Source organism: Enhydra lutris, unplaced genomic scaffold (genome assembly GCF_002288905.1).
Source record: "Enhydra lutris kenyoni isolate GAN:26980312 unplaced genomic scaffold, ASM228890v2 scaffoldscaffold32, whole genome shotgun sequence".
Classification (NCBI taxonomy): Eukaryota; Metazoa; Chordata; class Mammalia; order Carnivora; family Mustelidae; genus Enhydra; species Enhydra lutris.
The window spans coordinates 8,230,279-8,357,182 of NW_019154116.1; the positions used below are offsets into that span (position 1 = coordinate 8,230,279).

Sequence of the window (126,904 nt, forward strand, 5' to 3'; positions counted from 1 at the left end):
AAGTTACTTAACCTCTCTGTGCCTCTCAGTTCATCTGTGTAGTGGACATAATAATAGCAATCACGAGTGGGATGTCATGAGGATTAACTATATTAATGTACAAACAGCTGCTGGTTTGCCGGCAGAGCTCTAAGTGTTGGCAACATCGGCAATTGGCACAGGCCTTGGCCCGAATTTGATCACTGGAGGGTTTACTCTAATCGCGTGGGCATTTATACTTGGAGGATAGTCCTATTTCTTCATCTCAGGTAGTGTGTGTCCCTCCTTGTCTGTGAGCTGGCAACTCGGGCCATAAAGAAAGATGCTGCCTTCCCGCCGGAAGGAGTTGGAGGGTTCCCAGGGAAAAGCACCCCGGTGGGATGCAGAATAAAGTGAAGCAGGGGAGAACCGGGCGAAGAAGCTGGCAGGAAGGGAGCCTGACCTGGATGGGCAGATTGGTGTGTTACTGGGGTGTGTGCTTTTGTGTGTGCGCACGCGCATGTTACGTATGCGTGCTGTGTACGTGGATATGTGTACGTGTGTATATGCATGTGCATGTGGTGTGTGTGTACACATGTGGGGGGGGACCCCAGGGCGGGATGAAAGAACGCCTCTGGAGAAGTGAGCCAGGCTTAGCCAGCGAAGGGCACACGAGATGTGACCCCTGCACGCCGAGGTTTAGGAGTCGGGGGATTTTATGCAAGGTGGCAGCCAGCTCGGTGATGGGAAGTCCCCCTGAGACAGGGCCTCTGGCAGTGGGGAAGGGGGCACGGGGTGGGGGGCCCAGGACAAGGCACAGGCGTGACAGCCGGCGTGGTTCCCGAGAGCGGGGTACCGTCCAGGTCCTCAGCTCACGCGGGGACAAGCCCTCTTCCGTGTCCTCCAGCCTGGAGGGATCGAATCCAGCTCTCCGGACGCGGGTGTGCGTGGACACACGACTCTGTTCTCGGGCTGATCTCTCTTGCAGTCTCTCTCTTCCTGGTGAAGGAGCACGTGCCACCGTCCCTGGTCACCACACTGTGGAGCCCTCCTCGCCCCTTCCCTGTTCCGTCTGCTGATTGCCCCCGCCCCCGCTGCCCAGCAAACTGCATCCAGGCGCGTGGACCGATGAACCTGGGGGGAGGGGCTGCTGAAATAATTTTAAAGACTTGACATCACTTTCATGAAAGCGCTGTGTATGATGAAATATCGTGGCGGGCAATCCGCAGGGGCCGGCGCCTTTGTTCCAGACACCAACAGGTGGTCTTCCTGCAGAGGGTACCAGCCATGGCCCCGCTCAGCCAGAAGAGCAGCTGCAGGTCGTAATCACCAAGCGTCATGATGCCAGGGGTTGGCACATCGTGGGTACTTCATAAATGTTTGCGGGACGAGCGTGCATGAAAAATGGAATGGAAGGCACCGGCAGTTACGAGACCCTGATTAAAATTGTTCTCATTGAAATCTCCCAGCCGGGAGCAGCTGCGATTTCCAATGTCACCCATGCTAGACGCAGGCTTGCTCGTACCTGGGTACTCCAGAACGGAGGAAAAAGAGCAGAATAAGGGACCAGCTAACGCTGTGCACCTGCATCAGGCAACAGGACCTGCCTGTCCCCACCAGCCTCGGCAGCCCCCACCCTCTTTAATCGCAAGTTCCCAGCCCATGGGCCAGGGGCTCCAAGGGTTTTAGAATGGGGTCGAGCAAATTCGTGCCCCCGGAAACAGCACTTGAGTGGCAGGTGTGGCCTCTTGAGGATGCCCTCGTACGTGACCTTACCTGGTCATTGGCCCCGTGCATTGGCTGCTCCCCACACCGGATGGGCCTCCGTGTGCAGCCCGGTCCCCCTGTCCAGGTAAGCGCGGTAGCCCATTAGTTCCCATGTCTGCGTCTTTCAGGGGGATGCAGACTTCTTTCTGGCTTCCCGTGGGCATGTTTTGGGGCCTCCAGGAGCCACCTCAAGCTCCGTGGGGCTCTCCTCTGGCAGCGTTGGCCTCCCCCGTGTGACTGGCCTCTGGCAGACCCGACAGCCTTCTCCGCAGCAGGGGAAGGCGCATCGCGATCCGGCAACTGCTTCTTCACCACCTCTGGATGCCCAGGTCCCCCAGAGGAGTGACCTTGAGAAGCAGAGATGCCTATTTCGGCGTCCCTGAAACTTGAACAGCTTTCAAACCTTGCAGCCAGTTCTTCCACATAGATTCCCATTAAAAATAGTGGAAAACTGTCAACTGCTAAGGGCTGGTTTGAATGGGAGAGAAAGCTGAGTGATTCAGAGCGGAGTCCGGGAACAGGGTGGATGATCGAACTGGAATAAATAAGGCATTTTTAGGTGAGAACTAGGGCTGCCTTAAAATAACCAAACTGGTTTTCGTATGTGACTGTTCACCTGAACTTTCCAAGTACCACGTAGGTGTCTTGGGCAAAGACAGCTGTATCACTAGAAAGTATTTTTTTGTTTGTTTGTTTGTTTGTTTTTAAAGATTTTATTTATTTATTTATTTCACAGACAGAGATCACAAGCAGGCAGAGAGGCAGGCAGAGAGAGAGGAGGAAGCAGGCTCCCCGCTGAGCAGAGAGCCCGATGCGGGGCTTGATCCCAGGAACCTGGGATCATGACCTGAGCCGAAGGCAGAGGCTTTAACCCACTGAGCCATCCAGGTGCCCCTGAAAAGTATTTTTTTCCCAAGCTTGCCCACAATGACCTTCACTTAGATGGACGAATGTAGTGTGTTTGTTTTAAAAGCCGGTCTTACTCATTTATTGCTACAACAAGCAAGGTCTAGAAACAAATTTGAATAAGCCGGAATGATCAAGGTGATGTCGCCCGACAGACATCAGCCCACTCGTTCTGTAAGGGGGTCTAGCTTTAGAAAGTAATAGTTATTTTGTGTCTATAGGGACTGTTTCCCCTTTTCTTTCCTTTTGGTCTTCACAAAAGTAACAGGGGCCTCTGAGTGACTGATACTGTCGTGGGGGACTAGCCCTAGTCCCTAAGATCCCACGGAGGCTTCCCCGCAGACTATTTCCGCCCTCTCTCCTAAGTGGCTACACTCGGGTCATTTGGAGTTTTTATGGCAGACCCACTTAGCAATCCACCCAGCACCCATCCCTGCCCTCCGCCCTGTTGGCAAAGAACCACCCTTCAGCCCAGATAAATGCATTCCTCTTGCAGCCAGAGGCCCACCGGATGAAAACAGAAGTCACCTGGCTTCTGCAAATGTCTAGCTTTCCCGATGAAAGGCACAGACATGGCCACGGCCGCCCCTTGTCTCCCATGATGTCTGGGGCTGCAGCAGCCCTTTTGAAACCAAGAGGAAACAAGACTGAGGATGAAAAAGCAAGTTGAGGGCGCTTGGGTGGCTCAGTGGGTTAAGCCACCGCCTCCAGCTCAGGTCATGATCTCAGGGTCCTGGGATCGAATTCCGCCTCGGGCTCTCTGCTCAGCGGGGAGCCTGCTTCTCTCCTCTCTCTCTCTGCCTGCCTCTCTGACTACTTGTGATCTCTCTCTGTCAAATAAATAAATAAAATCTTTAAAAAAGAAAAGAAAAGAAAAAGCAAGTTGATAAGGACAGGGTCGAGCCTGGGTCCCTGACGCCATTGTTCAGCAGTGGAAGCAAGGCCAGCCATCTCAGGCTTCTGGGCTTCTTAGCATCCAAGAAGCTCAGGATCATTTGCTGCTGCAACTAGGCTCTCTGCTCTCACCAGCCTGACCTAATACACCAGCCGTCCCTCATGCAGCAAACACATGACAAGCACAGCTGTGCGGCCGGCAGGCAGGGTGGGAAGAGCCATGGATGGAACACTGAGGCTGGTAATTCTTGTCTGGACAGGATTCTGGAATCAATAGTTATAACATAATTTTTAGTTTCCTATGTAAAGTGCACTAAGGCAATTGTGTATTAATAGTTTAAATTTGCAAATGACTCATGTGCTTGGGAGGCCATTAATCTTTAGTGGGTGGCCGGGGAGGGGATCCGATGCTGTTAAGACCCCTGCTCAGGGGAGACGGGAAAGGAATCGAGTTTAGCTCTCGCCTGCTCTGTGCCCACATTGTGCCCAGACTCCTCCTACATGGGTCCACTGAGTTCCCGCACGCACTTTGACAAAGAGGCCGTATTCTCTCTTTTATACATTTTGAACACCAGGCTCAGAGAAGTTAAGTCATTTGTGCAGAGTCACACAGCTGGTAGAGCGGAACTCAAGGATGACTCATGCATGATACACTCGAGTCACAATTTCTTGATGGAAACCTATTGGAGAAGAGCGCCGTCCCCACCCGAGAAGCATGCAGTTTCTTGGGAGGGGGCAAAATTCCTAATGTTAGAGGTTCCTGAATTCCTCCCTTGATGCATTAGCTGAAGGAAATTGCTGGGTTGCTCTCTGGAATATTTAAGGAGAATGTGAATTAGGAGCTGTTGAAAGAGACATTAATAGATGTGAAGTTTCTGTCATGATTCAACCAATGCCTTGTTCATGAGTAACAGACCGGAAAGCCCATCTGTTTAATTCTCCTCTCTTCTTGCGAGGACACAGCGGAACCGTGATCGAGTCCCCATCCCCCAGGACAGCCTGCGAAGCCCTCCTCACGCTACCTGTGTGGAAAGGGCTCGGGGTCCGCATCTCACGTGGTGTAGGCAAATAATCCGTGTCCACACCGTCTGTTCGGTTACCTTCATCTCTTCCCAGAAAAGTCCTGAGCGCCGTCCTGTGCTGGAGCGAGTGGACTGAGGGGGTCTGCAGGCCAGTGGGCTCAGCTGACGTCTTCTTCCGCCATTGTCCCTAACGCCCCCTCGGGAGGAAGGGGGGGAGATTAGATTGCTCCAGGTCATGAGCCAAATTGTGTGGTTCCCCCCCCCCCCGCCCCCCATTCATATGCAGAAATCCTGAGCCCCAGTACCCGCTCAGGGGACCTTATTTGGAAAACAGGTGCAGACAGTACTTAGTGAAGATGAGGTCGTGAGGGTGGTCCCCAGCCCCATCACACAGGTGTCCTTCTGGAAGGGAAATTTGGGCACAGACACAGGCACATGGAGCTGGGCATAGGGTGAAGGGCCCACGAGCCAAAGGAGCGTGGGAGATGCCCCGCGTGCCCCCAGGAGCAGGGGGGAGGCATGTGGCAAAACGGGGTACACACCTATGTGTACATGCGTGTGTGTACATGTGTGTGTGTCTATGTGAATGTGTATGTGTGTGTGTGTACGTGTTTGAGTATGGGTGCGTGTGCAAGTGTGTATGTGTGCGTGTGTATGTGTGTATGTGTGTGTATGTGAGTATGGGTGCACGTGTGCATACTGTGTGAGCGTGTATGAGTGCGTGTGTGTATGTGGGACCATGGGAGTCTAGGTAAGGGTATAAGTATGTGTGTGTGCACATGTGTGGACGTGTGGGTGAGTGCGTTAGCAGGTGAGAACGGTGTGTGAGTGTGTGTCTGTGTCTGCGTTTGTGAATGTGTGTTAGCGTGTGTATATCTGTATGCACATGTGTGTGAGTGAGAGAGCAAACACATGGGTGAGAATGAGTGTCTTGTGCCATAAATATGTACACAAGTGTGATGGTGTGTGTGGGAGCATGTGAGGGAGTGAGTCGTGCGCCAGACGTCACAATAAATCTGTCAGAGGTTTTGTGGCCTGTCACTCTCCTAGCGGAGTCCGAATTCCCCACTGGAGAAAAGAGCACTGAAGGGTCCCTTGCTGCCCCTGGAGAGGATTTGGGTCTCAAAGGGGCCGAGGGTTTCTGAGCCTCCTGATGCCGGGCGCCTGTAGACAAGGTGGGTCCTTGGGAACAGACTCTGGACATGCACCGCAAGGAAGGGAAGAGGCTGGTCAAGGCATTTTTATGGGATGGAAACACTGGGAACGCCTCATTGTTCCACATTGAGAATAATTTAATAATTCACCATCCACCCATATAATGCCTACCACACAGATTGAAAATCAGATTTTCAAGAATTTTTAATGCCTATGAAATCTGCTTGTGGGGTGCCTGGGTGGCTCAGTTGGTTAAGCTTCTGTCTTTGGTTCAGGTCAAGATCCCAACGTCCTGGGATCGGAGCCCTGCCCCTTGCTCAGTGGGGAGCCTGCTTCCCCCTCTCCCTCTGCCTGCCCCTTTTTGTGTTCTGCTTGCTCTCTCTCCGTAGAATAAATAAATAAATATGATCTTTAAAAAAAAAAAAAAAAAGGAAAGAAAGCTGCTTGCGATGGTGGAAAACACCAGTGTTGGAGCGACAGCTGTGGTGTCATGAGACTCCAGAGCCTGGGATATTTTCTGGGCTGACTTCTGGAGTTCGAAGTCAAGGTCACCACTTGCTAGCTGTGTGACCTTGAGCAGGGAGCTTCCCTCCTTCACTTGGTTTCTTCATCTATAAAATGGGAATGACAAGAGTGCCAACCCCTAGGCAATGGTGTGAAATTAAAAGATGTCCTGTTACAAAGCACCTCCCCACACACCTAATTTATAGGGTTGTTGACTATTTTGGGAATAGACACAGGCTGCTTCCACTATCCCAAAGTGGAGTGTTCCTGTGAAAACTCTACTAAGCCAAAATGCAAAACAAAGGAGCAATTACCACTAATTGATGTGAAAATTTTTGAGCCATCCCAGACCCCCCCAAAATAACCTCTCTTAGGCTTTTCTGATACCTTAGGGCACCCTGCTGATGGAGGCACAAAATCCATGGAGATAAAGCCCAGATGCTCACAGACACAGAGTCACAGCTGGCCTCGGGATACTGAGCCTGTTTCCAGGGGATGGAGCTGGTGGGGCGGGGGAGTGGGGGGTGGGGGGGAGCGCTCTTGCTGCTGCTGGGGGTGGGGGGTGGGGAGGGCACACTGTTGCTCCTTCCTTTACAGGCTCATGTCTGTGTGAAACCGAAGCTGGACACTCTTGCCGCTTTTCACCTTCTCTCCTACAAGTGAAAATCCTCTTTGGATTTCTTTCAGTTACCGAAAACAGGTTTCTCGTGAAAGTGAAGTGAGGTCTTTCATAACACAAATTTTCCAAAAGTGAGAGGCACTGGGCTCCTGTCATGGCCACTTTCAAGCTCTGGATGGTTTAACAACCAAGTCACAAAATTTTTGAGGACTTTGCTGTCACCCTCCCAAGCTAGCTGAGGTGAAGGGAGCAGACCACTGCCAAGGTCATCGCTGGGAATAAAGTCATAAATGTAGTAAACGCTTGGAGCAATGCGTAGCACAAAAGACGAATACCACCCTCACTGCAAAGCTATTCTATTTTGAAACATGGAACAAAATAAATCCGTAGGAGGAGCGAGGCATGGGCAGGTGACAGTGTGATGGGTCCGGGGCGATGATCGAGCAGTTCTGTCCATCTGAGGTCCAAAAACCAATTTTCAAATACATACGTGGCTAAAATGAAGCTCACCAACGTGCCGAGGGGTGGGATTGTGGACAACATGCATAAGTTTGAGGGTTTACCCAAGGTTTGCACAATCAGCACATAAAATGATGTACTAATTTGATTTAGTTTAAATGTGGGAGGAGTTCTGAAGGTGATAACACCATCTCTTGGGAGGAGGTTGGGGAGACCCGGCCAGCGGAGAGTTCCTGCGGAGGGCTCCCTCCACACGGCCCTACCTGCTGGAGGACTGGCCCCTGTCATCTCGCAGAAGTGGCTCAGGACACCTGTGTTCCTTGAGATCCAAAGGGTTGATGTTTTCTGGGCACATCCCGCCTCCCAACACAGCGAGAGAAAACCAGCCACCTCTCTATCCTGGGGCTGTGGGCATTACTGTTGGGGGTAGCAGGTTGAACGGTGCCCCCTCCCCGCTCCCTGCCCAAGTCATGTCCACCTGGAGCCTCAGATGAGACATCATTTGGAAATAGTCTTTGCAGATGTAATTAAGATGAGATCATTCTGTGTCCTGCTGGAGTAAGATGGGCCCCTCACCAAACGCAACCACTATCTTTATAAGGAAGAAGATAGCCATGGGATGTCAGGGCAGAGATTGGGTTAATGCAGCTGCAAGCTAACGAACCCCAAGATTTGCCAGCAATCCCTACAGCCTGGGAGAGAAGCAGGGAACAGTCCTTCCCCCCCAACGGGACATTTGAGGTGATGTTGTCCACTCTCTGCACGAAAGGGAAGGGGAAACAGGCTGCTGACCCTGGGCGGCCCAGAGGAAGGGGCCCCAGCTCTGGGCCCCCATCCCCCCCACCCCCCTGGGCTGGCAGTGCCCAGAGCCCCACAGCCACTCTCCCAGGCTCATCACCACCTGCCCAGCTGCCCGCCCCTCCCCCAGGGCATCAGGGACGACCGGACTGCTGGGAAGGCCTCGCCCAGCAGCTTAATAGTCACTTCGGAACTAGACCGGTGGCAGATTAAGGGTTGCTAATTTGGAACCAGGGACTGATGTTCTATAAAAAGCAGAGGCTTTGGGATCTGTTTCTTTCTTTCTTTCTTTCTTTTTTTTTTTTTTATAAAAGTAAGCCATTTTAGAAACTCTTCCTACACAAAAGTGATGAAGTCAGAGGAATTAGTCTGCTTCCCTCACCGGTTTCTTCTTTGGTGCGTCCTCCTTTCCAGCTTCCTGTCCAGTCCCTCCACACCCCCCCAGATGCCCCTGCCCCACGCTCGGGGGACGACGCTTGTCCAGGCTGCTCCAAAACGGGTCCGCAGCTTTAAAGAGACGCGCCCATCCTTCTAGGAGTCCAGGCACAGAGAGAGATGTCGGGGTGGCAGGGACCCAGCTGGTGGTCCTGGGGGGGGGGTCCAGCACTTCTCCAGGAAAGGGCGGCTGGTGACAGAGAGGGTGCCTGGGAGTGGGGGACTGTCCCAAGGGCCCATGTGACTCCCGATGGCCCTGCCAGAGTGTCTGCATTTCAGAAAAACAGTACAGGGAGAAGAACCCTTGGGAATGAATTGCTCATTCATTCAGGGGAGTGAGTGAGAAAGGCCTTCCGGGGGCCCCTGAACTCCGGAGGCTCCACGGAAGTGACCCTAAACTCTTGCCCGGGACAGACATACATGGAATCTGTGTCCTTCCTGATGCCAGGCACACCAAGGCCTGGAGACGTCGCCGTCTTCTCCTACTTGGCCTGCAGACGGAATGTAAAGAGAAGGCAGCTCCGGGCTGGAAAAACCCAGAATGTTGAAAGTGGCTGGGAAAACGAGCTTCATGTCGTTTCCTATCTTTATCCCGCAGAGCGCACGTTAGCAAGCACAATAACTTTGAAAAGCATCTGTGTGAACACGCACACGCACGCACATGCACACACACACGCACGCACACGCACACATGCACGCACACACACACGCGCGCACACACACGCACACACCCTAAAGGGAACGCGCCTCCAGAAAGCAAATGAGGTACCATCTGGGAGCCTTGAGTGAACCAATGTCAGCTCGTAAAGTCTTTTTTTTTTTTTCCTTTTTGAGATTCGCCCCAAACCTGTTCTTCTGGCCCATCATAAGCCACTCGAACTCGATGCGGGAGCCAAGCCGTTCCTCCCTGGGAAGCTCCCTGGCTCTGCAGAGGCCCCCACTCTCTCAGTGGCAAGTTCCAGGATGTTCGTTTGAGGCCCCAACATCTGCTGTGTAGCCATTGAGAGAAATTATGAGAAGCCGTCAAGGCGGAGAGGAACAGAGGCCGGGGTTGGGAAGCAGGGCCCGGAGTTACCGGGGGCCTGAGGGGATGAGCTCGCCCTGACCTCATTAAGAACAGGGCCTCCTGGGCTGAGTGGGGCACCGTGGCTCACAGACCTCTGGACGGCCCTGCCCCTGCCAGCGGGGCACTTGAAGCCACCTGTTCCTTGGGACACAGGTCTGAGAAGGTCCCTGTCACAGGGAGGGGACAAGAGGCCACAGAACCACAACGGCAGGACTAGGGAGAGGCTTGCGAACTTTCCTCTGTTCCTCGCAGGGGACAAGCAGGTGTGGGGCTGTCCAGAGACAAATCCAGTGCCCACCCAGCCATCCCGTGAGTGAGGTGACCACCTGGCAGAAAAGGCGCCAATCTTCTGACAAGCCAGCTCTGCCTTGGGTGTCTTCGCTTTCTCAGCCGGTCCATTGAAGTATCGCATCGCGTCTACTCCAGACTGTGTGTAATGCCCTCATAGTACAATAATTAGAGTGTAATTCACAGACTTACATATGGTATCATACAGTGCATTTTATAAATCATATAATACGCATATATAGTATAGTAATTATATAATATAATACAACTTAAAGTGTGATAGGATTTATAGCACGTATGGGTCTATGATTTCTGTCAGATGTGTAACCACCAGCATAATCAAGACGAGCACAGAACAGATCTAGCACTTTTGAAACTCTGGATCCTGATGCCCCTTTGGAGGTGGCCTTCCTCCAACCCCGGCCCCCTGTGACCCCCTCCGTCTTCTGCCCTGTCCTGGAGGCCTCCGGAGCCTGCCTTCTTTCCGAGGGTTGTCTACACTGAGCGGCTAGATCTTGGTTGTGCAGCTTTCTCATCGACCCCACTGGTCCCGTGCTGTTATTTTCAAGTTTAAACATTTTATTAACAGCCAGATCCCGCTTGATTTTATTCTGACTTTCCAGGCTTTAAGGGAAGCAAACTCAGCCAGAATATTTGAAGATATACTTCTGAACTTATCGTGTCTTCAGCTGGAAGAACTGCCTTGGTTGACGGTTAGTCACGACCTGGGGACGACCTTAAATCATTTTTGATTCATGTCAGCCTCCTGAAATGTGTTTGGCAGGACTTCCCTGTGACTGGTGTACTGGTATTATATGTTTTTTAAAAGTCCCCAACACATGAAATCCCCTTCCAAACTTAGATCAGACCTCACTAAGTAACATTCCTGAAATGTCTACAATCGGTTCATCTGGAACTAGACAAACCCAGATCGAGTAGGACCTAGAATTGTCACTGTTACCAAGCAGCCCACCCCCACCCCCCTGCCAGGAGAGGGCCCCTCGGCCAGTGGGGTTGCTGGAAGAGCTCTCCTGACCCATAATGAAAGATGTCACGAGTCAGAGCAAACTAACCAAAAGTCACTCAGGGTGCAGAGGCATGGGGGTCTTGGGGCTCGTGGTAAGGGTACCCACTTCCCAGGGACTGGAGTGCCGCCCTCCTCCTCCCACCACAGGCTGCTGCCCACCTGCTGGATGGCCTTCCTGGAGATCCTACCATCATCTTTTAGGAAACTCGGCCTTTTCGGCCCCTCCCTGCCTGTCCTGGGCCCCAAGCTGGGTGGAGATGAGGGAGGTTTGCATGGCAAAGCCGAGAAGGGGAAAATTCCAGGTGGAAGGAATGTGTTCAGATGCTTATGACTCAGGGTGTTTGGCTGGAGCAGCAACAGGAGGAGAGGGAAGGTGAGGGGAGAGGAGAAAAGGAAGAGGGAGAAGGAGGAGGGGAAGCCAGTGTTGCTGGGCCAAGCTGGAGAGAGCCCTGGGGTCCCCTGGAACAGTCGAAGTCTTGCCCATACCTGTCCCTATTCCTGACTCTTCCTTTTATCCTTCACTGTTTAATGACTACCTTCAGGAGGTAGAAGGTTTCAGGGGAAGAGCCCAAACCCTAGGACCCCAGTACAGAGGGGCTCAGACCAGGTGATGGCCATGAGAACGTTCCAGAAGGAGCATAATGGAAGACAAAGGACTGACCTGTGGTCTTGCATCCAAGCACGTGTGTGTTGTGAAAGTGTGTGATGTGTGTGTGTGTGTGGACACGCCGAATGGCCCCTGGTCAGGGTCAGGAGCTCTGCTCTTGGCACCTGCACCTGGGAGAGCCGCCTGCTCTCCAGGGCAACCCAGGCTCTCCCAGGAGGCAGCAGGTGGCGGGCGCACTTGACTCCATCGCCACACCCACCACGGAGCCCGGCTCCTGAGACGAGAATAAATCACTTGGTAGAACACGCTGTGCAAGGTGGAAAGGAACAAATAGAAAGTCCCCACGCCTCCCACGCCTGTGGGACTTCTGGCAGGAAAGGGGGATGATGGGAGGCTGAGGCAGAGGCTCGCAGCGGGACTGGCTGCCGTGGAATTAATTACTTGTTACTTTTGGTGTCGCGCTACTTCCAAGGAGTCACTGTAAACATTCGCTTTGGGATTACCCTGTGTCCCCCTCCCCCTTGACACCCAGGGACACATAAAACAAATAGTTTTAAAAAACAGCCTGGGAACATCCAGCCTGGAGAAGGACACTGGTCAGGATTAGTTTATGGTGATCTTATGACAGCGCTGTGGGGTGCTGGGGGAGGGGGACTGAGCTAACTTCTGCACCTCGGAGGCCACTGTTCTGATTTCGCTACAGGATTCTGAGACCTGACTGGCTGTGCTTCAGCTGCAAATTAGGCAAACCTTTTTTTTTTTCCTTCACATCTTTGGGTTGACGTGGAAACGCTGCTGGGCCCGCCCCAGCCCTATCTCGGGAGACTTGCCCGACTCCCAGGCCGCCGCTGGCCACCCTCTGGGCCTCAGCTGAGTTGGCCGGGGGTGCGTGGGGGGCCCGCCCACGAGAAATCCACGAGGCAGCCTGCAAAGTGGACGGGCATGCAGAGTCTTGCCCAACAAGGCGAGGACGGGACCGTCAGCTTCCTGGTTTCTAGAACTCCTCAAGCAGGAGCAGAGGGCGAAGCCACAGTCATCTTTGGCCGGTGCAGCGAGGCCGTGGCTGACCACAGGCTCAGCAGAGACCTGGGGGTGGAAGAGAAGATGAGTCATATAAAGGGTATGGGGTCCCGAGTAAGGAAGCCGGCGCTGTGGACGGCCCCGTGAGCTCCCGGCCGAGGTGGCCGCCCCCGCCGCAGACGCCCCTGGGGCCCAGGTCACCACGCCCAGCACCCTCGGAATGTCCATGCCCAGTGTCGCCCAAGCCTGGCCCACGCATGTCGTGGCTTGGACCGTCAGGAGGTTCTGGACCCTGTTACCTCTGGGACAATAAACTCCATCCCCTAACTTGAGGGGCCTGGGAGAGCCTCTGCCCCTTGAGGGAAAAAGGAAAATCCATGTAACTAAATCAGCCTCCGCCACGCAGGATTTTAAAATTTGTACCGGGGGGTGCCTGGGCCACTCAGTCGGTTAAGCATCCGATTTCAGCTCCCGGGATCCAGTCCTGGGTTCGAGCCCTGCCTTGAGCTCTGTGCTCAGCAGGAAATCTGCTTCTCTCTCCCCCTCCCCCTGCTCATGCTCTCTCTCTCTCTCTCAAGTAAATAAATAAAATCTTTAAAAATAAATAAATAAAATAAACTTTGCAATGGGATGGGGCCATGATCAGAGCTCCAGGGCCTGGCCACTCCTGTAGGTGGGCGATTCCCGGCCAGGCCACTCTCTTGCTCCTGCCCCGCCCTTCCCCTCCCTCACCTACCAGCATCCCCGGAGTCTACTTATTAACTATCAAGCTCAACCCATTTCTGTTCCAAGTCTGTAAAGACAGATCCAATGACCGCTGGGTGTGGGGTCATGCAGGGGGGATGTGGAGGATGACGGAGGGCGGAGATAAGATGTGAACATTCATCGGAAGAGGCACAGGGAGGAGGCGGGAGGGTCGGGATGAAGGCGACCCGGAGTCCCTGAGGCCGTGTTAGTGATTGCGGGTGGCACGTTATCTCCGATGGTCCTCTCATCGGCTGCTCTGAACTAGATCCCATGAAAGTCCATCCGCGCACAGCGGGAGTGGGGGAAAGGTAACACTACGTTAACAAAAACCAAGGCCATCTTGGCCAAACAATCAAGGTCAACACCAGCCGCGATTAAGTCCTGTTGATAATGCGGGCGCTTGATAGGGTGTGTGATGAACACGGAATTCACCTCGGTGGTCTTTCTCCAAAACCCGTCGTCTCCATCTATTCATGAGAAAAATACCAGGCAAATTCTGACAGAAAAGCATCCTACAATATTCTTGACACAACTCCTCAAAACCGTCAAGGTCATCAAAAACAAGGAAAGTCTGAGAAACGGTCACAACCAAGAGGAGCCTGAGAAGACGAGACAGCTAAATGCAGCGTGGAATCCTGGATGGGATCCTGTGACAGAAAGTGAATATGAGGTGAAAACGAAAGAAATCGGAACAATCTATACACTTCAGTTAATAACACTGCACTGATACTGATTCACTGTTCGTAGCAAATGTACTACACACTAACGATCGTTATTGGTAATAGGGGAAGCTCGGAGCACGGATGTAGGAACTCTACTATAGCTCAATATTCTGTAAATTTAAAACTGTTCTAAAAACATCTATTAAAAAAAAAAAACAACAAACCCTGCGGCAGTGAGATTTGGGATGGCCAGTCTGAGAACCAGTATCTCTAGTTCCCCGTTTTTCAATACCTTTTACGGAAGCCATTTTCACAGAAGCCAGCTGCGGTGGGAATTCTGTAGTTTGCAACTAAGAACCTCGACCAGGATATGCTTTTCCATATTTACATACGACACTGAAAAAAAGAAAGCTGCGGGAGATCTGGTGTCATTTTCCATTTTGAGTTACAGTCATTGTAGTAGAAAGGCAGGATAATGTGTATGAAGTATCTGGGGACTGAATCGGGGCTAATGAGATAATATTTGCAAACCGCTCTGAGCCCTCCAGAGCTCCAGAAAGGCAAGGAACACATATTATCATCATGAAACAAAAAATTTTAAAAAAATGCTTTCAAATTTTGGCAGGAAGGCGGATATAAGTGGAAATCGGTTCAATTACTCTTGCCTTTCAAAACAGACAAGTTCTATAAAAGTTAAAGTGTGTTTTTGTTTTTTGTTTTTTGTAAATCAAATTCCTCCTTCCTTCCTGTGTCAAACATTACTGTTCTATGATCTTTCAATTATTTTTTGTCTGGGCTCCCTTTGACAATGTACCCCAGCAGTTTTAGTTTCTTTGCTTTTAGGTTCTCTGGCAGGATATTCTCATATTTCAAAATCTATCCCCGTTTTGAGAAAATAAAAAACAAAAACCCACAACCATCCCAAACCATTTACTTTCCTTTGATGTTATTTGAAATTTCAAAACAAATAACATGATCGAAAGCAAATCATTGCAATGGTAATAATAGCAGAAAATGATTTTTTTCCTTTAAAGATGCATTTAAAAATATTGTCAGCTCATCGAAACATCGAGTAAGCTTGGGGTACGTTTGTCCTTCCTAAAGAGAAAGGTAGAGCTGTCACTGCCCCTCAGCATCAGCCTGTTACGCTGTTTGGTTCTTCAAAGTCTGTAGGGAAGAATAATATGTCGGTAAAAGTTGGATAACTATGAGACGCCTTCTCCCTCAATTTAAGGTGAAATACATCTTCTAGAAATTCTCCAGTGTGGTTGCATCTTGGTTGAGACCCTGCTGTGATTAGTAGGGACTGTGGGGCGGACCGCACTTGACCCCCCTTCAACCCAAGCTAGGTTTTTGGGGTTTGGTTTTTTGTTTTTAAATCTTGCAGAAGATCATAAGAATTAGCTAATGCATTCCAGAACATTTTGCACCAAGACCCTAATACTATCTTGTTAGATGCCTGGCCTATTTCCTAAGATGTACCTGAAAACGGTTTAATTCACCATTTTGCAAACACGTAGCAAGAGTCGCCAGTTTCAAAACTCTGTCAATGGAATGGTGTCCTCCCTGTTCTGTGGGCAGTTCAGCATTTTAGGATTTTTTTGATGTGCCACACCTACCTCCTGGCCCCAAATTCAGTTTGGCAAAGACATTTGATGTGGCAACTAATTAGAAATCCAACTTAAATGACACAGGAGATTCACTGACTGCCATAATGAAAGCCAGACGTGGGCCGATTTCCCAGAAGGTGGATGGATGGCTCAGCTATGTGATGCAGAAACCCGGGTTGTCCTCTTGTTATTCCTTTTGTATAGTTTTATTGGGAGGTGTGTTCCCCTTGTGGACCTGTAGAGGTCAAAGCCACCTATTTCCTCCTTAACATCCAGTGGGAGATGGAGTGGGTCTGTCTGCAAATCTCCCAGGTGTGAGGGTCACATGATTGGACAGTTCTCATCACACGATCATCCCTGGACCAATGATGGGACAGGCACCGTGAGGCACTGATATGAGTTAAGTCAGACCAGATGCTGGAATGTGGAAGTGGTTTCACCTCCCCCTCAAAACCTTAGGCTTCTCCTGGACACAGCAGGTGCATCCAAATGAAAATCTGCTTTCCCTTAGGAAGGGGGAAATGCAACAGAGGCTCCCACCAGACCCCTTCTGCTCTACAGTGATTTTCTGTTATCAACGTTATCTTTGGTAAAAGCTCAAATTTAAAAATTTCTTCTTGGATATGTTTTCTGGCACAGATGGAATATTAGGGGGAAAGGGAGTTTATTGATAAGCTCCAAAAAGAGATTTTTCAGTCATGCTGTCTAGAAAATAGTCCCTAAATTCAGCCAATACACGCCCTAGATACAAATTCATTTTTTGAAATTCTTGAAACTCATGGAATTCTTTTCAAGAACTTTGTCTGTAAAAAAAAAAAAAAAAAAAGAATTTTGTCTGTGAAAGTTTTCAGTTGAAAAAAAGGTATACAAAGACAATTTTAGCAAGGATTCCCAGCATCCATGGCTTGATTGGGCGCTAAATATCTTTAATAAGGGGAAGTTTATATTCAAACTTCCAAAAATAGTTGTCAAATACGATAGAGCTTTGCTGAAAGATATCATTTTCAGATGTTTACAGATGCCTGTCTTCTCTCTAGTATTTCAAAAATACATCTGCCTCTTGCAGCAGGTGAAAATGTGTATTTCACTTTGTCAATCAACAAACCTCAGGGCAGCACAGATCTTCATGGAGTGCAAAGTGAATCATCTGGGGGCTGAAGCATATAATTAACTTTCTGTTAGTAGAGGTCTTCTTATCAATTCCTGGACAGTGTGCTGAAAGGTACTGCTGATGAGGCATGACCCAGCGTGTTCCAGAAATGAGTGTTTTCCTTTCGTTTTCATTCGGTATCTGCGAAGCCCAGCATTTCAGAACCACCAGCGCAGAACCCCATTAATGCTTTTTTTCTATTTGGCCAATTTACTTGGAAGAATTTTCACTCTGCTTCAAAAATATCCTCCAAAGACCTAAGCAAACCACATTTCGTGTCCAACAGTATTTTGAGCCACGGCGCCTGATCAGATTATGAAGCTCCATTTCCTTGATTGGTTCATTCACCACAAGTAATAGGGAAGAGAGGGGCACTAAATCAATGTTCTGCACATCTTGAAGTCTGATGTCCTAAACAAATCCAGCTAATCATTATTTGATTGAAAAACTGGACGAGCTTAAACAGCAGTCCAATTTTTTTTCTTAGATTCTTCTCCAAAGACAACTTTGGCAGTTCGCAGGCTGCAAATGTTCACGGGAGCTTCTCCACCACAAAAGGCTGATTTCATTGCTGCTGTTGTCCCTTCGGTTTGGGGAATGGAGGAGCTGAACCATACAAAACCTTCAGCGCTTCGTGGGTTCCTGATATGATGCTCTGGTTCTGTCCCGTCTTACCTGCAGCAGAAAATTTCCTTTTGCTGAAACACAAGTGTATAAACATACAGAAAATCCTCTTAAAATATTTTGACCAAAAGAGCATTTAAATCAAGAATTTCTGACATAAGGGGCACCTGGGTGGCTCAGTGGGTTAAGTCTCTGGCCTTTGGCTCAGGTCATGATCTCAGGGTCCTGGGATCGAGCCCTACACCGGGCTCTCTGCTCAGTGGGGAGCCTGCTTCCCCTCTTTCTCTCTGCCTCCTGTGATCTTTGTCTGTCAAATAAATAAATAAGATCTTTAAAAAAAAAAAATTTCTGACATAATTACACAACATTTAAGGAAGTCCACCATAATGAAAAAATACTCCATCCATTTCTGTGAATCCTTATCCGACATCCTCAGGCACTTGTGATGTCATCTTCAACTGCCCAAAATTGGAAAAAAAAGGGGGGGGGGTGAAAATGCAAGGTTTTGATACAAACACCTGTTCCTGCACTTGGAACATGAAGGAGGGTGTGGAGTGATGCCTGGTCCAGACGACAGACATGTCTGAGACCCACGGTGCTGGTTCCATCACCGGTTTCCCAGTGAGCCCACTGGGAGCCCACCACAGCCAATGGCATGGAGGGGAGATTTAAGTCCTCTCTCTTAACCATGGTCTGATACCACCTTATCAGGACAAGGGCTAACCGGTACAGGCAGAAGACAGTCCCAAGGTCTATTTTTATACTTTATTACAGTACGTAATTATGTTTACTGTAACCCAATGTTATTTTTAAGATATATGTCTATTTGTATCAAAACAGCTCCTATACTGTGTAGCAGGAAACAGCAGAATGAATTAAATTTCTATAGCAGTGAACACAACACGTTATATGAACACATGCGTTTTCTCTCAAGGCTTTCTTGCTTTGTTTTCTGCTTATCCCCGCCGTTCAGGAGGCTTGTTATTTATTCTCCGTAGTTTGTATATAAAATAAATATGCATTTTGAATTCTCCAGAGGTGACTTGAGATAAGGTACTTACTATGCTTCCTTCCTGCATTCTGCCTTCTGACGTCCTCTGCCACCAAATACTTGCATATAAATTGCTTAACGTGGAATGACGCAGCAGCGAATCTCGGGGAGCAAGAGTTACTCTGCGCATCTCAACCACGCTGATTCGCTCAAGTGCACGTGAGACAGAAACATTAAAAGAGGCAGGCCTCAGGTTACGAGCGAAGATGGGCATTAAAACACCGTTTGTCAGTCACTTATTTGGAGTCTGGAATCCTATCTCCTTTAAGCAAAATGTTATAAATGGTGGTCAGCAATGTCCTCTATCTGTAAATTGAATTATAGTGATCAAGTGACTCATGACATCTGTGGACTCATGTAGATAAACGGACCAGCCCATCTTCAAGTTCAAGTCTGGATGCTGGAGGCAGGGAATTGTAGCAATGTGGGAGGTCCATGCTTCAGAGAGAAGCTACACATGGTTTACCTCCAGCAACCTTCCCGGCTGTGGGTGTAGCCTCCATTGTCTTTGAGCAATTTTATGTCTCAGTAACTTGCGGGCGGCTGTCTTAGCTTCCTGTGGCTGCCATCACCAAGTACCGTGAACTGAGGGGCTTTGAGCGGCAGAAATCGCTGGTTGCCCAGTTGTGGGGGCCAGGAGTCTGTGCTCTCTTGGGAGACACCAGGGGAGGACCCTTCTTCACCCCTTCCAGTCTCTGGCAGTCGCTGGAGGTCTGTGCTTGGTGGCCCATGGCTGGGAGGCGCACAGCCCAATTTGGCGTCTGTCCTCACGTGGCCTTCTCCTGGTGTCTGGGTTTCTGTGTCCAAATGTCCCTCTGCCTATAGGGGCACCAGTCATTTTGGATTAGGGTCCACCTTCATTTAGGATGACCTCATCAGAACTCAATGACCCCTGCAAAGACCCTACTTCCAAATCAGGCCCCATGAACAGGGGCTGGGTAGAAACGAATTTTGTGGGGCACCCTTCAGCCCCGTGCTGTAACCGGTAGCAACACCGCAGGATTCTGTCCTGTTCCAAGGAGGTTCAATTGAGTTCTCTCCTGCCAACCTTGGAAAAACCAGTGTGGCCTTCATTTGCCCCTTCGTTTCAATATTCTGGATCTAGAAACGCATCTGTTCTTCAGATTCTCCTTTAAATGGAACATCTGCCTGGTTAAAATCTTGAACAGGCATTCCTTTTTGTATCTGTATGAGAGTCATCATTTTACTTTTTAAGAAAATGATGTAGAATGATGAGGAAGGAAAAAGAATGCCCAAGGGGATTCCCTTCCCCTTCCATGGGCCTTGAGCCCGCGGAGCAAAGCACTGCAGTAGGTCAAGGCTACCTTGAACCACGTCTGCCTTCCCCTCAACACCTGCTCTTCCTCCCAGGAGATGTCTTCTTAGTGTCTTTGTCCTGCACACGGAGTGGGGAGCCCTCACCTGGGGCCTGAGCACCTGACAGAAGGGCTTTCTCGGGAACCCCGCCCACTTTTTTTTTTTTTTAAGATTTTATTTATTTATTTGACAGAGATTACAAATAGGCAGAGAGGCAGGCAGAGAGAGAGGAAGAAGCAGGCTCCCCGCTGAGCAGAGAGCCCGATGCAGGGCTTGATCCCAGGACCCTGGGATCATGACCTGAGCCGAAGGCAGAGGCCTAACCCACTGAGCCACCCAGGCGCCCCGCCCACCCAGCCACCTTTCTTGGGAACCCCACCGGCCTTTCTCCATCCAAAGGCCTGCGGTCCTCAGTGGCTCTGGTGTGAGTTCACTCTCATGCAGGAACCGACCCCCTTTCCCTAGGAACACCTTCTCCATCTCCTGCCTTTTAGAAAGACAATGCTCGCTGATCCAATTTAACCACTATTCAGTATGGTGTAGTGGTTTCCAGTAGTGTCATTGAGATTCTGTTCCCATTTTTTCCAGTCTCTTCCATTTTTGCTGCTGAATTCAAGTGTCTAAAGCTTTCTTTTCTTTTTCTTTTTCTTTTTTTTTCCCAATTGCTTCTTGTGGCATAGCTAGAGAGCTAGAAAGTCAGCTCTTATGAATTGGGAAAGTTATCAGATAAAACATTTCCTTTTAATCTATTTTTTTGAAAATGGGCAATTAATTTGCTTAACATTTTTTATATTTATAAATTTTTCTATTCCCTTCTTTGTTAGGTGCTTTAGTTTAAATTTTCCAAAAGTGTTGAAAAGTATATAAATAATTCCATTTTTAGTCATAACTTTAAGGATTTAAAGATAGATTTATACAAGGGCATGCTTTGCACTTTCCCACTGGAAATAAATTAAGGGCTCATCAACTTTGGATTGTTTAAGTAAATTACGGTGTGACTGTGTAATTCAATGCTATACAACCACTAAGAAATTTGTGGGTTAGGGGTGCCTGGGTGGCTCAGTCAGCTGAGCGCCTGACTCTCAGTTTTGGCTCAAGTCATGATCTCTGGGTCCTGGGATCGAGCCCTGTTTGGGCTCTGCCCTTAATGCCCAGTGTGCTTGAGATTCTTTCTCTCGCTCTCCCTCTGTCCTTCCCTTTGGCCCCCACCCAGAACGTGCTCTCTTTCTCTCTCAAGTAAATAAATAAATCTTAAGAAAAATAAATTTGTAGATTAGTATTCGTTAGCATGTGTGCCATTTGCCGTGCTGTTATAACAAAGTACCACAAACAAGGCAACTTAAAAGAAAAAAAATTTATTGCCTCCCACTTCTGGAGACCAGAAGTCTGAAATCAAGGTGTCAGGGGAGACATGCTGTCTCTGAAACCTGGAGAGGATCCTTCCTCACCTCTTCCAGCTTCTGGTGGTTTCTAGACATCCCACCTCTGTCTTTGCATGGCCTTCTCCTTGTGTGTGTCCCTTCTCTTCTTAAAAGGACACCAGTCCTATTGGATGAAGTTTCAACCTACTCCGGGATGACCTCATCTTAATTTAACCAATCTGGGGTGCCCGGTTGGCTTGGAAGAGCATGCGACTCTTGATCTCCAGGTTGTGAGATCAAGCCCCACATTGGGTGTAGAGATTACTTAAAAATAATATCTTAAAAAAAAAGAAAGAACTATAACAACTAATTATATCTGCAATGATCCTGCTTCCAAATAAAGTCACATTCTGAGGCACTGGGAGTTAGGACTGCAACATTATCTCTTTGGGGGATAGAGTTCAACCCATAATATCATGTTGAGATATCTACATCATATTCTCAAGTAGAAAGAGGAGTAAAAAGATAGCATGCATAGTACTATCTCATTTAATTACAGAACGGGTCTGGTGGAATCCCTCAGGTTGGTGGGGAAGTATGTGTCAGCCTCCAAGGACAGCCAGAAGCAAAGCTGTACTTACTAAAAACTGGTTCTGACGGAAGAAACTGGTTCTGAGCCATTTAAAGTTAGATTTTCAAAGTTTTGTGGCAATCACTCAATAGAATTGAAGTCGGATAAATGGATTTCAGGTTTGGAAGGTTTCAAAGCTGTAAATACTCACCAAGACCAGGGAATACCCATGGTTTATGGCTCTTCTGCCTTCAGGACTGAGGAGGAGACCCTCCAGCAGAAATCATTAGGCTTGCCCCAAGAAGGGATTGGCAGGGAATAGAGGAAGGTTCCAGGAGACCGAGTTGTCCCTCTGAAAGCCGAGGGTAAAAGGCCAATGGGGTGTCCACATATCATGGTAGAAGGGACCTGGCAACTCTAGATCAGGCCTGTGGTTGCAGGAGTACGTAAATTCCTGGAAGCTTGCCCATGCTTGTCACTCCCGTGTTCCTGTCCCAGGCCACAAGGAGAGAAGGCAGGCAGATTGGAGGTGATGGTATTTCACTGCTGGAGAAGGTCCTGAGGTGTAGAAGGGCTACTGTGTGTCAAGGAAGGGGACATTGTGGCCACAGCTGCTGGAAACCTGGGCAATGGCCATGGTCTTCCTGGAGATAGCCCAAGATGGGTCCACCAATGCCTCGGCACTGGGGGGTTGGAGAGTATGATGATGGTATCCTGCTAACCCTTTTCACTGCTTCACATGCTAATCTTCCAGAATTGGACCTGGGTCTCAGGTAGCTGGTACTCTCCCCAAGCTCTACCCTGCTTCTCCGAGGTTTTTTTTTTCTGGAATCGTGTATAACTGGAGGCTGGTTCAGGCAGAGGAAGACTGGGCTCACCCTTCACAGTTACACCGAAGAAACAATGTGCTTGTGTTCTAAAGAACAATGGGAATGCCAATCCTAACGCTTATGTATTGCTTATTATGTGCCAGCCTCTGTTTTAAGCATTTTACATAAATTAGCTCATTTAATCCTCATTAACGAAACTGTGAAGAACGCACTATTACTATTCCCATCTTGATAGACTGAGAAACTGGAGCACAAAGAGGTTAAACATTGGCTGAGACACTCTTCTGCTAGTTGAGGAAAACTCAGGTCTTTCTTTGCCTGGGAATTCTGTTAATAATGTCACCAGAGCAGGCTGATCTTGAAGAATAGTGTGTATTCTGGTGGGCTAGCTGGGGATTAGAAGCTACTGGACACATGCTTCATTGCCAAGGTCATTCTTTGGGTTAAATAACGCGCAGCAGTAGGTCTGAGGGGCACACTGGGTAGGCATTCCAGTCGGTGATCTGGCCTTGGGGAATTTGGGGTCAACAGTGATGTTAATAATGGTTAAGCTCCTGAGCCAAGAAGAAATGTTTAAAACATGAGTAAGGCTAGAAACAGTTCCAAATTCCAGACCTGAGGGGATGTGGAGCCAGAAGAGGCCCCTCCTTGCCCCACTGGGTAGGGTGGAGATTGGAATTCTATTCTCAGTGGAAGATTACGGGGTGAGGGGGAGGCTCTCCTCCAGAGGGTAGCCTCTAGCTACAGGGATTAAAATAATTTTTGTGGTGGGAGAGAGCTGGGCTCTTGATTTATCTTTCCCTCCAGGAAGGGTTAATGCGTAAGAACAGCTAATATTAATCGAGTGCTTATTCAGTTAATTTCCACGTTAACCCTCTTCCAGGTAACGTTTTCCTCAACCTTGTAAGGCAGGTGTTATTATCTCTAGAGAGGATAGGTAGTCCTGGAGAGGTTAAACAACTTGCCTAAGCTAGAGTTTTAAAGAAATTTATTAAAGTGTGGTGTATGTTGGGAAAAATTGTAAGGGTGTAGATCGACATAAGGCTGTAGATCTCACAGCGAACCCATCTGTGAGCCATCTCTCGGGAGAGATCCCAAGTGTCCCACACACCTCCTTGACGCCTTCCTCAGTCACTGCCCCACCTCCTCCCCAGAGGTAAACATTATTCAGATTTCCAGCAAAAGAGCTCGGTGTTCAAAAAAATGAAAGTCAACCAAGTAAAGGTGAAGATTTAGTTGGTTTTATTAAATGATTCATGAGCCCGGTGGCATTCCGTCTAGCAAGTAGGGGAGAGCTGCAAGGAGTCCCACAAAATGGAAGCTTTTTATAGAAAGTTTTAGCAAAAGGAAAGAAAGGATGAGTTCAGGTGAGATCACTGCATGGGGGGGGAGAGGGGGAGGGGTTTATTATGCAGATTACCTCATCGGCCTTGGGGCAGTGTTGGGATTTGGGGACAGAGAAAGCTTATCAGACAATTCCTGATGGACCTGGTCAGACTACATTTCCAGGGGGAGTTGAAACTGCAAATAGTATTAGTCCAGATTTGGTGACTTGGCTTAAGTGATACCATTTTGTGTTTAAACATTAGTTTTGCCTGATGTTTGAGTTTGTATAAATGGAATCATACAACATGTGTTCTTGTGGCTTGGCTTCTTTTGGCCAGCATTATGGGGGTGACATTTATACCTGTTGCTGAGCGAGCATAGCCTAGTTCACCCGTTTTCATGGGGTTATGGTGTCCCATTGCATGCCTTTGTGCTGGGTGCATACCCAAGAGCCAATGACTGAGTCACAAGGTTGGTGCTAACTGGGATTTCGAACCAGACGTGTCAACTTTAAGCGTAACCATTGCGTCCTATGCCGCCTTGTGCCATGGTTGGCGTCGGGCTGGGGTTATGGAGGCAAAACCAGACTGGCATCCTGAGGAGAGACCGGATGTGGCAGTGGAACTGGATGGGGAACAGAGAAGAGTAGCAGTGCTGGGAGATCTGGGGGGGAGTGTGGTGAGCAGAAGGATACAGTCCCTGGCGTGGGTTCCTGGGGAGGTGGTGATGTCATTCAATTTAGGGAGAGCAGAAGAGGACCCAGTTTGTGGGAGAAGAGTGAGTTCAGTCTGGCCCAGGAAGTGTCCCAGGATGCCTGAGGGACCTCCAGTGGCGTGATCCGGGGGGCAATATGGTGGAGATTTTGCTTTGGGCTTGGGACTCAGGAGCCCTTGCTGTGGGCAAAGCCAGGGAGATGGGATTGCTAGGGGAGGATGGTCACAGGGGGAAGGGCCTTGAGGACCCTGACACTGCAGAGTCAGGTTGTCTGCTAGGACCAGGTGGTCGGGGTGGGGGTGGGGAGTAGAAAGTGGGAAGTGTCTAGTTAGCGGAAACCAAGAATGGGCACAAACATTGGTGAATGGCTCTAAGCCCCTCCCAGTGTGGTGACCACACCCACATTTTTAGGACCCTTCTCTTTTAGCAGGGTAAGCTAGAGTAGGGGACGCTAAAGCAAAGAGCCCTAAGAGTGCTGGTTTGGGGAAAAAAGAAACAGTTTAGTATGAGATATTTTGGGAACTTAGGGAAAACATTTTAGAAACATAGACTGACATAGTTCAGAAATGGGGCTGTTCCCCTGACTCCCTAGAGAAGGGCCTGGGAATGTGGGGCTCAAGGAGTGGCGACTGGCATGGTGAGTGGGGACAAACCATGCAACAGAGAGAGAATTAGGTGACGTGAAAACAGTTGTCATGCCATATCCTCTGTGGTGCATGGTGGGGGATGTGGGACTGCCAGGAAGAATGGGGACCACCGGAGCCCCTTGGCCATCTAGGACAAGACAACAATGATGCGGGTCACCTTACCGTGCCTCTCACCTGACACGCACGCGTTGTTAGGCTTGAACGAGGCTTACCGCGACCCATTCCACAGCCAACACAATCAGCTGAAGGAGCCCCTGTCCCAAGAGCATGCGTCTAGTTTTGTGTCATGTCCAGACTCTGGTCCAGCTGCCGCCTTCAACGGAAGCAGTCTCTCGCCACAGCTACCTAGATTCAAGGATGTGACGGGGCCTGCTCTCTGTGGGGTCCTCCTCAACGCGATCTGCCGCTCTTCCGACCAGGTCCGGCTGGAGCGCTTTCTCCGTCCCTCCCATTAAATCAGTGCTTAAATAAGAAATACGGTCAATGAGAATGACAAAGGACAGGAGGTCTGGGCTCATAAACAAGACACCAGAAGCAGGTCTCTTCTCAAAGGGGAGCCTATTCCTGTAATCTCCTTGCAGCCCGTGGGTGAGGGGAACTCAGGAACCAGCTGCCACTGCAGCGAATGTGGGCATGAGTCACGGCGGAGGGCGGGGGGAGGACTCCGTGGAAAATCTATGATAAAATGTGCAGATTGAGCCTCTGATTGTGCTTCTGCCCCGCTCCGTAGACTAGATGACTGAGTAACTCCAGATTAGGAGAGCGAAGAATAGAACTTTGGGCTGTTATCATCGTAAACTGGGGCTATTTTGGGTCCAAGACTCAAACACCGAAGTGTTCTGGGGGTTGTGGAGAGCACCCACACCCTTCCAGCCGCGGAACCGGAGGCTGGCGCGTTCAAGTGTAGAAAGACGCACCGGGGAAAAGTAGTAAGTGCGGGCGCCGCCGCCCTCCACGGCTCAAAGGAGCCGATCTCGTTCCTACAAACTCTGCCCTGTAGGGCACTGCAGGTCGGGCAGGGCGGTCAGGTGCCTTTAGATTTAGGGTCATGGCAAAGGTGGGATTGCTCAGCCGTCTCCTGCACTGGTTCACCAAAGCATGCTTCAGGAGAAGAGTCTGGAGCCCTGCTGCCGTAGGACGCCACGGGGCCAGAACGGTCTCTGTTCTTGAACTTCGAACTTTAGCTCATGGTCCTTCAGCCAGACTTGCCCCTCAGCAGTCCCATGGGCAGAACGCCCGCTGCCTTCCCCTTCCTGGAGCCACAGGGCTAGGCCCTGGAGCCATGGAGTAAGGGGCTCCCCACTTCCTGGCTCCGCCCTGGGGAGCGGCAGAGGGAATGCAGGCGACCTGGACTGCGTCTCCTCTGCGCCCAGGCATCAGCCGGCCTTGCGTGGCGTTGAATTTGGGTCAGAGCTGGAAATATCCATTGAGTTTAATAGAAAAGAAGCCCCTGCAGGACCCCTGGGAGAGGTAGGGGAGAGGTTGGAGCAGATGACAGATAGCGGAGAGAGGGGCTGTCAAGAGTCCCCAGGGAGGAGGGCTCTGGGTCTGGCTGTCGGGAAAGGTGCCTCTTCCACTGGGGACTGAACTGTGCAAAGGTCAGAGGCAGATGAGTCTCAGCCATCAGTCAAGGGCCCTCCCCCAGGAGGCTGGTTTCATCTTCTCTGTGGAGCAGGAGGTGAGGGCTTTGGGGAGGGTGGTCGGTTGGCCTAGGGGGCAAAAGGGAAGATTTGGGAAGGCCATTGTGGGCATGAGACTGGGAGGCGGGGACAGATCAGGACCCCATGACCAGCTTAGCTCCCACCACAACTTCCTTCAGGTCTTAATTCAAAAGCCCCCTCCTCAGTGGGAGCTTCCCTAGCTCATCTGCAGTTGTAACCCCTGGACCCTCCCATTTTCTCTCCCTGCCTTCGTTCTCCCTCGGCACTTAATGGTATTTCACATACTATGTATTTCTTGCATTAATATGACTGGTTTTTTAATATTTATTTTTTTATTTCAGAGAGAGAAGAGCAGGGGCAGGGGCGGGGTGGGGGGAGAGTCTTCAAGCAGACCCCCTGCTGAGCAGGTGGGGCTCCATCCCATGACCCATGAGATCATGACCTGAGCCGAAACCAAGTTGGACACTAACCGAGGGAGCCCCTCAGGCGCCCCTGACTGCTGTTCTCAAAATCCCGGGGAAGTGGGCACAGAGACCCAGACACAGAGAACGCCCCCCGTGAACGTGCGTTTGGAGACAGATGGTTTGTCAGAGACCCAGCAACTCCGAAGATTGCCGGCAGATCACCAGAAGTCGGGGACAGCCGTGAAACGGATCGTTTCTCACAGCACTCCAAAGAAAGTAACCCTCCAGGCACCTTGGTCTTCCACTTTCCAGCCCCCAGAATGATGTAAGCCCCCCACTCTGTGATGTTCCATTGCGGCAGCCCCAGTCAAGGAGCACCGAAGGGGACTGACATTTTTTGTTTCATTTTTTCTGTATTTGCCCCACAATTCTCCCAGCATGCACTGCAGCCCAGCCCAAACTCTCTCCGCCCTTAGTTTTGTCCCCATGGGTACACTTTGACCCGAAACCCACCCGAATGAGATTAGGCCAAGTGATAGGTGCAAACCAAAATGTATGATTCACCAACGGTAATTTTAAAAATCTGGTTTAGTGTTTGCATTTATCCTCAGTGAAGGAGAGTGGCAGGAAGGCACCGCTCAGAGACCTGTGCCAAGCACATGGGGGTCCAGGCCCAGAGCCTTGTGTGATGCCTCTCTGTTTGGTTTCTCAGGATGGGCCTCTAGAAGCAGCATCACCAGCCCTGGGCCTCGAGCCTCCTTGGTTGGTGTCCCTGGGCAGCCTGAGCACAGTAGTCACGCACCAGCAGATACAAATCTGACTTTACAGGTAACCCTGGAAGGTCAGAAGCTGGTCCAGAACCCGGATATCCCCCAGGGTCCTACTAAGTCTTCCCCCCTAGGGTGGTGCGTTGCTCAGGTTATGAGAAGGAAGACAGTTGTGCAGAAATCACTGGAACACAGGGCCCTGAGAGCTAGTAAGAAGGCGCGAGCCATGGAGCTGTCTTGGGAGGGGTAGCCCTTCCCCTTTACACAGGGTGGGAGATGGGGGTGGGGGGCATGGAGAAGCCTTCCGTTGTGTAAGTTGTTTAACAAATAATTTTTGGCATCACATTGGATTCTCCGAATTGACCTTCAGAATCTTAACCTCAGTCTTGAAAAATAACCAACTTTATTCAGATGAGGACCCAAGGTCTCTTGTCCTTGAGTAAACAGGCCTTCCCTAACTGTACCCTGTTACTGCTAATTCCCGCCAAGAGCAAGAAAAAGGGAGAAGAATTGGCAATAGGTACACACACGCCATGTACTTCCTCCAAATATTTAACCACAAAGGCAGAAATGCTCCCTAAAGATAGCAAAGGAAGTTGTAAAGTGGTTAGATCCGTTCAGCTCTCGGGACCAGGGATCCTGTGTGAGGGCCGGACAGCCGCTAATCTCTTTAATAAGGAGATCCAGAAATAAACACAGAGACTTTTCTTTATATTTCTAAGCAGATCAGAAGGGTAAGCTGGTCTCGTCATTCTATAGATGGACTGACTTCGGGATACTGTAGGCTGCTTCCACGCAATGTAATCAACCCAGGGAAATTTGCAAAAACTCCACATCAAATAATTTTGGTTTGCTGAAACTGTTTTTTCAAAAACGAGAGACTGAAAGGTGTCCCATTTCCACTGGCTTCTGCTTCTCTCCCAGAGAGTGGGGGTGCAGGAGTTCCCTGTGAACCTCAAAGGCAGCGCCCTTCTCCAGACCTTGGCCTTGGAGTTGAATTCTGGGGGGGAAGTGGGAGCCAGACAGTGGAGCTTCTCAGCCTTTGTGAAGCCTAGCCAAGGGACCCCAAACCCATCCTGATACCCCATTTTCTTCCTTTGACACCAACCACAGGGGCTGACCTTAATTTCCTTTTTTTTTTTTTGGTTTAAAGATTTTATCTGACAGACAGAGATCACAAGCAGGCAGAGAGGCAGGCAGAGAGAGAGGGGGAGGCAGGCTCCCTGCTGAGCAGAGAGCCCTATGGGGGGGCTCCATACCAGGAACCTGAGATCATGACCTGAGCTGAAGGCAGAGGCTCAACCCACTGAGCCACCCAGGGGCCCGCTTAATTTCCTTTTGACTGAGCTCATCACTCAGTCGCGACCCCAAGAAAGCAAGCCCCAGGCCAGGCTATGATGCACTCTTCTAAAAGGCTAGCAAACAGCCATTTTCACTTTAATGAGTTTTATTGCTACCCACCCAGGGTAACAAAATCAGTCAAGGTGCTGCTTTTTCTTCTTGATTTGTAAGCAAATTCACTAGATTCTGGTGTGAATTGTTTGTAACAGAGAGCACAATTGTTTTGTTTTTCTCCCATTTGGCTTTTTTGGGCATGTTTTTATTTTATTTTCTGAATTAAGGTTATATACCCACAGTATACCTGACTATACCCTTAGTAATAGACATTCAAAATCTAGAGCCATTTGGGGCTCCGGGGTGGCTTGGTCGTTAAGCATCTGCCTTCAGCTCAGGTCAGGATCCCAGGATCCTGGTTCAAGCCCTACATTCGGCGAGAAGCCTGTTTCTCCCTCTCCCACTCCCCCTGCTCGTGTTGCCTCTCTCGCTGAATCTCTCTCTGTCAAATAAATAAAATTTAGAGCCACCGGGTTGCGATTTAACAGTGGTAGAATCATTAGAAGAAGCCAGGTCTGATACCCCAATCCGCTCTTCAACCCAAGTCACACTGCCTACTCTATGGAAAAAATAAAAAGCATTTCTCATTCACCTCACATGGGCTAGTTCTTTCTGCAAACTGCAACATATTTGCAGAACCAGTCCTTCAGAGCAGTTTTTAAATAAAGGGTATGTTGATACTTATTGTGTGCTAAATTCTAGATGGGCTGCAGCGGTTTAAAACCACGCCCTTATTGCATCCTCCCTCCAGCCCTGGTTATGAACCCTGGAGCCCACTTGGATTTACTCCATCCTCCATCCTCCGCCTTCCAAACGAAGGTGGGGGTGCGATGTTCCTACAGGTGCGTTCAGTTCTAAACACACTGTTTGTAATTTTGAAAGACTTTCCTGTTGTGTTACGGTTAGGTGGCCTGTTCCAGAAATAGAACTGAAGTGTATATTTTTAATGGTCCAAAGACAAATTATCCAACTAAATTGGCAAATTGTATAATTGCAATATATATAAAACTTAAATAAATGATAAAACCCTCATAAATTAAAATAGTTCATTGAGGGCGCCTGGGTGGCTCAGTGGGTTAAGCCTCTGCCTTCGGCTCAGGTCATGATCCCAGGGTCCTGGGATCGCATCAGGCTCTCTGCTCAGTAGGGAGCCTGCTTCCCCCTCTCTATCTCTGCCTGCCTCTCTGCCTGCTTGTGATCTCTCTCTCTGTGTCAAATAAACAAATAAAATCTTTAAAAAAATAAAATAAAATAGTTCATTGAAACAAGTCTTGGAGACAATGCAATTTCTTGAGATTTAAAGTTATCCTGAGTGTGTCGGCAGTTTTGGTAAGCTACTTTGGCCTTTCTCTGCAGATTTTGTACACATAAGTGTTGACCTTATTAAACATACATGTGCCTCATTTTGTGTTCTTTTAGCAACACTGAGAACCTATTGTCTTTGTGATAAAAGGGGAAAATGAACTGCTCGGGTTTGGGGGCTGGTCACTCACAAATGATCAGCTAGTCCTTATCTGGAGCAAAGGGCTCCAGAAATTTCTCTTTGGAGGGGAAACCCCATTCCAGTGCTATTTGGATCCAAATTTCTAAGAAAGACAAGGAGGAAGTGGTGAACTTGGAAGATAGGGCCTGTGTTCGGGTGCTTAGTGATTGAGTAATGAGGACCATGGGGCGGCCGGACTCCAGAAGAAGGTGCGTGTTGCTTGGGTCTAGGGCTGGAGCCCCGCAAAGACCAGCCCCACCCCGCTAGGGATCTTTAATTACTACCCGGCGCAGACCCGCTCAGTACATGGTTGGGAGGAGAGGGTGGCAAACCCAGCCCAGCCCTCCCAGAGCACTTCAACTTGTAAATCCCCCGACCTCAAGCAACAGGCCTTTAGAAAAGGCTAAAACCACGGTCAACCTTGAAAGGTGGAAATTCCCAGTGGGAATTTATGTAAATTTGGCCGGCTACCGAAAAAGAGGCAGATCTTGATTTGGTTATTTTGGGCTTCAGAAAGAAAGCCCCAGTATAGAAGGAAGCCAGTGCGCCCGTGGTCACTGCTCGCTCAGTGCATGGTTGTGTCTTTACTGGAAATCGCGGCCCTCCTGCTTCCCACCCTCCTGATCCCCTCGGAAGCCGGGTTCTGACCCCGCTAAATTCTAGATGGGCCGGCGAAGGGAGCACACCCGCCGGGGTCACCGCCGCGGAGGGTCTCCCCCAGTGCAGCGTAACACCAGGGGCTTACAAGGCCTCGCAGGTCAACCTTGTTCCCCCGCCCCCCCTCCCACCTGCCAGAGTAGTTTTTTTCTTTGAACTTTATTTTATTTTACTTTAAAAGATTTTATTATTTGACATAGACAATGAGAGAGGGAACACAAGCAGGGGGAGTGGGAGAGGGAGAAGCAGGGAGCCAGATGGGGGTCTCGTCCCCTCACCGGGGATCAAGACCCAAGCCAAAGGCAGAGAGACCCAACCACTGAGCGACCCAGGCGCCCCTCTTTGAACCTTATTTTTTCAGTGTTCCAAGATACATTGTTTATGCACCACACCCAGTGCTCCATGCAATCCGCGCCCTCCTTAATACCAACCACCCGGCTCACCCAACCCCCTACCCCCACAAAACCCTCAGTTTGTTTCTGAGTCCGCAGTCTCTCATGGTTCTCTACCCCTCGGATTTCCTCCAACTCCCTTCTCCCAATGTCCTCCGTGTTATTCCTTAGTTTTGACCGTGTTCCCCACTGAGACCCGCAGCGTGCCCTCCCAGGCCAGGGATCCTCAAGCTAGCCCCCGATGGCTTCCTCTGTTCGGTTGCGTCCACCCTTGGGCCCCGGGAGCCTTGCGCCGGCTGGCCCATGGTGGACACGCTGTCACCAGCGGTGGAAAGGGTCAGGAGGGAGAGGGGCAGAGAGAGGGGTGGCTGTGACCCGCGAGGTATCCGCATCCTCCACGCGCAGCCATTGCCACGGGGATTTGGCCCGTCGCACGCTCTCTTCCCCGTGGTCAGGGGCTCCCCGCGGCAAGTCACCCCCAGCAGCGGGACAAGCCGGGAGAGGCCAGGCCCCGGCGGCGGGGCGCTGGGACTGGACCGCGGCAGTCTCCCGCGGCCCGGCTCGGCGTTTGGCAGCCGGCCCCGAGTCAGAGCCCGGTCGCGGCCTCACGCGGTTCTCTGTCTTGACTCCGCAGATGCCGGCACCGTGACATTGGCTAGGAGTGGGGGAGGAGGGCTCCCCTCAGGCTCTGGCCTGGAGCCTTCCATTTTCACCCAACGTCCCCACCTGAGCCCCTCGAGACACCACGTTGGGGGCTCTCTCAGGAGCAACCTGCGAGCCACAGATAGCCCGAGCTCCGCGGGATCGGGGGACCCTGAGGACCGTCCCCTCCGGAAGCTCCCAGTTCAGAGGGTCACGGCCCTCGGCGGAGCCCCGGGCCCCTCGGTGGACTCCGCCTCCTCGGCACCCAGTTGTCCTCCGTGCCTGCCCCCTGCTCCCCGCGACTCCTCGGTCTTAAGCTCGGAGTGGAGTTGGCCTCGGAGCCCAGTATCCCGGGGAGGTGGAAAAACGAGCTCGGCGGCTCCGGTGCCGAGAAATTCTGGCAGTCGCGGCCGGGAGGCCTGACGCCGGGGCGGTGCCGGGCCCCGGGGGTTTGGCGGCTCCCCATGCGGGGAGCAGGCTCAGCTAGCGGCGTCCCCCGACCCCCACCCTCGCCCTCATCCCCTGGGCCGCCGAAGGGGAGGGCGGGGCCGCTCGTCGCCGGAGACACAGGCGCCCGGGTTCTCCGGTTACTGCTTCTAGTTCCCGGCGCGGGCACCGCTCCGCTCCGGGGCAGGGCGGCCGGGTGGGCGGGCCCCGCGGCGCCGAGGACTCGGCTCGGAACTTTTGTCGGGCTTCGGGCGGGGGAACCCGGGGCGCGCGCGCCTCCTCCAGTGCGGCGGCCCCGCCCTCCTCCCCGCCCGGTCCCCGCCCGCGCCCGCCCGCCGCGCCCGGAAAGCCCCAGCGGCTCCTCCCACCCCCGAGGGGGCTTTCTCCAGCCTCCAGTGACTTTAGTCTCCGAGCGCAGCCGCTCGGCGCTCGTTTCCGCCGGGCTGGAGCGCGCGGAGCCCCGCTCATCTGCGGCCGCAGGGGACGAGGGGCGGTGACCCCGGCGCACGCCCCGCGCCCCAGTATCCCGGCCCGCGCCCCGGCCGCCACCATGGTGTTGCTGGCCGGGCCCGGGCCGGAGGGCGGCGGGGCGCGCCGCGTGTCCCCGCAGACGCCGTCCCCACCCCGGGACGCTCAGGCCGGGGAGGACCCTGCCGACTACGAGGAGTACGAGGACTTCTCGTGTCTGCCCGACACCCGCAGCATCGCCTCGGACGACTCCTTCTACCCTGTCGGAGGCGAGGAGGAATACGGCACCGCGAATGCGGAGAGCGTCCCAGAGGGCGTCCCGGAGGAGGCGACCCTCCTGCGCGCCGCCTGCGCCAACGACGTGGGGCTGCTGAGGGCGCTGGTGCGGCGGGGGCTGAGCGCCGAGGAGGTGCAGGAGACCGACCGCAACGGCCGGGTAAGTCGGCTTTCCCGCGGGCTTCGGATCCCCCTCCGCACTCCCCCCCCTCCGCACTCCCCCCCCCCCGTTCCGCGTCGCCCTGGTCCCGGCTCTGTCCGGTCCCGCGGTGACTGTGCCGCTGCCCAGCGCGCGTCTTCGTCGCCGGCTGGGCGTGCGGCGCGTGCGGAGCCCTGGGCGGCCCTGCGTCTCCCGGGCCGGGGTCCCGGTCTGGGCAGTGGCGGGGGTGGGTGGTGCGGAGCGTGGCCCGAGGTCACAGCGCCGCGGGAGACGCCGCTGGTCTCGAGTCTTCACCGCCTCCCTCTCGGTTCCCGCCCCCGGAGTCCTCCTGTCCTTGAATTCCCCCCGCCCCCACCCCCGGGGGCCCGCGCTGGGATCCGGGTTGGAAACCCCTCGGGTCTCTAACAGCTGGGCCCCCTCCGACCGTTATCTTCCTTGCCCGCGGGGACGACGTCCTATCCCGAACCCCAGTTGCCTTCACCTCCCCCCCCGCCCCGCCGCTCACGCTGCCCTTGCCCTTTCTCTTGCACGCCCGGAACGCGGACGGGCTCCTCCAGGCCCCCGGGAGTCGGAGTTTCCTCCCGGATCGCCCGCCCTCCTCCCGCAGCCCCCAGCTCGGCGGCGCCCGGAGGAGAGCGTGGTCTCTGACCTCGCCGCCCGCGTGGTCACTGCCCCGAGCCACGGCCGGTGGGTCCCGGAGCAGGGTCTGGGGGCGCGGCGGTGGAGGCGCAGACCCCCACCCGGTAGGGCAGCGAGGATGGCGGGCGGTGGAGGGAGGCACGAGGGATCCATTAGTCATGTCAGGACTCAGCAGGAAAAATTTTAAAAGGAAAGAAAAAGTTGGCTTTCGAAGACTCGAGAATGCCTGGCTCGCAGAGCAACTCACCAGACACTCGGGGCGGGGGGACACACCGTAGAGGGACCCCAGCGGCCGAGCGCCCGTCCCGTCTGTCTGGGTGGACAGCGGCAGCTGCTCCCCGGAGTGTCACGGTCTCCGGGTCCCGTGGGATCCGCCGCCCCAGCCCCGCACGAGCGGGGAGTGCAGGTGCCTTTCGCTCCGGAACCCGTGGCTGACAGGACGTAGGTGGTTGAACTCGGGAACTCGGGGACCCTGTGCCTTTCGTTTATCTCCGGAGCGGGGTGGTGTGTCTCGGCCTGTGCTTTGGGCCGGGCTTAGTCATGTTGGAGCCTGCCGGGATCGCTTTCTGCTTCCACACTTTGGCGGCTCAACTTGACACAGCATTTGACAGCAGGGAAGGGACTTGTGCTTGGTGTCGTGTGTCCCCGGGGCTGGCCCGGAGGCCTGGTGGTGGTAGGGCCCCCCCCTCCGCCCAGCCTCTTCTTGCCTCTGCCCTCACCGCGGCGGGGGGGGGGGGGGGGCGGCTGCTGGGGCTGTTTCTGCGCTCTGCTTTGGCTTTTGCTAAGGTGAGTTTTCACATGCAGGTGTTGATAGAAAACTTCTCTGGCCCGAAGCAGGTAGAAGGGCCCGCTTTTAAGGAAACCCGGCAAAGATCAGGAAGAACAGGGTGAGGGGGTGGGTAGATTCCGTGTCCTGGGCAGCCTGGGGTCTCCAGGAGGCTGGGATGGGCAGAGGGGGAGCAGTTTGGAGGCTCCGCTGGGCCCTGCTTTAATGATGTTTCCTTTAGGGGAAAAAAAAGTTTGGGGATTGCTGCATTCTAGCCAGCTGAGAATGATATGAACAGACGGTGGCTAGGGGGTTTCTGGGCTACTTTTGAAAGCCACTCCCTCAGTATAGGGTCTGGGGAGGGCAGTGGAACTGGACAGAAGAACAGGTTCCAGCCTCTCTGCCTTGGTTTCCTAGTTGAACCTCCCAGGGTCCTGAGCATGAAACCCACTAATGCACGTGACACTGATAGAGCCCTTGTTAACCATCCCCCCTGTTTTCTTGCCAGCCTCCTCCGGGCTCTGAAGAACACGTCCTCCAGGACTTTTCCCTTCTGCCAGGCAAAGCTCCTTTTCTCTCTGCCTTTCCCCCTTGATTGCATAGTCTCTTTGTTACTCCGTGTAGGGCCTCGTCCTCTCTGCTCCCCACCAAATTATGATGGAGAAATGGTACATGGCTGGCAAAGGGAAGACTCCTGGGCTCTTGTATCTTCCGACCAGAAGGAGCAAGTCCTGTGTTCTGTGCTTTGGTGGGGGCGGGGCGGAGGCCAGAGCTTCTCTTCTTCCAGTGGTTCCTAGATTCTGTTGGCCAAACAGCCTCCATCTTCCTATAAAAACTACAAATAAAATGTTGTAAAGGGCCAATGCGCGACCAGTGGCAAATGGGGCAAAGTGTCATTGCAGACTTATTTCTTGCAGACCTATTGGGTGCTAGGCAATGGTCAGGTAGTGTAGGAGACTGGAGAGAAATCCAACAGTCCTTGCTTTTGAGAGTCGACCTTTTGTTTGAGGCGAGAACTCAGTAATAGTGCTCCAGGAAGACTGCCTGGTGCCTAGAACCCGAGGCAGGGCCCCAGAAGGCAGTCGGGAGAGATGCAGAGCAAGTGTCTTTAAATGCAAGGAGCTCTGACAATCCTGGGAGCCTAGCGAGGAAAGACTTGGGGACTGTGGAAGGAGGACGTTCTGGTCAGCCAACCGAGACAACTGGGTGGTGGCAGACTGTGGTACAGAGAGGAGGGTATGTGGGAGCCACAGCTGGAGAGCTCTACCCGGGTCTGGTGGCAAGAGGCCGGCCCAGAGGAGCTGGCTAAGAAACAGGAGATTGGGAAGTGAACTGGTTTCCTCATGACAGTTCAACCTGGGGGCGGAAGTGTCCTCACTCACTGCCTTCAGGTCCTGTCTCAGGGGTATCTTCGCAGGGTGGGCTTTTGTCTTACCCCAGTCTAGCCTGCAGCACCGCCAGTGGGTGAACACGTTCCACGGGTTCAGGGATTGAGAGTGGTCGAGAGTGGTCGTTTGAGAGAGTAACTGATATTTGACCAAGATATAGAGAAGATAATGCCGGGAAAGTGATCCAAGTAGAGAGATCGGCAAGTGCAAAGGCCCTGAGGCATAAGCCCTTTGGGCCTGATTTATAAGCTTCTCACAATTAGGGATAGTCACAACTTTATAGAAAGCCTTAGCGAGAAGTCTGGTGGAGCAGAGGGTACTTGCTTCATCAACAGAAAGTGCAGCTCACAGGTCCTGCCCACAGCAAGCTTCCTACGAGAAAAATGTCTCTAAAGGCTTTGTAAGGATTTCTGGGTACATTTGTTGAACTAATCGTCTCTGGTCAGTTGAGAAGACAGTTCTGCCTGAGCTGACAGATGTCTCATCCGGTTTGAGTAACTAAGGCTCAGATGTGTCTTGTTTAAGAAAATGTGTTCTTTCCTGGCTCCTGAGATGGGTGGGATCTTGGATGTGGCTCAGCATCCAATTTTCTTCTAAAATATTTATTGCTCTAAAAGGATTGCATGATTTAATATGCAACATGTAAATATTTGTCAGACAGTTCTCTCCAGTAACATTCAAAGTGTGCTCTGGCTTTCATTTAGATTTACGGTCGTTTTGTTCCTTCTGACTTGGGGACGGTGAAAGCTGCCATGATTCTTTTTCTTAATTCTTCTCTTCCTGTTATTATCTCCCGAGATTCCCCTCGATGGCCCTGACAGCTTTGGAGACAGGACTGAAACCAAAAGGACGCATTTGTGCTACTTCCACTGTTGTAGAAAGGCAGTTCGAATGTCAGACAGCTCTTGAACCAAACTAGGTCCAATTACGCTAAATTTAAAATATTGCCCTCTTTTCTTGATGTTGTTCTTCTTGTGCATGGTTAAGTTCCAGGGGCCCCGCCCCCCCCAGGTGCTCTCTAGGCTCAGCCCAAGCCCACGCCACACACCCAGCTTGGGGGTGTCTCTCTTTACTTGTGGGGGGTGGTGCTTTATGTTTTATAGATTTGTAGCAGTGACCGTGACCTTTATCCTGACACACACAAGAAAAAAAAATTGGTGTTTGGTGTTTGTTTTTGTTTTTTCAAATGCCCCAGGAGGGCTGATAAACTTTGGAATCCCCTTTCCCTAAAATGAGAATCGACACCCAGCCAGCCCGTTGCCTTCCCCAGGCCTCAGGCTTCGTGCACTGTGTGTACTTAAAATGGGGCTAGAAGTGGTGATCAGAAGTGAATTCTGGTCTCTGTAGATCTGAGGGCGATCAAGCCTGGGGAGCTTCTGGTCAGGGAGCTTGACTCCGCTCCTTGGGGATGTATGTTAGTGTGTTATTTCTTTTTTTTTTTTTTTTTAAAGATTTTATTTATTTATTTGACAGAGAGAGATCACAAGCAGGCAGAGAGGCAGGCAGAGGGAGAGAGAGGAGGAAGCAGGCTCCCCGCCGAGCAGAGAGCCCGATGCGGGGCTCGATCCCAGGACTCCGAGATCATGACCTGAGCCGAAGGCAGCGGCTTAACCCACTGAGCCACCCAGGCGCCCCGTTAGTGTGTTATTTCTGATGTGTCGGGGAGGGATGAGGAAGTGAGAATGAGCGGATTAGACGGGAGCCCAGGGGGCGGGAGTGGAGAAGGTGGTCAACGGAAGCCCAAGCCGATAGGCCAGGTGCCAGATGTCTGTCTGCTTCTTCCTCCCCATGGACCATGGGTGGGGCGTGGGGGGCGGTGGGCGTAGGGGCATCCCTCTGGGCCCAGCAGCGGTAGAGAGGCCCATGCATTTTTTTTTTAAAGGACTTAATTTTTAAAAAATATTTTACTTATTTATTTGACAGAGATCACAAGTAGGCAGAGAGGCAGGTCGGCAGAGGGAAAGAGGGGGGAAGCAGGCTCCCTGCTGAGCAGAGAGCCCGGTGCGGGGCTCGATCCCAGGACCCTGAGATCATGACCTGAGCCGAAGGCAGAGGCTTAACCCACTGAGCCACCCAGGTGCCCTAAAGGTCTTAATTTTTTAAGGACAGTTTGAGATTCACGGCGAAGTGGAGAGTAATGTACAGAGATTCCTATCTACCTCCTGCCCCAACAGGTGCACAGGCTCCCCCGTGGCCCTCATGTGCAAGCAGAGTTGTGCGTTTGCTGTCGCTGATGAGCCCACATGGACACATTATCCCCCTGTGTCCATGGTTTATACTCGTGTTCACTCTTGGTCTTGGACATCGTGTGGGTTTGGACAGGTGTTAGTGACGTGTGTCCACCATGATAATACCGCTGAGGGTATCCCATGTGTTTCAGATAGAGTGTGGCAGGTCTCTTTGGCCACAGCTGTGCCAGATACCAAGTAACTGAAATCTCCAGGGTGTGGACGGCAGTAAGGGTGGCCCAGCAGCGCTGATCCTGGCTGGGCGGTCACTCAGCTGGAGTCGGCTGCTGGTGGCAGGACCGGGAAGGTCTTGTCTAGGGGTGACTCTGCCCCGGTGGCTTCTCTTCCTCCAGCAGGCTGGCCTGGGCTTGTTCTCCAGGGAAGGGTACGGGTTTCAAGAGATTCGTGGTCACTTCTGCTGACCAAAGTCACAAGGCCAAGCCCTACTATGCCCTCTTAAGGGGGAGTTTGCTTTTGTTCGTAAAAGGATATTATTCACCAAAAATGCTGAGCACTTACTTGTTTCTTTTCTTTTTTTTTTTTTTAAAGATTTTGTTTATTTATTTGACAGACAGAGATCACAAGCAGGCAGAGAGGCAGGCAGAGAGAGAGGGGGAAGCAGGCTTCCTGCTGAGCAGAGAGCCCGATGCGGGGCTCGATCCCAGGACCCTGGGATCATGACCTGAGCCGAAGGCAGAGGCTTTAACCCACTGAGCCACCCAGGCGCCCCTTACTTGTTTATTTTCAATTTAGTTTTATGAAGGAATGTTTCAGGTGGGTGCCCGAGTCGAGGGTACCGAAAGCCTTCGCGTCTCCACTGTTCAGCGTCCGGGAACCACCCGTTCCCGAAGATCTGTTTTCATTTTCTCCGGAACGGGTGTTTTTTAATGCCGCTTTTTGTGTTTTTGCGGATGAAGATTTCAGAAATTTAGGAAGACCATAGCCATAGGATTTTAAAGATTTATTTATTTTAGAGAGAGAAAGAGAGAGAGACAGAGCATGGAGGGGAGGGACAGAGGGAGAGAGAACACCCTTAAGCAGATGACCCCCTTGAACGGGGAGCCTGACCTGACCTGAGAAGTGGAAACAGAGACCAAGAGTCGGATGCCCAACCGACTGAGCCACCCAGGTGCTCCCATTGTCAGGGATTTTATTTTATTTTTAAGATTTTATTTATTTATTTGACAGAGATCACAAGAAGGCAGAGGCAGGCAGAGAGAGAGGAGGAAGCAGGCTCCCCACCTAGCAGAGAGCCGCATGCAGGGCTCAATCCCAGGACCCTGGGACCATGACCTGAGCCAAAGGCAGAGGTTTAACCCACTGAGCCACCGAGGCACCCCTTACTTTTTTTTTTTTTTTTTTTTTAAGATTTTATTTTGTCAGGGGATTTTGGAGGTTATTTGTCTCCCACGTTTTTGTAGTAGAACAAAGTGAGGCTCAGAGGAGAGGGGATCTAGGGCGTCGGGAGAGCTGGGCTCCGCAGGGACCCCGGGGCAGCCCCTGCTGCTCCTTTGAACCCTGCTGGGCTTCTCCAGTGGGCTTCTGAGCTTTCTACCCTCGCCGCCTCCCGTCTGTGCACGAGAAATGGGGGAGTGGTTGGGTGATTTTGAGCATCTGATTTCTTTTCTATCCTGTGCTTGTAAAGGAGAACTGAGGGAGAAGTCTTATAGAAATCATGGAATATCTATGTCTATGAACTCTTGGAATATCATTTATTCATCTGACATTTATATCAATTTAATAGGCAAAGTATTCAAAGCGATTCTGCGTGGCAGCTTGGGCTACATGTGGCTGTGACCTAGGGAACGCTCCTCTACGTGCTATTTAACTAATAGTAAATCACTAAAATCCAGGCCGTTAGGTCAATAACTTTTTAAGGCTTATAGGATAATGCAGATTTTCTCTTCTTCCAATGTCCATTATGGTAACGTCTGTTTTTCTAGGGAAGTGTCCTATTTTTTTCCGAGTTTTAAAGGTCACAAGTCTGAAGTTTCTGTAGAGTTCTCTTTTTAATGTTTGTTGTCAACTGTCTTATATCCTGTTTTTCTTTATTTTTGAGTTTGTGCTGTTTCTCTTTGGTGACAAATGCGGAAAATACCTATCCAGTCAGTCCTATCGGAGAGTCGACTTTTTCTGTGGATCCGCTTCTTTACTCTGTCATCAATTTCTGCTTTTTTGAAAAATTATTTCTTACCTTGGGTTTATTCTACCTATAATTTTTCTCTTGAAGTATCAGTTTTGCCTTTCCCCCAGGTTTGGTACACAGTGTTTTCTCGTTGTTCTGTTCTAATTTACCTTAGGATTTCTTTTCTCCTTTTTTTTTGGATCTAGAAATTATTTAGAATTACATGTAACATTTTAAAAATGTATATTTTGGGCTTTATTATATAAATTTTTAAAACCTGATTCATAGCCTACGGTCTCTCTGATACTTCTTTGAACTTTCTTGAGATTGGCCTTCTAGCCCTTTATTGGGCCAGTAATTCTAAATTACAACCATGTGATATTCTGTGATTTCTCCAAGTGAGTCAAACAGTTCCCATACGTAAGATAAAATGTAATTCCTTTTAATTAAAAGAAATAAGAAGTTTGTAGTTAAGTTCTTAAAATACGTGATCAAAGAAAATATGTTTGATTCAAGATGATTGGGAAGTACTTTTTTTAGACAGCTTACTGGCATGCTGGTGTAGGTATGGTGTGTGTATGTGTGTGTGCATGCGCGCACGTGTGTGTGTTCTCAGGGGGTCAGATTTTAAGATGAAGTAGGATGTTAAGAGTCCTTGATGTCATTCAGTGTGTGTGTACATAAAAGAGACTGTTTTCAAGCAATGTTCTTACATTTGAAAGAACGTTGAAGGTGAATTTTACTTATTTCTACCAAGTCAGAGAGAGGAAATGAAGGTAGATGTGAAATCCCCAGTGACAGTCAGCTTGGCGGCCAGATTGGATTGGAGCCGCGGGATTGAGAGCAATTTCAAAGTAAGAAAAACAGATGTATGCTTCCCAAGGCGTATTTATGTCAGCTCTGAATAAGTTCAGTCCAAAGTAGGCAAAGTGATGGGATATGGAGTCAAGCATTTCTCTCCAGGTTCTGCTTCTGGGATTTAACTAACTCTTGGACTAGATACCACACCTGCCGAGCGAGGGCCATTCCAGCTGAGAGAGGCAGGGGCAGGAGGTGGGGAGGAGGCAGGAGCCGTGTTTTGGGGGGCCGCCTAGGACAGGCCGATAAGTGAATTTATCGTAGTCCATTTTCTGAGACAAAGGAAGGTGCGTGAAGTTGATTTATACATAAGGAAGTGGGGGGAATTAGGCCGAGTGAAAAAAGTCCATCTCAAAAGATTCGATGCTGGGTGAGTCCATCGGTGTAACGTTCTTGGACTAAGGCAGTTGTAGCGACGAAGAACAGCTTATAGGTTGCTGGGGTTAGGATTTCGGGGAGAGGAGGAGTGGGTGCCCCTATAACAGGGTAGCAGGAGGGGGCCTGTGGTGATGGCCAGCCCTGCGTCCGGACTGCGGTGGTCAACACGACACGTCTACACGACAGAGGAACACTCGGCCCACCTACCACCCAGCAGCTCTGGATGGCAGCAGTGCCATTCGTGGTGGAGCTCTTGCCCTGTAATCATGTAAGATGTTGACACTGGGGCGGGAAGCCAGAATGGAGAGCTTCCTGTAGGTCTGTGGCTATTCCAAAATCACAAGTGTGAAATGAAGGAAGGCAACTCTTAGAAGTGATTAAGATGGAAATATTTTATGTTTGTTTTACCACTATAAAAAATTGGAATAATTAGGGGCGCCTGGGTGGCTCAGTGGGTTAAAGCCTCTGCCTTCGGCTCGGGTCATGATCCCAGGGTCCTGGGATCGAGCCCCACATCGGGCTCTCTGCTCCGCGGGGAGCCTGCTTCTCCCTCTCTCTCTGCCTGCCTCTCTGCCTACTTGTGATCTCTGTCAAATAAATAAATAAAATCTTAAAAAACATTGGAAAATTAAATGAAGGTATGCGTTACCTTTTACCTGTAGCCTTACCACCATGAATAGATCGACTCTTAGAAACAAGAGCAGGATCAGACCTGGCTAATAGGTTGGAAATGGCCCCTGCTGGGAATATGACATGCTTGAACCACTGCCACCGAGCACTGTCATCACCTGAGAGCTTTTCCCAGGTACGGGATCCCAGGCCCTACCCCAGACCTACCAGACCGCAGTCTGCACTTTTCACAGTTCTGAGGTGATTGGCACATACGCTTGTGAAGAGCTCTGGGACTTTTCTTAGAAAACAAGTTTGGTGGCCCCAGATGGCAGGCTTAGGCTGGTTGCGTGATCCTGGACAAGTCACATAATCCTTTGCTCCTGCATGTCCTCTACATCCCCATCTGTAAAATGCCCAGAGGCTCTGGGCAGAGTACATCAGTAACTTCTGTATTCAGCGTGCCACACCGTAGGCACTCTGTAAGCGGAACTGTTGTTTCCGTGATGAATTAATCTCAAGATAGTTTCGAGTCCTGCTGTTTGAATATTAAGCAAGGGATAAGGTGGAAGCAAGAGAATGGTGTGTCTACTTAGTGATGACTTTTTTTTTTTTTTAAAGATTTTATTTATTTATTTGACAGACAGAGATCACAAGTAGGCAGAGAGGCAGGCAGAGAGAGAGAGAGGTGGGGAAGCAGGTTCCCCGTTGAGCAGAGAGCCTGATGCAGGGCTGGATCCCAGGACCCTGGGATCATGACCTGAGCTGAAGGCAGAGGCTTAACCCACTGAGCCACCCAGGCTCCCCTACTTGGTGAGTACTCTTGTGACCACAAGAATTTGTTGAATGTTTATATTCAACGAAAGTGGCATTTGCTGTCATGGGTGCAGATGGTAGGGGTGGATGCCACCACATCCCAGTGCATCCTGGGGGCACTTTGAGCTGCGTGGTGGAGCCCAAGTCTCCATCTCCGGGGGGGGTGGAGTCGGAGCTCTGAGGCCAGGCGGAGCATGGGAAGGACCTCAACTCAGGAGCAACGAGGAGGGAGAGCAGTTCGAGGAAGGGAAAGATAGTGCAGACACCAGGCATCAGGACAAGCCTTTTTCTTTCTTCAGTGTTTTCCTTGAGTCCAAGTTCATGCAGAGAGTGCTGGAGTCAAAGCCCTGGCCTGTCCGGGATGTCCCCCAGACTAACGCTGCCATGATGTTCTGTCAACAAGCCACGGTCGGGTTGTGGCTTCCCGGAGTTTCCTTTCCTTTCTACTTGTCCTTGACCTTGTGGAGCCCGATGTGCCCAAGGGCCTGGCCCTGCCCCCTCCTGTCGGGAGGGTCAGTCTGTACGGCTTCCAGACGCTGGGCATGGAGCCTACTTAAAAAACAAAAAATAATAAATGGAAGCAGAAGGGACTGCAGTCATGTGCTAAAGACAGCGGCCGTGACTCAGCTCCTAGGTCGGATTGTCCGCGGAGGGAGTTAGGCCGTTTCTCTTTGTTCTTAGATCATGGGTGGGTTTCTAGGAAATGAAAGGCAGTTACTGCCGCTCCAGGCTACCCTGGACGCCCCCGGGGAGACGTGGAAGCCAGGTTAGAGCCGTGGAGTCTTGCCATCGCTGGGGGATGCGTCTCCCCACGGACTGTCATGCTTCACTGGCCCAGGTCTTTGGGGGGCCTGTCTCATCTGCTGCGGAAAGGGACATCGGAGGCACCGAGGAGTAGGGGAAGGAGCAGCTCGGGTGTGTCTTGTCACGTCCTCCTTTGTCGAAGGGTGGGCTGGCACAGGCCACGTCCGAGGTCACCAGGCTCATCCTCCATGCGGCGTGATGGGTGGAGAGGCCACTCTCCGCAGACACCTAATGGCCCTAGAGGGTTATCAGCTCGCTCTGTTCTGCCCAGGTTTTCCCACGGTGGCACTGAAAATCCTGCATCCTGGGAAACCCCTGGGCTCCTGGCAGACTGAAATGGTCGCTCACCCCACCTGGGAAGAATGCACTCGTGGGTCGGGGCCACTTACCAGGTGTCACATAAGAGGAGCCGAGAGGTCTGCTGGACCACAGATTTCCTCCTTTGGCAGTATCCGGAATTCTTCCTTTGAAGGAAAGCTGTGGTTTTAATTTATATTTTGGGGGAGGTGGGAATTGCCACTGGGAAGGCAGCATGTGCCTAAATTTAGTCACCTAGACTTGTTTTGTTTTAAATAAGCTCTGTGCCCAGCGTGGGGCTTGAACCCGTGACCCCAGAGCGAGTTGCATGCTCCACTGACTGAGCCAGCCAGGTGCCCCTAGACTGGGTATTTTTAAAATTTTTTATTCTTTTTTAAGTCATACCAGAGATCTGTCACCCAGATGGGACACATGGCAGGTGTGTCTTCTTGAGGGTACTTTTGGGAGGCAGGGGAGCCCCTGGGCCTCCGGGAGGTCCTGGAGAGGAGGGTTGAATCTCCATTGCCTTGTGTGAAAAGGAATAAATACATTTCTCTAAAAAATTCAGTTACTTAAAATGCGCCGTGAACTCCTTGGCAAATTTGAAATTTTCTTTTGGTTTTAGAATGAGGTACAAGTGTATTGAGTTATTAAAAAAAAAAAAAAAGCAAACCCGTATCTTCTTTGTTCAAAGCAATGTCTTACAGTGATTCTGCTAATAATTTTATCAGTTCCCAAATACTTAAGATGCTGCTAATGTATTTTGAAAGGTTCCCTGATGTTACTTCAGTGCAGGGCCCTTGAACCTAACTGAAAAATTCATGTCAACCACTTGTTTGCGTCTCACAGTTTCCATCTACCTATTTGCAAATGGCTTGATTTGGACACAAGAGTTTTAGCAAATGCATAGAGACTGTTTCCTTATCAGTAACGTGCGTACTTTAGAAAAAAGTCTTCAGAAAAATGGAAAAAGCTCATTTTTCAAAGAAATGGCTATTCCCGAATGTTTGCTGTTAAAACATGTTGGACTCCTATTTGAGCTCCTGTGGCCGAACACCGTGGACAGTGTGACCTCCACACACCAGCATCTACTGCTCGCGGTGCTGGAGGCTGGAAGTCCAAGATGAGGCGCTGGTGAGATGGGCGCCCGGTGAGGTCCTGCTTCCTGGCTCTGCTGGCTCAGGGTGGGCAGTCTTCTCACTTGTTCTCACGTGGGAGAAGGGGCAGGCGCTCTCTGGCATCTCTTTTATGGGGACACTCATCAAGGGGCTCCACCCTCCTGATCTGATCACACCCCGAAGATTTCCTAGTACATGAAATCCTGAAGAACTTTAAAAAATGCATTTAAAATATTTTTCCCCCTTGCAGGAGAGCTCGGTTATTTGTGTAATATGTGACTACAGCCGCACCTGCCTGGCTTCCACTCCAAAAAAGCCTGGGATGTTCTCCTGGAGAATGGATGGGTTCACATCTAGATGATCTCCATCTCTGAAAGGATAGAATTCTGTAATTCGGTGATTTAAAAAAAAATGTTTACACGAGTAAAAATTAAATAATGATGTTGTCCCAGAATGTCCAGGAATAGAAAAAAAATTTTTTAAAAAGAAAGCTAATTGAAGCCTTGAAAGTTGTAAGTGATGGGAAATCCCCCAAATGCGGACTAAAAGGAAGTCATCTGAAGGGGAGAGTGAAGAAAAGAGAACGTTCTAGCAACAGCTCCATCGATACGTAGCTCACGCACCATGCAGTTCTCCCCCTTAGAGCCGACGGTCAGTGGTTTTGGGGACGTTCACAGATGTATGCAGACGTCACCTGGGAGAGAAACCTTGTACCCTCTGAGCTGTGACCGTCTGTCCAACCCACCCTTCCAGCCCTAGGCAACCACTCATCTCCTTTAACCACTTACAGTATTTGTAACAGGATGTTTATGAAAGAAGAACTAGATCCTTGTCACTTTGTGACTGCATCTCTTGACCTTTTGCCCAATAAAGGAGTACAACATTCATTTCACCACAGGAAGTGCCCCCCGTGCAAGATGTGCAAGATGGGGTGACAGGTGCAGGCTCTCCCTTTAAGTGTCTTACCATAAATTTCCTATGACTTACAGTGTATGGTAGGAGTTCAAGTTTTCACACAAGTGTGCCAAGCCCTGCACATGACCCATTTCACATGGAGCATCAAGTGCAACTGACCCCTTGGTCATTCGTCCTTGGTCTTGCTGACCTGTCACTGAGGTCCGCAAAGCGTGGCTGCAGCCCAGCAGCGTCAGTGCCATCTGGGGACTCACTCCAGACTGCCTGAATCCAAAATTCTGGGGGGGTTGCCCTGTGTTCCACCACCCTCCAAGGGACCCCGACGCTCATTCCTGAGAACCACTGTGGGTGGCGTGGACCTCTTCTGGTCAGTTTCGGTTCATCCTGGGTGGGTCCCTCTCCTGCCCCAGCATGTCTTCGCGCTCTACTTTGGAGAGAAGAGGGAGTTGGCTTTTGTCAAGCTTGTCCGGCCGCATCCCCCTTTCTTGCTCCTGTTTCAGGGATAGCTGTGAGGCTGGCTGGGCTGGTTTTGCCCTTGACTGGTCTGGGGACAGGGGGGCAGGGGAAGTGGCTCAGTAAAGGCCAAGGACACTCTGACGCACAGCCTCCGCCTCTCCCCTCTGGGCACGGAGCCCCCCACACCCCTGGGCATGGAGCCCCTCCCCGAGTGGATTTGGACCCTCCCCCCAGCTCCCTTCTGCTCTTACCCATTGCTGCCGGTGTGGCCTCTCCCATCTTGCCCTCTCTGCTGGTCTTTCTCTCCTTGTTACATCATATTTGGAACCCTCCTCATAAGCAAGGGGATAAAATCCCAAAGCAAACAAGTCCCAGACTCACCTGCCAGTGGGTTGGGTCTGACAGTCTCCTGGAGCCCTCTGTTTCCCAAGGCCGGAGGCATGTGGGGCGGACAGTTTTGTAGCCGGCTCCCAGGGCCCTGCCAAGGCTGTGGGGGCTGTTCTGCCCGCCCCCGTGCCCCCCCCAACTCCCACCTTTGGCTTTGCAGCTCTCCCTCTGGCTCTGTTTTCCGTTGTTGTGAAAACATCCATTCCGAGGGGCCGGTCCCATCCCCTGGAGCTCTTATTTCTTTACCCCCAGCCACCCACAGAAACTGCCCCGCCCTCCCCAGCATTTTGGGCTCTGTTGTCCGAGTTGGGAAATGGCCTCGCTCTTGGGAAATGACCTCTCTCCGGGGAGGAAGGTGGAGGATGGCAGGCCTGTGCCAGGTGCAGGGGGACGCACAGCTCTGCTGGGTTTCAGAGCCCCCGATATTAGCCATCTGCCACGTGAGTCTGACAGTGGCCTGACCTTGGGACCCCCCCCAGATGCCTTGAGCCCCCAAGAAGTGCTCTGCAGCGGGGGTCATCTACACTGAGGCCACCTCCTTGGACCCCCATGGGTTTCTTTTAAAGATTTTATTTATTTATTTGACAGAGAGAGGTCACAAGCAGGCAGAGAGGCAGGCAGAGAGAGAGGGGGAAGCAGGCTCCCTGCTGAGCAGAGAGCCCGATGCGGGACTCGATCCCAGGACCCCGAGATCATGACCTGAGCCGAAGGCAGAGGCTTTAACCCACTGAGACACCCAGGCTCCCCGACCCCATGGGTTTCTTGTCCAGTGCTCACTTCCTGGTCTCACCTGGACTTAACTGATTTTCATTTTGTTTTGGCCCATTTCTTGAGCTTCTTTCCATGGGTTTGTCTCTCTACTCCCTGGGGTGGTGATTTTTATGCATTAACTGGATGAGGCTATAGCACCAAGTTATTAATCACACACCAGTCTCTGTGAACCGTGAAGGTACTTCGTGGATGTGGTTACCAGCTGCAGTGACTCAACGTTAAGGAGATGACCACCGTGAATGTGGGTGGGCTGAGTTCAATCAGTTGAAGGCCTTCAAAACGAGAACTTGACCATTTTCCTAGAGCAGGAGGAATTCTGCTTCAAGACAAGCATCAGCTCCTGCCTGAGTTTCCAGCTTCCCAGCTCCCATGCTTGTATGACGGGCTCCTTAAAATACATCTCTGTGTGTCTGTATCCCCTGCTGGTTCTCTCTGGAGAGCCCTGATTCACACATCGCCTTAGGAATATTGCCGCCTGGTAGAGCCCCCTCCAGGCTTGTTCTGCTGATGCCAGCTCTCAGCCCCGGACAGCTCTCCCAAGAGTCACACTTGCATTGAGATCATCTGCAGGATGTTCCTGTGCCAACCCTCGCCCAGCATCTCCTTGACATGTTTGAAACACAGTGCGTCACTGCCCTCCAGCTTTTGGCATTGTTGCTGCTTCCTCAGGGGCTGCTTTTGTGGGTGGGCACCCTGTGCAGTACCCAGGGCCTCGTGCTTCCAAAGGCCCCCTGTTTGGTGTCAGGCTTTGCTGTGGCTGTCTGGAAAGTCTTAATGATTTGGACCCACGGCCCAGGATTTTCATTTTGCACGCAGGCTGCGATTTCCGGAGCCGGCTCTGGATGTCGCCATGGGGCTAGGTGCCCCTGGTTGTAACCCTGGAGTCAGCCTCCCCCATCTCCTGCATCTAGTCACTTTCTAAATAGTGGACAGTCCCGTGCTGGTCTCCCACTTTCCTTTGGGGTCACACTGCTGTATTCCGGGGCTTTGCGACATCCCCCAGAAACAGATGCTGGACTTCCTCTCTGGTCCCCCCACATCCCCCACTGCTCCCTAGCCCTGCGGCATCTTGCCACTTTCTACTATGTTTGCCACCGCGTCCCAATTTGTGTCCATCCATGTGGCTTTTAGTATAGGAGCAGCATTTCCAAAGCTCTCCCTTCAAGTTCTCCTACTAGGAGGCTCCAAATGCCTGATTTTCTCCTGTTTCCTGTTGTGTCAGTAAGGTGACTGACAGGGGTGACTTGCTGTCCCCCCAGCCCTGGCAGATCCTTATTGTCCCTGGATGCCCTGCCTTCTCCTCCCTCTACCGCAGGGTGGTCTCAGGTAGCCCCTTTGCTGGGATCTTCCTTCCGTGCCTCCTCCCGGGGTGGCTTCTCTCTGGGTTCTCAGCACGGTTTTGCAGCTCGTTTGTAGAATGGTTTTCTCTCTCAGCTCGCTGGGCTCCGTGAGGGGAGTGTCAGTGTCCGTGTCGTTCAGTGTACGTCCTCTTCAGCCCAGCAGAGGTTGGCGCCCATAGTAGGTGGTTTGCATCTGCCTCTTGAATAAGACTGGGGAACCGTGTCTAGCTGTCCGTTCTATACCTTGATTCTGAAATGCATACAACTACAGTTTCAGGTCATACGCTCCAGTTTTTAATCTGCTTGGAGGCGATTTTTGTGGATGGTTTAAGGTAAGGATCCGATGTCATTTTTTCGCGTGTGGATATCCAGCTTCCCCGGTATCATTTAACGAAGAGACTGTCTTTTCCCCTTCGTGAGTGTTGTTGGTGCCCTTGTTGAAAATCAGTCGACTCACCATGCTTGAATTTTTTTCTGGGCTCTGTTCTCTCTCTGTTGATCTGGGCGTCTGTTTTTGTGCTGAAACATACTGTTTGCATTACTGTTGCTTTGTAATATCATTTGAAATCAGGGGGTGTGATGCCTTCAGCGTTGTCTTCTTTCTCAGGGCTGCTTCTGGGGTCTTTGTGGTTCTATACAAAATTGAGAATTTTTTTTTCTGTTTCTGTTAAAAATGCTGTTGGAATAGGGATTGCGCTGAATCTGGATATTGCTTTGGGTAGTGAGAATATTTTAACGACATGAATCCATGAACACAGGATATCTTTCTGTTTCTTTGTAGTTTCTTTCATCCGTGTTTTATAGTTTTCAATGTAGAGACCTTTCCCTTCCTTGGTTAAATTTATTCTGATGCATTTTATTCTTTCTGATGCTATCGTAAGTGCAATAGTTTTCTTGATTGGGCTGAAGAAGTGTGACTCATCTTTGCACGTTGATTTTGTATCTGGCAACTTTACCAAACTCATTTATTAGCTCTAAACGTTTTTTATGGTGGAGTTTTTAGGGCTTTCTATGTATAGGATTATGTCATCTGCAGAGATCATCATCTTTTTCTTTCTGATTTGGATGCATTTTATTTCTTTTTCTTGTCTGATTGCTCTTGCTACTATTTCCAGGACTGTGTCAACTAGAAATGGTGAGAGCGGGTGTCCTTGTCTGGTTCCTGACCTTAGAGGAAAGCTTCCAGTTTTCCCCCTTCGATGAGGATGTTACCTGTGGGCTTTTCACAAATGGTCTCAAGTATGTCGAGGCTTCTCCGCCTCCCCCAAGGCCAACAGACTTGCTCTTAGTGACAGTTGGGCCCAAGTAGTACTTTGTTGTGGGGATTGTCTGGTGCCCTACCTGATGCTGAGTGGCGTCCCTGCCCTCCGCCCACTACATACCAGTAGGAAGCTTCTCCTCCCGCTGTAGTTGGGACAACTGGAAATGTTCCCAGACATTGACAAATGTTCTTTCAGGGAACAGAATCACTCCCCAGCGGACGATCTCTGAGATAGAGAGTAAGGCGAGCATGCGGGTGCCTTACTGTACGTGGAGAAGTTCCTGAGATGGTACAAAGTCTATAGTATTTGGCACACCTGGTTGCTCTCTTCTGCCTCTTACTCACCAAATGTCTTGTCCAGGGTTTTTAAACTTCACACGGCTTCATTGGAAAATCGTGTTTCCCGGCTCCTGCGAGCTGCTCCTTGTCCATCAAACGAGGTGAGCCCGTCGCTGCCGCCCTCAGCCCTGTAAACACTTCTTTGTTTCTCCGCTGGAGTGTCTGCTGTTGTGCGACACCTGCCGTTACACTTCATTTTCCTCTTGGAAAATACTCATAATAGGACAAGTTGTGCTCTTAAAACTGTGATAGGAGGAGACGAGTGGCAAGAGGCATGACGCATCCACTCAAATTTCACAGAATTTGCCTTTCCTGATGATCTGTCCGGGGCTGGGAGGATGTCTGGAGGCGGCCGCCACATGCTCGTGGAAGCTTAATTGATGATGAAGCTTCCGAGGAGCCAGAGATGACCCATTTCATGCCTGGCAAGACTTCACGATGTGCATTCTGTCAAGTAAATTGCGCGTTTGGTTTTGATTTCAAGGGGATTTTTATTAACTAATGACACTTGGAGCAAACACTGGGCTGCAGTTCTTCCTTTAAAAAAAGAAAACTATAGAGACTATTTGCATGAAATAGGCTTCTTGATTTTGGTTCTTGAGTTTTTTTTTTTTTTAAGATTTTTTTTTAAATTTATTTATTTGACAGAGAGAGATCACAAGCAGGCAGAGAGGCAGGCAGAGGGAGAGGGGGAAGCAGGCTCCCCGCTGAGCAGAGAGCCCGATGCGGGGCTCGATCCCAAGACCCTGGGATCGTGACCTGAGCCGAAGGCAGAGGCTTTAACCCACTGAGCCACCCAGGCGCCCCTTGGTTCTTGAGTTTTGAGGTTACCTTCTTTTCATGTTAATGGATTCGTTGATTTAGCAAATATTTATTGAACGGGCTGCGGTCGGCCCTGTTCTGGGGACCGGAGGGCGGAACACAGAAGACTGAAATCCTTACTCAGACGGAGCTCCCGTACTTTTGGGGGAGAGAAACAGTACACAAGACCATCATGTAAAAGGCATAAAATCCCTAGCATGGGGTGGGTGCTGAGGAGAAATGGGAAAGCAAGCAGGGTGTGAGTGCACACGTCCAGAACTTTCCCTCCTTGTGGAGGAGAGAACCTTTAAGTAAAGCCAGGGAAGAAGTGAAAGTCTTGTGGTGCTGCTGTCTCGGGGAAGAACAGCCACAAGAACAAAGGGCTGTGAGGTGGGAACACCTGGAATGTTCTGGAACAGCCAGGAGGCCAGAAGGGCAAGAGCAGAATGAAGTGGGGGGGCTGGCAGGAGAGGTCAGAAGGGACTGGTGAGCTCCCTTAACGAGGGAAGGTCATCCTTGGGCAACCAGAGTTCAAGGGGCAAGAGAAGGAGACCCACTTGGACTCAGAAGTGAGTTTGAGTAGGTCCTGTGAGGCTCTTGCCTTCAGGACTGCTTGTGCTGAGCGCGTCTGGTCCATCACACTTGGCGGGATCAGCGTCCTTCCAAAAGTCCTGCGACAAAATCACGCATTCCGCGGAGGCATATTGGGTTGGCAGCCACGGTCCCCAGACGTGGTACTTGGTTTCCAGATCTGTCTCGGGGCTGCTCACTGATATCCCGAAACTTCCAGCTCTTTGGTCTGACTTCAAGCCTGGGAGGTCATTTCCCTCTGACGCAGGAAGTTCAAAACTGGGATGATGTGGGTCTGTGGCACGCCAGGCTTTCCTCTTGGGGCAGGAGACCCCGAGAGAACCCTGACACCTGGAACGCCCTTCTGGGGTGCTTGTGGCTTCCTCTGTCAGTCCTCGCGGCTGCTTTCTTCCTTCTAGCGTGCATACAGTTCCTAACAACCTTTAGGCCCACAGAATGGTTCTCATCCTTTATTTTCATGCTCCTTTTTTTTTGCGCATAATCTTAACATGTAATTTAGGAACTTGTTATAGGTCTTCTAATGCCAGAGCAGTTGCAGATGGGGAAAGATTTTTCTAGAGCAAGTGTGGGCCTTTTGCAGTACATTTAGGTTGACCAAGAACTTACTCATGTGCTTCCTGGCTCAGCAGCAGTTATGTGCTCAGACGTTGGGAGGCTCTTTTGCTGAATTTCAAGGTGCAGTCAAGTTGGAGAACATGAAGTCTTCATGGTGGCAGAATGTTTCTAATTTTACTGATTCGTGAAGATCCCCCTGAAGAGTTTGACTTTCCCTGTGAAGGATCACACTACCCTCCGATCTTCACTCCTTTACTCTGATATATTAACAGTAATATTTGTTAGATTCTTTTTTCTGCTTCCAGTATAAATATTTAGGGGTGGAAAATGAAAACAAAACAAGAAAGGGCCAAGTACAAAGAAGAAAATAAATAATTACCACTGGTACCCGGAGATAATGAAGTTAATGTTTGACACGAACTGTTTATCTGTCTATCTATCCCTCGAAAGTTTGTCCTATAAATACAGTTTTGGATCCTGCTTTTTTCACTTCTAAATATACTCTGAGCTCATTTCTGTTGAAAGTACTTTATAGAGTCTTGATTTTAAAAAAAATTTTAAATTAATTTTTTAAAGATTTTTTTTATTTATTTGACAGACAGAGATCACAAGTAGGCAGAGAGGCAGGCAGAGAGAGAGGGAAGCAAGCTCCCCGCTGAGCAGAGAGCCCGATGTGGGGCTCGATCCCAGGACCCCGAGATCATGACCTGAGCTGAAGGCAGAGGCTTTACCCACTGAGCCACCCAGGCACCCCTGGAATCTTGATTTTTAAAAGTGATTCCTGCACACATCGTTGTTTATTTAATCATCTGTTGGGCATTTTCATTGTTTCTGAAATTCTGCTGTTTATAATAATGCTCTGATGAGTGGATGTCTTAGTGTATCTTTTACTGCCACTCAGAGCATTGCTTTTTAGGTCAAGTTTTAGGAGGTGTATTATAGAGTTTAAGATAAGTTTGAGCCTTTGAAAGGCCATCTGGCTTTCTTGGAAGACAACGGATTTCTCCTTCCACCAGCGGGGTTATTATGAAATGGCCCGTTTTTTGCTGGATCCTTGCGACACTGCACATTAATTATTCAAAATATCGAAATGGGTTTGTTGGTCTTTGAAAGATTCAAGTCTTGCATTTTTATTGTAAAATTTTCAGCTAACACAGAAAGGCAAAATGCCAAAGATGAAACTCTCTGATCTAGAGATAATTAAATGTTTCAGGTATGACTTCACAGTCATTTAATATAATATGGTACACGTAATCTGCTTTTTTCCTTAGCAACTTATTGAGGACATCTTTCCATGCCAGCAAGCACATGTCATTATTTTTAATTGCTGCAATATATTCTATTTTCTGTACATTTTCATTTATTTTGGTTTAGGACTTCCTGGTGGACATCCTGGAGATGATTTCTAGTTTGTCCCTTAGAGCAATGCAGCAGTTTATAAATACATTTCCATATATCTATATATCTGTATCTGATTTTAAGGAAATTGATAGCTCATTGATAGGTCTTGAGTTTGGATGCACATGGTGGGTCCCGTTGTTTTCATGAAAAATTCTGCCTCTGCCTGGGGCACGGGTAGACTTCTGTTTCTGTAGCATTACATCTGGTCATTCTAATTGCTTTGGCCCTGTCGGCCATCCAAGTTAAGACCCACAGCATATGGATTTCCCTTTGCACCGAGACTCGAAATATTAGAAATAGAGCCTCCTCCATCAAGCTGAGTCTTAGAGGGAAGGTGACTTTGAAAAGAGCCGTGGCCCACTTGCCCTGGATGGATCATGTGAGCAAGTAGACATTTGTCACAAGCCATTGGAATTTGGGGCTTGCTCGTCACTGCCACACAACCTAGCTTGTCCTGACTGGTGTGGCACATAATCACAACTTGCCTTCTAGAAAGAGTGAACCTGGTTATGTTCATTAGCAAGATAGCAGAATACCTCTCCTTTCATAGTTTGCCAGTGCTATTTATTTTCACTCATTTTAATCTTCCCTAAGTCATGGTAAAAAAGCAACATACCGCACTTTAACGTGCGTGTCTTTGATGATTAGTGACGTTGAAACATGTCTCATATATCATTGTCTTCTCTGCCCATTTGTTTGGAACAGTCTGTGGTTTCCTCTTGAGTTCTAAGAATTTTAAAAAAATGCCAAAGTTGTTATTCTTTGTCTAGCATATGTCCCACATTCTTCTTCCAGTTCGTATTTATTTTTTAAATCTGCTTCAGAGTTTATAAAATTTCTTAAATACATGGCTTGGTATCTTTTGTCAGATTGGGAATGCCCTCTGCTGCTGTCTTGTCAAATACTGTCTCATTTTCTTTTCCTTCCCATTGTGTGACAACAGATTGACAAATATTAGACCTTTTCCACTCTGCTCCATGTGACAGTTATGTGGTTTTTCCCCCTTATCTTTCCATCCTTGTTTTCCTGTCTGGTCGTTTTTCGTTCACCCATCTTCCAGTTGACTAATTCTCTGTGTATCCTGTTCTGTGAACTGATTAGTTCACTAATTAGTTATTAATTAATAAGAACTTAATTAGTTCACTAATTCTCTGTTTATCCTATTCTGCTTCTTAGCTCCTTTTTATTTGTTTTTTATTTATTTTAAAAGATTTTACTTATTTATTTGAGAGAGTGAGAGAGCACAAGAGTGAGCCCTAGGTGGGGGGTGGGGCAGAGAGGGAGGGAGAAGCAGGCTTTCCAACTTGGGGCTCCATCCCAGGACTCTGAGATCATGACCTGAGCCAAAGGCAGATGCTTAACCGACTGAGCCACCCAGGCGCACCTTAACTCATTTTTAAATTCTCAGTTTCAGTTATTCTATATTTTATTTCCAAAATTTTAATTTGATTCTTTTTTTTAACAGATTCTAATTCTCTGCTAAAACTTCACATTTGTCATTATTTTCTGCTACATATTAATCATAGTTACTGTAAAGGGATGACTTGTAATTATCTGTATCTCCTTGAGGTTTTTTTTTTTTTTAAGATTTTATTCGTTTATTTGACAGACAGAGATCACAAGTAGGCTGAGAGGCAGGCAGAGGGGGGAGGGGAAGCAGACTCCCCGCTAAGCAGAGATCCCGATGTGGGGCTCGATCCCAGGACGCCAGGACCACGACCCAAGCCCAAGTCAGAGGCTTTAACCCACTGAGCCACCCAGACACCTCTCGAGTTGTTTTTTTAATGGTCTCTTTTCCTTTTGGTCCTCGCTCCTGATGCGTTTGGTAATTTTTTTTTTTAAATGGTAGACACCGAATGTGAACAATGGAAGTAGCTTTGAATGGTGTTATCTTCCCCCAGAGAGGACTTGATTCGCTCCTGGCAGACGGAGTGGGCGGATCAAAGCAGACCGGGTTGTGGTCTTCGTGAGGTCTGGTCTATTTCTGGCTGGCCCCGCTCCGGGGACAACGAGCCCTGTGGGCTTGCTACAGGAAACGTGGCATGTTTAACAGGCCCGTCTTCCCGGGCAGGCCACGAACTCCGATTTTGTCTCCTTACCCCGCGGGACTGCCACAGACTTTGCGTAATGCCTCTGATCTGTGACTACCGCTCTCTGTTGGTGTCTTGGTCTCTCAGCCGTTAGGGATCGGCAGACACCGGGAGGGGACAACGGTGAGGATGGAATACACAGCCTGCAGCTCCTGGTTGTTTTGGAAGTCGGATGCTTCCAGATCGATATTTTTGAAAAAATTCAATTTTACTTGTGTTCTCAGTGGCGGCGCAGATGTGATTGAATTTAGCCGTTCCTAGCTGATGGTGAACGTTCCTGTCCTTTGTCTTTTTACTTTGTGTTCCTGTTGTTTCGCTGAAGAGCTGTCGATTTTTGTGTAGTCAGATTTATCTGTCTTTTTCTTTATGGTTTCTGGCTTTGCTATTATGCTTCAAAATGCTTTTCTAAAGCCAAGTTTATAGAAATCGTCATCTAAATTTTCTCCCAGTGTTTTTTCAGTCATATATTTAATGATTCATTTTGGCATCAGTCCCTAGGTAAAGCTCCAATCTTATTTTCCCCCATATGGCTCGGGCATTTATCCAGCACCATTAACTGAGTAATCCGTCTTCTGTGAGTAACTGAAACATGATCTTTTTTGTTAAGGACATGGTGTCTCATTAATATTTTAATTTTCACTACTTTGCTTACTAGTGAGGTTATCCGTATTTCACATATATTTATTGACTTTGTTTTCTTCTGATTTTTGGTTCTTTATCGATTATTTAATGCTGACATTTAATACATTTCTGTTGATAGTTAAATAATCTCATTCATTTTGGTGGTTGTTTTTAAATTTCTTTTTAATTTTGCTTATGATTTTATAAATGTAAATGAATATTACGTTTTCATGTAAAGTAAACTTACATTTTATATATTTTGTTCATTGTTACTATGTTTTCAAAGCCTTTCCTTGTCTTGTGATCAAGGATGTTAACTTTGTTAGGATGTAATTATGTAAATGTATATTTTTGCCATTAATTTTTTAGTCCTTTTTATCTGTGTTCTGATATATGGTTATGTGTGAATACTTTGCCTGCTTAATAGTCAGCTTTCCCAATAGTGCTGGTTAAATAATCCATCCATTCTCCATATTATTTCTTTAACATGCCTTGACCTTTGAAGACAAGAGTCTTATTCTGTGCCATCTGTCGTTTTACTTTTTCCCATTAATGTACTTTTTTTAAAAAAAGTTTTTATTTATTTATTTGACACAGAGAGAGAGAGATAGAACAAGCAGGGGGAGAGGCAGCCAGAGAAAGAGGGAGAAGCATACTTCACACTGAGCAGGGAGACCCGATGCGGGGCTCGATCCCAGGACCCTGAGACCATGACCTGAGCTGAAGGCAGAGGCGTAACCAACTGAGCCACCCAGGTGCCCCTTAATGAACTTTGAAATTCTTGTTAATATTTTATTCTCTTCCTCCTGTTTTTGATTTTGTTTTTTAAATTGAGGTGTAATTGACATGTAATATTACATTAGTTTCGGGTGTCCAGTGTGATGATTTGATATTTACACATTGTGACGTCACCACCACAATAACTCCAGTTAACATCCAGCAGCCCACAGAGCTGCAGCTTTTTCCCTTGTGACGAGAACTTTTAAAATCCACTGTTAACAAGGAGCAACTTTCAAATACGCAACACGGTATTGGTAATCATTGTCCCTGTGCCGGACATGACATTCCCTTGGCTCGTTTATCTTATAACCGGAAGTTTATATCTTTTGACCCCCTACACCCACTTTTTTTTAAGTTGTACGTTTATCTGCTAGAAGATATTCTTGCCAGTGGACGCAGCCCGGACCTTTTCTTCTGTTCGCTCTGGAAAGGGTCACTTTGAATCATTCCCGCTTCCTTGTCTTCTGGCGGTCACCTCCCTGCTGATGGACAGCTCGCTCCTAATGGGTGTCTCGATTTACCCATTTGGAACAATACTAATGGTTCCCTGCCAGGACAGATGGAGGCTGACAAGACTGCTCCTCTCCAATCAGACACACCCGCCCATAGTTTTTCACATTTATTGTTCTAGTGCCTTATTGTTCTGTGTTCTCAGCCTGTCTGGTGATGCTACCGGCTAGAAAAGCCTGGGGCTCTCGCCTGGGCATGTCCCCAGCCAGAGCCCGTGCTGTACCGGGTCGACCCTTGTGGTTCTTCCTGTGATTGCAAGATGCCCTCAGCAATCAGTGATCATCAGGGAACTTTGAAATCTGGGATTGGGTGCGGGGAAGGAAGGGAGGGAGGGTCAGAAGGAGGAAAGGAAGGAAGAGAGGGGGAGGGAAGGAGGGGGTAGAGGGAGGGAGAGAAGGAAAGTTCTGGAAAGAGGCTGCGGGGAGGAGGGAGAGCACTCACGGGCCCATGGGTCTGCATTTATTGGGGTTGATGGTGGGGCCTAGGGTTTGGGGTTTCAGTCTTTATTGGTGAATTTAAAACACAAAGTGGGAATTAGGGCTCAGGAGGGGAAGTAAGCAGCCCGGCCATCTGGAGTTATCTAGGTCACCCACGGCTTTCTAAACTGGGGAACATGAGGGGTGGGGCAGCGGGGTTCCTTATCTTGTTGAATAACTCGCCCCGGGTTTAAGATGGAGGTCTTGGAAGCGGGTGCCTCGAGAATTAAAAGCTTAATGTCAGGCGCTTAGAATTGAAAAAGCTCATTGTCGGGCACCTACACTGCACGCCGTGGTATCTTTCATTTTGACCTTGATTTCTTTGCTGTAGTTCTAGTTGGTATTTCTGGACTCCAGTGTTAGGGAACGATGTTCGCAACCTCATCCTTACTTCCTCTCCCCGTGCCCACCTCTCGTTTTGTCCTCATGATGTTTCTACTGGCGAGATTAATAACGTTTTCTCCCGTGTGTAATTATGCCTCTGTCTCAACTTTACCTGTGGCTGGATTCCCGCGGACGCAAGCCGGTAGCACTGGTGGTCCTCTAAGAGCGAGCTGCTGTTCCTTGCAGAATCAGCCGGAGTGCTAGACCGCCTTTCCTTCTTCATTAAGTTTTACAGCATATGTTGACTATCTATTTCCTTTTCAGTTTTGTAATGCTTTAGCTAATCGACCCATTAAGCTCTTAAAAAAAAAAGACTGGTCTTAGGTTTTATTCCTTCACTGTTGGAGCTGGAATATCGCAAAGGCCTTACTTTGTTCTGGATGTGGTTTCAGGTATGAAAACTTTGCAGGTGGGGAGACCTCTCTGCCTTCCATTCGGTTCTGCTGTGAACCCGAACCTGCTCGAAAAAGTAAAGTCCACAGAAACAGTGACAACAGAATTTTGCGGCTGGATGTTTGGAGCGTGCGATCAGTCTGTGAGCGCTGGTTTTGGGAAGTCTGAGAGGCACCCCGACTCTACATTATAGAGCTCCAAGTAGCAGGGATTAGAGATGCCCTGCATTCCTGATATTCCTGTAGGGAATGGGGATCTCTGAGCAGACGGGTGGGTGAAGGCAGAAGGACCCTGCTCAGAACTGGGGTTGCCAGGGACTAACAGGAAGCCGGGGCGAGTGCGGGGGTGGGGAGGCCCTCCCCTGTTACCAATAATGGGGTGCTCTTTGAAGGCCTTCATTGCCCAGATGATCTGTTTCTTTGGGGCGTGTTTATGTCTCAAGATGTCACTTGCAGAGGATTTATCCTGTTCATTTCTCCAATCATCTGTATTTTGCCATTTATGAAAAGCCGAGGTTGCGGCTGGCTGGGAGAAGAAAAGCTAAACGAGGGGCCAGGCATCTGGACGATTTTCTTGCGGGGCACGGCTGGATCTTAGTTTTGCAGATGCCGCACACGATAGCTGCTTCTGTGGGAACAGGTGTCACTGACAGGGTGCCAGCTGCCTGGGGCTAGGGACGTGGGGGGCGGGGCATAGGTGCTGGGAGTTGAGGGAAGGGATGCACTTGAGTGTGGAGGGTGGAGGGGAGTCAGGCCAGGAGGCAGGTGACCGGATGGGGGCTCTCGCTGCCTTTGCGGGTTAGGGAGGGCCTTATCTAAGGGTGGTGTCCTGAGCAGGAGAGGAGGGGGAAGGTCAGGTAGAGGAGAGGCTCAGAGGGCATGGGGTGAATATGGTCCTGGAGCGTTGACGTATTAGTGTCCTAGGTCAGATAACAAATGAGCACAAAGTAGGTGACTTAAACAACACAAGTTTTTCCTCTCACAGTTCCAAAGGCTAGAAATCCCAAATCAGGGCGACAGTAGGTTTGTCTCTCTCTGAGAGACCCTAGAGGGGGTCCTTCCTGCCTCTTCCAGCTTCTGGTGGCCCCGGACGTTGTTGGTGTGTGTCTGCACTGCTCGCTCGCAGCCTCCAAGTTCACATGGCCTTCCTGAGTCCGTGTCTGGTCTCCAGATGACCACGTCTCAAGGCCCTTGATGCTATCTGCGAAGACTCTTTCCAAATAAGGTCACATTTATGAGTACCAGGGGATAGGACTTGGACGTATCTTTTTTTTTTTTTTAAGATTTTATTTATTTATTTGACTTTTATTTATTTTTATTTTTTTATTTTATTTTATTTTATTATTATTTATTTTATTATTTATTTGACTATTATTTATTTATTTATTTGACTATTATTATTGAAATCAAGATTTATTGATTTGAGATCACAAGCAGGCAAAGAGGCAGGCAGAGAGAGGTGAGGGGAAGCAGGCTCCCCACCGAGCTGAGAGCCCGACATGGGGCTCGATGCCATGACCCCGAGACCATGAGCAGACCAAAGGCAGACGCCCAACTCACTGAGCCACCCAGGCGCCCCTGGACGTATCTTTTTTGAGGGGGGTGCACAGTTCAACCCACGACAGGCAGTTAGCAGGTAGGTGAGGGACAAGGGGTCATGGCTCAGAGGCCTAGTGAAGGGAGTCTTCTCAGAAGAGGGACCTGGGTGGGGGGCAGGGTGTGGCAAGGGGAGGCCTTGAGCGCCCTTCCAGCGAAGAAAGGAATCCCCAGAGGGTCACCCTTGCCTACGAGGCCCTCTTTCTGGGCTCATCCCTGCGCCCCAGCTGGGCATTTTTGCCCCATCTTTTTAGTCACCACTATCTGTACGGTTATGACTCTAGAAATCTCTGTCCATTGTCCATTTTTTGGCCTTCTTGGTGAAAGGGCAGGTGTGACGGTATGAACGAGGAGGGAGGAGGCCCTTCTAATGCTTTACTCAGAGAAAAGACATTGCATTTGCTGACTCAGGGCAGAGTTTGAGGACACGCTGTCTTGCATGTGCCTGGAGGATAATTGTCTTTGGCCTAAGCCAGGCAAACTGTTGCCAGCCAGAGAAAAGCAAACAAAACAACCAAATGACTTAAATATGCGCCCCTGTCCTTTCCCATTAACCGTGCTTTCTACTAGGAGCCTCTGATTCAAGTTGAATATATCTTGTATGTGTGTGAGACCCTGCTTTTCATCGGTTTTAGATTTCCAAGCCTTCCTCTGTTGGCCAAGAATGCTGGATTTTCTTGCTGTGTTTCTTGCCTTGCCAGACAGACTTTGATATTTCCTCAAGGGCCCAAGTTGGAAGACAGCCCCCTGTCCTGACGTCCCGTCCCATGTCCACGTGCTTGTACTCCTGCCGGAACTCTCCTGGCTTTGCTTCCCTCAGCTCCGCCATGCCGCCATCTTCTTCGGTGGCGCCATGTGCTTCCGGGTGACTGACGGGAGGCCTCTCACTGCTGTCCCACCTCTGGCCCTGCTCTTTCCCCACGCCCTTCTGGCACTGTCCATGCTTTGTTGCTCTTAAGCTGTGTTTTCTGTAGTAGTAGTAGTAGTTGATTGAGGCATAAATTACCTATAGTGAATTCTAAATGAACAGCTGGATGATTTTTGACAAATTCATGCACCTGTGCCTCCTCCCCCAGCTCGGGATAGAATTTCCTCTAGTTTCCGCTCAAACCCCTCCCCTGCCCTGAGGCCGCCACTGAGATTTCTTCATCAGCACTGGGACAGGAGTGGGACCTCACGGTGTATGCCTTGGTGCCTGGCTCCTGTCACGCGATGTAATGGTTCTGACAGCTGTCCCTGTTATGCAAGTATCACTAAGTCGCCTTTCTTGCTTGCTTGCTTTCTTTCTTTCTTTCATTTGTAACAGCTTTATTGAGGTATAATTCAATATTTTTATACATATACTTTGTCCATGTAAGGTATAGATCTGAATGGCTTTGGGGAACACTCCATGATGACCGTTTCTAGTGTGGTAAATATATATATAACATAAAACTCCCCTTTTGCCCACTGTAACCGGCGTATGGTTCAGGGGCAGGACTTAGCTCACCCTGTTGTGCAACCGTCACTACCGTCTATTTTTATCACCCCAAACAGACACCCTGTAACTGTGAAGCAGTAACTCCCCATTCTTTCCCCTCTTGAGTTCCAGGAACCTCTAACCTACTTTCTGTTTCCGAATTTCGCTGTTGTAGATCGATCACGTAGTGGAATCACATGATACTTGATATTTGTTTCTCTGTGGCAGAGCATAATGCCTTCTAGGTCCATCCATACTGTAAGGGGTGTCAGAATTTCGGTCCTTTCGGTTTAAAGAAATAACACCCCAGGGTCTGAGACCGCGTTTTGTTCATCTGCTCACCTGCTCACAGACACTTGAGCCGCCTCCAACTTTGAGCTTTGTGAATCATGTTGCTGTGGACACAGGTGTACAAATACCTGTTTGAGTCCCTGCTTTATTTTTATTTATTTATTTATTTATTTTTAAGGATTTTATTAATTTGACAGACAGAGATCACAAGTAGGCAGAGAGACAAGCAGAGAGAGAGGAGGAAGCAGGCTCCCTGCTGAGCAGGGAGCCCAATGCAGGGCTTGATCCCAGGATCCTGAGACCATGACCTGAGCTGAAGGCAGAGGCTTTAACCCACTGAGCCAGCCAGGCACTCTGAGTCCCTGCTTTAAATTCCTCTGGGTACATACCTAGGAGTGGAATTGTGGGGTCATATGGCTGTTTTTTTTTTTTTTTAAAGATTTATTTATTTATTTTAGAGAGCTAGAGAGAGAGCACGGGTGCAGGGGGTGGGGTGGTGGGCAGCGGCAGAGGGAGAGTCTCAAGCAGACTCCGTGCTGGGAGCAGAGCCTGACGCGGGGCTCGATCCCATGACACTGAGATCATGACCTGAGCAGAAGTCGAGATCAAATGCCCAACTGACTGAGCCACCCGGGCGCCCTCATGGCCATCCTATGTTTAGCTTTCTGAGAAGCCACCGAACCATTTTCTTCAGCCGTTACGCTCTCTGGCACTCCTGCCAGTGGTGCCCACGCGTTCCAGTTTGCCCCTCATCCTTGCCGACACTTGCTGGTTTTTATTTCTCTTCACGATAGACCTCCTAGCAGGTATGGCATGAGGCCTCCTTGTGGTTTTGGCCATTTGTATAGATCTTTGGCTGAGTTGGTTTTTGTATCATCGTTACTTTGTTGAGATAAAATTTATGCACAGCTCTTAAGGGTACAGCTGGGTGAATTTTGGCAGATGAACACACACGTATAAATATTACCCAGATTGAGATACAGGACGTTTTCATTACCCTAGAAAGTTCTTGCCTCCTCCTTCCGATCATCCCTTTTTACAGCCTTTTATCACCATAGATGAATTTCACCTGTCCTTGATTTCATTACGTGGACTCAGACAGCTTGTACTTTTTTATGTCTGCTTCTTTCATTCAACGCGGTGTGTTTGAGACTTTCCGGTGTTGTTGTGCGTATCGGGGTTTGGTTGCTGAGTGGTACTCCTCAGCTCGAGGACAGCGGAGCTTCTGTATTCAGTCTTTCGGTCATGAATATGTGGGTTGTTTGCAGTCTGGGTCTGTTAGGAATAAAACTGTGCCGAACATTCTTATACATGTCTTTATGGGGATGCAGACTTTATTTCTCCTGGGAATGTACCTGTGAGTGGGATTGCTGGGTCATCAGGAAGGCGTGTGGTGAATTTTATTAGAAACTGCCAGTTTTCAGTAGGGTTGTTCCATTGTCCACCCCCATCTGCTGGGAACCCGAGAGATCTACACCCTCACTAGCGTTTGGTATTGTCTTGTTAATTTTAGCCATTCGGGTGGGTGTATGGTGCTATGGCAGCGTGGGTTTAATTTGCATTTCCCTGGTGACTAATGATATCAAGAACCTTCACATTTGGAAAAGGTTATAATTTAAGTTTTTACATTAAAAAAGTTGTTAGAAGACATTAATGAACACCTGGAGGATAGACATCCCAGGCCCAGAATGTTATGTTGAAGCCGTCAGCCCTGACTGATAGGAGTCGGGCCGATGTCAGTTTCACTTAAATCACAAAGGAGTTGCTGAGTCAGCTTAAAAAGGTGAAGGGGGGCACATATTTAATGACTATTTTGAAAATAGAAGAAAATGGCAAGGCTCTCCCCTTCCACCCTATATCCCACCAGAAGCAAGTGTTTTGTTTTGTTTTGTTTTGTTTTTTAAGATGTGGGCTTTTCGTTTCTTTCTTTCTTTCTTTCTTTTTTTTTTTAAGATTTTATGTATTAATTTATTTATTTGAGAGAGGGAGAGAGAACAAGTAGAGGGAGAGGGAGAAGCAATCTCCCCGCTGAGCAGGGAGCCCGACATGGGGCTGGATCCCAGGACCTTGAGATCCTGACCTAAGCCAAAGGGAGCCGTGGAACTGACTGAGCCCCCCAGGCGTCCCCTGGAGGCAGGTTTTTAGGACTATCTGGTCATGACGCATCCTGCCTCAGACCTCAGTTGCTTCTCCCTCACCTCAGATACGACTCAGGCTCCTTTGCCCTCTTCGCCAGTCCTTCATGGTTTCCCGAATTCCCCAGAAGCTCTCAGCTCCCAGCCTTTGCCCATGCTTGGCCACCACTTGGGACGATATCTCCCTCTTCCCTGACACCACTGCGCCTCTGGCTGCTGTTGGACACAGCGGGGTGGCCACCAGCCTCCACTCCTCACCCCTTTCTGGTTCCTTTTCCTCTCCCATAGTCCTCTGGGCAGGTCTCCTCATTTGTTTACTTCCCTGTCTGCCTCCCCAGACTGACTTTCCCCAGGGGAAGGACTGTCTGATTTCAGAGTTCACCTTTGCCTTCGTTAAAACCCAGCCAGGCACATGCAGCTCGTCAATACCACCAGCTTGCCGGTGGTGACCAAAGACGGGTTGAGCAATGACCAGAGAGCCCTCTGAAGGCAGTGTGACTCACCTCCCCACTTCCCACCGCATTTGTTTTATTACTCTATCGTAGGGCTCCTACTCCCAGATCTATAAGGCAGATACAACCCATAAAATCTTGGCCATCTCCCCTTCTCCCTGGGATCCCTCCATCCCAGCCTGTGACCACGGTGAAGGACCAAGGAGCAGGTGGCAGACAGGACCAATGAGGTGGCATTTTGAGGGGGTGCTGGAGGCACCTGGGCCAGGATGAGGGACAGTCAGTTCTAGTCAAAATCCAAAAAATTGCAAGTCGATCAAAATCAAATGAACAGGAAGTCAAAATAAATTGAAAATAAAATAAAGTCAACCAAAATAAAAATTAACGGGAAAAGCAAGCTGATGTATATTTCCAGCATCCCAGGAGGTTTGACCGAGAAGCCTTGCACCTTGGACTCCCAGGTGCAGTGATGCCCATCGTCACCGTGTTCACCGGAGAGCTGCGCCCTGCTCCCACAAGCTCCTCTCATGTTTTGTCCCATAGACCAGCTCGGACTTGAGACATGCACGCTCTGATTCCCTAGGCCTGGACATGCCGGGTGGGAGGGGCAGCGTCCTGGAATCCAGTCAAGCTCTCAAGGGAAGGCTTCCGCTCCTGGTCTGGGGACCCCACTCCGAGCGGCCCGGGGTTGAATGGAACCAGTCAGCACACAGGAATTCGGTGGTTTGGTGGAATAATTAGCCAAGTTGTTTATTCTCCATTGATGGGTTTGGACTATACTGTGTTAATACCACAGCAAGACAAGACCAGTATCTGTGGATTACAGACTCAGTATTTATGAAAAATTTGCCTTAAAAAAATCCATGTCTTGAGTTTATTTATCATGAGTAGAACACACTGTTGTCTGAGACCCTCCAGCAGACCAGCTGGGCAGAACTTGGGCGTGGCAGGCTGGATCTCCAACAGGGGTTTCAGTTCTTTGAGGCCGATGTCATGGGCAATTTGGATTCGTCTCTTGAAACTTTTTTTTTTTTTTTAAAGATCTTATTTATTTATTTGACGGACAGAGATCACAAGTAGGCAGAGAGAGAGGAGGAAGCAGGCTCCCCACCGAGCAGAGAGCTGAGCTGAGCAGAGAGCCTGGTGCGGGGCCCAATGCGGGGCTTGATGTGGGGCTCGATCCTAGGACCCTGGGATCATGACCTGAGCCAAAGGCAGAGGCTTTAACCCACTGAGCCACCCAGGCACCCCGTCTTTTGAAACTTTTAAGGAGTGTTTTTGCATGAAACGAGGCTGATGGTAACCCCCCGGGGTCCTGAAAGGGCCAATTCATTGTTTTTTTTTCGTTCACGAATTGCTTGCTTGGTTGTAAATTTACTTCTACCCTTTTCAGCTCCTTCCAGGAAAGGATAAGCCCCAGCTCTCTCTCTCTCTCTTTTTTGATACTGGTTCCTGCCAATCTACAAACTTGCTTATGAAGTTGAGCAAGCAGGACACTGGGAAGTTTTATCAGAATTTTTTCTTCCTTAAAAATTTTTGATTTTCTGGGGTGCCTGGGTGGCTCAGTGGGTTGAGCCGCTGCCTTTGGCTCAGGTCGTGATCTCAGAGTCCTGGGATCGAGCCCCGCATCGGGCTCTCTGCTCAGCAGGGAGCCTGCTTCCTCCTCTCTCTCTGCCTGCCTCTCTGCCTGCTTGTGATCTCTCTGTCAAATAAATAAATAAAATCTTTAAAAAAAAATTAAAAAAAAATTTTTTTTTGATTTTCTGATGATTAAATAAAAGTGTTCATTGTAGTAAAATGGGACTTTTTATTACAGAAAAGTATAAAGAAAAAGAAGCCACCTATAATGTCATCATCTGGAATCAGTCACTACTAAAATTCTGGTGCATTTCTTTTTTAGTTTTTTTTCTTAATGCATTGTTGATAGTTTCATAAACCGATTTATCAAAGTATATATTTTTTCATTTTCTGTTATGATTTAAGCCTCGGAAATCAATCAGCATCTGTGTAAGTGTATGTTATATAACGCCTGTGCCTGTTGTGTAGGCGTGTGTCTGTAGGTTATGTGTGTGGTGTGTTTGCCGCGCTAAGGAACAAGCCCCAAGATTTGCTGCTTTCTCGTTCATACTCTGGCAGGTTGGCTGGAGGTGCGTGGGGCGGGGGGTCCTCCCCAAGTCCTCACCAAGGCGCAGGCTGAGAGACAGTCCATCTCTGAGCTCCAAGGATAGTCCATGCACAAAAATGGGACGCCGCGTGCTGTCTCCTGAAACTTCTGTCTGGAAGGGACAAATGCGCTTTTGTTTGTTACCTATAGCAGCTCCCCTGTGGACTGTCACACACACTTGGGCAAGTGTGTGTCCTATGCATGTGGAAGACAGGGGAGGCGGAGGAAGGATGTCGATCAGGACTTTCTGGGGGAGTGCTAAGGGTTACTTGGGAAAGCAAAACCCTCTAGATGGTGCGCTTCCAACCGCTTGTTTTTCTGCTAGACTCCCAGTGAGTTCATCTCATTATTTATAGCCTCACGTTTCTGAATCAACAACTTTCAACTGCAGTTTCCTCTGCCCCTTTCCAGGAGATGCAGCAAAAGCTCACCGGTGGAGGTTTCAGCACGACTCAGGGCGCCCTCCCCGCACCTGCTGCCTCGTTAATATCTTGCTTAATGTTGGGACTCCTGGGTGGCTCAGTGGGTTAAGCCGCTGCCTTCGGCTCAGGTCATGATCCCAGCGTCCTGGGATCGAGTCCCACATCGGGCTCCTTGCTCAGCAGGGAGCCTGCTTCTCCCTCTGCCTCTGCCTGCCACTCTATCTGCTTGTGCTCACTCTCTCTCTCTCTCTCTCTGACAAATAAAATAAATAAAATCTTTAAAAAAAAAAAAATATCTTGCTTAATGTTGATTATGGGTTACAGTCGTATTTGGGATATGTTGGGTTAAATAAAATGCAGCAGTAAAATGAATTTCACCTGATTTCTTTTTCTTCATGGGGCTACCAGAACACTAAGTATGTGGCTTACATTTGTGGCTCCTGTTTTATTTCTGTTGGGTAGTGCTGACTCTGAATATGTAAAGAACTCAGACTGATCAATAAGGAAAAGAAGGCAGCAGGAAATGGGCAAAGGATACAAATCAGTCATTCCCTGGAACACGTGGGAGGGCTTCTATCTGACTGGCGATCGGAAATGCAAGCTAAAGACAGTAACAAGGACTTCCCATAGAGCTGGGGAAAAAGAAAAGCGAGATTACTTGCAAGGTTGCACACGGGCTGGGTATTGATAGAAGAAGGTCGGAACTCGCGTCCTCCGGGGGTGGCGTGTGAGAACCTGCAGCCACCTCGGAGAGCATTCTGGGGGGGGGGGTCCTACCCCCATCTGGTTCACTTGTGTAGGTGGTTCTCACCGGGTGGTGATTTTGCCCCAGGGCGGGGGCATCTGGCAGTGTCTGGAGACATTGTTGGTTGCCAGTCATTGGGGATAACGGACGCTACTGGTGTTCAGTGAACAGCGGCCAAGGATGCGGTAAACATTGCACAGGACGAGGGGTCGCCTCTCAGGATAGAGACATAGGGCCTGCAGGTAAACAGCGTCCTGGTACAGAAACCCTTTTAGACACCAATTCCCAAGTACCTCGAGGTCAGGTGCGGCAGGAGATACAGACCAAGGTCCTAACTCCGTGCTCCCTAGTTACACCTGTGGGACTTTGGAACCAATTTAAATTAAATGTCTGTCAGTTTGGGGGTGCGAGTGACTAGTGAGGGACCCATATGTGGGGACGATGTGCTTGCCTGGTGTTTGGGTTTCTCTCACATCCAGCCCTGAGTAGATCAGGTTACGGGCTCCGTAGGTACACAGAAGTATGACTTTCTGTAAATATTTCACGTACAAACTAACACTCTGTATCTGATGTATTGTTTATGGATACATGGCATAGGTAATAAAAATTCAGAAGCCACGTCAGGATACCTATCAGTACATACCTGGTTGCCTCTGGGGAGGAAGGATGCCCCAAAAGGGATGTTGGCCCTTTCTGGAAGGCTGATTTCTTACAGTAGTGTGAAGTGGTTAGGACAGCATATTAGCCTTTGTTAGTATAGTCAGTGTGACGAGCGTGTTTGTTGTATCACTTGCTTTCTGTTTTACTTTCTCAATATTTGGAATCTGTTGGGGCGCCTGGGTGGCTCAGTCCTTACGTGTCCGCCTTCGGCTCAGGTCATGATCCTGGGGTCCTGGGATCGAGCCGCGCATCGGGCTCCCTGCTCAGTGGCAAGCCTGCTTCTCCTTCTCCTACTTCCCCTGCTGTGTTCCCTCGCTCACTGTTTCTGTCTGTGTCAAATAAATAAATAAAATCTTAAAAAAAGAATTGGAATCTGTTTACAGTGAATGCTCCCCACACCTTGCGGAGAGAGCTTCTGGAGTCGAGGCTGCTTGGGCACAAGCGGCTTATCAGGGGCTCTGGGGCGGGGTCCCTGCAGCACTGAGCTGTGCTTGGCACGAGCAGGCCCTAAGTGTGTGTTGCACCAGCTGTCTATGGAATGTTCCATGGGACTCGTTCCTGTGAGCCGGCTTCTGAGATGTCCTGGGTCAATGCTCTACAGTGGGCGGTGCCCTTGGCACCTGCCTCCTGGCCAGGTGGTCACCTCCACCCTCTCTGCGCCAGACCCGTACATCTCTCTCTTTACCCTCCAAACTTCTGATAACACATCACAGGAAGTAGTTGGGATCAAGACACTTAAAAAAAAAAATCACACCTCGAAGTCTAATAAGTGCGAGACTTTAAAAGACATGTCTCTCATCGAAATTGCACGCTAATGTGAGTTCTTAGGGAGACACTTCAGAGAGGAAGTCTGCTGCCTGGGCTCTGCGGTTGAGTTCAGTCGGCTCCCCTAAGACAGCAGGGAAGGGTTTGCCTCGAGTGAAAGAAACAGCCATTTCTTACTTGAACGATACACGGAGAAACAGCAGTCGGGCTTCTACACGACGGGGCTGGCGGAGGGTGCGGTGCCTCGCAGGTGCACAGGCGCTCCTGGGCTGCCCGTGGAAGGCCGGCGGAATGCATTCCTGCCGGTGGAGCTGGCCTTGGAGCATCATTACTCACCTTCTCCCTGCACTGTGCTGAAATAATGAACCAGCGTTGGAGGAAGACTTTCATAGAATGCCCTTTCCTTTGGAATCTCATTGGGAGAATAGCTTCATTAGACGGTAAGGACATGTTTACAGGAGACTCTCAGAGTGGAAAATCTGAGCCCGTCTTGGGTTTGCTCCATCTGGGTGGGGCTGAACCAGGAGTCCGGCCCGGGCAGGGACCTCCCCCTTCTCAGGCCATTGTCTTTGCTGCAACCAGTGGTCTGGGTTATTTTTATCCTGGTTCCGACCTCTCCCCTGCAGCGGAATATTCTTTACTTAGGGCCCTGATTTTAACTCAATTCCTAAAAGTTAACAAAGGAAAACTTGGCTGTGATTTCTATTCTAGAAGGCCCACCTAGAATGTGTTTTATAACGTCTGACAGACTTCCAGGCTCGCAAACAACCTGTCTCCCAAGATTATGGGTTTTCCTGAACATTCCCCTGCTGCTCCCTTGGCCTCATCGGCCGTCCCGCTTGTGAGCCTCAGGGGACCAGAAACATTTCTCAGAGTCCCATGTCTCCTCACAGAAGCTGCAGATGTTTTACGAGGTGTATAACACAAAAGCAACATTTTACAAAGTGATAGTTTGGTGAGAATTATAAAGCCTGCAAACTCAGGCAATGTTAGTGTGAGTGGAGTTGCTGGATTTTTGTTGCCTTCCAAATGGTTAGGACCAGTGCTGGGGCCAAGCTGGGGTGGAGGAGGGCTGAAGGTGGACATGGCCTGCTGTCCAGAGGGTGCGGGCCACGCCCTTGCCACCAAAGTGTGGTAGTGCAAAGGTCAGATCCATTGACCATCTGGGAAGAAGTTGTTTACTAAAAATGCTCATCTTCATTTATTTGTTAAGCATTGTTCTTAGAGCTGGGGACTCAGCAGTGACCATCACAGACCAGATTCCTGTCCTGCGATTTACGTTCTCATGATGGTGCTCATCATAAATAAGATTATTGGAACTACGCCAAACACACCTGACCCAACAGATCAGGCCCATGCTAGCAGTAACTCATGGCACCTTCTAGAGATACCATATATTGTAGAGGACTGAGATTCTTAAGTTCTTTCCCAAAGCCGTGTGACCATTTCCGGCTTCCTGCCGGTGGTCGTACTATGGAGGACGGAGAAAGGTGTTGCATAGAAGTGAACTTTGGAGTAACTCAAGTTTCTTCTCTTGGTACCAAATTTTAAAAAATTGTACTATGAACAATGGAGTTTTTTTTCTCACATTAGAATATGGGTAATATCCTTTTTCTTCTGGATGATCAGGATAATTCCTCCACCTATTTTTGTACCACGTGGGCTTGGGGTTCGGCCTTGGGGTTCATAGAGCTTCTTGGTGTCCCGGTCTCTTCGCTTGGCTGTTTGTCTGCTTCTGTTTGCTTCTGCCCTCCGCCCCTCCTCCCTCCTCACAGATGGTTGTCTCCTCCACTGTTTACAGTGGCGGTCATAAAATTGTATTTCCTAATGAGAGTGTTATGGGTGTAAACACCATTACTTGTACTTTTTTTCATTGTGAATTAAAATCATGCAAGTTCCTCACAAATGCAACTTTGTTTTAAAGAACAAGAACTGGACAGAAACATAGGGTAAAAAGCAGTTCCTTCAAAGTGTGTTTTCCCACCTACCTTGTCTTAATCAGGAGTCTCCAGAGAGACAGACCAATAGAGTCTGCGTATCTTTAGGTATCTGTGTATTTCTGTCTATATATCTCCATATGTTTTTAGCTAGAGACACACAAATAAGTGTATCTCTAGCTAGCTCTATGTATCTATAAAATAACTATGTGTAACTATGGAGACAGACATAATACACACATACATATTTTTTCTATTAAGGAGTTGGTTCATACAATTGTGGAGGGTTGGCAAATCCAAAATCAGCAGGGTGGGCTGGCAGGCAGCAGACGCAGGGAAGAGTTGTAGTTCAAGTCCAAAGGTGGTCCCCTGGCAGAATTCCTTCTTGCATAGGGGGGGTCTGTCTTTGTTCTATTCAGACCTTCAACTGATGGAATGAGGCCCATCCAAATCATGGAGAGCAATCTGCTTTACTCAGTATACTGATTTAAATGTTAGTCTCGTTAAAACAAAAAACAAAAAACAAAAAAAACCTTCACAGAAATATCTAGAATAATGTTTGACCAAGTATCTGGTACAACATAAAATTATGACACCTAAAATTAACCATCATGTACACTCTATTCCCATTCCTTTTACAGAGGATGTTAATACTTTGGTGTAATTCATCTAGATGTTTACTGTGCATTTTCTGGTTGTGTGTGTGTGTGTATGACCTTTCTTCCTCCTGCCTGCATCTCTTTCATCTATCAATACAGTAAATGATGTTAAAATCCTGATGTTAGAGCCTCCTTTCTTTGTGAGAGGCATGGGGTTTGGGTTTGTATATTTTCATTTTTTGATGTGCAGACCCTTACAGTTTTTAAGCAGGAACATCTCAACTCATTATTTTTGTTGTAATTGTGCCATTTCTATGGTGTGTAGCCTTCAAAATTAAGCTTGTGTTTTGAGGGACTTGATTTTCTAGCTGATATCGAAATAAAAGTTTCCCATTATAGGTAGTTTACTGAATTTTTCTTAATAATCATATTTTATTCTCATGGACACTTGGTAATTAAAAAAAAACAGTCTATATGTGGCTTAGGGACCATCTGAAAATGGGCTTCTGTCAGTTTAGCAAGTGGTTAATATTTATTTGCAGTTGTGACAAGTCTTGTTGTGGTTTGTCTCGGGAGACCATGGTTTGAGGGTGCCAATAGACCGCCAGAGAGTAGGGAATGAAGGTTATTGTTTTTAATAGTAATTAGTCAGTCAGCCTCTGTTGGGACACGAGAGGCATCCAGTACCATTTTATCCTGAGCTCTCAAATTAAAGTTTCTGTTTTTTCCCCGATCATCTTCATTTCCGACCTAAGGTTGTGCGGAGATTTCCAAGGTTGCTCTCAGTAGCGGTGTGCTGCACGTTTTGGGAAGTCTTACCTTAGGTGGTCAGAAGGGGCTGTGATTCCAGAACGGACCCTCCTAGTGGTTGTGGTAGCAAGGGATGGAGGTGAGCATGATAGGGAGAGAGCGTGGAACCAAAGTCAGGAGTCAGGAGCGCTGGGAGCATTGCTTTATTATCCGCTGATGGAAATTCCTCCTTTTAACCCAGGGTCCTTAAGTAAGGATTGGATGGCCAGATTGGCAAAGGTGGGTGCTCTTTGGGATGTTTTTGATGGACAGGTTTTCAGTGTGTGTTCTAGGCTTTCAGATTATTTCTTTCCTTTAGTCCAGAAATCCTACTTCTAAGAATGTCTCCTGAGACAATAAGGAATAAGATGCACAAAGCCTTAGTTCTAGGGGTTTTCATTATAGTTGTTACTCATAATAGGGAAAAAAATAGGAAATCGATCTCCCCATCCAAGAGTAGGGATGCATTAAATTATGATTCTGCCCTTCTAGAATAGAATGTTCCACATCTGGTGGAAATGTTAACACGCCAGTGTTTTGATTGATGTGAAAAGATGTTACTGATACGGTCCTCATGAAACATAGAGCAAGTAATCCTATTTGGGTATAGAAAAAATGTGCATGCATGCATGTGCGTATATCTGTGTGTTTGTGAGATTGTGTGTGTCTGGGTAATTTTTTGTCTTCTCTGTTTTCTTTTCTGTAATAAATATGAGCTTCTTGTGTCGTTATGTAAGAAGCAGGATGTTACACTGTGTCCAGCATGCCTTATTTATAAGTCAGGAAATTGTCGGACACTTGAGATAAACCTCCAGAATGAGATTCTGGTGCCTACCGAGTGGAGTCACAGGTTTTCCAGACCTCTTAGTGTCAGTGAGCAGACACGTTGGGTGGGAGAACGCAGATGTGGGTGGCAGTGAACTCTGGTTATCAGACACTGAAAGCCTGGGCTCACGCGTGCTCTCTTCTCTTTTAAATTAAGTTATTGTGAGCCATTTCACGCTATGGATGGAATGACGCACTTCAAAGAAGGCGTGAACTGGGGCATAGGAAATAGGCTTGACTATGGTCACAACATTATAGAGTCCCTTATGCTGCGGAACGGATGATAGTTTTAAAAAAATCTGTGGTTGTCTCTAAAACTAAAAATTCTAATATTTGTGATTCAGTGTTCTTTTGGGACAGCAACCAGAGCTTATTGAGATAAGTAGGTGGGATTGCCCGTGCCTCCTCCTTGTTCCATGAAAAATGGCATTCTTGTTGGAAAGCTGGCCCACGTAGAGCTGGGTCAAGGTGGAGTTGCTCTAAGCGCGAGTGTCCCCCGTGCGGTGGTGCGAGCGCCTGGCAGTGCTCAGTGTCACGTGATCCTTAGCTCTGGATGGCCACGTCTTGAATTTTAGTGTGTCACCGAATCCGTGTGTGTGAGGACCCTTAGATCATTTTCCTTTGTCGCCCACCGTTCAGTCAGCTCAGTGGCTCCAGCAAAATACCGGAAAGTGGATGGCCCATCAAACAGCAGAAATTTGTTTCTCCCCGTCCTGGAGCCTGTAATGTCTTTCTCCTCTGACACCAAATCCGTGTGGTTCTTCCATCCCAGTTCTCCAGTTCTCTGACACCAGTGGTCTCCAGCGATGCCAGGAATCCTGACCCTAACTCTCCAGTTAGTGCAGACCCACAGGTGTGGGGCTCCGTCCCGCCAGTCTTGACCCAGGGGTCACCCGCTGATCCAACAGGCTACAAATTTGGGGATTCCCACCCCACCCTGCCCTTGTGTTTGATGATTCACTAGAGTAACTCACAGAACTCGGGAAAGTGCTTCACTGGTGACTGTCACTGGTTTATAATCAAGTATACAAGCCGAGAACAGCCAAACGGAAGAAGTGCTCTGGGCGAGGTATGGGAAAAGGGTGCGGACCTTGTGTGCCCTTTCTGGGAGAACCCCCCCCCCCTCAGTACCAACCCAGAAGCCCCCCGAACCCCACTGTTCAGTGGTGTTTGTGAAGCTTTCATTAAGTGGGTACGATTTGCTCTGAGCCTTCAGTCATTGGCTGTTGGTGATTGAACTCCGTCTCCAGCCCTGCTCCCCTCTCTGGAGGTGAGGTTGGGGGTTGGTGCAGAGAAGCGGCAAGATCTGACCTCCTGCTTGCGTGGCGGTCGGTCTTTCTAGAGACTGGCCTCCGTCCTGATGCTCCCAGCACCCTGCCCCCCCACCATGTGCGTCGTCTCATGAGCATGTAAGAACTGCAGTTTCTAAGTGTTCAGAGCTGTGTGCCAGAAACTGGGGACAAAGACCAAATATTTATTTTTAATGATACCATCCCTCCCAACTGGTCTCCCCGTAACCAGACTGGTCTCGTACACTCCGTGTCCATCCCGCAGCTGGACTTGATGAGGGCACCTGACGACTGATCGCTCAAAACTCGGCCTGTCTCAGGGTTTGTGCTGTGGCCTCTGGGCTTCCAATGCCCCTTGACTTCCTCCTTCCAGCCCCCGGGCCTCCCAGGGGTGCCTCCCCCATGGCCCTCGCTCTGCCTCACCAACTGCCCATCTTCATCTACTGTCCCCTTCCCAGGGAGCCCCCGCTGCGCACTCTATTGGAGACTGAGCCACGTGTCCCCCGCACTCACAGCCTCTCTTCCCCTCGTCTCCTTTCTCACACGCTCTGTCGTCACTCTGGTGGCTCTCTAGTTTGCTCTGTCCTCCCGTTAGAAGGCGCACCGTACAGGGCAGGGATCTCGGTTTCCGGACGTTTCCAGGCATCGTGCCCTCTCTCGTGGGCAGCCCTCTGAGAACCCTGGAGAGTGAACAAGTGCCTGGCTTGTTAAACCGCCAACCGGAACCGGGCCCCGGGGTTCTCTGTGTCCCACCGCGGGGGGACAGTGTGTGCACGCGGGGTCTTTGGTGGTGATGCTCGGGCTCTGGCCCTCTGACCCGCTTCCCTCTTCACTTCTAGACTGGCCTTATTGTCGCCTGCTACCACGGCTTTGTGGATACTGTGGTGGTCTTAGCCGAGTGCCCCCACGTTGATGTCAACTGGCAGGACAGCGAGGGGAACACGGCCCTAATCACAGCCGCGCAGGCAGGTAAGACCCGGCTTTGCCTACCGGAGGCTGGGGGGCAGCTGCCAAGGGGCGGGGGGCAGGTGGGGGGCAGGGCTTTGCCCTTGAACTCAGCTCGTGAAATTAACGTAAGGACGGGAATTGATCAGCTCTTTATTCTACTGCTAGGCGGCACAGGAAATGGCTGGTCAGGACAGGGATGCGTTCTCCTTGTGCCTTGGGGACGATGCTGTTTGTGCAGAGCTCACTGTTGGGCACGTGTCGCCCTGATGACTCCCCAGCATCTTTGAAGGTGAAGCTGCCGCAGAAACCCAGGCTCGTCATCCCTTCCCCTAGAGCATCGCACCTACCCAGTGCTTGGAGATGGGGAGCGGAGAGATGCTGGTGACCTCCCGCCCTCGCTGGTGATAGTGACTAGAGCCCATAGACAGGTTGTAAGTGTTGGTTACTGGATCTGCTAGACATATTTACAAGGTAACCTTCCACTTACCCATGGGTGTAAAAAAAAGCCGGGAGCTGCTTGTCTGGAGTGTATCAGTGTAACGAGGCGGGATTGCACTGTTTGGGAGAGAGCGTCCCCCGAAGCGTCCTTCAGCCCAGGTTTGTCACCACAAGAAGTGGAACTTCTGCCGTCACTGCCGAGCACCTGGTGGCTGTCCTCCTCTAGAACTGTCCTCGGACTTTTTTGGAGACAAGCCTGTGCTCGTCCTTCTGGACCACACGTCTCTTGTCCTTGGGGTGTTAAGTGGGTTTGTCACTTGACCACCTCGGAAATTCTTGGCCTGCAAGATCAGTCGGTTTGATGAGTCAGGCTCTCAGCTGCAAAGACGCTGCTTCCCGCTGAGTCAGGAAGAAGAGGTGTTTGCTTACTGACGGAATGTAGGGCACCGTGCGATGGCGTGGGGAGCCGGGCCTTGGACTCCAGGCTGGGAAGCTGGAGAAGATGCCCCCAACTGCACCGCACATTGATTCTGGAGAGAGCGTGTTTGCTGCCACCAGCAGAGAGGGGCCTCTCTGTCCCACTGGGCATCACAAGCTCCTGGGTCAGAGCCGGCACGGGGGTGACTCTGACCCGGGGAGCCCAGCAAAGCAAGCATCTGGCAGCTTCACTCCCTGTAATGTCAACAGGGAGTGGTCTGTACAACTGCTTTTTAGTCAAGCTGGGGGAGGCGGGGGACCCTCCCGAATTAGGGGGGACTAGGCTGTGCCAACACGCATCTGCCTCATTGGGTCTTAGGGTGCAAAGCTTTGCCTCCGTCGGGGTACTCCAGGCTTCGAAAGCCGAGATCCATGATGTCCTGAAGTGCACGAGGGGAGAGGAAAGCCGGGGGCATTCAGTGATCCTGGGCTCCCCGTTCACCGCCTCCCACTGGCCCAGGAACTGGGGATGCCCACGTGAAGGGCAGCCCTGCCCTCCAGGAATTCCCCAGCGCCTGGGCCTCTGATGGAGCTCTGACGGAGGGGGTCCTGGGGCCGTGGGCATGAACGCCCCGGCTGGCCTGCTGGTTGAGGGCAGGGGTCATGGAAGGGGGGACCGCAGGGGCAGCCAAGTGCACGGGGCGAAGAGGGAGCTGGGCCCCTCTCGGGTCGTGTGGTGGGAGGCTTGCGTGTGACTTGGAGGGATGGTAGGCGGCTCCAAGAGGAGGCAGGGACCAGATCGTCAAGGGTTTAGATGCAACATGAGAGAATGCCTTTGAGTGCCGTGAGGCTGGGTGTGGGTGACAGCGGCTGGATAGCCCTTGGGGACCCAGGAGCTGTTTCCATGGCAGAGAGGAAGCAGGAACTGCTTGGCCAAGAAAGTGGTGTGATGTGGGGGGGCGACAGGAAGGTGATCTCTGGGCTGGCTTCTAGCGACTGGATGGGGCATGACGAATTCCCAAGGGACGTATGCACAGTGATCGTGGAGGAGTGCCGGCTCCGTTTGGCGCTCAGGGCTTCGAGACGTGGGGCGTCTAAGAGGCCTCGGTGGCAGGTGGGGGGTGTGGAGCTCCAGGCTCCCATGTCCGCTGGGGTGCAGAGCAGAGGGCTCGGGGGCCGCTGGAGAGCGGGGCCTGTGGCATGGGCTAGACATAAACACCAGGAGAATGTGCAGGAAACGAGGTTTCCTTTCTTACGGATTTGCCAGAACTCTGTGTGCCTTAAGGGTGTTGGCTGTGGTTTAATGCCCACGAGAGAACCTTCTGAAATCTTGCCTATTTGAAATAATAGGATTAGTGACTTGTCCTTTGCCTTATCCCCCCATTGAGTGTTTCAGGGGAAGCCCGAGTCCAGCCTCCTTTTGTATCTTTGTTGAGGCCCTGATATTTGCCAAAACTTGGAAATATCTCTCACCTCATCCTTGGTATTGAAAATAACGCTGCCTCCCCTCCGGCCCCAGTGGTCGTGTCTCAGCTCCTTCTCTCTGCATTTGTTCTGACTTACATTCGGTGTATTTTTAGGAAATCTCAGTTCATCTCTGTGAAACACTGTCTGCCTTGTTTTGTTCGTTCTTCCTGAGACTCCCTCTGAGACCCAGAGTAAGTCGCCCGGTCCTCACGCCGCACCGTCTCTCTCATTTCCCCCATCCCTTTACTCTAAGATCTGGGCAGATTCTGCACATGATATCATTAACGTGTTTCTGTGCCACTCAGCAGATTACCTTTACTTTATTCTTCTCAAGCATCCCTGGGGTCAGTGTGTTCAGGTTTATGAAACAAAAGTCCCACATACTGGGGGTATTGTACAACAGAAATCTGTTTCTCATGGTTCTGAAGGCTGGGAGTCCAAGGTCAAGGTGCCATGCAGGGCATTTGGTTCCTGGTAAGAGTCCTCCTCCCATGCACGGGGCCCCTCCTTGCTGCGTCCTCCCGTGGTGGAGAGAGAGAGAGTGTGTGAGGTCTCTGGTGTCTCCTTTGATAAGGACGCCTGTCCTCTTGAGCCAGGGCTCCTGGACCCTAGTGATCATCTTTAGCCTTTGTCACCTCCCCAAAGGCCCTGTGTCCAGACACAGTCAGGGCTCAACAGAGGAACTGGCGGGGATCCAGAGGTTCATTCCTAACACTCATCCTTCCTCAGGGGCTGTGATTTTCTGGAATTGATGTACTTTAAGTCACAGCTGACATAGCTCCTCTCGGGGTCAGAGAAAGGCCCCGCAGAGGGAGAAGCAGCAGGTGCCTTCTGGGCCCAGGACCCTGGGGCCAGCGGTGCAGAGGGAGAAGCTCGGGGCTGAGGGCAGCCCAGCAGCTTCTCCTATCCCTGCTCGGTCCCTGTGGTTGCGTGGGAGACTGTAGCGTGGTCAGACCATTAGGATCACCGTGGCTGGCATGTGTGTCATTCTCTGGGTCCCACACGTCGGGGTGTTGCAGGGACGTGTCCGGGCTGTGACCCCGGCTGGGTCGTGTGGGACGGTGGCTGCTCCGGTCACTTTCTCTGCTTGGCACTGCTGCTGCTGGTCTGTTAAGTTATTATAAAATGTAATACACAATGTTCTGAAGAAAACCACACAGCAGTCGGAGTTAGACACAGAAAGCCGGTCAAGTTCAGGGTGAAAATCACTTAGCTCCTCGGCCCCAGGGCCTTCCGGTTCTGTTGTCTGGTGGTGACAGTTGTGAATTTGATGGGTACAGGGAGTCTCTCCCCTCTTCAAAATATGTGTGTTATTATCATGTATTTTCTTTTCTTGTTTTTAACTTCTCTTTCTCCTGGGGTCCAGATCCTTAGCTTGGTTGCTGATTGGCTCAAGCCGTGGCTGCGTCTGGCTAGGTCCCGGGCGCACCCTTTTCCCTGGCAGTCGCCCGCTCCCTGCACCTGGGCTCTGACCCCTGGGACGCCCACCCCAGGCCTGCTGTAGAACTGAATTGTTAAGGGGAGATGGGTGGGGAGGAGTAAGGTGTTTTGTTTTTGTTTTTGTTTTTTTTTTGCTATGTTGAAGAAATCTGATTAAAAAGCACTTCAAAGCTTCAATGGGAGGAAGTGATTTTTTCCCTAATTTGTTCCTTTTCTTTTTTTTTAAGAGTTTATTTATTTGACAGAGAGAGAGATCACAAGTAGGCAGAGACGCAGGCGGAGAGAGAGGAAGGGAAGCAGGTTTCCCCGCTGAGCAGATAGCCCGGTGTGGGGCTCGATCCCAGGACCCTGGGATCATGACCCGAGCAGGAGGCAGAGGCTTTAACCCACTGAGCCACCCAGGCGCCCCTAATTTGTTTCTGAAGGTGGTGACAGGACCTCCCAGGGCTGGTCCCTCATTGTGAGCACCAGCATCAGCTGGGGGTGGCTAATCTGTGTTTTGATGCAGATTTGGTTCAAACAGGGATTGTCTAACTCTGCCTGCCGCCCCGTTCCCCCCTCCCCCAGTTTCAGATTGAATGGGTCTAGGGAGGGGCCTGGGAACGCGCATCTCTACAAGCTCCGGCCCATGCCCCCAGCGATGCCCATGCCGCTGGTCTGGGGACCCCGCTTTGAGAAGTGGAGCCTGGGAGGCTCTCATACCAGTGGGGTAGCTGGGGACGGCTCTTCGTGGGTACCCAAGGCTGGGGAAGTCGCGCAGCCCTTGAGATGTCCGTGGGACACGGAGCCATCAGGAAAGTGAGAAGGAAGACTCGCCAAGGATCTGTTCGCGCTGCTCCCCGCTGTGGAGGAAAGAGGCTGTTTGGGCTATAGCTGAGAGATGGTCGTGTCCCATTTTTTAAAAAGGATTTTGTTTATTTGACAGGGAGAGACATAGCGAGGGAGGGAACATAAGCAGAGGGCGTGGGAGAGGGAGAACCAGGCTCTCCACTGAGTGAGCTGGGAGCCCGATGCAGGGCTCGATCCCAGGACCCTAGGATCATGACCTGAGCCAAAGGTAGACGCCCAGCGACTGAGCCACCAGGAGCCCAGGTTGTGTCCCATTTTAATCCAACTCCATAACCAGTTTTATTTACCGAATGGCTTCTAAATTCCAAAAAGCTGTCTTGGGGATGTGCGCTCACGGTAAGAAAAAGCGCCGCAGAAGTAATTCTTTTGAGAAAAAGGTCGCGGTCTCCTCTCCCACATTCTCCATCTCACAAACTGCCCCCACCCCCGCCACCGACACTCCCAGACCTCTCTCCCTGTCAGACACACACGTGTGCACCTGTGCTTTTTATTTACCCGCACGTGGGTAGTTCTGTAAAGATTTTGACCTTAGGAGATCTGTTCACACCCCCGGGGGACGGAAGACTTACCCTGTTCTTCCTGCGGCACGTTCCGGGGTGTGCTTGTGTGCTCGCGGCCGCGTCCCCTATGTCCCATAGCGGCGAGGCGGTTTGGTAAACCGTGACTCATCCGTTCTGTGCAAAATTCTCTTTGAAAACAAATATTTACCGCGCGGTTACTTCCTATCCGAGGGCACCGCGGTGAGCCGAAGCCCACGGATTCCAGCCTCCCCAACGTGGAGAGCGGTGCATTCCGGGTTTCCGAATTAGCCTGTTAGGGATGGTGCTGTCGCGAAGTCATTTGTGTCTGGGGGTGCCAGACACCCCCAGACACCTGAGTGTCCTTAGTCCTTAGTGTCAGGTCTCTTAGTGCACCTGAGACTCTAAGCCCGCAGCCAGTGGGGCGGGTGCTGGGCAGGGAGGCAGGGGTGAGTACCCCCATCTCTCCCTGTGCCCCAGCCCCTACTGAGCCGCACCAGAGACCCGAGGGCCGAGAATGGGCAGGGGCTGTGTGTCGAGGCCCACCTCGGGGCCTGAGAACAAGGGAGGAGAAGGAAAGAGAAGCGGTGCACAGAGAGGTTCTTAGCACTCCGTTGCTGCATCAAAGGACGTGCATGTTTACGTAGCCACTGCCAAGGGGCCTTTAGCAAATCCCATACCCATTTAACTTCCCACCAGTTCCCAAGGGTATTCTTGCCAACCCTGGAAAAGACCGATTTGAGTGTTTGCCAATCCCTGAGTGATGGTTTGCTGTTGCGTTTCCCCGATTGTCACTGGAGCCAGGATCTGCGTTTCCGGTGCAGTCACTGAACACCCAGAGAAACGGGGCTGCGGCAATGAAGAAACTGCCTTCTTTTGCAACGGGGGTCACTTCAGTTAGTGGCCCCCTAGAGCCCTATGAGGGCCAGCCTCTCAGAAGGGCTGGTGACCTTTCCCTCCTGATGACGAGACCCTGCAGCTCGGCTCCAGGAGGCAGGAGCAGACCCCGTCTCTGTGTCCTGTTCTTTGGGGGCAGGAAGACGTTTCCAGAAGCCTCCAGCAGAGTTTTGCTTGTATCTCACTGCCAAGGGCTGTGTCACACGCCCCGTGCCAAAACACGTCTCTGGCAAGGGTGACAGAATGACCCCGAATGACTTGGTCTATCGACGCTGGTCCCGGCAGGATCTGTGTGGTTCAGGAAAACTCTAGAGCAGCCGTATGTTTATGTCACTTGGTACTGTAATCTCTCTGAGCGCCCAGAAGTTGGGGTCCTGGCTCTCTACGGCACTCACTCAGCATTTTTTTTTTTTTTTTAAGATTTAACTTATTTATTTGACAGAGGTCACAAGTAGGCAGAGAGGCAGGCAGAGAGAGAGGGGGAAGCAGGCTCCCTCATAAGCAGAGAGACCAATGCGGGGCTTGATCCCAGGACCTCGAGATCATGATCTGAGCCGAAGGCAGAGGCTCAACCCACTGAGCCACCCAGGTGCCCCTCACTCAGCATTTGGGAGCGCACATGAGGGCACGAATGCCTTGATCGGCCTGGTGGGTGTTCTCGAAAAAGTCTAGCCTCTTCAGACACTTGATGCATGCATAATAAACGTCCAGCTGAATCTGTATTAGGCTGTTACGATGGAGAGAATGTAGGAATATACATCCTCCGATAGCCCCTGCGGCTCATTTAGCCCGCAGTTTCAGCTTCGGCCCCACCTTCCCCAACACGAGAAAAATACACGGTAAGATAACCACGGAAACGAAAGGCTCAGGGACGGAGTTCTGTGTTTACTTCTCCGCGTCCTTCCTCTTTAGCAGAGCGGCGGGAGTCAGGCAAGTGAGGGGTTAAGAGGCGATCTTTCTAAACTGTGATAAGATAGGGTTGGTTGGGTATAAGTAACCTTTGGTGCATCCTTGAAACTTGTTACTCCTTGAACTTATTTGTATGGCTCTGACGGAAATGCACGGAGACCGGCCTGGGGTTACGTGTGCTGTGCGCTGCAGGGGACAGGGGGACAGTGAGGTTCTCAGGGGGTGGGGGTGTTTTGAGAAGGTTGGGGGGCTGTGCCTCAGGCTTTCTGTGCATGGCCTGGCTCATGAACCAGATTTAGGAAGGTCCCCCTTCAGGGGAGAAGGTACCACTTGGCCCAAAGCCAGGAATGAATGCCTTTTAAAAAAGATTTCATTCATTTATTTATTTAGAGAGCATGGGTTGGGGGGGGCACAGAGGGGGGAGAGAGAAGAGACTCTCAAGCAGACCCCTGCTGAGTGACCCCTGCTGAGCTGGACAAGAGGCTGGATCTCCCCACCTTGAGATCACGTCCTGAGCCAAAATCAGGAGTTGGACGCTTAACCAGCCGAGCCACCCCTGCGCCCCTAAATGCCTCGTTACTTTTATTCTTTTTGCTGTCACCTCATATGATCATGATGCTAGTCTGACCTCATTCTGATTCTTTTCTTCTTAGCTTTTTGGAGTGTTTTCCTTTTTCTTGGTTTCTAGTGTTTCCATTAAGAAAGTAGAGCTTGGCAAGTCTGTGGAGTTTCCTAGCATTGCCAGGCCTTTTCCTGTAAACTCCAGTTTTCTGAGCCCTTCTCACTGGCCATCGCAGTGCCCCTCCCCGCAGCGGCTCACACTGCTGTTCAGTCTGACACATGCCTGCCACCGCCCTGCCCCCAGACCTGTCTGTACCACCCTCCCGCGCTCCCCTATCCATATCCACTCCCTCCCAACCTCCACCCTTGGAGAGAATTTTTACTCCTGCCGCTTTGGTCTGATGGTCTATATGACATTTCCAAAGTCAATGGTTCCCTCTACTGGCCGGGCTTGGAAAAGTACATTCCAAGTACCTAGAGTCAAACCAGTCAAATCTTTAGGCAACTCAAATTCTGTAACATTTCCCCATTTTTAGAGGAACACGAGTTTATTGTCTGTTTGCTTCCCTTGAATAAAGGAGTAAATAAGATTCTTAACCCAAGGCTGATAGTCAATAAAATACTGAGTGAATTAACAATTAATACTTGTGATGTCCATGTAATTCTTAGGTAATGTGAGTGATAGCTTGGTAATTAACAACCTTTTTGATAAGTGAATTTTTTTCCAAGGTAGTAGTAATCCTTGCATCTTATCATTTACCAAATATGGACTTACTGAGTTTGGAGTCAGCTGGAAGTTTTGAATGTATGAGCACGGTCATAAGGGTTGTAGAGGTGATGGGGATCCATAGCCACACGGGAATGTGGATCTGGGATATCATAGTTCAAGTGCCTAATCCAAGTTTGGGAGACCAAGAAAGAGCTTCCATTGCAAGAGATAGCTCATCAAGTAGCTGGGTAACAAAAGAGAAACAAGTTTATAGACATGTATACCTGTGTATGCACGGGAGCTAACCAGGGAAAAGTGAGTAACTCAAAGAAGTGACTTAGAACTCCAGCTCACATGGGATCTTCAGCAAAGAACAAATATGGGGAGAATTTACAGGACAGAAGAAAGTAGTTTTAGGCTTCCAGAGATGGCATTCTTTGGGAAAGATAACTAATGTTAGATAAAGACTGGAAGGTTTGTTGTGTAGATTTCTCTGGTGCCACTTCTAGGCTGACGAGATCTCAGTTACCCTAGTGATTAACTTCTGTCCTTTCTGGTACAGAGGGAAGGAGGGACTTCTTCAGAAATTTATGTCTTGCTTTTAGGCAGATGGGGGAGTCTAGGGAGCCTTTCTTGTGTCTACCTTCGGATCAGAATAATCCTGTGTCAAAGTAGCATATTGCTAGTGGTTTCTTCTACTACCTTTCCGTGAGTAGGGCCAGATTAAAAGGAGCTAGCTTGTTAAAGAGTCGGGACTTCATCTAAGAAGTAGAAACCATAAAGTGTTTAAAGTGGTAGTTGTCTTGATCAGAAGAGTTTCTTCTTGGAGTTATCAAGTTGGTAGTTTAGAGAAGTGATGGGAGGGGAGAAATGGGACCAGGGAGGACAGTTAGGGGAGGGGCTGTAGCCAGGTGGGGGAATGGTGGCCCAGATCAGGCAGTAGATATGGGGATGGAGAAACAAGGATAGACTGCAAGACATTTAAGAGATGGAGGTTGGCAGAATTGCATGACAGTTAGAATGGGAAAAAGTGAGGGCGAGCTGAAGACAGAGCCTAGCTTTCTGGCTTGGACACCTATGCCATTGGTGATGTTCATCACTAAAAAAGAAACATGACAGAGAGGAGCAGGTTCAGAAGAAATATGTTTTGGGTTTGATTTGTTTGTGACACACTCCAGATGAAGTATCTATTAGACAGATATTTAGGTAAGAAAGTCAGGAAGAGAGACAGAGCTGAAGAGTTTCAGGGTGATAATGGATCCAGGAGAGTGGATAGGTCATGGAGGAAGAGTGTAGGGGTAAGAGGAAGATTAGTCATGCGTCCGAGACACAGCAGCATTTCAGGAAGAAGAGAAAAAAGGAAAGGAAATTGAGAAGGAGAGAGGAAAATCAGAAGGGTGAACTCAGGATATCCATGAAGAGAGAGTGTTTCAGAAAGGATTGGATGGACAAGGGATAAACACTGGAGAGGACAAATTATGAGGAAAACTGACCCATAGCTGTAGGGGTTCCTTAAAATATGGTCACTGGGGACTAATGGAAAGCAGCTTCAGGAGGATTTGGGGAGTGTAAGTAGCAAGAGTGAGAGCAGATGGCTCTGGAAGTTGAACTGAGAAGTCAGATGACTGAGGATCAGGGCTGGAGTTGAGAGACAGGTCCACAGGATTATTATTGGTCATTGCAATGGACTGGATGTTTATGTTCCTTCCAGACTTGTGTTAAATCCTGACCCCAAGATGATGGTATTAGGAGATGGGCTTTTGGGAGGTGATTAGGTCGTGATGGTGGAGCCCTCAGGAACAGAATTAGTGCTCTTACAAAAGAGACTCCAGAAAGTTCCCTCCCCTCTTCTGCCCTGTGGGGACAAAAGAAGAAGAAGAGCAGTCTGTAAATCAGGAACCAGACCCTGGATCTATGTGCATCTTGATCTTGGACTCCGCAGCCTCCAGAACTGTGAGAAAGAGATGTTGTTTAAGCCACCCAGCCTATGGTAGCTTGTTAGAGCAGCCTAATTATACATAATTTCTTTTTTTTTTTAAGATGGGAGACCCTTGCACATGTGTACCCAGTTAGGTATTGCTGCATAACAAGAAATCCCAAACCCTCGTTGAAAATATGTTTCTTGTTCATGCGTCATTGAATGGGCTGGGGATGGGATAATCTAGGCAGCTTTTGCTCACGTACATGTGAGTGAGCTGGACCCTGCTGTAGGGTGTCCTTGTGTACTTCAGCTGGGGCAGCTCTGCTCCACACACTTCTCGTCCTCTTCCTGGGACTATGAGGCTCTCGTGGGCATGTTCTCATGAAGGTAGCTAGGCTCCCTCTCACACTCCTTTTGGAGTCTTAGCCAAGTAACTGTATTTCAAGCTTCTGCTTTCATCTTGCCTTTGAATGTCCCATTGGCCAACGTGACAAAGGGGAAGGTGAAAAATTTGGGCTATCACTGTAGTCTAATGGGAATGGATTTGCAAGAAGGGAGAGGTCGGAGAGAAAGAAGAGGTCATCAATAGCACCAATGTTCCACGGAAGTGGGTGGAGAGTGTTTACAAAGTACTGGAAAGGGGGGGAGAGATTGGCATCTTTAAATAGAAGAACCACCCCTCCTTTTTCTTAGGGAGGGAAGGGGGAGAGGCTGCTTGTGGATTGGGGGAAGTTTGTGAGGTGCTGAGGGAAAGTTGGGGGGGTTCCCTTACTGTGGTTTCTGTTCTCTCTTGGAGGTAGAAGGTGCGTCATCTCCTGTGAGTGGGGTTGGCTGTGGGTAGGGGATTTAAGGGGGGGAAAGTCTGTGCTCACTTTGGCAGCCATCCGCTAACATCGGACGATACAGAGATTAGCCTGATCCCTGGGCAAGGATGACACGCAAATTCATGAATGACATTCCATGTTTAAAAAAAGAAAAGAAAAGTAGTGGGAAGGTTAAAAATTTTCCACGTGGGGCTTGGGGGATAGTCAGCTGGGAAACGGAAGCATAGGTGGACCATGTGGAGGGGCCAGGCAAGCTTTCCCTCGTGGACCCCGTGGTGTCACGGATTCCCACCCTCATATAGTCACTTGGCAAACATGCCATTGGCCCACCATAGTGGACCCGGAAACCTGTCAGGCAGGCCATACCAGAAGTCATCTTGGGCTTTTTAGTTTCTAATGGCTAATGCTAATGGCTCGGCCAAACAATCAAGTCCTGTCCTTCCCTTCTTTAGGAGCCCTCAAAGTCGGCCATACCTCTCCACCCGCCTACCTGGCCTCCTGGGGCTCGTTGCTGCCCACCACTGAGGAAGCCTTGGGCGCAGTGGGGAGAGAATCTGCACCCAGCTGCCCACCCAGAATCATTGTCCTACCTTGTGTTCTTGTCGAGGGGCCCCACGCTAGATTCCCCCCTTTTTTTATTTTTAAAATTTCAAAATTTAAAAATTTTTTTTGAAGATTTTATTTATTTGAGAGAGATAGAGAGAGTGAGCACAAGCAGGGTGGGGTACAGAGGCAGAGGGAGAGGCAGACTTCTCCCCAGGGAGAAGCCCACGCGGGACTTAATCCCAGGACCCTGGGACCATGACCTGAGCCGAAGCTAGACCCTTACCCAACTGGCCACCCAGGCACCCCATAGTTTCCCCTGCTTTAAATGAACACTTTTGGTTTTAGAATAGTTAGACTCACAGAAGAGCTGCAGAAAGGGTACAGAGAGTCATATGCCTGCACCTGGTGTCCCTGTCGTTGGGATCTTATAGTAGCGAGATACGTTTGGCACAATGGTGAACCAGGATTGATGCTCTGTTATCATTCACTCAAGCCCATTCTTCACCCAGACTTCCTCATCTTTCCTGTAATGCCCTTCTTCTGTTCCAGGATCCCGTGGGGGGGCCTGTATTACATTTAGCTGTCACGTCAGGCTCCTCTTGGCTGTGATGGTTTCTAACACTTTCCTTGTTTTTATGACCTTGACATTGTGGGGAGTACTGGTCAAGGAGTTGGTGGAATGTCCCTTAGTTTGGGTGTGCCTTGTGTCTGCTCATGATTAGACTAGAGTTACAAGTCAGGGGAGCGGGGAGGACCGCGGAGGAAAGTGACATTCTCATCACATCTTATCAAGGGTACCATTTAAAAAAAAAAACAAAAAACGCAGTGACACTTGCTAAAGATGGAAAGGCAGACTTCAGGACCACTGGGATAGGCGGGGGACCACGCAGCGGGATTTTGCAGTTTGGGAGAGATGTTGGCTCAACTCCGAATACGGCTCGGGCAAGTGGGACTGTATAGCCAAGAAGCAAGGTGGGGGTCAGCGGGTGGAAAATGACTCGGGGGTAAGGGAAGTTGTGGCTACACTGAGTTAATGGGGCTCTTGCTAAAGGCAGGCCAGGGTGAGCGGTCAGGACCGCCCCCCCCCCCCCGCCCTGGGGATGTGGAGGATGAGGACCGTGACCAGATCTGGAGGGTGTGGCTCTGGCCGAACTGAGCAGAGATCTCGCTAAAGCTGGATTTTCCTGGAAGTTCACAGCTGGGCCTGGAAGATTCAGGAGGCCGGCTGAGGTCTTTGTAGGTAGAGCCGTGGACATGACTCACAACCCCTGGTGTTCACCGGGTCACCTGGTTGAGGTCGTGTTTGTCGGGTGTCTCCACTGTCTCCCCACCCCACCCCCACCTCCCCGCTCACTGTAGTGGGTCTTTGGAAGGAAGCCACAAGGCGCAGCCCACTAGTTACGGAGTGGGTTGTTGCATTCCAGCTCCTTGAGAGTGTGCTATCTCCATGAATGATGTGGGATTTTTCTGCGAGGCACTTGCCACACACCCCGTCCTCTGTAAGTTTCACCACGGTGATGCTGATATTACCTCCCAGTTCCAGAAGTGGAAACAGAGACTTGGTGAAGTTGACTTGCCTTCCCAGGGTTAACCAGATTTTTTTTTTTTTAAGATTTTATTTATTTATTTGAGAGAGCACAAGTGAATGAGAGAGAGCACAAGCTGGGGGAGGGGTGGAGGGAGAGGGAGGAGCAGACTCCTCACTGAGCAGGGAGCCCGATGTGGTACTTGATCCCAGGACTCTGGGATCATGACCTGAGCTGAAGGCAGATGTTTAACCAACTGAGCCACCCAGGTGCCCCAAGCTGCCCAGATTTTAAGTGACAGGCTGGGACTTGAACTTGGGTATTCTCACACTCAGGTCTTCTCAGTCCTAAGCTGTGTCTACACAGGTTTTCAGTCACGCCACTGAAGCTGACTCATCCAGAATTCACTTCACCCCCGGGTCACTTTTGTTCTTCCCTTACACAGGCTCATGGGGGGCATTTTGGGGAGTCTCTGTGGTGAGCCTACTCTTTGAAAGGCTTTGTCGGAGGACTTCAGGAACCAAATCCCATCCCAGAAGGTTGGATTGGGCTCAAGCTAGATTTCAGTGTGGTACATGTTCCGGTTCTGTTACGTGAGGAAGCCCATGTTAGTCTGTCTGTCTGTCTGCCTATTTTATTTCTCTATCATCTATCTGCCTTACTGAAAGAAGGAAAGCTCCCCTTGGTTAGTTGTCATGGTTTTGAAGAAGTGTTCAAAGAGAAACAGCAGCAAATTAAAAATGTTGGGTTTGAGCAAAAGTCGATTCAAATCAGGCAGCATTGCATTTAGCAGATAGAAAGCACCCACCCCCGCCAGGAGTTGTACAGAGTAAGAGGAGGAAGGGGAAGGCGGGAGGAAGGGAGGGGGGAAGAACGAGGAAGCTGTGCAGGGCAGAGAAGTGGGTTGGTCACTGCAAGGTCACTTTCCTTGAGGGGATGGCAGGGGTCTGTCAGGGAGAGGGTCAGGATCACGAGCACTGACCGGCTGATTGCTGATGGATGGGTTGAAAACTCCGTCTCTGGGGGATCCAAAACTTTTATTAAGTCTCGGTTCGGTTCCTGGGGGCTTAGCCTAAGCGACTCCATTTTGGACCCGTCCTGTTTTCAACAGAAGAGAGGTTACTCTCTGCATGTCCTTGGAAGCATCTTGTCCACCCCTGATTTCATTGCACGAGGCCACCTGTGTGACAGAGGTGTCTGCTGTCCTGAGAAAGCCGGTGGGGAGGTGGGACGGATTCCGTGGGCCACGGAAAGCTCGTGCCTGTAGTCAGCGAGGTGGCCACGTGTTGGTTTTTCTGACTCAGCGTCAGCAGCAGAACAGTTCTGTGCAATGGGCTGTTTGCTGTGTGGCTTTTCAGTTTTCCCTCTCCCTGCCTGTTCCAAGCATTAGACTTCAACGGTGCGGAGGACGTCCTGCTGCAAATTACGATGGACTCGCTTTCACGTTTGAAAAGAAATGGCTCCGAATTGCAGTTCGTTTCACTCTAAATCTGACAGGTGCTGCAGAGCGTTTAGCTGGGTGACGAGCCTAACTGAGATCAAAGGCCCCCCCCCCCCCCCCACCGCAGACAGCTGGCATCTTCCCCACCCTGGCAGCTTGGATGACTGCGGAGGGCCCAGTGACTGCCCGAGTCCCCAAGCGCCAGCTGCGGGTCAGAATGCATGAGTCCCGTCCTGGAGGGTCGCACCCAGGGTAAGGCTTCTGTCGGGAGAGGTCCGGTTAGTCAGGGTTTCGCTCTCGGAAGGCTTCATGGTTCACCTTTTAATTTTTACGGCGAGTTCAGGAGATGGGCTGAGGTCCATGGTAAGCAGGTGACAGTGGTTCTAGAAGGGTCCGTGCCCCAATTTTGGTTGAGTCCCCCTGGGAAGGGGTCTCACAGCTCTGGTATCAGGACGGCCTGGAGGCCTCTCCAGGGTGGGGTGTGCAGCTCATTTCACGACAGAGAGCACTGGAGTGTCCGTGAGGCCCCAGCCTGCAGCCTGACTGGGGGGTTCCCCAGGAACATGTGTGCACCGGGAAGAACAGGGTGGGGGGCATTTCAGAGGGCTGGATCCCCAGCGTGTAAGGAAGGAGACTGGGCACCCAGCCCCTCCCCCGGGCCGGTTGGGGGACGCCTGGGACTGCTCACGCTCACCAGGGCCTGTTACCTGAGGCCAGCAGGGGCGAGGGTGGGGATGGCAGCTCCGAGAAGGGCAGGGCCCGGTGGGTCGGGGTAGCCACATCCCCCACGTTCCTGCCTCCTGCCCGCGAGTGTGTGTGTGACAGAGACAGACAGACACATCCGAGTGGTAACGGCGGATGACAGCATGAATTCGCGTATCCCCGTGCTGTGATGACGACCTTCTCCGAGGGAGCGCTGAGAAATGGCTCCGAGGTTCATTTTCAGTTGTGCCTCTGCTCGCCCTGGCACCTCCTGCTGGGAGCTGACAGCCCACAGCCTCCAGGACCAGTCTGTCCCCTGATCAGCCAGTGTGGCTGCAGGATCGCTCTGCTCCTGCCTGGCGTCCCCACCCTCCGCTGCTCCCCACGGTCCCTCCTCACCAGTCGGAAGAACAGCTGAGCTCCCGGGTGCGGGGCGGGGTGGGCGGGTGCAGAGAACCGGAACAAACCGGTGTTGCCGTGTGTCTCGCTGTTTCCCGGCACCCTGAGAATTATTTCCCGCGGCTGAGGGGCAGCCCCGCCCGGCCGCGCAGGTGGCCTGGTCCCGGAGGTCCGCGCATGGCACCCCTGGCGGACTGTGCCAGTAAACGTTTGTGACTCTCTTCGCAGGGCACGCCACCGTCACCAACTACTTGCTGAACTATTTTCCTGGCCTCGATCTTGAGAGGAGGAACGCGTTCGGGTTCACGGCCCTGATGAAAGCCGCCATGCAGGGCCGGACGGAGTGCATCCGAGCCCTGGTGCTAGCAGGTTTGTACCCGCCCACCCTGGGGGGGGTCCCAAGGGTCTCCGGAAGTGCTGATCTTGCTTCCTTGGAGATCGTGGACTGAGATGAATCAGTTCCGTAGGGACGAAGCCTAGTGGATGCAACAGAGAATAGTGTCTTTGAGGGTGTGGCTGTAACCAGCTGAGGGAAACCGAAGGAAAGGAAGGCAAACCCTTGGGGGCGCAGTGGGAGGGGGGTCACAGTACTGGTCACTCTGTAGGAAACCCCTCCTTGCTCCCTGATTGGCTTTTCCCTCAGCCCTAGCTTCCTCCTGCCTGTATTTGTTCTTAGAAATGTGTGTTCAGGCTTTGGCTCCCAGTGCGGGCGTGTCCTGCTGAGGGTGGGCCCAGGGGTGGCGGGGTGGGCCCAGGGGTGGCGGGGTGGGCCCAGTAGCCATCCCGCATCCCCACTTGCTGGTGGTTGGAATCACATGCTGAAGTGTGTGACATGTCACTGAGTGGAAAGTTCTTAGGTGGTAGCTTTGGGTCAGCGGGCACCCCCTTGCCCTTTGTGACCGGGTGGTCCCGGAGGGAGCGCTTCCTTCTCCGAGCCCCCCGCTCCCCATCGTGCAGTGAAAGTCACGACTTCCCTCCCAGCCCCCAGGATGACGTGTGATCCTGCTTTAGACGAGTTGCTGCTACTTATTTTTAGAGGAAACTTTTATTTGGGACGAATTTAAGATGTATGGAAAGTGACAGAAATAGCACAGAGTCCTGCTCGACCCTCGCTTGTCACTGTTACCAAACTCCGGGCTTTACTCAGATTTCGCCCACGCATCCATTGCTGTCCCCCTTCCGTGCCGGGATCCCATCCGGGCTCCCACATGGAATTGTCCTGTATCCCCCGTGTCCTGCGGCCAGGGACAGTGGCCCTGTCTCCCCGCGTCGCTCCTGACCTGACCGTCTCCATACTGGCTCGTATCCCGTGTCCCCAGCCTGTCTGGCATTTTCCTGGTGATCACACTGGGGGGCTTGGCTTTCTTTTCTCCCACTTCCATCTAAGTGCTCTAGGAAGTGACGACAGGCTTCAAAGAAGAAAACTTGCACGGAAATAAAAAAGAGCATAATTAGATTTAATCCCATTGATGGGCTTTTGACTCTGACGGTTTTCATTTTTTAAAGGCAAGATACTGGTTTCAGCCACATTGAGCCCTTGCCTGTCCTATAGCAACAAGAGGTGGTTCTTCCTAATTAAATGGTGTTCGTGATGCTTTTGTGTTTGGAGGAAGCTTCATCTGCATTTACTACTTCTGGAGCTAGTTATAATTGAATTATATGATTGTATATGTGTATTATATATATTATATTGATTATAACCATGATTGATCAATTGATTGATTTTTTAATGTTTTAGGTTTTTATTTAAATTCTACTTAGTTAACATGTAGTGTAATATTAGTCCCAGGAGTAGAACGTAGTGATTTAAAACTTACAACAGCCAGCACTCATCACACCGAGTGCCCTCCTGAATGCCCATCCCCCAACTAGCCCCCCCCACCTCCCTCCAGCAGCCTCAGTGTGTTCTCTATGGTTAAGAGTCTCTTATAGTTTACCTTCCTCTCAGATATTTTCTTTTCCTAGTAATTTACTTTTTTTTTTTTTAGGTTTTATTTATTTATTTGAGAGAGAGAGAGAGAGAGAGAGTGTGCACAAGTGTGGGGGTGGGGGAAAGAGGAGAGGCAGAGGGAGAAGCAGGCTCCCCGCTGAGCAGAGAGCCCTATGCAGGGCTCGATCCTAGGACCCTAGGATCATGACCTGAGCTGAAGGCAGACACTTCACCGACTGAGCCACCCAGGTGCCCTGAAATTTACTTTTTTAACCAAGAATTTATGGTGTCAATCATATCACTGCATTTTTCCTGATGAGTTCATGTGAACTTTGGACAAACCCTTTTGTTTTTAGGTCAGTTGCCTTCCCATGACTGTGGAAACTGCTCGGGTTTTGCTGTCGCTCTGCTGCTTTCCTGGGTCTGGTGGAGGTTCGGGCATCTGCTGAGCACTGACAGGGCTGAAGAAGCATACTTGGGGTCTTGAAGCTGGGCCCGTGTGAGGACAGTGCACCCAGTGCCAGCCTTGTTTTCTTCCCCCTCGGTTATGGATAATGAATTTGACCTTGGATTTTATGTACTACTCTCCCTCTCCTGTTCCCTCCTCCCGAGCCCTGCCCTGCCACATCAAAATCTAGAACAATCCACAGGCATTCAGACCCTGGTGCAGCCATCCTTGAACTGTTCATTGTCAGAGCAGAATGGTTAGGAAAACTAACTTGGAAGCCAGGACCGCCGGTGTCATAGTCCAGCCCCTTTCACCTATCCCCTCTGTACTGGAGCCAGTCACCTAATGTGAGGGACCTCAGTTTCCCCTTCTGTGAAGTGCGGCAGGTGCCGGTGGCTGCTGCGGGAGGGCTTGATGGGGACGGAAGAACCCCCCTGCACAGCACTGGGGCGCACACAGGCCTTCGGTCTGCGCCGGTTGTCATTATTGTTTCCGGGGGATTTGTGGGCTCAGTAATTATTTGTTATATGACTGAAAAACAGTGGTATGGTTTTTCCCCTTGGCAGTCAGCCTTGGGATAAAACACTTAAACTTTCCTGCTGAGGGCGATACGCTATTGCTCGGGGTTTCTGAACGTCGGCACTGTTGACATCTGTTTGGTGCTGGGGACTTCTTGGTGGGGGGGGGGGGGCTGTCCTGGGAATTGCAGGATGCTCCGCAGCCCTGGTGGTGACAACCAAACATGTCTCCAGACGCTACCAAGTGCCCCCTGGGGTGAGGGTGGGGTGGGGGCGAAGTCCCCTCCTGTTGAGAACCACTGATGTGACTAATTGGGAAAGGATAGAAAACATAAAAAGAGCATCTTTTCCCTCTTACAAGCGTTTCCTCCTTCCAGTTTTGCCTATATTCCTCTTTTTTTTATTTATTTTTATTTTTTTTTTTAAAGATTTTTATTTATTTATTTGACAGAGAGATCACAAGCAGGCAGAGAGGCAGGCAGAGAGAGAGGAGGAAGCAGGCTCCCTGCTGAGCAGAGAGCCCTATGCGGGGCTCGATCCCAGGACCCTGAGATCATGACCTGAGCCGAAGGCAGCGGCTTAACCCACTCAGCCACCCAGGCGCCCCGCCTATATTCCTCTAAAAGGAAAAATCTTCTTGGGGAGTTTTTGAGTGGCCCTCTAAAATTGTGGTCGTTTAACATCTAGAGATATAAATTTCCTGCTCTTACTAAGGTGGCCGATGCTTCCTTTCCCCAGGAAAACACAGGACGTTTTTCTTTTACAGTAGATGTGCATGTTTGTTTTATTTTTTTATTTTTTTATTTTTTTAAAGATTTATTTATTTATTTGACAGAGAGAGATCACAAGTAGGCAGAGAGGCAGACAGAGAGAGAGAGAGAGAGAGAGAGAGAGGAGGAAGCAGGCTCCCTGCTGAGCAGAAAACCCGATGCAGAGCTTGATTCCAGGACCCTGGGACCATGACCCAAGCCGAAGGCAGAGGCTTTAACCCACTGAGCCACCCAGGCGCCCCTGCATGTATGTTTTAAAAGAAAAAACCAAAACCTGTGTGATCGAAGTCCCTCCTGGCTTGGGTGGACAGACAGCATGAAGGATCCTTGTTGGGATATTTAAAAAATTGGCACAAGTATTTTTAAGTCTTGTTACTTACATTTAATATATCAGCATTTAGAAAAACTGAAACCTTTAAAGATACGAATGCCAGAGTATTTCTTTGGGTTGACGTTTCAACAGAGTGTGCGTTTGTGTGCGGCTGGGGAGGGTTCCGTGAGAGCTGATCACAGAAGGGCACCCTGTGGTCATTCCAGAAGCAGAAGGCACAAGCAGGGTTGTGTGTGAGTGGTCAGGGTAGAGGGGTGTAGCCCATCCTCATGTTTTCAAGTGCAAGCGTTGCTCTGTACTTGGGAGTATTTCTGTCCCTGAGTTGGATTTCCAAGTTGCAACTTCATTACGTTCGGTAAGACCCGTTTCCGTTGAGAAATGATGGATGATTGAATTGGGCGCCCCCTCAACTGTTTAGATTTTCCAGTCGTTCCTAACATCCAGACACGTATCATCATCTTATCTTACCTTGTCAGGCAGAACGAAATAACATTAGAATGATCAAAACGTTAGATTTTCCTAAAAACGTAACCAGGTTCTGAAAAGCTGATTTATGGACTCTTTGGTTTTTGGTTTCCCGAGGAATAATGTCAGCCCTGCTGATAAGCATCGCAAGTGGGGCTGCAGGTTCTTGTTAATTCCGTGGAATACTAATGCCCCCGAGTGACAGGTCTATTTAAATAAGTGGCTCTGAGAAGGCATAACGAGGCCGTGATTTTCTCTGAAGGGAAGCAGAGCTCCGTGGAGGTTGGCTGGCGCCAGACTCGCTTAAGGGAACCGGCTTTTATCCTGAAGTGTGTGATTGCCGCGGCGTTTGGGAAGCAGACACAGGCAGACAAGATGCTCGCCTCTGCCTGCGATTCCGGGCAACAAGGCAGCCCTCCGGGAGGTGTCGGGGCCTGTTTAACGAGGGAGACGCAGTCCCGTTGTTGGCCCCACGGTCGTTCCAGTCCCGACTGTGTGCTTCTGGAAAGCCAGGTGATTGGATATCACCGCAGAGGTTTCTTTCTGTTGATCAGGAAAACATGGACTTCCTGTGACCTGAGAATTTGCCGAGTTGGGATAGTCTCCAGTGATCATGCAGTGAAAAGGCTAAGAGTCAGGCGTTCCGTGTCCCCGAGGCCGGTGTCTTCGCTTGGACATTTTGCTGGCCTGAAAGCAAACCTTGACACGAGGGCGTGCGGGCAGGTAGTTTTTCTGGAAGGTGAGCCAGGAAGCCGCGTGAAGGAGAGGGAAGGGGGTCCCTCGGGCAGCCGGGGGTCGGCCCTGCTGACACCCTCCACAAGACCAAGTACAGGGTATCTTGGAAATGCCTTTGAGGGTGGGGCAGGCTGGAAGCAGGTGTTCTGTCCTTCCCACCCTCCAGATCGGGTCTCTTTCCTGAGACCCTGAATCCTGATTCATTTCCTCAATTATACCCCAAGTCCCCAAGACACAGGCCGGGCTGGCACAGGAGGAGACCCGCAGGGACTGGTCCACAGGGTGACCAGAAAGGCCTCTTGGTGGAAGGGGGGCCAGAGCTGGCTTCGAAGGGTAGAGAACATGGGGGCTGGCAGAGAAACAGGAAAAGAAGGGACACGGCTCTGCCTGCCTACTGCTGGTTCCACAACTCAGCCGCGACTCTCAGGGGACGCCTCTGAGCGGGAATGATGGAAACTAGCTTGTTTTTCTTTAGCACCGTTGGAAAGCTTTCTGCTTCCCATCACAGACGTCTTGACTTGACAGTGGCTGAAAGAAAACAAGCATGTTTTTCTCACCTCACCAGAAGCCTTGCGGTGGGCAATCACGGAGCTGCGCTGAACTCTGTGAGGACATCACAGAGCTAGGCTCCTTTTTCTGTCCACCCAGCTCCCCCCCCTGTCCCCCCCCCCCCCGCGGCTTGGTCACCAGAAGTCCAGGCTTCAGACAGGAAGCAGCACCACCAACCGCACGGTCGTTTTTATCAGCGTTCAAAAGCCTTCTCTTTGGGGCTCACTGACCAGCTGTAAGGGAGGTGAAGGAAAAGGGGAACGGGATTGCGGTTACAGGGTTAGACCGGTAATTCTCAGCTGGGGTGTGTGTTGCCTCCTGCCCCCCCACCCCCCACGAACATTTGGTAATCTCTAGGGACATTTTGGCCTGTCACAACTGTGGGATCCCACTGGCATCTACTGGGTAGGACAGGGGCTGCCGTCAGAAGTCTTACCAAGGCACAGGAGAGCCCCCACACCACAGATCCGTCCCCAAACATCAGTAGTCCTGAGGTGGGAAAACCCCGGGTTATAGCAGTCACGGTGTGTCGCCTAGAGCTGAGTATGTTGCGGCCTTGAGGAAAACAGAGGACTGTGTGTGGACAGCTCACAGCATTCCATGTGGCGGCAGATGGGTCCCTGGGCAGGAGCCCAAGTTTTGTTCTGTGTGGCCGGAGCTCTGGGCAGAATAGCCTTGGGTCGGGGGTGAGGAGGCCCACAGTGCACAGGCAGGAGATGCATACGCTGGCCTGTCACAGATCTCTGTGTTCTCCAAAAGGTTTCTGTATTGCGTGTCGATCATGGGTGCTGGTCTGCCCTGATTTAATCATGGCGTCCAGTCCAGGCCGTTAACGTTGCCCTTGCTGATTGCGAAGGGAACTGGGTCCCCAGATTACAGCATGACTCACGTCCTGGGCCGCACCCCCGTCAGCCTGGCCTTGTTCTTCAGAATGTGTGTAGTTTCCAGGATCATCTTGAAAAGGCCCAAGGAAGAAACAGGACGCGTGCTACACTTTGGACAGCTGTTCCTTTAGTTTTCCATTAGCTTTTGAGAAATGGCTCTCTGCAGCCGTGTTCATTAAGATTTTAATTTTGCAGTTTGTACCTTTTTAAGTGACATGCAATTAATTAAGGTTTAATGTGTCATCTATTTTTTGCGGTGACATTTTTACTGCCCCCTTTTCATTTTTGTCAGTTTATAAATTGTACTCTGGCTAATGAGTTCCATCCCGATTTCCAGTTCCAAATAATTACCACTCTTTTAATATGCCTATTTTTTAAATGTGCCCCAGAGTGAAGAGCATTATGAGGCAATCTCAGGTGGGCTGGGCCTGCCTGGGCCGGGTGATGGTGGGGGGCACTGCAGGGGTGCAGGGGCAGGGAGGCTGGTGAGCCCTCCTCACCTACGTTGAGCACACACTGAGCCGATGCCGCGTGTCAGACACCTGGGTCTGCGTGGGATATAAATGCTGAAGCTTCTGCCAGTCCTGGTCCCTGGGGAGCTCACAGACTAGATAATTGCCCTACTTCTCCACATTGCTTTGCCAGGGAAAGTATGACTAATGGGACCTGAAATCCTGAATGATTTTTAACTGTGTATGGGGCTGAGATTGGACCAAGATTAATTGAACAGCAATTCCTTATTAATTTCTCTTATAGTACCACACTGAAATTTATGAACATTTCATCAAGTTGAATTGAAGTTTAAATTTGCAGTATTAGGAGGGGGCGGTGCATGGTGTGAGGGAGATATATTAAGGAAGTGACTAGTGTAAGGGAGACTGAGGGTCTAGGAAGCAGGGTTCTCTAGAGACACAGAAACAATAAGAAATATACATTTAAGAGATTTATTTTAAAGAATTGGCTCACGTGATTTTGGCGGTTGGAGAGCCCAAAAGTAGTGGGAGCAGGCCATTAGGCTGGAAATTTGGACAGGAGTTAATGCTGCAATCTTGAGGCTGAATTCTTTTTTCTCCCCAAATCTTTAACTTTTGGTATGAAGGCCTTCAACTGATTGGATGAGGCCCACCCACATTATTGAAGGTAATTTCCCTGACTCAGTCAACTGATTGTGGATGCTAACTACACCTAGATGGGTGTTTAAATCCCTGGGTACTATAGTCTGGCCACGTTGACACAGACAGCTAACTGTCCGAGAGGAAGCGGTCTTCCCTGCAGGATGGCAGGAAGTGTGCAGGGCTGAGAACTTCCATTACCAGCTTTGAAGCCTCAGGTAGGTCCCTTGGGCCGTGTGACTACCATCCCTCAGTGCACGCCTCCTTCCAGCCAGGATGAGATGTGTCGAGGAAACAAAAACGAGGAAGATGTGTGCTCTGCCCTGGAGCAGCCCACGGTCTGGTAGAGGATAGACCCGGGACCTACTAACCACTGAGTACAGGAAGTGAAGGGACCACACATTGCTTGCAAAATAGGGACCCTCACATTCCTCCCATGAGATCTGTGAGGAAAACGTGAGATGATAAGTAAAGGGGACACCAAATGCTTTGCAAGTAATCATTCCCTTCAGTATTCTAGAACATTCTGGTAACGTCAGTGACGTCTTCATGAGGCACCTCTGCTGTCCAGTCATCTCTCCATTGCTGGAAAGCCATGAAATCTTGTTTCTTTAAAAATTCCAGGATGTAGGGACTGTGTTCAGGCGGTTTTGTTTAGGAAAGGTAAGCCCTTCAACGGAGCACTTCAGTGGGTTGTGTAGTAATGATAAGGCAGGCAGTAGCTCCCGGTCAGGTGCACGTTCATCTGTGGGGCACAGCCTCAGGTCGTCTGTCACTAGGTTTTGGAAGTTTTACCTTTGATCCATTTCCCTCTTCTGTTTCCTGCCATTGGCCAGGAAAGTTCTTGTCGCCTTCGCCCATGACTCTGTGTGTTTGCATTTTTTTTCAGGGGCAGACGTCCATGCCAGGGACCCCCGCCGTGGGATGTCGCCCCAGGAGTGGGCCGCTTACACGGGCCGGTTGGAGGCCGTCCGCCTCATCCAGAGGCTGCTGGAGCGACCCTGCCCGGAGCAGTTTGGGGAAAAGTACAGACCGGAGCTGCCGCTGCCCCCGGAGGCCACTCTGAAGCCCACGGGCTCCAAAAACTGCTTGCAGAGGCTCACAGAGCTTGTGAGGTCCGTTCTGACCTCCCGCTCACGCCAGGGCCTGGAGGATGGGGGCGTCCTGGACCACATGGTCAGGATGACCACGAGCCTGTACAGCCCCGCCGTGGCCATCGTCTGCCAGACTGTGTGCCCCGAGAGCCCCCCCTGTGTGGGGAAAAGGCGGCTGGCGGTGCAGGAGATCCTCGAGGCTCGCGGGAGCCGGGCCGCGCACGCCCGGGAGAGTGACAAGATAGAGGGCTCTGAGCAGCCGTTCCGGACCTCGCAGGCTGTGGGGGTCTGCAGAGAGGCGGCCCCGCAGGCCAGCCTCCCGGCCTCGCAGCTGCCAGGCGCCCCGCGGAGGGCCAGCCTCCTGCCCCTGCAGCTGCTGAGAAGGAGCAGCGTGCGGCCCGGCGTGGTCATCCCCCGCGTGCGCATCAGCAAGGCGCCCGCGCCCACCTTCCAGCCCGAGCGCGCCTCCGCCAAGGGCAGCACCAAGGACAGCGCCCACCTGCAGCTCCCCAAGTGGCGGTACAAGGAGGCCAAGGAGGAAAAGCGGAAGGCGGAGGAGGCGGAGAAGCAGCGGGCCGCGGCGGCGCAGAAGGAGAAGCGGGCGCCCTCCTGGAGGAAAAGGACGTGAGGGCTGAGCCTGTGAGGTGGGGGAGGAGGCAGTGGGGCTCCGTGCTCGGAGAAGGATGCGGACATGCCGCCCTCCTGCCCTCACCCCTCCCGAAGCGCGGCTCCTCCTTGCATGTCCCCAGCCGGGGGCCCAAACGCGCTCTGTGTTTGTTCAGGCTGCACCGTGGAGTGATCCGGGCAGGGCACCAGTCGATTAGCCTAAAACCAGTTCCCCTAGAGATGAGAACACCCGGCCGGCAACTCTGCCCCAGAGCCTACCTTTTGAACCTCACTTGAGAAATTTAGAAGAATTTTGTATTTTTAATTATGATCAAATTTGCAGCATTTTACTGGTGATGGGCTGTTTGTATTTAAGACGGTTTTAATACATTTGCCCGAAGACCCTTTGTTTAGCATACAGTTTCTGGCAATAATTATTTGTGATATCTCTGTGATTTCATACGGAATTCGTCGAAGTCTCCCCATTCTTCTGTTTGTGTTTCCTTCTCATTGTGGGCATGCATGAGCATTATATGTTCTCACTGATTTGATGAAGTGATTCTGAACATTTGTTTCTATCCGAGGGAGGCATTTCCTTTTCCAGCAAAATGATGACATGAGACAGGAGAATCAGACATCCTGGTATCTTATTTTACAGCTCTCTTACTTAGATGGTAATAATAACAAAGAAAAACCTGTTGTCAAAATATGAAACCACGCACAGAGAAGCATGTACTTATTGCTAGAACTAAGTATCTTAAGCAAGGGACTTTAGATAAACTGGATGCAAAGCCTTTAACATATTCAAAAATAGATACGAGAAAAAAATCTGTTATTTAATAAAGCGGGGGCAAATGTAACCAATTTTTACCAGAAGTACAAAATTAAGTCCTCTGTGCTTTCAGGTAAATTGAATTCAGATACCCTTAAAATATAAAAAAAGATGCAAAAGAATAAGGCCCCAGAGTGATACAATCTGCTGGAAAGGGGGAGGGGCCAGAGGAACAGGAATATTAAGCAAACTTGTTTTAGGCAAATTCTCCTGGAGTGGGCTGGATGGCTCCCTCCTCCAGCCTCAATTCCAAAGAGTCCCTGGTGTGGAATTACTGTTATTTTTCCTTTGATGACTGTCTGTGATGTTCAGTTTCTCCTCATGCGGACTTTGTAGAATTTCCAAGATGCGGGGACCTGGGCAGAGCACGTATGGAATTTGCCCTGGGCCCTGAGCTCTCTGTGTGAGTTTCTGTCCATAATCCAAAGCACTGAGAAATTCTAATGCATCTCCGGCCATCTGGGTTATAGAGTATCGGTCACATATGCACTACTGACAGCACTTTATTTAAAGATTATCCTACTCGGGAGCCATAGATTTCAAAGCATAGAGACCGATTGGGAAGCTGTTTCTTACAAGCCTGGATTCGCGTGTCCGATCGTGCTCCCAGGCTGGGCTGGGACTCGAGCACCCGTCTCATGATGTGGGCAGGGATGGCGCTAGCCTCTCCCTAGTCCCCCCATTTGGTACCGAGAGACATTGAGCTTATCTGGGGTCTCACACTTACCTCTCAAGATACCTCAGTTAGCGGGCTGTTGGGCAGCCCCAGCCTGATGGTCAGGGGTGATGATAATGCAGCTCTCAAGGTCCGATTTAAGCGAGCTCCTCCCTCTTTCCAGAACGGCATAGAGGTCTGGCCCTGCTTTTAGCATCACTGATCCTGGGCGGCTGCACGTCATCCTAGTGACCAAGAGTTGGGATTGGCCAAGTCCCCTTGGATGAGATGAGGGCTGGTCCCCGAGGGGAAGAGAAACGCGCCTAGTCTCCCCAACAGTCTGGTCCCGCATCCGTTGACATCATTGTCTGGTTCATGTATTCTCACTGCTTTGGATGGCTGGCCGCGTTGTCTCACTGAGGGGGTCACTTTTTGCTGTCTCGCTTCCTGCCGTGGTCGGGGGCAGGGCAGTGGTGGGCGGTCACCTCCTTCTGCTTTCCGCATGTCCGCTCAGCTCTGTCGCCACGTTGGTTCCCCGCCTTCCCCCTTGCCTGCTCCCTTCCTTGCTTGCCTCTTCTGCCTGTTTTCTTCCGCAGCTTTGGCCAACAGCTCTGACCTTCCCTGGCCCCACCACTCTGAGGTCTAAGAAAGGGCAGAAAAGCAAGGCGATCACGAGAGGCAGTGCCGTGTCCCTGTTGAATTGCGGAAAGACCTCCACCGACCCAGTGAACGAGGGACAGATTTCACCAGCTTCTGTGTGGATGGTCTTAGAATTTCGGCACAGCTCTCACCCATGCCTCCCCCCCACTTAAGATAGGTTTATTTATTTATTTATTTTGAGAGAGAGAGAGAAGAGGAGGCTCAGGGAGAGAGACTCTCTCAAGCAGACTCCCTGTTGAGCAAGGAACCCGATGGTGGGGCTCCATCCCACAACCCATGAGATCACCACCCGAGCTGAAACCAAGAATTGGATGCTCAACCGACTGAGCCAGCCCCCCGCCCCCCGCCCCCCACCACCCTTGTGCCCATTTAAGGGAGGGAGACCTAGTTTGCTTTCCTGACAGATGAAGCCCTGCTCTACTGTCCCAGAGTTGGGGGGACCCGGGATCTGCTTGCCCCCCCGGTGTTTATTACCTGTAAATAGTGAATTTCAAGTTGACAGGTACCTTCTCAGGGATTTATATATACATGTAGTTAGAGGAAAAGATGAAGTATATTTTAATACTTTCGAGTGAATTATGATTACACTAGACGGAAGAAATAGTTCCAAGACGACGTCAATGCTGCTGTTTTCCAGGGAGATGTCCTCCATCTCCCTCAGTTGGGATTTTCTTGTTCCTGGAGACCCGGGACTTTGGCAGCTGGAACAGCTCTGGGGTGGACGGGCGGTCACCTCAGCCCTTCTCAGTTACCTCTTGTGGGTGCGAGCCCTTGTGTTTAAAACATTCTGCCGGTATGTTCAGTGGTGGTGGCTGCGTTAACACAGACGGCCAGCCTCCGATTTTACCTCTAGAACTGGCCCCTCCCCCTCTGCCACCAGGGTGGGCGGGGTGACAGTGACAGTTTCTTGTCCTGACTTATGGGACTCCAGTGCTCCGGGGTCAGCCCGGCCACCGGGCTCCCCGCTGGGCAGGAGGAGGGAAGAGCTGGGAGAGCTTCGTCTGGGATGACCTCAGCATTCAGAGCATAAACTTGCCATGTCTTTGGCTGCCCTGGAGAAGCAGCCCAGAACATCGTGGACCTTCCTTCCTGTCTCCAAAGCCCCTCCCGGCATGCTCCGCGCCACACTGCACACCTCAGCGACGTGACGAGTGGGAGTCTCGGCCCCGCGTCTCGGCTTCAGGCCCTCCCGGGACAGCAGGCTCATTCTGGGGAGAGGGACGGAGAGATGGGTGCTGCAGCTGGAGCACGGGGCACGCGGGTGCGACCGCCTGCGCCCGCTTGCTCTCATGCTGGTAGCGGGTGAGCAGGTCTCCGGCGGCCCAGCGTCTACGCGGGGGCCGGGCGGCTGTGCGTGAAGCAGAACCCCACGAGGTGGGGCCGGCCCCCAGTCCCGAAACGGATGCATCCTTAGGGAGGAATCCACGGCAGCAAGTCGTGAGGAAAGGGCCCTCCGCCACCGAGAATTCAGTAAAGGAGCCAAGACTAAGAAGCGGACCTGGTTTATCTCTTGCCGCCTCTGGCAAGAGTCCTGCCAGCCCCACCTCGTCCCCACGACAAAGTCGGAGAGCAGACCGTCGTCTCCCTTCTCAGTTTGCGCTGCGCCGCGAGTCCAGGCCTGATGCAAGTCCGCTGTCCTCTTTCCCCGGGTGCACCTGCAGAGCCCTGCTCACCCCTTTCCTGGTCTCGTGCCACACATGGGTCCCCCGGGCTCTGGACATCCATCATGAACCATGTAAGGCTGCTGGTCACAAGCTTTTAAGTGATGACATTGTTCTCGGTACCGCAGTATTTGCTCGGGGCCCTTTACGGCCCGTACGGGGAACTGGAGCTCTACTGGCTGTAGACTTTCCGCAGACCGAGGCCCCTGGCCGCGGGGTCCTCGGTTCCTGGACCACCTTGCTGTAGAGGAGGGAAGACCGAGGGTCTGTCGCAGCAATGGGAACTGGGTGGATAATCCCAGTGGGAGGCTATTACCGGCAGAGAAGGTAGAACAGTTTTTCCTAAAAGGCTGATGGCTGCTTTCCCCGTTACACACCTCCGTGCGTTTAAACTTGTCTGGGTGACTCTGGAGTCAGCTGTTCATTTCTGGGACCTTGAATTCACAAGTTTCTTCATTGACATTTAAAAGAAGAGGCTAAAAAAAAATTCTTCCGGAGATTTTGGGGGGGGGCGGGGCGGGGTGTGGGGGGGGGAGAATTAAAAAAAAAAAAAAAAAAAAGAAAGCAAAAACACAAACCCACCACTACCTGAACCGATTCAGCTAATTTCCGAGTGACTCCGTTGAATGCCCGTGCTGTGCACACGATCTTTTCACTGTGAGCCAGTCTGATACAGGACTTCTGTGACAGGCGCGACCCCTGCAGGGCTCCAATGGCCCTCGGTCGCCAGCTGCGCCAGAGTGGACAGTGCGTGCTAAGGTGTGAGCATGCCCACACGTGCGGGCGTGCACACAGGTGAACTGGAGGGAGACCAGGCATTGTGCTCGCCAAGGTGACCTCTGCTGTGGCTCCCAGGGAGCATCAGAGGTGACCTACTTCGATGGACAGCCTGAGACCCACTGGAAGCCCTTCATCCAATGGGACACACAACACAGCCAGCGTGTCACATCCTAGATCTTACTGTGAGGTAGTGTTGGCCCAGACGCCTCCTGCAGGAGCTCCTCGGCCATGTCCAGTAGCCCATCTGGGACATCTCTTTGCCTTTGACATTCACCCTGTGCACTGAGAGGCGGAAACCGGAAGCCAGGACAACTCTGCTTGTCCCCAAGCTCCACCAGCCATTCTGCAGTAGCCATGGGGTAGGGACTGAGTTTCTTGAAATTTGGTGCCAGGTTAGCTGTAGAATCATCAACATCTTTCCCTGAGGAGGCACTAGGATTTTCCCAAGTCTGCCCAAGTATTAGGTAGTCTAAGGAAAGCAGACACAGTTGGAGTTTTGAGAGAAATTGAGTCATCCTCCTATGACACCTTTGTCTCGTTTTAGAGGGAAATGTAGGCGAGAAACAAAAATGAAGCTGGTTATTCCAGGGAGAGCAGTGACCTGTGTTGACCTGATGATAATGTTTTGAGAGATTGCATTGAAGTACTGTAATGCCAGTTTTTGAGCAGACGTTCTAGAAACTGGTTTGGAACTGTACAACTTTGGAAAACTGGATGCTAACTATAGAAGGACCCCATAAACCTTGGGAGCCTTGGGGACATCCTGAGGACTGAGAATGGGATCCTCTGGTCAGATGAACAAAAACAGCTCTCCTTGGAATTCCCTTCGTTCAAATCATTGTCCCACCTGGTGTTTGCTAGAGCGCCCGAGGATGGGTGTTTTTAATACTGGGAGGACTGGACAGACTTGAGCATGGGCTGTCTGATCGTAAGTTAGGCCACCTCGATATAGAGGCTGTTTCCTGAACGTGAGGCTGTTTTTCATGGTCGTTTCTGAAAATGGATGTTATAAAAACGTTGACTCTGGATAGAACTGTGTACATTTCATAGGTTTTTATTTTGAGGTGAGTTTTGTTACAGTTTATAAAAGCTATTTTCCTAGTTAGACCTCAGGGCTACTTTGGGACCTACAAATACACGTGACTCCCAGCAGCTTCAAATTCTTGCTATCCAAAAGGTTAACAATAATCTTTAAGTTAAATATGATATGTTTTTCAGCAGAAAGAATGTGTCTGTCCCTTTTAACCTCCGACAAATTCTGTATCTCATATTTAAAAAGTATAGAAAAAATGATGTAAAAGTATGGGGGGATTGTGGCTACAGGATTAAAAAATCACCTGTGAAATAAACATTCTCATGGTACAATGGTGTGGTAGTGGAATGAACCAAAGTGTGTATAAATTAGAAAAGGAGACAATGAAATATGTCCGTATTTTTAATGTCAGTTGCTTTGCTTGAAATAGATGTGCACTTTCTTCTTCCAATACACTACTTTTCGACGGTAAGATTTTAAACTAATGATTTACCAAGGAATATTTTCACTTATGTTAAAATAATTCTGTTGCTCTCCTCTTCTGGGGTGGGGGGCATCTGGGTGTGTGTGTGTGTGTGTGTGTGTGTGTGTGTGTGTGTTTAGATTTTCTTTGTGTATTTGACAGAGCGGGGAGCACACTCAGGGGGAGCAGCAGGCAGAGGGAGAAGCAGACTCCCCCACACTGTGGGGAGCCCTTTGCAGGACTTGATCCCAGGACCTTGAGATCATGACCTGAGTGGAAGGCAGATGCTTAACCTACTTAGTCACCCAGGCAACTCTATGTATTCTTTTACCAAAGTGATACAATGTAAATGTTATTCTAGGGTTTCTTTATTGAAAACATGTCCTTGAAAAGCTTATCAAAGAACTCTAAAATTAATTTTATTTTCTTGCTAAAAAAGTAATGCATACACTCAGAAAAAATAAACCAAACACTGTGAAAAGGGTCTCAGATGAAAAGCAACTAACCCTCCCCTTGGGCAGTCCCTCCAACCAATTATTTATGCATCCTCCTAGAAATAGTTTTTTTTTTTTAAGATTTTATTTATTTATTTGACAGAGACCACAAGTAGGCAGAGAGGCAGGCAGAGAGAGAGAGTGGGGGAAGCACACTCCCCACTGAGCAGAGAGCCGGGGATTCCGGGCTTGATCCCAGGACCTTGAGATCATGACCTGAGCCAAAGGCAGAGGCTTTAACCCACTGAGCCACCCAGGCGCCCCTAGAAATAGCTTTTAAATGATTTCTTCCCTTTGTGTGTTGTACAAACGAGATCCCGCTGTACGCACGGTCTCTTTCACTCCTGTTTTGGGGAGAGTATGTTTGGCCCCTTTGTTTATACGGGTCCTCTCCGGTATTCCTCCCCAGAGAAGCACCCTGGTTCCCTAAACCATTTCCTGGTCTGGGTTATTGCAGGATTTTTCAGTCCCTACTACTTACGAGCAACGAAGAGCCTTGACCTGACCTGCTGGTGTGCACAGGGAATGTTTCTCTAGGCCTGGAGTGTAGAAGGGACTGGCCGGGCTGAAGGGAAGGCAGATTTTAATTTCAACAGTCAGGGCAGCTCGGTTCTTTCCAAAGGCTCCGGAGCCATCTTCACCCACCCGCCCAGTGGACCAGAGGCCTGTCCCTCCCGCAGCAACACCTGCTGTTATCTTGTTGCCGTTTGCTGGTCTGATGGTTAAAGCTGTATCGCATTTTAATTTTCAGTTCTCCAATTACTGGTGTGGTAGAGCATCTTTTCGTATGTCTTTTGACCATTTTTATCTCCTGTTTGACAGATTCCTTATTTGTATGTTTCTCGTGGTTTTGATTGTACTTTTTGGTGTCACTTTTGCCGATTTGTAGGATTTTGCTATAAATTTTAGATCATAGTTCTTTGACACATATTGTGGGGTTTTCTCTCCCATTTTATCACATATCTTCAAGGTGTCTTGTATGAAAGTGTGAAATTATGATTGAGCCAAACGTAGTTCTTTTTTAAAAATATTTGCATTTGTCTTTTTTTTATTTTAATATTTTATTTATTTATTTGACAGAGATCGCAAGTAGGCCGAGAGGCAGGCAGAGAGAGAGGAGGAAGCAGGCTCTGCTGAGCAGGACTCTGGGATCCCAGGACTCTGGGATCATGACCTGAACTGAAGGCAGAGGCTTTAACCCACTGAGCCACCCAGGCTCCCCGTCCTTTTTTTTTTTTTTAAGATTTTTCATTATTTCTTAAAAAATAATCTCTACCCCAGCGTGGGGCTTGAACTCAGGGCTCGGAGATCCGGAGTTGCACGCTCCACCGACCCTAGATGGGTGCCTGACTGCTCCCAGGTTATTTTTGATGAGACTGAAAATAGCTATTTATTTTGGAAATTCCCCTCTGCCTTTAGGAAGTCTGAAGTCTGACCCATTAAAAGATCGCCATTCTACTCCCCGAAAATCATAATTATTAAGGAAGGACCTAAGTAGGAAGTTAAATTCTAAATAAAAGTTTCTCGGCCACAATTGTGATTGGAGATTTGTCTTTTTTGTGACAAACGTGTGTGTGTGTGTTGGATAGACATATTAGGAAATAGGAACACATGCAAGGGATTGTCCTTAAAACAAGTGAAAACCCGGACGTGCAGGGTGGGGCGCGGAGAGGGGACAGGGGCGTGGTCTCGTCCGGTTTGTTTCCATCACTGGGTCTGCTTGGGATGTGGTGAGGCTCCACACTCCCACCCACTGCAGCAGAGGGCTAGGTGGGATTGGCCCCAGGCAGGTGCATTCCCGCACTGCCCACTCTGTCCCCTCAGCCTCGGGAGCAGCGTCTCCACGCCGGGAAGCCCTGTGGTCGAGAATGTCAGCCCCCTGGACCTCAGGACCCGTGCCTGCGTGCAGCCCTGCTTAATGGCTCTCCATAGTCTCTCCTGCCATCTCCCTTGATGACTGGTTTGCAGCCGGGGACAGGGAAGGTGGCTCAGGAGTCCTAAAAGCCTCCAGTTTGCTGATGAAACAAACTCCGATGTGCAGATGGCCAGCAGCTCCCCGTCCCAGGGCTCATGGACTGGCAGCCGCGGGTCACCTTGCACTGCCTACCCCAAGACCTGTTGTCCTGCCCAAGCTCATTATGGCTCTCACTTTATTTATTTATTTAATATTTTTCAAAATTTAATTTTATTTTTTCAGTGTTTGAGCTCATTATGGCTCTCACTTTATTTATTTTCTATTTTTTAAATTTAATTTTATTTTTTCAGTGTTCCAAGATTCATTGTTTGTGCACCACACCCTGTGCTCCAAGCAATCTGTGCCCTCCTTAATACCCACCACCAGGCTCACCCACCCCCCTCCCCCCTCCCCCTCCAAAACCCTCAGTTTGTTTCTCAGAGTCCACAGTCTCTCATGGTTCGTCTTCCCCTCCAATTTCCCCCAACTCACTTCTCTCCATCTCCCCATGTCCTCCGTGTTATTCCTTATGCTCCACAAATAAGCGAAACCATATGATAATTGACTGTGCTTGACTTATTTCACTCAGCATAATCTCTTCCAGTCCTGTCCAATGCTGATACAAAAGTTGGGGATTCATCCTTTCTGATGGAGGCATAATACTCCATAGTGTATATATGGTCCACATCTTCTTTATCCATTCGTCTGTTGAAGGGTATCTTGGCTCTTTCCACAGTTTGGCGACTGTGGTCATTGCTGCTATGAACATTGGGGTACAGATGGCCCTTTTTTTCACTATGTCTGTATCTTTGGGGTAAATACCCAGTAGTATGGCTCTCACTTAAAAAAAAAAAAACAAAACTTAACAGAACGTTAATACAGCTTCCTGGCTATAAATAAATAAATAAATAAATAAATAAATAAAATGTATAAATCAAGCTCTAATTGACCTTGATATTTCAAAAGTGTTCTTTAAAAAACTCAAGAAATTAGTTGCAAGGGTAGGATTTCAACTTTTCTTTAGCTCTTATTGAAAAAACAGCTTTATTAATAGTGCCATGAACCTACATGAGAAGCTGGACTGGGTGGCTTTCTGTGGGCCACGGAGAGCAGGAGGGTTCGGGGTGGGGCGTGGTGGGGAAGTTATCTTGCAGTGGACAAGGTTGCACAGTGTCTTTACTCCCTGGGCAAAGGAGTCTGTTGGCTGGGAGCCCTTTGCCGTCCCACTGCCCCATCACCCCCGTCCCTGGGCTCCTCCTGGGGAAGAGGAGAATGGTGTATTAACTGTCCTGAGTGGTCATTGCCAGGGTCAGGCATGGTGTCCTTCCTCACCAAACCCCATCGGGACGGCCCTACTCCCTTGGTTGGAGTACATGATGCCCTCTGGGGCTGGAGGGGAAAAATCATGGGTTGGATGGGAAAAGCATTCCTTGGCCTCCTTTCTCTCCCACTGCTGTGCAGGAGCTGGGTGCAAGTCCCCTCCTACGCTAGCTCCCACCTGTGTCTCCTGACTTCTACTGACTTGTCCCAGTCCCGCACTTAGGCCAGGCACCCTGGAGATGCCATGGCCATGCTCGTGTTCTCTCTGAATCCGTGGACTGACCTCCACAGCCACATAAACCAGTGGCTCTTCAAGGAACCTGCATGTGTAGGACCAGCAGCCTCAGTGTCACTTGGAAAATGGTCAGCAATACATCCTGGTCCCACCCGTATTAGTTGCCTGTAGTTGCGGTGACAATCGGAACTAACTTGGATGGCTTCGGCACCCAGGAATGTGTTCCCTGCCAGGTCTGGGCCCAGGCATTTGATCAGCACGTCAGCAAGGCTGTGCCCCACTGAAAGCTCTGGGCGGGGTGGGGGGGGGCAGGGTCCCTCCCTGCCTCTTCCAGCTTCTGTGTCCACACATCTCTTTTTCATGAGTCCACGAGTCGTTGGGGTAGCACCCCCTTCCTCCAGGATGACCTTGTCTTAATTATATGAGCCACGATCTTATTTCCAAGTGAGGTCACATTCACAGGCATCTGGGCTTAGGATTTCAACAGATCTTGCTGGGAGACGTGATTCAACACACACCACCCCAGACCACGGAGGCAGAGATGCTGGGAGCACGGGAACGCTACCCCCCTAAACCCTGCACGCCCATGAGACCCTTTCCCCACACTCACTGTCCAGCTCCCCCACCTTGCTGGCCGCTGGTGTCACCAGCCCCTTCTCCTCACTCCAGCCCTGAAGGCCACGAGTGTAGAGGCCTTGTCTTCGTGGTTCACGGCCGTCTTCCAGCATCTGGAACAGGGTTTGGCTCCCGGCTGTCGTTCCGGTGGTATCTGCGGGCTGGGGGCTGCACGCGGGCTTCCTGACTTGGGACTGAGGCCCTTGAGCACGGGGAGTGGGCGGAGTCCTGCTCCGTCCTCTGGGAGACAGCACAGAGGAGCCGGGAGAGCACAGATGCTGGGTCCGCTCTGCCCAACTCTAGCTGTCGAGCTCTGGGCAAGTAACCTAATCTCATGCTTCGGGGGCCCTGGTGTGTGAAGTGGGGTCACCTGGGTGGCTCAGTCGGTTAGGCGTCCGACTCTTGATTTTGGCTCAGGTCGTGGTCTCAGGGTCATGAGATCTAATGCCTGTGCAGACCCTGCTTGAGATTCCCTCTCTCCTTCTCCCTCTGTGCCCCGCCCACAATCCATGCTCTCTCTCTAAAAAATAAAATAAAATAAAGTAAATAAAGTGGGGCTTTTTCTGGTTTGCAGGGTTTTCGTGAAGATCCAATTAATGGACACAGAAATTGTACCGAGATCTTTAATGAGGTTGACACAGAGATGGCAGCCACTAAAAAGTTGTTTCCTCCCTTTCTCTCCCTTTCCTTTTCGTTTCTCTCCCTTTCTTTTTTGCTGTACTCCAGACTAAAACCTAAGGACAGTCACAGGGACAGCTGCTTTCTAACTTTAGACCAGACTCCCAGGCGGGGAGTGCAGCTCTAACCCCCACCTTCCCCCGCACCATCTCCCACTTACACCTGCTCTCTTCCTGCTGGCTCGGAAAGCTCCTTTTTATCCCAATGCCCAAAGAGTGGTCACAGCGGGCACCTGCACCAAATGCCCTTGGCATCCCCCAGACAAAAGTCCCTCCATCCCACAGAGGCAGGAGCAAGAAGAAAGGGGCATCACTTCCCTCTCTGTTCCTGGTCCTGGGACAGCCTCGAGGGCTGAGCTGGAGCTTCTGACTGTGGGTCTTTTGGGGTCTTGTGGCTCCCTTCCCCATCTCAGCTGCTCTCTGTACGCATCTCCTGGGGTCATTCATGGGGCCTGCACTCTGTGCCCGGGAGGTGAGCAGGAGCTGGAGGGGGCCCCAAGCACACTTGGGGCAGCCACCACCTTCCTCCCTTCACCTGCCCAGGTGGAGGGAAAGAACTGACTTGCCCCTGGCCGAGGGGGCAGTGGTGGTTCTCTGGGGACCAAATGCCTCTTGGGACACTGTCGATCAGGCCGTGTTGATGAGAGAGCACCGGTGTTCGACAAAAGCAATGTTAAATGACAGTTGAAACTAGCTCAATCGGCTTGGCAGAAACAGCAATGTGGGAAGCACCCTGCCTTATTAGATTCAACCTGGCTTTGCTCCCAGAAAAGCATATGGGAAAGAAGAAGCTTGGCTTGCTTAATTAAACAAAATGACAATGTACATATTCTAGGCTGTGTGGGGAAAGGTCTTTGGAGACAGACAGACAAGGGTCTAGTCCTGGCTTTGCTCCATGTTTTCCTTTTGACCCTGGCAGGGCTCGTCATTTCCTTAGAGAATGAGTATCTGAATGAACTCTGCACACCCTGCCTGTTGCCACTCCTGGACAGAGTGCTGGGGGGCCACTCTGAACATAGACTCTTTGTTGATTACCTTGGTTGATAGTCCTCAGAGGTTCTCCATCTCTTCTCTGCCTCCGTGACCTCCAATTGATCAGGAATGTCTCTCAAGAACCCTTGTGGTTCCCAGTGGGAGGTAGGTCAGCATAATAACGGCTTGCAGTGGGGGTGAGGACAGACATGTTTTAAGTAAATGCTCAGTAAATGTGAGGAAGAGGAGAATGGTGGTGATGATGATGAAGATGCTGGTGAGGGGGTGGGAAATACATCTACTTGGATGCCTTCGGGATTCTTGGAAAACTGTAAGTCTGGTAAGCTTGTGTGGTTGAAACAAAGCACTACTTAATAAGTGCCCATTTATCCTTTTCTTATTATGTTCCAGGTCACCTACTTGTCCTCGAAGACAACGCTCGTTTATCACACTGATGCAGATTCTCTTCCTTAGACAGTGCAGGGCTTTGTGCCCGCAATACCCCTTCGGTTTTGTTGTTGTTTCCTAGGATAACGTTTTTGGGGGCTCCTTTTAATATTCTAAGAGCCTCGATGAAGAGAGTAGAATCACCTGTGAAGTTGAAAACAACATTCCTTATTGTAAGGCAGGAAAAAGCTTTAGCTACGAAGGCAAACAACCGATCTGCGGAGGATTCCATCCGTTATCTTAACTGGCCGGACGGGCTTAGCATCGTGCTAGGGCTGGGAAACGTATGCGATGGGACAGTAGCCGTCTCTGAGGGGGTTTCGCGATTTTGCTTGAAGGAAATCTGACTTACCGTGGCTCCAAACCCCGTTGCTTAGGTTGGTTGGTTTGTTTTGGCTGTAACTTCTGTTCAGAGGTCCTTTCTACCAAAAATCTCCCTTCTCAGGAGAGGTGACGCACGTCAGGATGTGGGTTTCTCACATGGGTCCCGCAGGCGAGGACGGGGACTCGCCCACGGCGCTCTGTTGTGGTGGGCACCGGAGGCCTGGGCACCGCTTTCCTGGCTCAGGCCTGACACCGCCTCTCATGTTTGGCAATTCCAGGGGCCAGAATTAGCTCAAGGGCTACTCCTTTGTACCCAACGACTCCCATAGTCACGCGGGGCTTCCCCGGTGAGTGAGGACACCCTGACACACAGTGTTTCTAGAAATGACCGAACCCGAAAGTTTCTAGCCAACTGACGTGCAGAGGTCGAGGCCTCATTGGCCTTGACGGGGGAGAATTCTGTGATGAAGCACGGGACTTCAGCAAACTTCTGTTCCGTCTCGTGCCCTGAAATGTGGTTCCTGCATACCTTGGAGTGTGGTCTAGTTGTACGCGTTGCTGCTCCACGTAGAGCTCATTGGACGTCCTCGTCGTGGAGGGGTGGAGAGGATGTCACCTCTCCCAGTGTGACACCCAGGTAGGAAGTGTTGCATGTCAGAAGCGGCCACCTCCTCCAAAAGGTCACAGATGACCTTAGTCCATCTGTGGCCGAAAGCAGCATTTGTGGAGGGGCTGTTGCTGGGGGGCTGGGGACTCGGCCAGGACACAGGGGTACAAGATGCCGCCAAAGTCCCTGCCTGAAGGAGATCTCTACCCACACAGCTTTCTCCTCCCCCCTCATCATGCCTGGCTGCTCGCTGTGGCACAGAGATGCCCATTTTCCCATTTCCCTCTTCACCCCTCTCCTACATGCACTAGCTCCAGGGTTAATCAGCTTGAGATGTACACGGTCCCTTTTGGAAAACAGGATGCAGTCATTGGGAAAGAGGTTTCTAGATCTTCCTAGGAGAATAGGAAATAGCTGAGTCAAAAGCCTGGGTGTTGTCCTGTCTGTCCCAGTGAGTGTGCTGGGGAAACCATGGAGGGGACATTTATCTCCTCTCCTCCTTGCATCGGTGACCGGGGAGGTCACTCTTACGCTAGAGAAGCATTGCATGCTCTCCCTGAAGGAAAGGCTGCTTTCTCTAAAAATTTCCATCCCAGCCCGGAGCTGAGCTGCATCCGGGCAATTTGCTGTTTGCTGCTGTGGGGACTGAAGCGCACACCCAAGTTCGAGCTACTCTAGCTGCTCATACCTAATGTGCCCTCGTCACTGAAACACAGGTACCATTTTTTTCAAGATTCTAGGATGCAGGAAATTCATCCCTAATGATGTAGTTGTTTTGCCAGACGGCATGGAGTTCTAGAACAGGACCATATGGCTTCTCAGCTTTGCTATTGTTGACACTTGGTCTGGATCATTCCTCATTGTCAGGGCTGTGCTGGGCATTGTGGGATTTTTGGTAGCACCCCTGGCCTCCCCTCACCTGATGCTACCACTAGCTCCTCTCCATTCCTCCCCAAACCCCAGCTGGGACAACTAAAAATGCCTCCAGATATTGCCAAACATTCTCTGGGGATAAAACCGCCCCCAGGTGAAAACCACGGTCCCAGAGAAAACGACGATTGCATCGACACTCCAAATACATTCCATGCTCTCGACACATCTCCATCTGAAGAACGACGCAAACAGGTTTCCGGGGGAATCGCATGGAAACCGAGCCTTGTGCGACTTGTGGGACTCTCTCTTTCAGGGGACCCTTAGCAGCATGGGACGCCGGTGCTGAAGGGTGGTCCAAAGCCTCACTCCGGGCTTCTGGGGCGAAGTCCTGAATCTTCCTCACAAACCAGTTCATTAGATCCCATCATGTTGGGTCTTTTTCAGTTGACAAATCTGATTTTTTTTTTTTTTTGAAGCGTAGCGGTTGGATTTGTGAGAATATTTAGAATTAAAGGGGAGGGTGAGGGAGAAATCGTTTTCTCTTGTCCTGGAGGCCCTTACATGCATTTCAGACAGTCTGTTCAGAAGGGCCACTCAGCTGTTCGACACAACGTTGTGAAGAGATGCAGATGCTTCCGCGTGGCCAAGGTGGAAACAGGTTCGAGATGCTGCGAGGAGCCCCAGGACAGTGAGCGGCAATGAACGGTCAGGATTTTTTTTTGTTTTTTTAAAGATTTTATTTATTTATTTGACAGACGGAGATCACAACCAAGCAGAGAGGCAGAGAGGTGAACGGTCAGGATGGTTCATTTTACGTGTCCCCTTGGTGGGTCCACGGGGCCGACGCATTTGGCCGAACATGATTCTGGATGCTTCTTTGAGGCTCTGGCTGAGATTTACCTCGAAGCTGGTGGACTTCAAAGGAAGCAGGCGCCCTCCGTGCCGCAGTGCCCCTCACCCGGTCACGCGAAGGCCTGAAGAGAACGGAAGACGGACCTCCCCCAGCAAGAGGGAGTTTGGCCAGCGGACAGCCTCGGGGCTTGAACTTGGGCTTGAACTCTTCTCTGGGTGTCGCACCTGCCGGCCCACCCTGCAGATTTCATCAGCCTCCGTAAACGGGGGAGCCGATTCTTTAAAATAAATCTGTATTTCTCCAGCTAGCGATCGTCTATCCATATGATTGTCAGCCACCCTCGCCTCCTGTCAGTTCGGCTTCTCCGGAGAACTCTGGCTAGTGCAACGATTGAGGACATTTCAAATACTCGAGTTTCACGGTGACCCAGCACCACCCACTCAGCCCCGGTCCACTCCAGAAGCATATGGCTGTAGATGCTCCTTGGGATGGTTATGAAATGTGAAAAAAAAAAAAAGTTTTATTTCGTTTTTGTTTTTCTGCTGCAGAGCCAGCAGGATACCAAGTCTTGGGGGAAAAAAAAAATTTACTTTGGGGTTTGTAAAAAGAAGCATTTAGCCAGCACAGCAGCTGTGAAGTTAGAAAAAGCTGCAGAGAGGCAGAACAGCACAGGCCACCGAGGCAGGAGACAGATGTCTTAAAAATAATTCATTAATTAAAAATCTGCTGGGTCTGGCAATATCTTTCCTTTCCTTCCAGGTCCTCCCTCCAGCCCTGTGCCTTCTTGGGGTGCCCCCACCCAGGAGGGGCCGTGCCGTCCACTTCACTGGTGGTCACTCCACGGTCTCCGGGGGTTCCCACCATTTCCGGCTGGTTTTGGAGAAGCTGTGGGTACACACTGGCTCTCTGCCTCCCTCCCTAGCCTCTGGAAGCATCAGGACCAAGGATGGGGACACATATTGTCTGGGTTTGGGCATTGGTTGGGTGCCCTGGAGTCAGGCTTTGAGATCCCAGTGCCTGAGGGTGCTCGAAAGCCCGTTGCTGGCGCCCCACTGCCTTTGCCCTGTGTTTGCTTGAATCGGGCAGAATCTCATGGTGTCTCTGGTCTTGCATCATAAATTAACGACCATCACGATGATGAAGATAAATTAAGATCGACGGAATGCTCACCGCTGCAGCACACACATAGCCATCCCCCGGCCCCTGGAAAGTTCAGGAAGGTTCCTTTCGGCAGTGAGAAAGCAGAGGCCCAGAGGAGAAAAGCTAGGTGTCCGGCTCTGCAGGTTCTAAGTGAACAGTGGACCGTGACCTTGGAGGGCCTGCCCTGGCTCTGGGCTCTGATGGCGGCTGACACAGCTCCATCAGGGGCTGACCCTGGCTTGAAGAGTGGAGCTGAGGCCGTCTCCTGTGGTGGGTGGGCATGGGTGCCACAGGTGTGGACCTGAGGACCAGGAGGGCTTGGTCATATGGCCCCTGTCTTTCTCCTGGACCCAGGGAAGGAATGGCCCAGGTGGAGACTTGTTGAGCGTGGGGACCCAGTGTCTCCAGACCAGGCCAGGGTGGCGGTGGTCCTCACAGCTGATCCAGCCTGGAGAGGGGGTCTGCTTCTCAGTCTACCCCAGGGCAGAGCACAGGGCTCTGGCTCCATGGGCAGCAGCTGGATGAGGTGGCAGGAAGACCACGTGTGCCTCCGCATAACTGCCCAAGTCTCCCAACAACCCAGTAACACTTGTAAATGTTACCAGGGGTTTCTTGGTGAAATCAGTCAAGGGGCTGAGCTTCGTACTGGGGCAACAGGACCCCCAGTTCACAGCATGCAGAAGCCAGGGGCGAAGGCAAGCCTTGTTGTCCTCCGGGTGACTTCTGTCCTGGGGGCCCCTTGGCTCCCCAGGGTCCTAAGGATCTGCCTATCCCTGCTCTGCTGATCTTTGGCTGGGCCCCTCTGGCCTCCTCTCCAGTCCCGTGTTGTTCCAGGACACAGCCTGGACTGGCATCCATCCGGGCCTCCCTGTCCGCACTCTTCAGTCCCCGCTATCCCACGGGATCTCTGCTCCCTATCCGTGCCACCGCCCGTGCTGGGAGCTCTGTTCTTTTGAAACTGGCATCAACCAGGAAGTTAATATGCACAATTATTTCCATCCTTGCAAACCCCCTTTCTCTGCATACATAATGGCCCAGTCAGGCAGGTGGAGAACGGAGGACCAGAGATGCTAATTGAAGAACCAGCCTCAGCAGGGGCGAGGTTGGAACCAGCTGGGTAAGCCGGTCTCCCCTCCCCAGTGCATGGCCCCCTGCCCATGCCTTGCCGCAAGGCCCCCTCACCACCTCCCCGTCACGGGGCATGTCTGGGCGTGTCTGCTCAAGCCCGGCTTCTGCTTAAGGCTCAGCTCCGCCCAGGACAGCCCAGCCCACGCCTGCGCTGCCCTCCCCTTTCAAAGGTAGCTGCTAAGCGGAGCTTTTAGTCCCTGTGAGGTTTTCAGATCAGCATTGGTCCTCGTCACAGAGTTTCTTTCTCTGTGCTTTGTGCCTTCTGCTTACCCTCACCCTGTGCCTATCCAAACTGCTGGCATCCGGCCACCCCTGGGACTCCCTGTCTCCCCCAGGACTTCAGCATCCAAGTCATAATCCTTGGGGTCTCAGCATCTGGACTGCCCCTTCCAGGCCGTCTCGTCGCCTCGCCTCCTCTCACTTGATCTTTGCCATCCTGCTGCCTGGCTTCCCCGAATTCCTCGGCCTGCCCAAACCTCGGGCCATCTCCCGAGCCCCATGGGTGCCCCCCTCGGCATTGCCCTTCCAAGCTAGCAAGCCGTGGGGCGTCTCACTGAATTCGCACTCTGTAGCCAGACAGCCTGCCTGCGAGTCCAAGTGCCCCGAGTCTCCCTGGCCTTGCGAGCGGGTGTGATGAGGCAGCGAGCCGTCTCCGCTCTCCGGGGATGGTCGAGAGGCTTCTGGTGGACAGTGCACGGATGGCGCTCAGTGCAGGGACGGACGGACGCCTGGCCCAGCACGAACACGCAGCAGGGGTGGCGGCGACCTTCCCGGGGCGGCCCCCGTCTCCGCTAGCTCACGCTGCACCTGCACCCCGTCCCGAGCCCCCGCGCCCGGTCCCACCGCCCATCCCTGTGCTCAGTGCAGGGTAACCTCTTCCTTCCCCAACTCCTCCCATCAGGGCTGGCGGAAGCCCCAGGATGTGATGGAGTAATCCCACTGCAGACCCCGGCCTCTCTCTGGGTGTCGCAGCCGTCCTTTCTGAGGCTCCACAGCAGCTGCGACCCCCTTTACCGGCCCGGACGACCACCACCCCGGCTCTTCACCGCCCCGATCTGCAGCCAACAGGCTCGCGGGAGGCTGAGCACCGGCGTGTGCCGAGTGCGTCCGCTGTCCTCCTGACCTCGGTGTGATCGTCGGGGGCCCACATCGATTCTGTTCCATCCTCCGAGCGGGAGTTCCCGCTCTGGCTCACGGCCCCCCGAACCTGGGCTCCAGCACCTTTGCCACCAGCCCTCAGGACTCCTCCTGTCCTCAGTGCTCTGCGGCGGCCCCACCAGCTCGGTCTCCTTCAAACCCACGCTCCCCGAGGGCTAGGGTCTTCGCAGGCTGCTCCACTCTGACTCCTGGGAATTCTGGCTCGTCTCTCCACTTCCCAGAAACCCCTGCTCTCAGGCCCCCGAGGGTGATAGCATCTGTCCCCTCCTCACGTAGCTCCTGGTCCTCCCCAGTCTCTGGGTCCTGTCAGCAGAACGCTCAGGAACCCATGCCCGTGCAGCCCCTGGCTTGCCTGCTGTCTCTGTCCCCTTGGCCTGGCACCCTGGGCTCCCGTCTTCAGTGTGTCCCCAAGGGCCCCACACTCTCTGCCTCCCGAGCCCCACCATCATGTCCGCCCCCACCCCCGCAGATGGGTGCAGGCTGCCCCCTCCGGCCCCAACACCAATCCACACCGTGGCCTCAGAAGAAATCCGGTTCCTATCCTCCCTTCCCCCCGACCAGCCTGAGCAGCCGCTGTCTCTGGATAGTCTGGGTTCGGACATTTCCCAGGAACAGAAACTTATACTACGTGGACTTTTGTGCCTGGCGTCTTTCACTGAGCATAATGTGTTCAAGGTTCGTCTGTCTTGTGCCTGAGGTTAGAGCTTCACTCCCTTTTAGGGTCACCTAACACACCCCTGGACAGATACACTACACTTAGTCGATCCATCCTTCAGCTGATGGACATTTAGATTTCCTGCATCTTCGGGCCGCTGTGCGTGCCGCTGCTACAAAGGACTGCGTGTGAGTTTTTGTGTCGACACGGGTTTTCATTGCTCTCCGTGGCTGCCCCCCATTTTACACTCCCCATAGCACCATGTGGGGGTTCTGATTTCTCCGCATCTCTGCCAACACTTGTTATTATCTGACTTTCTGATTTTAGCCATTGTAGTGGGTGGGAAGTGACTGTGATTGGCATTTCTCTGGTGACTGAGGATACCGAGCATCTTTTCACGTGCTTATGGGCTACCTGTAGATCCCCTTCGACAAATGTTTGCTGACAGCAACTTCTGCCACCGGGCACTTGGTTTCAGTCTTTCCATCTGTAAAATGGGACCACTGTCACCGAAGGGAAACTCTTACCGAAAGGTGGGGTCTAGAAATGTGAGACTCTGGATGAGAACAGGTACAGCTGAGAGCTGCAGCCTCACAAGCTGCAGTGACAGGGGACAGACACCTGGCTGGAGGCCCCAGGCATGCACAAATCCCTCCCACATTTCTCCCTGTCTCCTGCAAAGCTGTGACCATTCCCGCTAACCTGCAGCCAGAAAAGCATTCTTACAGCCAGGTTTATTCAGAAAAGCGACTTACAGAACAAACAGTGAGTGAAACAGGGTGAGCAGGGAAGCAGGTTCTTGGCTTTTCAGCACGTGGCTGGTGCTCTGGGTTGAATTACATTTCCCCAAATGACACATCAGGTCCTAATCCCTGCTCTCTGTGAACGTGGCCTTATTTGGAAATAGGGTCTTTGTAGATCTAATTCTTTAACGTGAGGTCACAGGGGATTAGCGTGAGCACTAGTCCAATGAGGGTGTCCTTAGATGAAGAAGGGGAAGTGGACACAGATGCATGCAAAGACAGTTGTTGGATTTATCTTGCAGCCATCAGTAAACACCGAGGAATGCCAGAAGCCATCAGAAGAAGGGTGTGAGCCTCATCCAGAGCCTTCCTAGGAAGCAGGACCCTGCTGATACTTTGATTGCAAGCCTCTAGACTCCAGAACCATGAAAGGATACGTTTCCACTGGTGTAAGCTGGCCGCTTTGGGGTCCTTTATTATGGCAACAGTGGGGGAACAATGCAGGTGACCATCATATAAATAATAAAGCTCTTGGGGCAATTCTTTTCCACGTTGGTTGTGTGTTTGGCATTTCTGGCCACCAGCAGTTATTTACGGAAACTGACTCTCCACCCAGTGATACTAAATATGACAGACCCTCGTTTAGGTCTCAGCTGAGTACCACCAATGAACTTGCACAAACAGCGGGCCCAGAGAGGACACCAGGGACGAGGAATGGCCAGGTTTGTTGGGAGATGCTGACTCTGGCTTGTCACACCCCTCTTTGCTCCCCCCCGCCCCGGTGATACCCAGGTCCTCAGTCGACCAGGGATTCCCTGTGGGGGAAACCTCAAGGGACCCTCCCCGTCCGAGCCTACAATCTGGCTGGATCTCGAGGTCGGGCAGTCGTACTCACCTTCTCCTCCCAGCCCTAGGGTTCCTGGACAGCTTTGGATAAAAGCAAATGTGCTTTTTCCATCAAAACCTGTTTGCAACCGCTCCTGGGCTTACTACTAATTCCTTCTTAAGTCTGTCCCAAAGCACCTACCTAGCGTAGGGCCAGCTGCTGGGCACAAGTAATATGTTTTAATCAGCCGCATTAAGCTCTTCCATTTTAAGACATTTTAAAGTAGATGATGAGACTCAAAGTGTCAGGTGTCCAGCAGCTCGACTTTGTGGCTGGGCAACAATTTGTGAAAATATCCATCACACAGGCATGTTTGTGACTCTACTGAAACCATCTGGGAACCTTTGTAAAATGTAAAAAAAAATCTCTGAAATATAAGAAAACACACACCACTAGAAGAAATGCAAGTTTTATCACAATCATTATTATTCTCGAAGTTCACAACAGATGAACTCATTCAGGAAAATATTTTGCACATAAGGATTTAGAGCCCAGGGACACATGTCAGAAGTAGCGAAAGGATGTGAACCATGTACCTTGGGAAACACCGCAGAGCTCCGGGTTGCAAAACCAGAAAGTAGCAAGGATGCATCTGAATTTCTGAATTTCGTAGGGGAGGGTATGGTGGTCCGCACAGGCCTGACCTAGCTCCAGGAGGTAGCTGGGGGTGGCTGCTGGCTTGCTGTGCTCCCAGGGCACGCTGTTCCCCGACCCCCAGTTCGCATCTCTGCAAGGCAGGTTATACCAACATCTCCCCATTTAAGGAATCCCAGGTGTGACCACAGGGTGCCTTGATGGTTCGACCCTGCTCCCAGCGAATCGATGAGAAGGCAAACCAAACACTGCCTCTAGCATGAGAAGCAGCGCTGTGCTGCTCCCTCGGGGAAGGGCCAGAGGTGGCTATGATGAGGTCTGCATCGTTTTTACCGGTGGGCAGACGCGGGTTTGATCAGGACGTGAGGCGGGCCGGCGGGACTCACGCTGCTGACCCGCAGCAGGTCGGGCTGTTGGCCAGTGGGACGTCGGAGCCCTGCCTGCTCCAGAAGCACCTGCTCTGGAAGACGGCTACGTCTGAGGAGGACAGCCCTTTGGCTTTTCAGAAAAGTAAAAGCACTCTCCAGCCGTGAGCCGGGGAGCAGTCTAGGGCAGCTCCGGGCAGGAAAGACGGGCTGAAAGCGTAGGACAATCGGACTTGCCCAGGTGGTCGCGGACCCGGGCAGACCTGCGCTTGCGCAGAAGGATTTCGGGGCAGCTGGATGGACGGGGTTTTCCTAGCTGAAACGGAACACGGGGTTTCCACCTTTCTCGGCGGAGACAACGGACAGGTTCTCGTCTGGTCTTTCGCTGAGCAAATGCCCTTGCTTTAGTGTTCCAGAACTAGCCTTGTGTCTGTTCGGTGGTCACTTCTAGAACTCAGGAGCAGCTCTAGATGGGATTCTGAACCCCGCGGCTCTGCCTGATGGCCCCGCTGGAGGCTGTCTGCGTCAGGAGGCAGTGCCAGACTCCGGACGCACACTGCGATCTCCTCCCGGAGATGCTTCTTCCGGGCAGACTGCCTAGATTCTAATTTTCCAGGAGGCAGCTCCTGAGACTCAAGAGCCTTTCAATGATGGGCGCCTCTCTTTCGCTTCCCAGGACCACCTGGTACACCCCCACCCCCGCCCCGTGCAGTGACCCCTGTCACGGGGAGGGGAGTCCAGGGATGCTGGTGTCACTTCCACCAAAAACCTGCCCTGCCCTGCCTTCCTGCAACCCGCCCCCTAATTAATGTCCCGTTTTCCCCTAGCTGTGAAGGCACAGTGTCCTGTTACTGAACAGCATGATGTGGGTGACGTTTCCTCTGGCCTTTATCTATCCCATCCTCCCAAAATGTGCGCCCTCTTGTTTTTGGGACCACACGTAGGGCCTTCGATGACTGCTGACAGAGACGTAAAGCTGAGCTCTGGAAACTTCCCTGACTTAGGTCTGGGCAAGTTCGGCTTCTGGCCCTTACAAGGAAACCACGTTCCTCAAAGGCCACCAATCAGGGCCTCTGTGGACACAAGGCTGGGGGGGTCAGATCCTTTGTAGTTTCAGATACAGAAATTTAAGGCAAAGGCAGGGGCACTTGGCTTGGTCTTAGATTTCCCAGGGGAGCAGTATTTTTGAAGAAAATGCTGGTTTTCTCTGCTGAGGAAACACGAAAGATTGGGAAACGAGGCACTGCTGCTGGAGGCGCTGGGTCCCGCTGCTCACTTGCGAGGCTGCTGGATGTGCTGGGTTCTCGGGGACGTGTGCTTGTCTATGGAGGCGTGGGGCTTCTGGTGAGCCACCTGCGCGGCCGCCGGAGGGAAGTCCTTGTCGCCCTGTCAGGATACAGAAGGCACGCACTCACCCAGAGCGGACAGTGGGGCGGGGTGACAGTGAGGCCCCCAACGCCACGTCTACCGGCTTCCCTGCAGGGTGGCTGATGACAGGGGGGGACCTGCCGGCAGGCAGCAGGCGGTCTCCTGGCACTTCAGGGGTCCGGAAGCTCTCTGGGGAGCAGAAGGGGGCACCGAGGCCTGGGCACCGACCTGAGGGGGAGAAGGCTCACGGTCTCTGCCCCCTCGTCATGAGCTCAGGTCACCATGGGGCTCCCTCAGAACTAAGCTGGGCTTGGATGGCCTTCCTCTGCTGGAGCTGACCTTGTGACCCTTCCAACTGGGGCAAGACAGAACCAACTCCAGTCTTCGATTCTAATTTGCTGTCACAGCTGAGTCAGGGCACCGGGGAAGGAGACACCCACGGCGGGGCGGAAAGCTGGGAAGTGACGCCAGAGCCAAGTCCCCCAGTCGCAAAGGCGGCGCTGGGATGTGCGGGAGAAGTGCCTTCTAGTGCCACCATGCAAGTGTGGTGGTGCCCGGCCCTGGGCTGACTTTGGACTCGGGCTGCCATGCAGTTTTCTCTCCCGTGGCAGGTGTGCCACTCGTCTGTCCCCGGGGCCCTGGGGTGCTGGGGCGAGCTGTTCTGAGCAACCGCAGGGTCTAACTCATCACACGCTGAGGGCGCGATTGTACCGAGAGCCCCAGGGCTGTGGGCGGACACACCAGGGGCCTCCTTCAAACGCACGTTTGCTGACGGGTCGCTAAAAAAAATATGTTGTGGGGGGCGCCTGGGTGGCTCAGTGGGTTAAGCCTCTGCCTTCGGCTCAGGTCATGATCTCAGGGTCCTGGGATCGAGCCCCACATCGGGCTCTCTGCTCAGCGGGGAGCCTGCTTCCTCCTCTCTCTCTCTCTCTGCCTGCCTCTCTGCCTACTTGTGATCTCTATCAAATAAATAAATAAAATCTTGAGAAAAAAAATGTTGTGGGGGTGCCTGGGTGCAGTTGGCCAACAACCGAATCTTGGTTTTGGCAGGTCCTGATCTCAGGGTCATGAGATCGAGCCCCACCTCGGGCTCCGCACTCAGCAGAGTTGGCTTGAGAGTCTCTCTCTGCCTGCCCTTCTCGTTGTGCTCGCGTGCGCTCTCTAAATACGTAAATAAATAAATCTTGGGGAAAAAAAAAAAAAAGAAGTTGGGTCTCACCAGAAAAAGGGGCTTCTGAAAGGTAAAAGGCGTGATAAATACCCGTGAGTTTAGTCCAGGGGTCAGCGAGCATTTTCTGTGATGGGCCGGGTAGCAAATACGGCTCTGCGGGTCACTCTCTGCCACTG

General features: G+C 50.7%; 2 protein-coding genes across 2 annotated transcripts in view; one reads left to right on the plus strand and one right to left on the minus strand.

Moving 5' to 3' along the window:
- The first annotated feature begins 33,437 nt into the window (after positions 1-33,437).
- On the plus strand, positions 33,438-104,401 carry LOC111153469 (ankyrin repeat domain 33B). The gene is made up of 4 exons (XM_022512494.1): positions 33,438-33,887; positions 76,951-77,080; positions 92,852-92,992; positions 101,255-104,401. Exons 1-4 carry the CDS (start codon positions 33,534-33,536, stop codon positions 102,085-102,087), a joined length of 1,458 nt encoding a protein of 485 aa, XP_022368202.1. The 5' UTR covers positions 33,438-33,533; the 3' UTR covers positions 102,088-104,401.
- Positions 104,402-123,629: 19,228 nt separating this feature from the next.
- LOC111153434 (death associated protein) overlaps positions 123,630-126,904 on the minus strand; it is an 81,838-nt gene continuing 78,563 nt past the window's right edge. Inside the window, exon 4 of the mRNA XM_022512449.1 lies at positions 123,630-125,575. Within this exon, the coding sequence (XP_022368157.1) occupies positions 125,462-125,575 (114 nt within the window). The 3' untranslated portion in view covers positions 123,630-125,461. The remainder of the gene's footprint in view (positions 125,576-126,904) is intronic.

Bases quoted from the DNA above. Each gene is read 5' to 3' on its own strand.
- LOC111153469 (XM_022512494.1), top strand. From the start codon at position 33,534: ATGGTGTTGCTGGCCGGGCCCGGGCCGGAGGGCGGCGGGGCGCGCCGC. The intron at 77,081-92,851 runs GTAAGACCCGGC...CTCTCTTCGCAG, and splicing joins AATCACAGCCGCGCAGGCAG to GGCACGCCACCGTCACCAAC. The intron at 92,993-101,254 runs GTTTGTACCCGC...ATTTTTTTTCAG, and splicing joins CCGAGCCCTGGTGCTAGCAG to GGGCAGACGTCCATGCCAGG.